We start from the raw sequence: 117885 nt of genomic DNA, 5'->3' as shown, positions 1-117885 counted from the left end.
AGCACAATCCATGTTTTCCCCTCTTTCTTTTCGCTTTGTTCATCCCTAAAACACCCCAGGGTTGATTTTCCTGATTATCAGGATAAAAAAAAAAAACCTGCTGGAATAAAGAAAAAACACGGAATTTCCTGCAGAATTCCTGAAAAAGAAACAAAAAGCGGATGTGAGGAATGTGGGGTGGTTTTAAAAGCGGGTTTTTAAATTCAGAATAATTTACTGCCTCTAAAATCGGCTTTAAAATGAAAATTGGGATTTCTCCCTGCCGGGAAAAAGCTGGAAGTGGCACAGCTGGGGTGCAGGGAAAGCTTCATCCTGCTTCATTCCCGCTGGGAATTCTTTATCCCATCAGCACCAGGCTGCGCTTGGAGGAGAAAAACTCCGGCTTTGATCCCAAAATTGCAGTTTTTCCTGGAGCTGGGAAGCAGGAGAAGGCACAAAGATGGAATTTTGCTGCATTCCAGGGAGAGGAGTTTACACCCAGAAAAAAGAACAGGAGGAATTCTGGTTTTTCCTCCCGTTCACCTGCGGTGATTCCCGGTTTTTGTGCTCCAGCTGGGAATGCCAGTGGTGTTCCCAGCCTGGAATCCAGCTGGATTGGAGCAGGGGGAGGAGTGCCAGGGACACCTCAGCACAGAATTCCCAGAGAATCCGTGGCTGCTCCATCCCTGGAAGTGTCCAAGGTTGGACGGGGACGGTGGAAATTGTCCCTTCCTTCCCTGAGGATGATCCTGAAATCCTCCCCATCCCGAGCATTCCATGGTTCCAGTCAGGGAGGGGACATTGCTGGGGACACATCCCTCACATTCCTGCTTCGCTTGTTTTCCCGGGAATGTTTTGTCCAGGAGGTGGTGCCAGAAGCGTTTGGGACTCGCAGGCAGCGCCACCCGCTGTCCCCAAGTGCCACCCCCGGGAGCCACAGCCGCGCCCGGTTCTGTGACATTCCTGGCGCCTGAGCCACCACGGGATCCCGCAGGAAACATCCCCAGCCGGGCTCCTCTGGAATGCTCTGGATGGAGGAGGAGGTGGCAGCTGCTGGCTTCTCCGTGGGGATGTTGGAGCTGGGAGGAAAATCCAGGAAAATCCAGGAAAGGAAAGTCCAGAAAATGAAGGGAAGGGGAAGGAAATTCCTCTTGTTGGGAGAAAAATCCTCATCCCCAAACTGCCATCCCTGTCCAAGGCTGGGGATCTTCCTGCGGGATCATTCCCTCTCATCCCACTGTCCTCTTCCTTTTGTTATCCCAGGAAAAGGCAGCGAATCCGCCTGTCTTGGATGGGGGATGGAATTTGGGCATCCCAGGAGTCACCACAACCCTGAACCGGCTCCAGCCTGAGCTCTAGATTTATTTCCCTCAATCCCAGATCCCTCCACTTCCCCGTTTTGCTCCTCCTTTGGGGGAAAAATGAGGAATTTGGGGCACAGTCACAGATGGATGGGGAGGGTGGGAGTTTGGGATTTGTGTTGGGAATCACGGCAGAGTCACCCGAGGCGATGGATCCCTGTGGATAACACTGGATGTCCATCCCTGGAAGTGTCCTGGGCCAGCCTGGACAGGGCTTGGATGAATCTGGGATATGGAAAATGTCCCTGCCCGTGGCACTGGATGAGCTTTAAGGTCTCTCCCAACCCAAACCAGTCCGGGATTCCATGGGAACCAAAACCCCTGCTGGTATTTCCAGGCTCCATGGAATGAACAGATTTCCAGGTGGAACTGTCCGGGGAATGGGGGAGCTTTTCCAGGTGAAACTGTCCAGGGAAGGGGGCTTTTCCAGGTGAAACTGCCCAGGGAATGGGGCTTTTCCAAGTAAAACAATGTCCAGGGAATGGGGCAGCTTTTCCAGGTGAAACTGCCCAGGGAATGGGGCTTTTCCAGGAAAAACAATGCTCAGGGAATGGGGTTTTCCAGGTGAAACTGCCCAGGGAATGGGGCTTTTCCAGAAAAAACAATGCTCAGGGAATGGGGTTTTCCAGGTGAAACTGCCCAGGGAATGGGGGAACTTTTCCAGGTGAAGCCATGTCCAGGGAATGGGGCTTTTCCAGGTAAAACAATGTCCAGGGAACGGAGAAGCTTTTCCAGGTAAAACAATGCCCGGGGACTGGGGGAGCTTTTCCAGGTGAAGCCATGCCCAGGACGGTGGCAGCTTTTCCAGGTGCCATCGGCTGCTCTCCCAAAGGGACCAACCAGACGTGTTTTTCTCATCCAGTGGTTCAAAGAACTCCTGGAAAAGCTTTCGGGGAACTGGTTTCCCCAAATCCCGGCGGGGAGCTGCTCTGATGTGGGGACTGAGCAGGAAAAGCCCTGAAATGCCTCAGTGGCGGTGCTGGGTCAAATATTCACCTTGATCTTGAAAATCTCTTCCAACCTTAATCCTAAAATCCCTGCTTTGACAACCAGGGAGTCTTTTTGGGAAGCAGGAAATTTTGGGGAAAATTTGGAAATTTTCCACCTCCGAGGCTTCTCCCGAGCCAGCATCTCCCTGCCGGTGCCACGAGCAGCTTTGGGAAGGCGCCGCTGAGGCAGGGAGGGCGAATTGGCTCCTTCAATCAGCGGCCCAGGAGCCTCCCAGACCCCACCTTTGGCCTTAAAAGACATTTTTAATTGAGGGCTGCGAGAGCAAATCCCCGCTGGGCAGCCCCAGGAGTGCCGCAGATAATCATCAGGGTGCCCTAAATACGGCTTGGCCGCCACATCAGACGGGGCCAGAAGAATCCCACATTGTTCCAAACGAACAGGAGAGGGAAGTAACAACTCCATAATTACTCACCTCCAGTTAATTGATGGTAATTACAGCGAGTAGGCACTGGAGGAAGCGCAGCGATGGGCTGGCCCTGGAGAGTCACGGGGAGGGTGCCCTGCCGGCTCCGAAGGGGTTAAACTCCATGGGTTTGGTCGGGGAATTTTTTTTTTTTTTCCTTTCCTTTTCCCTCCCTGGCGGGTTATTGGCAGCTCACAGAGCCGGGCTGGAAGGGCTGGAAGGGCTGAGCTTTGCTCCCGAGGACTCGCGGGGCATTTCCCGGGCCGGGTTCCGTGCCCGGGCTGCTCCGTGTCCCCAGTGCCACCCCCATGGGGGATGACATCGACTGGCTGGACCTGCCGGGCAGGTGGACCTACGGCGTCTGCGGGGACGGGCGGATCTTCTTCATCGAGTACGCTCCTGGGGGGCTGCAAAAAAGGGCGGGGGGCTCGCTTTGGGCTGCAAACCAGAGCTTCCTCCTGCCCTGCTTGTCCTCCTGATTCTCCCTTCTTGGGGCCGCTGCTGTCGCGGTTCTCCTCTGGCCCAAACTCCCCCGGTTTGGCTGGAGAAGTCCCCCCCGTGGTGCCGAGAGGTGGGAATGGGGTGCTGAACCCCCCGGGGGTGCTGACAGCCCCTCTGTCCTTGTCCTTGACAGCGACGACACCAAATCCACCAGCTGGGTGCACCCCGGCACGGGCTACTCCATCCAGAGCGGGCACTTCTCCTGCGCAGGTGAGGCTCGGGAAAGCCAGGAAATGGGAAATGGGGACTGAAATCCTCCGGGAATTCAAAGGAGACCCCCCAAATGTGGACTGAAATCCTCCGGGAATGCAAAGGAGACCCCCCAAAATCTGAGCCAGCAGGAGCTGTCTGCAGCCGGGGAGGGCTGGGGGGGTTGTACGAGGTGATGTTGTCTCTCCCCAGCGTGGGTTGGGGTTGGTTTTTTTTTTTTTTTTGGAGAGATTCCTGGTGGATTTTCCCTTCCCTCCTGTGGTCTCTGATGAGGAGGGGCCTCGAACCTCTCCAAAAATGCGGTTTGAGCGCAAAGCGTCGCCGTCAGCCCTGAATCCCCGCCCGCAGCATCCTGCCCTTCTCCAGGGGGTGCTCCCGGGGGGGACAGGGAGGTGACCCCGCTCCTGGCCTGTCCCCGCAGGGCTGCCCCGAGGCTGGGAGGTGGACACCACGATGCACGGGGGCCTCTACTTCATCAAGTAAGTGGGAAGGGGCCGGGGGGGAGAAGCTTTTGCATCCCGGGATGCTGCAGCTCCCTGGGATGGGGAAGGACCGGCCCCAGCTCTGGGCTCGGCACCTGCAGCTCCTGTGCCAAACGCCCGATGTAAAATCCTCCTGGGAGGCTCCGGGGAGCTCCGGGCTGGGGTGGACGAGCCAGCCACCCCCTGCTCCGCGTCATCCCGCAGGGAAACATCCCCCGGAGCCCGGCGGGGAATTCCTGCGGGGCCCCGGAGCTGGCTGCGCTGGCCGGGCTGAGGCAGCAGGAGCGCGGCCCGGGGAGGCTCCAGCCCCAGGCGCTGCTCCCGGTTCATCCCAGCGCCTTGTTCCCCGTTCCCTCTCGCCCCTTCCTTGCCTCCGGTGCTGGGATTGGGGCCGTGGCGAGGCGATTTTGGTGTCTAGACAGGCTGAGAGCTGCAGGCTGTGCCTCGCCTCGCGTGGGGCTCCGGGTCCTGCCGGGTGAGGCAGTTCCAGACGGGATCTTTGAGCCCGTCCCTATCTGGCACCCGGAGCTTTCCCTGTGCGCCCAGACAGCAATAAAAACCCGGCAAGGAGAGCAAAGATCCCCCGGCGGGCTGGAGCAGAACGCCGGGATCAGGCGCTCTAATCTGGGCAGCGGGGACGAGGCGTCCTTGAGGCAGCTCCAGACGGGGCCGGGAGTGGGGCTGGGGCTGCTCCGGGAGCCTCCGGGTGCGGCTGGAGTTGAGACCTCGGTTGGGACCTTTTCTGCGTGTCCCAGGACTGGGAATGCCAGGGAATGGACAGGGACTGTGTCCTTGGAGTCGGGGAGCACATTCCATGTGTCCCCCAGGACCCGGGAATGGCACAGCAGAGCAGGGAAAGGACCGGGGCTGCTCCGGGAGCCTGTGGTGGGGTCGGAGCTGTGACCTCGGGGACAGCGACCACCTTCCCTGAGCACCACTGGAATGTCACAGTGGAACAGGGAATGGGTTTGGAAGGTGGTGGCCACCAGGCCAGGGCTGGGGAAGGGTCCTGCCAGCCCCACCCGGGGCCTAGGGGACCGAGTGGTGGCTGTTGTCCTCCAGGGGTGGCACCGGGCCCGGCTGTGGAGAAGGGAAGCTCCGAGGGATGCCGGGCAGCACCCAGTGCCTTCTCCCGCTGCTCCCATGGGATTTTTTCATCCCAATCCTGCCCCCAGCTCTGCCTGCAGGAGGAAAGACCCCGCTGTGTCCATGGCTTTGGGATGGGGGCTGCTCCAGCAGCTGCTGCTGCACCGTTAAGGGAACAGGGAATAACTGGACACCAAATTGGGGTGCTCAGCCTGTCTGGTTAGGCTGAGGGGCTCCCCCAAGAGCTCCCCGGGTTCTGCTGGGCTTTCTGGGCCCTTTTTGGGCGGCTCCCGGGAAGCAGGGGGGCAGTGGGATGTGGAGCAGCCGCTGTGGATCCCCTCTGCCTGCAGAGCAAGGGGACAGTGGCTTTGGGGAGGGGACAAGCGCAATTTTGGGTCCTGCTGTGGGCTGGCAGGGAGGGAGGGTGGGGACAGAGGATCCAGTGAAAGCCACCCCGCTGCCCTGCCCCTTATGCCCCGTGGCTAATGGGGGGATTATAGGATCAAGGGCTGGTTTTCCCTTCCCAGGGCGCCCTTGGCTGTCCCCAGGCCCAGGAGGGAAGGTCCCTGCGGGGTCTGAGCCCGAGCTGGGTGCGGGCAGGTGCCAGCGGGGTCCTGGCAGCTGGGACAGGCACAGTGAGGGCAGTGATCGGGACACGGTGCCGTGGCTGCGGGGCTGCAGTTCCTCGGGCCGGGCTGGGGGCCTGAGCAGGGTCCTGCCAGCCCCACCTGAGCCACCCCGGGCACCAGCAGAGCTCTCCTGCAGTGCCGGGGTGCAGATCCCAGTTCCTGAGGATTCCACACCTGGCTGGCTCCAAAGGGGCCGCCCTGCCCCGCGGGATGCAGGATCCCGCGGGATGCACGGTCCCAGGGATGCGGAGGGATGTCCTGGCATCCAGCGGGGGATGCAGGGAACTCTCCGTCCGCCATCCCAGCGCTGGCATGCCCGGGGAGCATTGTCCGAGGCTGGGATGCAGGAAAGGGAGCAGGATCCCCTCTGTCCCCCGACACGGGGATGCGCAGGGAAGTTCGGGTCCTGCAGGGAAGCAGGTCCCTGCTGCTTGGATGCGGGTCCAGCCTGTCCCCGGGTTCTGGGATGCGGATCCAGGCTGTCCCCGAGCTCTGGGATGCGAGTCCAGGCTGTCCCCGGGCTCTGGGATGCGGATCCAGGCTGTCCCCGGGCTCTGGGATGCGGATCCAGGCTGTCCCCGAGCTCTGGGATGCGGATCCGGGTTCTGGGATGTGGGTCCAGGCTGTCCCCGAGCTCTGGGATGCGGATCCAGGCTGTCCCCGAGCACTGGGATGCGAGTCCGGGCTGTCCGGGAGCTCTGGGATGCGGATCCGGGCTCTGGGATGCGGGTCCAGGCTGTCCCCGGGCTCTGGGATGCGGATCCAGGCTGTCCCCGGGCTCTGGGATGCGGATCCAGGCTGTCCCCGAGCTCTGGGATGCGGATCCAGGCTGTCCCCGGGCTCTGGGATGCAGATCCAGGCTGTCCCCGGGCTTTGGGATGCGGATCCAGGCTGTCCCCGGGCTCTGGGATGCGGGAGCAGCGCGATCCGGGCTGCTCCCCGCGGGATGCAGGGGGTGTGTGCGGGGTGGGCAGCGCTCTCCAGCCCCCTCGCCGGCTCTCGGGTCCCCTCGCTGCGGCACGGAGGGGGTCGGGGCGGTCCCCCCGGGGGCTGCGGAGGTGGGGGGCGGTGGGGGCGGCGCGGCCCCCCCGCCCCGCTCGGTGCCAGCCCGGCGTCACGTGCCGCTCGGTGGCCCCCGAGCATGCCCAGCTCCGGCTGCGGCTCCCGCTCCGGCTCGGGCTCGGGCTCGGGCTGGGGATGGCCGGGAAGATGCTGCGCCCGTAGGCAGCGGGGGGGGACCGGCCGCTGCCCGCCCCGCACGGTGAGTGCCTCCGACGCGGCTCCCTTCTTCCTCCTCCTCCTCCTCCTCCGCTCTTCCTCCTCCTCCTCCTCCTCGCGGGCGCTGAGCGGGGGGCGCGGAGCGGCAGCGCATCCCCTCATGGTGCTGGGGGGGCTCTTTTAGGGAAGAGGAGGGGGCTGCGGTCCGGCCCCATGGGCAGAGCAGGGCGCGCTGTGGGGGTCGGCACCCCCCGGCTGCCCGAGGGGCTGCCCCTGCACCCCCTGCCCCCCGTGCCGAGCTCGGGGTGACGAGTGAGCCCCCCCGAGCTGTCCCCGCCGTGTGTTTACGGGCGGTGAGCTGCTTTGTGTCCCCAAAATGCTGCGGGCCGGGACCCCCTGGGTTTGGACCTCCCGGGCTTGGCCCCGGCTCTCCGGGGCAGAGCAGCGCCCGGGCTTTGGGGGAGCCCCGTTAATCGCTGGCTCAGCCCCCCCAGAGCCCATCCTGGTGAAAGGGGGGCTCGGAAGGGCCGGACCCCCAGCGCCGCGAGCCGCGCTGGCCCCCGCGCTGCGCTGGGGCCGGGCTGTGATGGATGGGGCTGGGAGATGTCGTCTGGCGCTTCCCAGGGAAGCCGAGACCTTCCCTTGGCTCCGCGGCTCCTTTCGCTGCCTGCTGCGAGCGGAGAGCCATCCTCCTCCTCCTCCTCCTCCTCCTGGGCCGGGAGGAAGGGCAGCGCCGCCGCTCCGGGCCCCCCCTGCACCGGGGGGATTCTGGCGGTGCCGGAGACGCTCGAGCCGCAGCCGCCGCTGCCCCGAGCCCTCAATCGCAGCTTTGTTGAGCCGCTCGCAGCTCGGAGGGAAACAGCCTCAGATTCATCACATGATGGGGATGTTAATACGCCACGAGTCTATTAAACCCCAGCGGAAGGGGCCGGACCGGCCGCCCCTCGGGGCTCGCCGGGGACCCCACGGCTGACCGCGGGCCGGGGGGGTCCGGTCACTCCGTCACCTCCGGGCGGGCTCTTGGCCGCCCCCGAGGGCTCCGCGCCACCCGGCTCTGCCGCCCCCCGGTGACACGGCCGCGGTCCCTCGGCTGCAGGGGGGCCGCCCCCCGCTCCAGATGGCCGCAGGAGCCGCTCCGTTAATCCCCGCCGCGGGGAGGGCAGCGGGAGGGCGCCGGTGGCCACGGCGGGGTGCGGGGAGGGCCGGGAACGGAGCGAGCCGGGGCTGGCGTTTGCTGCAGGATTCATCCCTCCAGGCTGGCTGCGGCGCTGCGTGCGGCTCTGCAGCCGGGGATCGGCAGCACCCCGCTGCTTGCTCCCACTCCTGCGCGTCTACAGGAGAGCCTGCAGCCCGCCGCGATCCTGCTGTGATCCCTCCGTGAATCCCTCCATGAATCCCACTGTGATCCCACTGTGATCTCCCCATGAATCCCCCCATGAATCCCACTGTGATCCCACTGTGATCCCTCCATGAATCCCACCATGATCCTGCTGTGATCCCTCCGTGAATCCCCCCATGAATCCCACTGTGATCCCCCTGTGATCCCTCCATGAATCCCACCATGAATCCCACTGTGATCCCACTGTGATCCCTCCATGAAAGCCCCCATGATCCTGCTGTGATCCCTCCGTGAATCCCTCCATGAATCCCACCATGATGCCACTGTGATCCCTCCATGAATCCCGCTGTGATCCCCCCATGAATCCCACCGTGATCCCTCCATGAATTCCACTGTGATCACTCCATGAATCTCTCCATGAATCTTTCCATGAACCCCGCCGTGATCCCACTGTGATCCCTCCGTGAATCCCTCCATGAATCCCCCCATGATCCTGCTGTGATCCCTCCATGAATCCCCCATGAATTCCACTGTGATCCCACTGTGATCCCTCCATGAATCCCGCCGTGATCCGTTAGTGAATCCCTCCATTAATCCCCCCATAAATCTATCCGTGAATCCCACCGTGAATCCCACTCTGCATCCCCCGTGCTGAGCTCGTCCCGGGACGCTCAGCCCTGCTCACACCGGGCTCGGTGTGTGCGTGCGGCTGCTCCAGATCCTTCCCCTGGGTCCCGCTGGCGTTTCCTCAGGGAAAAGGAGAGCTCCTGTCCTGCTCTGAAGCTCCTGTCCCTCTCGGACCCGCACCCGTCCCTCTTGTCCCCTTCCCTTGGCCGGGAAACGCTTCCCAAGGCAGCTCCATCCCTTCTCGGCCTGGCAGAGCCGCGGCTTGGGGACACCTGGCGCCCACCTCGAGCCACCCCCTTGGGGACGCAGAGCCGGGATTAGGGCTCCCACAGAGGGGGTGGCTGAGGAATTAAAATCCCTGCTCTGAAAATCCCACGGGAAGCACAAAACCCGGCCTTTATGGACAGCCGGTGTTTTCGGGGGGCCCCCAGATCACCGTGGGGACCCATCGTGCTGCTCCGGGCCACCGGTGCCCTGCTGGCTGCCAGGGACATCCCCCAGGGCTGTGGCGAGGGGCCCCAGGTGCGCAGAGGCAGGTGACAGGGTGACAGGGTGACATCCAGCGGGCTGGCGCTGCCAGCCGCGTTTTCCTGCCGAGTTCCCATAGAAACAGGCGGGAGCAGCCGCCGGGCTGGCGAGGATGAGGCAGAGGAAGGACGGGCAGGAGGGTGAAGGACACGGCTGGCACCTCCTGGGTGAGGCCGCGGTGCCAGGGACGCCACGAGGGCAGCGCTGACCGCTGGGGAAGGGACAAGGGTCAGCAGCGTGGCCCCGGCCGTGTGTCACCGTGACACGGGTGAGTGCGCCAGTGTGTCCACGCGTGTGTGAGCGTGTCGTGGGGCCACTGCCAGCCCCGGCCTCGGGCACAAAACCCACCCCAGCTGGGCCAGCGAGGGGTTTTTAATCCCCCCGAGGCCTCCTGAGCCAGGCAGGCAGGGCCAGGGGTGATTTTCTGCTCCATCCGTGTCCCCCCCGGGAATCAGCCGGGCTGGGATTCCTCCCAAAGCTCGGCTGGAAGCGGGAGCAGCTCCTGCTCTCTCTGCCTCTCCCAGGATTCGGTAGTAGCATCCCCCAGCCCTGTTTTCCCTGGAAAACACGCTAATCCGCAGCAGCAGGCAGGAACGGCGCCTTGAGGAGCGCTCTGCCTCCTCTCCAGCCTCCTTTCTCCCCGGAGCTCGCAGCTCTACGCCCACCCAGGGAAGTCCTGCCCCGCCGGCAGCCCCTTCCCACCCCCCCGCGGGCAGGCGATGATCCAAAACATCCCTGTTTTTCCTGGCAGCGCTGAGGAGCACGGGGCACGGGCAGATGGAAACCTGCAGGCGGAGGGAGGGAGGGAAGGAGGGAGGGGGCACGTGTGGAGCCCCCCCTTCCAGCCCTGCCTCCTCCTTCCACCATCCCAAACTGGAAAATCCCCCGGGATTGGGTTGTTCTGTGCGGGCAGCGCTGATTTTCAGCTCGGATTGGGTTTGATTTCGATTTCTCCTCAGCGGCAGCAGCACAGGGAACCCTTCCAGGGCCTGTCCAGAGCTCCAGAGCTCCGGGCTGGAGCAGGGAAAAGGCTCCGGAGCAGCGGCTGCGGGGCGAGGTGGCTCCAGCACGCCGGGATCGGGTTGGATGGTGGCAGGGAATGAGGCTGGATGGAGGCAGCGGCCGGTTGTGCCCTTAATCTGCGAATTCACTAAAGCTCTTTAATAAAGACTCAAAGTCACCAACTTCTCAATTAAGGGATGAGGCAGCTCTTGATCCGCGTTTCTGGGTCAGCCGGAGAAAGGCCATTTAAGACCTGGGTGCCGCCTTTGATGTTTCCAGGGAAGGAGCAGCCGGCTGTGCAGGAGGACGGGCGGCTCGGCCTCCTCCGGGGCAGGAGCCGCAGCCCCGAGCCCAATCCTGGCCGCTCCTGACTCATGGGCTCGTTTTGGGAGAAAGCGGAGCTGCTGGAGCGAGTCCAGAGGTCACGGAGGTGCTCCAAGGGCTGGAGCATCTCTGCTTGGAGCCAGGCCAGGAGAGAGAAAACTCCAGGGAAAGCTCAGAGAGGCCTGAAGAGGCTCCAGAAGAGCTGGAGATGAACGCGGAACAAGGGATGCAGGGACACGACACAGGGAATGGCTTCCCACTGCCAGAGGGATGGGATTTTGGGAAGGAATTCCTCCCTGTGAAGGTGGGGACGCCCTGGTATCGGCTGTCCCATCCCTGGAAGTGTCCAGGGCCGGGATCACGGGGTTTGGAGCAGCCTGGGATAGCGGGAGGTGCCCCTGCTCCCTGCCCAGCTCTCCCGGGGGGCTCTGGAGTTCAGCGGGACCCTCTGGACTCGGCCCACGGGTGATCCGAACACCCCGCCAGGACCCCCCGGCTCTCCAGAGCGCTTCAAACCCTCTGTTTACCTCAACATCAGCCGCCTGCACGGGTGTTAATTGCAGGAGCTGGCAAGGCACTAATTAGGGGATAATGAGACGCCCTTTGTATGTGCTTGGCAGGCCGGCGACAGACGCCGCGCTCCGAACACCCCGCGGGCCGGGGATGGGCCGTGTCCGTGATCCCCCCACGCTGCTCCCGTAATTCCCGCTCTGTATCCATCATTCCCGGGCCGTGTCAGTGATCCCGGGCCGTGTCCATCATTCCCGTGCCGTGTCCCTCATTCCCGGGCTGTTTCCACAATTCCCTTGTCCATGATCCCCGGACCATGCCCCTGATCCTCCCACGCAGTATCCATGATCCCCCCTTGCCGTATCCATAATTTCCGTGCCGTATCCATAATTTCCGTGCCGTATCCATAATTTCCGTGCCGTATCCATAATTTCCATGCTGTATCCATCATTCCCGCGCCGTCTCCGTGATCCTGGGCCGTGTCCAGAACCCCAGCGACTTGTCCATGATCCCCGGGCCGTGTCCATGATTTCCCCACGCTCTTTCCATAATTCCCGTGCCGTATCCAGAACCCCCACGCCGTGTCCATGATCCCCCCGTGCCGTATCCATAATTCCCGTGCTGTATCCATAATCCCCACGCCGTTTCCCCCCAGCCCATCTCCCCGGCCTCTCCAGCCTCTGGGATTTGTCACAATCCCGGCGCAGCTCCCGCCCCGCCGTGGCCGCGCAGCTGCTCCCAAATCCCTGCGGAGCCTCTCGGAGCATCCCTTTGTTCCCGGAGCGGGGACAGGACCTGCATCCCACGGATCATCCCGGCCTGTCCCCGCTCCTGGGGGGACCCGGGGCTTGTCCTGGCGGTGCCGGAGCGAACATCCCGCATCCTCCCGCCGGATTCCCGCATCCTCCCGCCGCTTCCCGCATCCTCCCGCCGCTTCCCGGATTCCCGCTGCTGCCGTCCCTCTCCTGCTGCTGCTGCTGCAGCTCCGGGAACGCGGAGCCGCCGTTTTCCCCTTCCCAGAGCTCTCCTTACGCAACGCTCCGGCAGCTCGGCCACACCGAGGCCTGGACGTCGCATCCAGGTGGAAAAAACCTCAGGGATGCGGCTGCTGGAATTCCCTGGGACAGGGCGGGAGATCCCTCTCCACGCGCAGCCGGGGCGGGAGCAGCGCTGTGAGGGATTTGGGGGTCCAGGAGGGTTTGGAGAGACCCCCAGGAGGATTTTGGGATTCCAGGAGGGTTTGGAGAGACTCCCAGGATGGTTTTGGAGTTCCAGGAGGGTTTGGAGAGACCCCCAGGATGATTTTGGAGGTCCAGAAGGGTCTGGAGAGATCCCCAGCAGGATTTTGGAGGTCTGGAAGGGTTTGGAGAGCCCCCCAGCAGGATTTTGGAGGTCCAGGAGGGTTTGGAGAGCCCCCCGGGAGGATTTTGGAGTTTCAGAAGGGTTTGGAGAGCCCCCCAGCAGAGTTTTGGAGTTTCAGAAGGGTTTGGAGAGCCCCCCAGCAGGATTTTGGAGTTTCAGAAGGGTTTGGAGAGCCCCCCAGCAGGGTTTTGCAGGTCCAGGAGCGCTCATGGTGGGCGCTGAGCTGGCGGATGAGGTGCCGGTGACCCATGGGGACAGGGCTGGGGACAGCCAGCACCGAGCAGCCTCCGAGGGCAGGGGTGGCTCGGTGGGGCTGTCCCGGAGCTCTGGAGATGCCGAGCCGTGGGTCGGGCTCCGGTGGAACAGCCGGGACCGGTCCGGCCGCCCCGGGCGCCTCCCAGCCCTGCCGGGCCGGTCCCGCGGGGACGAGCCCCGAGCTCGGCAGCGCTTCCCGGAGCTGCCCCACACCTGGGGACAGGTGAGGATGGGGAGGGGACAGGTGAGGATGGGACAGGTGAGGATGGGAACAGGTGAGGATGGGGAGGGGACAGGTGAGGATGAGGAGGGGACAGGTGAGGTGGGGAGGGGACAGGTGAGGATGAGGAGGGGACAGGTGAGGTGGGGAGGGGACAGGTGAGGATGAGGAGGGGACAGGTGAGGATGGGGAGGGGACAGGTGAGGATGAGGATGGGACAGGTGAGGATGGGGATGGGACAGGTGAGGATGGGGAGGGGCTGTGCCCATGGCAGAGCCCTGGCACAACATCCCAGCCTGGGGGGAGCGGCTGGAAAATTCCACCCCACTGGCTCTGACCCCCCAGCAGCCTCATACCCACAGCCCGGGCTGGGCACCGAGGGGGCTGCAGGACCCCAGGAGGGTCATGAGAGACCTCCAGGAGTGTTTTGGAGGTCTGGGAGGGTTTGGAGAGACCCCCCAGAGGGTTTAGAGGGATCCCCAGGAGGATTTTGGAGGTTCAGGGGGGTTTGGAGGGACCACTCCTGGCGGGCTGTCCCCTTTTCCAGTGTCCTCGGTGGCCTCCGGGTCCAGGCACACCCCGGATGAGCAGAACGTGATTTATGGGCTGAAGTTCTCCTGCCCTCTGCAGCCTCCTGGAGCAGGGGGCGGCCACCAGCGGGGCTGCAGTGGCAGTGCCACCCTGTCCCAGGTGCCACCAAACCCCGCTGGCAGCCGGCCCAGCAGGGACAGCACAAACCCCATTCCCATGGGATCATCCCTGCTGGACAAGGGTGGGATCTGCGGGACTGGGGGGCTGCCCACCGAGGCAGAGGCACCGCGGGTGATTTTGGGGTGTGGGGAGAGGGGCCCCGGGGCTGTCTGATGCCTCAGGGGCGAGGCTGAGAGCAGGATACGCACCCTTCACCGGGGAAACTGAGGCACGGAGCCCGCCCAGCGGGAATTAGAGGCGGGTGCCGTGTCCAGAGATCTCTCGAGGTTTTGTTGGGTGTTTTTTTTTGGGAAAGAGGGGGGGTGGGATGCGTGCTCCCGTGCACGCGCGCACCCGCCCGCAGCCAGCCGCCCCATTTCCCGATGGCGTTCGAGTGTTGCCATCACGTAATTAGCCGTAATTGCTCTTTAATGAGGCAGCAGTCCTGCGGCGGGCCCGCGCTCCAAAGCGCTTCCCCTGCCCCGGGCCGGGCCCCCGGGGTGACACCCGCGGGTGTCGCGGGGGCTGCGCTGGCTCCTGGCGCCTTTCCCGAGGAGGTTTTGGGATATCAGGAGACCCGGGCGGTTTGGTGGCACTGGGGACACCGGCGGTGGCGTGTGCCAGCCTGGCAGCGCGCCCCGGCTGCTCTGGGCGCTGGCACCGCCCGCGTCCTTCGGGGCGCTCTGGGGACATCCTCGGGCTCGGCCCCGCTTGTCCCCGGTGGCGGTGCCACCCCGCTGTGGTGTCACCACTCTGGCAGTGCCACCCCCTTGGCAGTGTCACACCCCTGGCAGTGTCACACCCCTGGCAGTGTCACCTCGGTGTGGCAGTGTCACCCCCTGGCAGTGTCACACCCCTCTGGCCGTGTCACTCCTCTGCCAGTGTCACCCCGCTGTGGCAATGTCACCCCAGTGTGGCAGTGTCACCCCTCTAGCGGTGTCACCCCACTCTGCCAGTGTCACCTCGGTGTGGAAATGTCACCCCTCTGTGGCAGTGTCACCTCTCTAGCAGTGTCACCCCATTCTGGCAGTTTCACCCCCTGGCAATGTCACACCCCTCTGGCAGTGTCACCCCAGTGTGGCAGTGTCACCCCGCTGTGGAAACCTCACCCCTCTGTGGCAGTGTCACCCCTCTAGCAGTGTCACACCCCTCTGCCAGTGTCACCCCTCTGTGGCAGTGTCACCCCGCTGTGGCAGTGTCACCTCTCTAGCAGTGTCATCCTGCTGTGGCAGTGTCACCCCCTGGCAGTGTCACCCCTCTAGCAGTGCCACCCCACTCTGGCAGTGTCATCCTGCTGTGGCAGTGTCACCCATCTGCCAGTGTCACCCATCTGCCAGTGTCACCCCTCTGGCAATGTCACCCTAGTGTGGCAGTGTGACCCCGGTGTGGCAGTGTCACACCCCTCTGCCAGTGTCACCCTGCTGCCAGTGTCACCCCTGTGGCACCGTCCCCTTTCCCCTGTCCCCCTGCCCCGCTCCCGCCCTGCCCCAGAGCAAAAGCCACCCCCTGCCAGCCCAGCGATGTCACCAGCGGGTCCCCGCTCCTGTCCCCTGGTGCCACCCCGCTCCAGCCCGAGCGGAGCCGCGGCCGGGGGTGCTGGCGGGCAAACGCCACCCGAGGGGGCTGCCTGGCCTTTCCTCCCCTTGAATTCTCCTGCAGCCCCCCCAGGCTGGCTCCTCCGGGGGTCCCCACGCGCGGGGGTCCCGGGGGGGACACCCCGGGAACGCCACCCAAGGTTCCAGCCCGCCCCAGAGGGAAGGGGACGGGCAGCGGGGCTTGGCGCAGCTTTTGGGGTGACCCCTGGGTCCGATCCCCCCTCCCCGGGCCCGGTTCCCCTCCTCTTTCCCGGGGAGCCCTCGGGGGATGCTCAGGAGGAGGAGGAGGAGGAGGAGGAGGAGGAGGAGGAGGAGGAGGAGGAGGAGGAGGAGGAAGGCTCAGGTGTGTGCCAGCCCCAGGTGAGGTCCGCGTGCCCCCCGCTCGCTGCCGCGGGTTTGTTTTCCCCGGCTCTCCTTTCAGCTCGGCTGAGCAGCGATGATTTGCAATTCCAGTTTTTGCGGCTCACCTAACGCGGCCGGGCTGGGCGTGCCCCCCCCGCTGCTCTCAGGGGAACCCTGACACATTATTTGCTCTGCTTTGTGATTTATTTGTTATTTGCTCGGGCTGTTTCGGTCCGGGTTTTGTTTTCTTTTTATTCTCTTTAATTTAATTTTTTCCCCCTTTCCCCCCGAATCAACGCTTTGCCCGATCAGGAAACAACGAGCGGAGGGGAACGGGATGGAAGTTTCAAAGCCGGAGGTTGATGGGGGAGATGTTTTGGGGGTGCTGAACCCCTCAGCCTTGGGGCGCAGGGCTGGAGGAAGGCTTGCTGATAGCGCCGAGGCTGCCGCGGCCTTATCTCGCTCCCGGCCTTATCAGCAGACATGCTTGTGCTCCAGATAAGCGGGACCTTGGGTTCAGGCTCGGGTTGCTGGAGCAGAGGAGGGGGGGATGCTCCGTGTCCCGCTGCTGGGGCGGGGTGAGAGGCAGGGAGGTGATGGAGGGGCTGAACCCCCAGTTTTGGTGTCCCCCAAAAGCTCAGTGTGGCAGGGAAGTATTGGAAGGACTGAACCCCCAGTTTTGGGGTCCCCCAAAAAGCTCGGTGGGGCAGGGAGGTGTTGGAAGGGCTGAACCCCCAGTTTTGGGATCCCCCAAAAAGCTCGGTGGGGCAGGGAGGTGTTGGAGAGGCTGAACCCCTCAGTTTTAGGGTCCCCCAAAAAGCTCGGTGCTGCAGGGAGGTGTTGGAGGGGCTGAACTCCCCAGTTTTGGGATCCCCCCAAAAGCTCTGTGCTGCAAGTAAGTGTTTGAAGGGCTGAACCCCCATTTTTGGGATCCCCCAAATCCTCAGTGCGGCAGGGAGGTGTTGGAGGGGCTGAACCCCCCCCGTTTTGGGGTCCCCCCAAAAGCTCAGTGCGGCAGGGAGGTGTTGGTTTAGCTGAACCCCCAGTTTTGGGATCCCCCAAAAGCTCGGTGAGGCAGGGAGGTGATGGAGGGGCTGAACCCCCCCCGTTTTGGGGTCCCCCAAATCCTCGGTGTGGGGTTGGGGTCACAGAGCGGGCGAGTGGAGGCTGCGCCTTTCCTTGCGTGGATGGGGCAGGAATTGAGGCTGGGAAAGGCGTGGGGGGGTTTGGCTCCGTCCCTTCTTCTCTTAAAACAAAAATGAAGAAAAAATTCGTATTTGGGGCCAATTTGATGATTGTGAATTCAAAACACCCAAGGAGAGGCTCCCAATTTCTCCTCCATCTCCCCCAAATCTCTCTCTGTGCTGGCAGGAGCTCCAGACCGTGCTGGAAGTTCTCTGCTCCGTCCCCAGCAATTCTGGGGCTGCTGGAAGGTGATTTTGGCTGCTGTGGGAGCTGCAGAGGTGGGATTTTCATGCCTGGGGCATGGCAGGTGCTGTCCCCAGGGGCCAAAATCCGCGGGGTGGCCCTGGAGAGGAAATCCCTGCCTGAGCCTCATCCCTGTCCATCCAGCCTCTCCAAATCTGCTTTTCCAAAATGCCTTTGGTGGATGCTGAGGCTCAGGGCGCTGCACCCACCTCTCCTGGGGAGCGTCCCCGCGCCCTGGCGTGTCCCTGGGGGCTCTGGGGACAGCTGGTGGCCCTGTCCAGCCATCCGGGGACGGACAGCAGAGGGTGGCTCAGGAGCTGCAGCTCTTCCTGCCGGGATCGGAGCTGGGGAAGCAGCAGGTGGCTGCAGCTCGTAAACAGCCCGGGATTGCTGCTGCGCCCCAGGGCCGCTTGTGCAACCGGGGCGGGGAGCTGGCTCCGAGCTCCGCGGGGCTCCCCGCACCCCGGCGGGAGAATTCCAGGCTGGATCCAGCTTTGGGAGCGCAGGGAATATGAGCTGCCCCTTCCCAAAATTCAGTTTTCCTGCACAGAGTTGTCGCAGATGGAGATGTCCCCACGGAGAGGCTTCACCCGCCGCTGGCAGAGCGCTCCTGGGATTCCCTTTTCCCATGGATCCCTTCCTCCTAGTCCTATTGACTCTCACGGTGTCCTCTCACAGCCGGTGACACTTTTTCCTGAGGTCTCCTCACCCTGTGAGGTGTGGACTTTGTTACCCCCACCAACCTGATTTGCCCCCTATGAACCCCCTCCCCTTGGGGTTCCTGTCTCGGGGTTCTTCCCCCTACAAACCCCCTCTCCTTGGGGTTCCTATCTCGGGTCCGAATTCCCTGGACAGCAAATCCACCCTTTGATTTGTTTCCAGGGAATCACGCCCCTCCCAGGTGGAGTTTGATCCCCCAGTCCCCTCCTGCGAACCCCCCTTTTGGGTTCCTATTCCAGAGGGGACTTCCCCCTACAAACCCCCTTTTTGGGGTTCCTGGCTCAGGAGGCTCTGGGTAAGATCAACCCCACCTCGCGAGCCTCATTTTGGGGAGCCCGTGTGAGTAAGGGTGGTGTAAGGTCAGGTGTCCCTACAAATCCCCTAAATGGGGTTTCTAAATCGGGAGTCTGGGGGTCCCTGGGGGTCCCTGGGGGTCCCTGGGGGTCCCCTCACTCCACCTCAGTCGCTTCCCTCCGTTCCCGGCCGGCCGCCTGGTGGGAGTCAGGAAATGCGGTACTGGGAGGAAGCCACTCGCTTCGGGAGATGGGTGAGCTGTCCCTCTCTCACTCATGTGCACACTCACACTCACACTCACTCGCTCACACTCACACTCATGCTCACACTCACACTCACACTCACACTCACACTCACACTCATACACTCACACTCACGCTCACATTCACTCACACTCATTCACGCTCCTGCTCACGCTCACAGTCATGCTCACACACACTCACACTCTCACTCTCACTCACTCTCACTCACACTCTCACTCACACTCACACTCACACTCCCACACTCACACACACTCACTCACACTCACTCACACTCACTCACACTCACACTCACACACTCACACACACTCACACTCACACACTCGCTCACACTCACACACTCTCACTCTCGCTCTCACTCTCACTCTCACTCTCACACTCACACTCACACTCTCACTCTCACACTCACACACACTCTCACTCTCACACTCACACTCACACTCACACACTCGCTCACACTCACACACTCTCACACTCACACTCACACACTCACTCACACACTCTCACACTCACACACACTCACACTCACACTCACTCTCACTCTCACACTCACGCTCACACTCACACACTCGCTCACACTCACACACTCTCACACTCACACACTCTCACTCTCACTCTCACACTCACTCTCACTCTCACTCACACTCTCACTCACTCTCACTCTCACTCTCACTCTCACACTCACACTCACACTCACACTCACACTCTCATACTCTCACTCATACTCACACTCACACACACTCACTCTCACTCTCACTCTCACACTCACACTCACACACTCACACACACTCACTCTCACTCTCACTCTCATACTCACACTCTCACTCTCACTCACACTCACTTCGCACCCCCTTCCCCTCAAACCCCACCCACGACACCTCCCTGCGTGCCCTGGGCCTCGCTCCCTCTCAGGGGTCCCCCCTGTCCGTGTTCCCATCCCTTCGCCGGTCCTTGGCCGTGCTCATCCTCCCCCTCCACGGTCCCAGAGTAAATAAAATCCTGTCCTACGCCGGGACCGCTTCAGGTGTGATTATCCCGGATAATCCCGGGATGATCCCCGTGTCCCTGAGCAGGACACGGCGCCTGGCCCCGCTCACCCCATGGGCTGGAGCAGCTCCCAGCCCAGCCTCGCCCATGGTATGTGACCGTCCCAGTTTGGGGCTGAAGAACTGGGAAAAACAGGGCAGGGTTTTGTCCTCGGGAGGGTTTTGTCCTGCTGGAGGAAGGGCGGGATGTCCTTCCACACAAGGAAGTCCAGTGGTGGCACAAGGAAGTCCAGAGGTTGCACAAAGGAGTCCAGTGGTGGCACAAAGAAATTCAGTGGTGGCACAAAGGAGTCCAGTGGTGGCACAAAGGAGTCCAGAGGTGGCACAAGAAAGTCCAGTGGTGTCACGGTGTGGCCGGTCCTGGCCATCAGCCACCGCATCCCCAGCGAGCCGAGGGTCCCCCCAGGGTGGGGCAGGCTCTGCCCTTGTCCCCCGTGGTGTCACCGCTGGGGAAGAGGACATTTTCCATGGCCGCAGGTGTCCCGTCAGCTGAGCCCCTCCCACCTGTTTGTTTTGAGGCGGAACCCCGCGTTATTCTCTTCTCCCACCCGGTTATTCCCCCATGCCCGGGAGGACGCGGGTCCCGTCCCCTTCCCAAAGCCCAAACCCCGCTCGCAGCGGCCGGAGCGCTCCGTGGAGCTCCAACACTCCTGAAGCACCACCCCAAACCAGCGAGAGGCTCCACCTGGGGCTGGCACCAGCCCGGGGGAGGGCAGGACTGGCGACAAGGGGCTCGGGCAGCTCGGCTGTCGCTGTCGCTGTCGCTGTCGCAGCGCCTGGCGTGGCCGGGAGCAGCGGGAGTGGCGTGAGAGGCAGCGCAGCCGGGGGTGTGCGTGGTGTTTATATAGGAACCTGCCAAGCTGCAGGTTCAGATTTCAGCCCTCGCTTATCAGCCGGGCTGTTCCCGCCGTGCTCGGACGTGGCGGCTCCCGGAGGCCACCGAGGCTTTTCCCGTCCCTTCCCCGCCAGCCCGGGGCTCCTCGCCGGGGCTCTGCCCCTCCGCCCTCCCCGCGGCAGCACCTGGAGCAGGTAACTGGGGAGGCTGCGGGTGCTCCGTCCTCACTGCCCGGCCGCGGTGGGGTTAAAAACGGCACGGAGGGAGACTCCGAGGGATGGAGGTGCTGGAGGGGTTTGAGCTGCTCCGGGGGAGCCAAAGGCCGGGTTTGGAGCAGCTCGCGGGGAGGGGACGCAGCCCCGGAGGTGACACGGGGAGAGGCTTTTCCAGCACGGGCAGGTGGCAACGCGGGCACGGCCGCGCTCTGCCAGGGGTTAATTCCGGAGCTCCAGGGAAGGTGTGGCAGCTGGAGGAGGCTGGAAGGGCTGGTGACTGCACAGGGCTCCACTTCCAGCCGGGATGTGGGAGAGGATCCTGCCCGGCTCGGGGGATCCTGCCCAGCTCAGGGGATCCTGCCCGGCTCAGGGGATCCTGCCCGGCTCAGGGGATCCTGCCTGGCTCGGGGGATCCTGCCCGGCTCAGGGGATCCTGCCCGGCTCAGGGGATCCTGCCCAGCTCAGGGGATCCTGCCCGGCTCAGGGGATCCTGCCCGGCTCGGGGGATCCTGCCCGGCTCAGGGGATCCTGCCTGGCTCGGGGGATCCTGCCCGGCTGGAGGGGCTCCCCCTCTCCCACAGGCCATCCCTGAAGCTTGCGGGAGCAGCCCTGAGGGAGCCGGCCGGGATTCTCCTGGAGATTCCAGCTAAAATCTCCTGCAAGGGCTGCTTCAAATCACCTGGGAGAGACCCCGCTGTGTCTCCTGCTTCGTTCTCTTTAAAGGGATGTTTTAGGAAAGGCTCTTTTAGAGTGACCCTTCCCTGTGGGTTCTGTCACACTTCCCAGTGTTTTCCTGGAGCCTGGAAAAGCCCCTTCCTCCTCAAATCCCAGTGTCAGGTGCACCAGACCCTGTTAGGCAGCAAGGTGTGGGTGTGCTCGTGTTTCCCTGGCCAGTGTGGGATGTGGGATGGCTGTGGTGGATCATTCCCGGCCTGCTGTGGGATTTGGGATTGCTGTGCTGGGTTATCCCTGCCCTGCTGTGGGATTTGGGGTGGCTGTGGTGGGATTTCCCTGCCCTGCTGTGGGATTTGGGGTGGCTGTGGTGGGATTTCCCTGCCCTGCTGTGGGATTTGGGGTGGCTGTGGTGGGATTTCCCTGCCCTGCTGTGGGATTTGGGGTGGCTGTGGTGGGATTTCCCTGCCCTGCTGTGGGATGTGGGATGGCTGAGGTTTCCATCCCGTGGCTCCAAGCCATCCATGGGATGCCCGGGAGCTGGGAATGAACTCTCCAGCACTGGCAGGGGGCGGGTTTGGAGCTGAGCTCGTCCCGGCTCCATCCTGCTCCGTCTGTCCTTGAGCTCGCTCCGTCCTGCTGGCACAGGAAATGATGAGAGGGGAAAAGGCATGGATGGCTTTTCCCTCCTTTCCTAAGGTTTGGGATCACATTCCCTCGATTCCCGGTGGCTCCTGGGCCAGACGGGGCTGGGCGTTCCCAATCACATGGAACAACATCCCTGACCCAAACCCACGGAAAACAGGAGCCACGGAGCCACAGGCACCCGCAGGAGAGATCCCTGCGGAGCCCGGCTGCTCTTCCCACGCGCTTTATCCCGGCTGTGCCCTCTGGAAATGCGGGATGAGCCTCGGGCTCTTCCCAGGGCCGAGCAAACCAGTTCCAGTGCCTTGGTCTGCTCCAGTTCCCTGGTCCCGGCTCCTGTGACACCCTTGCAGGGATCTGTGACATTTCTGGAGGGATCCTGTGACATTTCTGGAGGGATCCTATGGACATTCCAAGGTGGGGATCCTGTGATGTTTTTTGGAGGGATCCTGTGTCCAGTGAGCATCCCAAGAGGGGATCCTGTGGGCATTCCAAGAAGTGATTCTGTGACACCCTTGCAGGGATCCTGTGACATTTTTGGAGGGATCCGGTGGCCATTCCAAGAGGTGATCCTGTGCCACCCTTGGAGGGATCTGTGACATTTTTGGAGGGGCTCTGTGAGCATTCCAAAGGGGAATCCCCTGTCCATCCCAAGGGGCTGATCCCGAGCTGCTCCGCCGCCGCCAAAGGCTCCGCCGAGGGCTCTCTCCAGGCTGGGACTGGCCCGGCTCCAGCCCGGCTCAGCCATCCCGTCCTTCCAGCTTCCCTCCCCGGATCCCGAGGCTGCTCCTCCCCGCGGGGCGGAGGGAGAGCCGGGCCCGCGTTTATTTATCCGCGTTTAGAAGGAAGGGGGGAGCTGGCACCGGGCTCCTGCGCAAATTTCTGGGAAGCGGCGGCCTGGAACAGTCCCGATTTCCAGCTGGAAGCGTCCCACGGTGACTAAACTCCATTGAGGGCGAGAACTCGCCCTGCAGAGCCCAACCCGCCCGTGGCGCTGCGGAGGTGGCGCTGGGAGGGGGACAAGTGACACGGCCAGGGCTGTTTGGTGACACAGAGGTGTGTCCTGTCCCCGCGCCGCCCGGGAGACTCCCAGGGTTTGGTTGGGTGTGTGCGGGGGTGGGTTCGGCTCCTTCTGTTTTCCCCCCCAGCAGATTCCCGGCTTTTCCCCGGCAGCTGCTCCCAGGGGCTGCTCCGGGCTTGGGGCGCTAATGAGGACGCGGTTGGGAAGCCGGGAATGAGCTGTGATTCACCGGGAAAGCCGTTCCCGGCCGTCCCAGGCACAGCAGGGTGTGGTGGGCTGGAGGAGGTGACAACAAATCAGGGTTGTCGCATCCCAAGACAGCGAGGGAAAGGTTGTGATTCCCCTCGGGGTGTCCCAGGGGATGGCACCGCTTTAGAGCCAGAGGAAACCCTGGCAAAGATTCTGAGCCTGATCCTGGGATTTGGGGAGCCCCGAGCGTGTATTTTTTAGATCTTTTTGCTGAAGACAAACCTGATTTCGGGGACCTTTGGTTCTTTTGTGTGGGCGGATTGGTGAGGTGGGCACGTGCCCATTTTTTTTGAGGGGCTGGGGCATCCATGAGTGCCAGTTTTGGCTCCACGGTGGCTATTCCCAGGCACTCGGGAATGCTTTTGGCCTCTCCGCACGTTTCCTGGCACCCACGCCGCCAGGCCAGGCCGCTCCGAGGGCCGTGGGATGTGCCACAGACAGATTTGGGGCCGGGGAGCCACCGCGGCCACCCAGGAGCCGGCGCTGATCCCGTCCTTGGGAGCTGCTGGGCGCAGAGCCCTTGCACAACCCGAGCGCGGTTGTGTCACCGCCGGTGACAGGCTGTTCCCAGCCCCGGCAGGGTGCGGGATCAGATCTAAAAAAGGAGAGTTTCCCCATTCACACCCAGCCCGACGCGAGGGACGTGTGGCACCGCACCAGCGAGGCAACTGGGGCGCTTGGGGAGGTGACAAGCTGCCCACGGTGACAAGTTTGCTGTGTCACCAGAGCGGAGCCGCTCCTGCCCTGCCATCCCGGCCTTGGGAAACGCGCCTGGGATCCATAAATCTCCTGGCAGCGCCTGGATCGTGCCGCTGGCACCTTCCCAGCCTCCCGCTCCGGCAGGTGTGGGGCTCCGCGGGGCCGGCTATGCCAGGAATGTGCCGAATGTGTCGGGGCTTGACTGCGGGAGGTCGGGGCGCGGGGTTGGGATGAATCACTGCGGGCCTGGCAGCGCTGCAGCTCCCGGGCTGGGGCAGAGCCAGCGCTGCCCAACCCCCGGATCCAGAGCCTCCGAGCACCGCCGGGAAATTGGGATGGCGTGGAGGCAGCGGGGATGTGGAAGCTGCCGCTGTCCGTGCTCGTTTCACAGCCCTGACACGCCGCGTTTGTGGCTTTTTGGAGAGTGGGAGATCCGGCAGTGGGAAATTGGGGAATTTATCCAAAAAACACCCAAAGGCTCCACGGGGAGTGGCACAACCTGATGGAGCCCAGGCTGGGGCTCACCCTGCACCCCATCCCGGTGGGCTGGAGCGGGAATAGCAGCTCCTGGATCTGCGGAGCCTCAGGAATCACTGCTGGGAGCAGGGGGATGCTTCATTTCACCCCCCTGCACCCCCTGAGTGCTCCCAACTCCGGATGTTGGCAAGGAGTTTGTGGCTTTACATCCCGGGTAGGCGTGGGGAACGGGAATTCCCAAATCTGTGCTCACTCCAGGGCATCTCACGGACACGGGGAGCCAAACCGAGCCCCACATCTGCAGGGCCTTATCGGCTGCTGTGCCTGGCTCGCTGCCCTGGGAGGTTTTGGGGCCGTTTGGTGGGATTTGAGCGTGATTGAAACCATCCCTCGGCCGGCCTGGCTGCAGCCCGGGGGTGGTGCTGTGCAGATGTTTGTCCAAGGCTTTTTGTGATCATTCCAGCCCGGACGCCCCCGGCGCTGCAGCTGGGGCTGGACAAGGGAGAAATTCCCGGGGTGGCCGAGTCGGGAAGCGGGAGCTGGGCGGTGCTGTGAGTACTTCCAGAGCCAGGGGACAGGGGACAGGGGACAGGGGACAGGGGACAGGGGACAGGGGTGAGAGACAGGCATGGCGCCTCTCTGTTTGTGGGGACAAGCTCAGGGAACCTGGGATGCTCCTGGGAGCTGGTGGCGCCTGGGCTTGGCGACAGGAGCGCAGGGTCCCCAGGTGCCACCGCGCCGCGGGTGACAGCGCAGGCAGCCGGCGATGGCGCAGCCCGGGGTTAATCATTCAACCCCTCGGCAGGTTGGGTAACGCCGCCAGCAGCGCGGCGGGGGGCGGGGGAGGCGACAGGGACATCTGTCCACCCGCCTGGCAGGGCTCAGGCGCAGGGACAGCGCTCCCGCTCCTCCTCCTCCTCCTCTTCCTCCTGCAGCCCCTCTCCATGGGGACGCGGGTGCTGGTCCCGATGGATCCCGTGGGGACCCCCGGCATTGGGGTGAGGGGTGGACAGGGACACTGTGACAGCAGCGTGTGGCGGCTGAGCGGGAGCCGAGCTGGCCCCCGGCACGGCTGAGGGAGCCAAGAGCCGCAGCTGGGTTGTAAACACGGAGGGATAAAGTTACAGCCATCGATGTTCCTTGGAAAAGCTGCGGGGAAAAAAAGAGGGAGAGGGAGCTCCGAGAGCGCCGAGCTGCGATCCTGGGCTGGGGGGAGCTCCGAGGGCTCCGAGCTGCCATCCTGGGCTGGGGGGAGCTCCGAGGGCTCCGAGCTGCGATCCTGGGCTGGGGGGAGCTCCGAGGGCTCCGAGCTGCGATCCTGGGCTGGGGGGAGCAACCCCGGCCCCTCTGCGCCGCTCCTGGAGGGGCTCAGCCCCTCGGCACCAGCCGGATTTCAGCAGCTCCCGCCGGGATGGGACAATTCGGGCAGCTCGGGGACACAGGGAGGGGGACACGCAGCCAGGACACTGCAGGACCGGCTGCGGCTCCGAGGGGGTGCGGAGCCCCTTGGGAACCCTTCTGCCAGCCCGGCCGGGTGTCCTGCGGGGACTTTGCCGTGTCACGGTGCCATTAAAGGCGCTTCCAGCGGGGCCAAGGGATGGCTCCTCGCTCCGCCCGGAGCCGAGGGGGTTAAGCTGGCGGCAGCTGCGGCGGCTGTTAATGATTGATACCAAGGACGGTCTCCATGGGCTTGGAAGGGAAATCATCCGCCCCGGCCGGCTGCGGGAGAGCCACCGGCTCGGCGAGCGGCGCGGCAGACGGAGGGGACGCGCGGTGACACCGGTGAGTGCGTGTGAGTGTGTTTGTGTGTGTGTGCAGCGCTGTCACACGGCCTGGACGTGTCACACGGAACCTGGACGTGTCACACAGAACCTGGACGTGTCACACGGAACCTGGACATGTCGCATGGAACCTGGACGTGTCACACGGAGCCTGGATGTGACACACGGAGCCTGGACGTGTCACACAGCCTGGACGTGTCACACGACCTGGAAGTGTCACACACAGCCTGGACATGTCACACAGCCTTGACGTGTCACACAGCCAGGCTGTGGCACACAGAGCCAGCCCATGGCACTCGTGGGCCATTGTCTGTCACCAGTGCCACCGCGGGCAGCCGGTGCCCCGAGGGTGGGGACGAGCAGGGCTGGCAGGACCCCATGGGGACCTGGGTGTGATTATCGAGCGCCACAGCTCGGGGCAGGTGCTGGGGATTTGTCCCAGCAGGATTTTCCCAGCGCCGCTGCCGTAATCCCCTGACCTGAGCTGGCCGGGGAGGGGTTGGGGCCGTGCTCCTTTGATGCCAGGGATTGCTGGGGACAGGCATTCCCGGCCTTGGAAGTGGCTTCCTAAAGAGCTCAGGGAGAGTTCAAACCCTCCAGGGGCGAGTCCAGGTGGCGACTTGGGGGTTGCATTGGGAATGGTGGCTCAGGGTGGGAATGGTGACTCCATGTGAGGATGGTGGCCCTGGGTTGGGAACGGTGGCTCTGGGTTGGGAATGGTGGCCCTGGGCTGGAATGGTGGCCCTGGGCTGGGAATGGTGGCCCTGGGCTGGAATGGTGGCTCCGTGTGGGGATGGTGGCCCTTGGCTGGGAATGGTGGCCCCGGGCTGGAATGGTGGCCCCGGGCTGGGAATGGTGGCCCTGGCAGCTCGGTGATCCTATACACAAGGCACTGGGTCTCTGCCCCCACGAGGAGACAATGGGGTGACACCAGAGCTGCCAGGGCATGGACTGTCACCCGCTCTGTCCCGATGCAGAGCTGTCACCCGTCCCAAATGTCCCCCCATGGGGTCAGGATGCTGCCGCCGCGCCCGCTCCGTGTCCCGGCAGCGGCAGCAGCAGCGCGTTTTGGCCGGCAGCCCCCGTGGGCCGTGCCTGGGACCGAGCCGGGGTTTCCAGGGAGATAAAACACAAACTCCCGGTGCTTTTTATGTGCTTTTTGTGCTTCTCCCCGACCCCAGCTGGCGCGGCAGCGGGGGACTCGCCCTCCCCGCCACCGCCGGCCGCGCTGGCTGCCAGCAGCCGCTTTGTTCTCTGGAAATCCCCGGCCTTCCGCAGCTCCCGGCCGTCCATCCCACCGGGAGCTTCTCCCGCTGTCCCTCCCCGCGTCCCCCAAAGCAGGGATGTCCCCGTGTGACGCTGCTGGTGTGGCTCGTGGGCCGTGGGTGCGTGGGAGCTGCTGGCCGCCCTTCCCGAGGACTTTGTCCGGCGTGGCAGGGCCGGCTCCGCAGCCCGGCTGCTTCCCAAAGGATCCAGCTCAGCCTTCGCCTCCTCCTTCCCTCCCTGCGCGGCTCCCACGGGAACCACAGGGATGATGGGGAGCTGGTGGCCAGCGTGTCCTGAAGGGCTGGGTGGCCCTGGGGTGGTGTTGAGGTCTGGATGGCCCTGGGATGGTGTTTGTGGTCCAGGTGGCCCTGGGGTGGTTTATGGGGTCTGGACAGCCCTGGGGTGGTGTTTGGGGTCCAGGTGGCCCTGGGGTGGTTTATGGGGTCTGGATGGTCCTGGGATGGTCTTTGGGGTCCAGGTGGCCCTGGGATGGTGTTTGGGGTCCAGGTGGCCCTGGGATGGTGTTTGGGGTCCAGGTGGCCCTGGGATGGTGTTTGGGGTCTGGGGGTCCTGGGATGGTGTTTGGGGTCTGGGGGTCCTGGGATGGTGTTTGGGGTCTGGGGGTCCTGGGATGGTGTTTGGGGTCTGGGGGTTCCCAGCCCCCGTGGCCAGGTGACCCCACTCAAAGGCTCGAGGTGTTTTGGGAATGGCTCTGAGAGCAGCCAGGGGAGGAGGTGACATTGGGGACATGGCTGCAGGCGCAGGCCTGGATGGGCCATGGCTGCTGCTGCTGCTGCTGCTGCTGCAGCGACTTGTGAGCGTGGCCAGTGGTGACAGGCGGGATGTGACAGCAGCAGGGAGGGACGGCTCGGCCACCACAGCCCCGATTTCGGCCCTGCCTGGGCCCCGCGGTGGCAGCTGATGGGGGCAGCTTGTCACAGGGCTCAGGTGGCAGTGGGGATGTGACTCTTGGACTGGCACTGTCCCTTCTGGGGTGGCTTCACAGAGGCACCAGCGCAGGTGAGGGTGGGAGACATCAGCTCTGCCCTGGTCCCTGTCCCCATCCTGGGGACAGCGGCACTGGGGTGGCACCGCGGTGGGGACACGGGCACAGGAGTGGGATTTGTTATCTGGGAGTGGGATTTGTTATCTGGGAGTGGGATTCGTTCTCCAGCCTCCAAGGAGGGCTGGCACGCACCCGCGGCCGTTGGGGGACCTTGATCCCGGATCCTTGGCTAGTGGGGATGGAGGAGCGGCTGAGTCACTGCCCTGGGGACGTGGGGACATGGGGGGACAGGCAGCACCGGGGCGCTGGCCACCGCTCCGGAGCCCAGCATGAGACCAGGGCTGCCCACGGGTGGTGGCAGTTTGTCCGTGGATGCGTCTCACCTCGAGTGCCCCGTGCCTTAAACAGGTGGATTTGGTGGGTTTGGGTTTGGTTTGGGTTTGGACTCGGTTTGGTTTGGACTCGATTTAGTTTGGATTCAGTTTGGTTTGGACTCGGTTTGGTTTGGATTCAGTTTGGTTTGGATTCAGTTTGGTTTGGGTTCAGTTTAGTTTGGATTCAGTTTGGTTTGGATTCGGTTTGATTTGGATTCAGTTTAGTTTGGTTTCAGTTTAGTTTGGTTTCAGTTTAGCTTGGATTCAGTTTAGTTTGGATTCAATTTAGTTTGGATTCAGTTTAGTTTGGATTCAGTTCGGTTTGGGTTCAGTTTAGTTTGGATTCGGTTTAGTTTGGATTCAGTTTGGTTTGGATTCACTTTGGTTTGGGTTCAGTTTAGTTTGGATTTGATTTAGCTTGGATTCGGTTTGATTAGTATTCCATTTAGTTTGGAATCAGTTTAGTTTGGATTCAGTTTAGTTTGGATTTGATTTAGTTTGGATTCGGTTTGATTTGGATTCAGTTTGGTTTGGATTCGGTTTGATTTGGATTCAGTTTGGTTTGGATTCAGTTTAGTTTGGATTTAGTTTAGTTTGGATTCCGTTTCCTTGGTGCCACGGTGTTGGCACATTCTGGGACGGGCTGGGACCACTGGTGCCATCCATGGGGCAGCGGGGACATCCCTGAGGTGCTCACTGGCGCCGATTTCACCCCAAACTGGGACAATTCAGATTTTTGGGAGGATGATGCGATGCTGGGCAGTGTCCCACGGTGTTCCCAAGTTTTTCCGGAGCAGGGCCGTGGCGGGATGGAGCTCAGCGGCCTCCCCGTGCTCCGCTTCCTTCTTTGGAGCTTTCTTGGAAATATCAGCCCGATTCTTTCCTCCCTCCTTCCCAAGGATTTTCCAACCCGCCTTGCAGGGTTTGGATTCTCTTCCCAAAGTCCAGGCGGAGCACGGCTCACCCCAAACCCCGCTGCTCCCCGCTCCCAGCCTGTGAAGGGCTCCCCGGGATTTTTGGGGGTTGCTGATGCTCTGTCCCCTCCCGTTTGTGCCCATCCCGGTGCTCGGGATTTCCTCCCGGTGTCACCTGGGAAGGAAGAGCCGCGGGGAGGAGGGGGACACGCCCAGGGATGGTGTGGGGACACCCAGGGACGATTTGGGGACACCCAGGGATGGTCTGGGGACACAAGCAGGGGGAAGGGACGCAGCCGCTGAATCCAGGGCAGCGGCAGAGCTCAGCTCAGCGCGGCTGCTTCCCTCTCTGTGAAACCCGCCCTTCCCTCTGCCCTGCCGGGCTGGGGACAGCCCGGGAGCCCTTCCGAGCCCCCCTAAATCCCCCCGAGCCCCCCGTGTCGCCTTTCCCCTGCCACCAGCAGCTTCCCGGCTCCGCACCTGGGCTGGGGGAGGCGGCTGTGCCGCGCTGCCCTTCGCCTCTCCTCTGCGGGGACGCGAGCGGGAGCTGTTTGTCCCCGCTGTCGCCTTCCCCGCTGGCTGCCGCACACCGGGGCTGCCCAACCCCGCCGCTGCCGGAGCCCCCCGGATCCCACCGGATCCCCCCGGATCCCCCCGGAGCTCCGGCACCGCCGATGCCACCGGCGCGGGGCGCGGGGGACGGGCACGACCGGCAGAGCCCTCGCCCACCTCCCGCGTCCCCCTGGCCTCGCGGGGCTGTCCCGGAGGTGTCCCCTGGCAGCGGTGGTGGCACCTGGAAGCGCTGGTGGCACCTGGCAGAGCTGGTGGCACCTGGCAGTGCAGTGCCAGCCGCGGTGGCCATGCCGGGAGCCGGGAGCGGGCGCTGAGCCGGGAGGGTCCCCGGGACCATGCTGAAGTTTCGGGCGGACCGGAGGGTGAGGTAGGAGCGCCCAGGGGTCTGGGGGGGCCCGGGGGGGCCCTGCGGGGAGCCGGCGGTGCGGGACCTTCGGCACCGGGCAGTGGCTGCTGCATTGCAGTGCTTGCGAGGCGATGGGGACTCGCCGGGCTCTGGAGCGGGGTCAGCCCCGGCAGCGGCTCCGGGCGCCGCTTTCCGGAGCTTCCCGGCTCTTCCCGGGGGCTGCGGGCAGGTTTGGGGTGGGGGGAGGCAGCGCGGTGGGTGCCAGGAGGAGCCGAGGGGGCTGCGAAGTGGGGGTGTCCTGCCCCCAACCTGCGGGGACAGGGACCTGCGGCGGGCAGGGATGGGGGGGACATCCAGCGTGGGGTTCAGGGTGGCGGGCAGGGATGGGGGGACCCCCGGCGTAGGGTCCAGAGCAGCTGGTGGGTGCTGGCAGCGCCCACTTCCCACAGCTGGCGCTCTCGGGGTGCTGCTCTCTCAGCACTGCGCCCTCCCCGTGCGTCAGCGTGGCTGCGGGGATGGGACCTGCCCCAATTCCCGGGATTTGAACCCCTCCGAGGGCACAAAACGCTCCGGGAGCAGCTCCAGCCCTGGGGCAGAGCCCCCTCGGCTGTGCTGGAGCGTGGGCCGGGCACTGGGGGTGACTCCGGTCAGAGCAGCCGGGCACTGGGGGGGTTTGGAGAGCGAGCCCCCCCAGCTGTGGGGTCCACACAGATCCCCCAGGTTTTTCAGGAGCCCCCGAGCGCTGCTGGAGGGGATCAGATCCCTGGCAGGGGACAGGGCAGGACAGCTCAGCAGCAGCAGCAGCACTTTTTGGGCTGGCAGTGGTTAATGCCTCCAGAGCCTGGCAGGAGCCCAGGCTGGGATGAAGCTCGGGATGGGTTGGGATGGTCTTGGCAGCGGCGTTTTCTTGCTCCAACTTCCCCCGTTTTGCTGACGGGCAGCAGGAGCTGGTGGCGTGCCGGGGCTGCTGGCACGGGGGTGGCTCCGTGCCCCGGTGCCCAGCGGGTTTGGGAAGAAGGGGATGGAAAATTTCCTGGGATGGAGCCCTGAACCTCATCCTTTCCCCCCTGAGCACCCCGGGAAGCGGCGTGGGAGGGTGTTCTGGGGTGGCCGGCAGTGCCATCTCTGTGGGATGGCAGGGACTGGCACAAGGTGCCAGCTAAGCCTGGGACAGCCTGTGACACACTCCTGGCACTGCCGGGGATCCCTTCAGCTGCACCCAGCGCCAGGGAGGCAACAACGGCTTGTGGTGGGAATCCTGGGGTGGTTTATGGGGTCTGAGGGGTCCTGGGGTGGTGTTTGGGGTCTGGGGGTCCTGGGGTGGTTTATGGGGTCTGCATGGCCCTGGGATGATGTTTGGGGTCTGGGGGTCCTGGGGTGGTTTATGGGGTCTGGGGGGTCCTGGGATGGTGTTTGGGGTCTGGGGGTCCTGGGGTGGTTTATGGGGTCTGAGGGGTCCTGGGGTGGTGTTTGGGGTCTGGGGGTCCTGGGGTGGTTTATGGGGTCTGGGGGGTCCTGGGATGGTTTATGGGGTCTGGGGGTCCTGGGATGGTGTTTGGGGTCTGGGGGTTCCCAGCCCCCGTGGCCAGGTGACCCCACTCAAAGGCTCGAGGTGCTTTGGGAATGGCTCGGAGAGCAGCCAGGGGAGGAGGTGACATTGGGGACATGGCTGCAGGCGCAGGCCTGGATGGGCCATGGCTGCTGCTGCTGCTGCTGCTGCTGCAGCGACTTGTGAGCGTGGCCAGTGGTGACAGGCGGGATGTGACAGCAGCAGGGAGGGGCGGCGCGGCCACCACAGCCCTGGGCACTTTTTGGGAAATGCCGATGAAATTTCTGAGTGTCCAGGGAAGGGGCTGGAGCTGAGGAAGGAGCTGCAGTGGCTGAGGGAGCTGGGGGGGCTCAGCCTGGAGAAAAAGAGGCTCAGGGGGAACCCCCTGGATCTCCATGAGAGGAGGGGGCAACCAGGGAGGGGCCGGGCTCCACTCGCCATCCCTGGGAGTGTCCAGTTCAGTGGATGTGGCACTTGGGGACACGGTCTGGCGGTGCTGGGTTAATGGCTGAGCTCGGTCATCTTGGAGGGCTTCCCAACCAAAACATTTCCATCATTCTGTGGAGGATCCTAAGCGTGGGATTAGCGGGGTGCTCGGGGCAGGGGACGCCAGTCCCGGTGCCAAACCCCAGTGTTGGTGTGGGACCAACAGAGCAGCAAATGTGGCACCGCGGGGACCCCCTGGGGGACACGGGGACTCTGTGGGGGGACACGGGGACTCTGTGGGGGGACACGGGGACTCCTAACACCCACACCATCGCTGTCCCCACAGCCACAATGAAAGGCGGAACACCTTCCTGCACCCAGTGACGGGACAGGTCCCCGAGGACACCTCCAGGCTTGACTTGCCAAGGTGGGTTGGCTCCCAGTCCCCAGCCAGGGAGGGCTGGGAAGGGTGGGGGCACGACTCCGGTGGGCTGCAGGAGCACAGACCCGCTGATTCCGCTCTCTCGTGTCACAGACAGCGCTCGGACATGTCCAGCAAGGCGGGCAGCAAACGTCCGGCCACCGTCCCCAGCGAGCCCCCCAACCACGCCATGGTGGCGGAGGTGCCCCCGGAGCGTCCCGGAGGCCGGGTGAGTGCCCGGGGCCGAGCCCAGGGCTGGCACCGGCTCAGGGATTCGGACACCCCAGCCCGGGCACTGAGCATCTCCTCTCGCTCCGTGCAGGCTCCGCGCTCCTCCCGCAAGGGCATCGCCTTCGGGAAGCGCTCCAACTCCATGAAGAGGAACCCCAACGCCGCCGTCACCAAGAGCGGGTGGCTCTACAAGCAGGTACCCCCCCGTGCCACCCCCGTCATCCCCGCAGAGCCCCGGCAAGCCCCGCTCTCACTGCCCCTCTCTCGCAGGCCAGCTCGGGGGTGAAGCAGTGGAACAAGCGCTGGTTCGTGCTGGTGGATCGCTGCCTCTTCTACTACAAAGGTACGGCCGCCCCCGCAGCTCCTGCCCGCCCCCGGCGTGCCCCAGTGCCACCGGCACAAAGTCCCAGGCTCTTTCCGCGTGTCTCCACCCTGTTTTTTTCCCGGTGTTTGCCGCTCCGAGGGGTTAATCCCGAGTTTTCCCCGCCTCCCTGGCAGCTCCAGGGCTCGCATCAATAATTGAGGAGGTTGTTTGTGAGCCAGGCAGAGCTGCGGGAGCAGCAACAGGCAGGGAGCCGATCCCACAGGTGGGACGGAGCCGGAGCATGAGGGGGCTGTGCCGGGGGTCCCCGCCTGGGTGTAACCTCAGGATTTGTCCCCCCTAGACGAGAAGGAGGAGAACATCCTGGGCAGCATCCCCCTGCTCAGCTTCCGCGTGGCCGCCGTGCAGCCTTCGGACAACATCAGCAGGAAGCACACGTTCAAGGTCGGTGCCTCTGCCAGGGCTTGCAGGGGACAGCGTGGAGCTGGGTGGCACTGGGGTGGCGCTGGGGTGGCGCTGGGGTGGCGCTGGTGATGCTGGCAGGGTCCCTGCTGCTCTTGTGGCTTTCTTGGTGGCGGCGCATGGAGCTCGCTGGGGTGACCGCGGTGGGTCGGACCCGCGTCTGCCGGGGAAATGGGGACACAGCAGTGTCCCCAAAGGTCACCACCCGCCTCTGCCGGGCCCTGCTGGGTGCTGCCATCCCTCTCCCTGCCCTGCTTTCCCCTCTCCATGGCTGCTGCCCCCTCCGGCCTCTGCCGGCGGCTGCTCCCGGAGCCGGGCACGGAGCTGTCCCCAGTTCCAGCCCTGTTTTAGCTGCTTGACAGCCTCGGGCTGGGCCAGGGGAGGCTCAGCTTGGACAGAAGCAGGAATTTCCTCATGGAAAGGGCGGCCAGGCCTTGGAAGTGCCCAGGGAGGTTTGGAGTCCCCGTCCCTGGAGGTGGCAGCTGGAGGTGGCACTCAGGGCTCAGGGTGGGCATCGGGCACAGCTCGGACTCGCTGATCCCAGAGGGATTTTCCAGCCTCAATAATTCCGTGATTCTGTGAAATCCCTGCTGACACTGCTGGGGGAAAACCTCGCAAAGCTGCTGCCCATACCCTGATCTCGGCAGCTCCTGGGTTTGGGAGGACGGTTTTGTCCGGGGAAGGGCAGAGAGGTTCCCACCGCAGTCCCACTGACCCCGTGCCTGTGTTTCCTCCTCCTCCTCCTCCTCCTCCTCCTCCCTCGGCGGGCGAGGATGCCGGGACAGGAGGGGTTTCTCGGTGCCACCCACCACGCCAGCACCCAGCCACCACCACCTAGGTAGTACCTTCTTGTGTTTCTGGTGCATGCAGAGGCTGAGGGACCCCCGGGCTCGCTCTGCTCCCCTGCTCCCGCTAATCCCGGGGATGCATCCCTTCAATTTCACCTCTTCCTCTGCCTGCAGAGCTTCCAGAAGTGCATGGGGGGGCTCAGGAGGTGACCCCAGCTGGGCACGGTGGCTGCATGCTCTGGGGAGGATGGAAGCTCAAGGGAGGGGTTTAATCAGATCCCATTTTTCTGTTTTAGTTCTTTTTTTTATTATTTTATTTTTTATTTTTTTCAAGAAATTGAACCCCTGGAATTCTTTCAGGAGGAAAACTCTGATTCCTCCCTTTTCTTCCTCCTCGCTTTCACCCACCCCTTTCCAGAGAGGGGGGAAGGTGGAAGCTCCAAAAAGGCCCTCAGATAAAAGGCTCCTTCCAGCACGTTCTGGGCAGAGAACGGGCACCAACGTCTTGGATCAAAACCAAACCTTTTCCCCCCAAAATATTTCCTGGGCCGAGAAACCACCTTCCCCCTCAGCCTGCATGGACGATGCTCCTCCGGTGCTGCCGCTCTTGCTGGGACCCTCTGCCACCCCAATATTGGGGTGCTGCTCCTCTCGGGGGGAGCGCTGGTCCCAGAGAATCCCTGGGGGTGACTCCAAGGGGGATAAAACCCCGCTGCGAGGGGCCTGCAGAGCACACGGGGGGAAAGGAACGCTCCTGGAGCGGCAGGATGGGGTGCCAGGCTGGAAGCAGAGCTCTCACCCCCGTGTCTGTGTCTCTCTCCCCGTTCTGTGCCCCCACAGGTGACGGTGTGCTGGGTGGAGGAGCTGCCGGCGCGTAACGGGCAGTCCCTGTCTCCCCAGGCCGAGCACGCCGGCATCCGGACCTACTTCTTCAGCGCCGAGAACACGGAGGAGCAGGAATCCTGGATCCAGGCCATGGGCGAGGCCGCCCGCGTCCAGATCCCCCCGACACAGAGGTCAGCGCCAGGGGACGCGGTGCTGTCCTTGCTCCACACCCGGGGACGTCTGGGGGCATGAGAGACACCCTGAAGGGATCTGGGGGACCCCCACAGAGCTCAGGGAGGGACAGGTGGCACCGCCAGGCGTCGGTGACCCCTCCGTGGTGTCTCGGCACCCCCAGGCACGAGAAGCCGGACTCAGAGAACATCCCCCCCAGCAAGCACCACCACCACCACCACCACTGCAACGCCGCCCTCCGCGAGCACGCCAAGGCTGAGCCCGACGCCAAGACCCGCGGGGAGGGCGACGGCCGCGGCTCGGAGAAGATGGAGCGGAAGCCGGCGGAGAGGGCGGACGGCAGGAAGGAGCCTCTGGCCAAAGCCAACGGCCTCGCCGGACAGGAGCCGCCCTCGGAGCCGGGCAGTCCCTACCCCGAAGGGCCGCGAGGGCCGGCGAGCGCCGAGCGGCCGGCACAGCCCAACGGGTGGCCGTACCCCTCGCCCAGCCGGCCCGGCAGCACCGCCTTCCCCCCAGGAGGTGACGGCGAGAGCGGGGCCCAGCGCAGGGGTGTCACCCCCAGGTCCCACCCCGAGAAGGTGGCCCAGCGCAAGAGCTCCATGACGCAGCTGCAGCAGTGGGTGAACTCCCGCCGCGCCACCGGGCCCCCCGAGGAGCTGCGCAGGTGAGGGGTGCGCCAGGACGCTCCTTTGATCCGGGTTTGGTCCTTCTGGGAATGTTCTGCCCCTTTCCTTCTCATTTTTTTCTCTCCTTTCTTCTTTCTCTCCCCGTGCCAGCTCGGAGCTGGGTGTGGGACATCCCCAAAAGCCAAGGAGGGTGGGTTGCAATGGGGGGTCCCTGGGAAGAGGGGGCCAGGATGGAGAAGCCACCACAGAGTCCTTTGGAGGGGGGATACGAGGACAGGAAGCCACCAGAGAATCTCTGGGACGAGGGATGCCAGGGCGGGAAGCCACCTCAGTGTCCCTGCAGGAGGGATGTGAGGAGAGGAAGCCACCACAAGATCCCAGAGAGGAGGAATTCCATGAAGGGCAGCTCCTGGGATGAGAGAGAACAGGAGGGGAGGTCACCACAGTGTCCCTGGGAGGAGGAATGATGGGACAGGAAGCCACCTTGGTGTCCCTCAAGGAGGGATACAAGGAGAGGAGGCCACCATGAGATCCCAGAGAGGAATTCCATGCTGGGAAGCTCCCATGGAGTCCCTGGGAGGCTGGATACGGGGACAGGAAGCCACCTCAGTGTCCCTGCAGAAGGGACACAAGGAGAAGAAGCCACTGTGAGATCCCAGAGAGGAGGAATTCCATCAGGGAACATTCCCAGAGTATCCCCAGCAGATGCAACGAGGGAAACTGCCACAGAGCCCCTGGCAGGAGGAATTCCACGAGCACAGAATCCCTGGCAGGTGGACAAAAGCCACCCATCCCTGGTGCATTCCTGGGACAGCATCCCCGCCATCCGAGCCTCCTCCTCCTCTCACGCTGTCCTTGCCCACCCGGCTCTCACCTCCCTCTCCCCTTCTCCAGCCCCACCAGGTTTTACCCCGTGTCCCGCCGGGTGCCCGATTATTACTCGCCCTACTCGCCGCAGTACCCGGAGGAGTACCAGTACTACCCGCCGGGCGTGCGCCCCGACAGCATCTGCTCCATGCCCGCCTTCGACCGCCTCAGCCCGCCCTGGGCGCTGGAGGACAAACGCCACTCCTTCCGCAACGGGGGTCCCTTCCACCCCGCCTTCGGCCGCCAGGACGTCCCGCTGTGGCTACCGGCGCCCTCCAGGCCGCCCGGCTACCTGGACGAGGTGGACGCGGCCTCGGGCTCGCTGCGGAGGATGTCGCTGCAGCCGCGCTCGCGCTCGGTGCCGCGCTCGCCCAGCCAGGGCTCCTACGGCCGCGCCAGGGTTTACTCGCCCGTGCGCTCGCCCAGCGCCCGCTTCGAGCGGCTGCCGCCCCGCGGGGATGAGATTTACGCTGACCCCACCACCTTCGTGATGCGCAGATCCATCAGCTCGCCCAAGGTGGGCAGCGCACCTGTCCGGGTGGGGAGGTGGGGCAGGGGTGTGGCCGCGCCCCGGCGGTGTCACCTCTGCGTGCACGGATGGCCGCAGAGTGCCACCAGGGCTGTGGCTTGTGGCAGAGGGTGGGTTTGGGATCCCCACTGCCATTGGGATGGGATGGGATGGGATGGGATGGGATGGGATGGGATGGGATGGGATGGGATGGGATGGGATGGGATGGGATGGGATGGGATGGGATGTGGCGCTCAGGGACATCCCAAGATGTGCTCCCAAGCAGGGAGCACTGATGCCCCTCTCCCTCTCCCACCCTCTCCTGTGCTTTCTCCTCCTGATTTCGGGGTGGGGGTCCCCTCTCTCCACAGTACGATTACCTGGGTGACAGGCGGCCCGTCCCAGCCGGGGTGTACCCCTACCACTTCCCGGCGTCCCCCACCATCCACGACAAAATGGTACGTACCCGCTGTCCCCCGGGGTGACCCTGTGACGGGGGGCACAGACCCCACCCCGGGGACGTGGGGCAGACTGGGGGGTCCTCACTCAGGTGCCAAGGAGGAACCAGAGCACTCCAGGGGCATCTTGGCGGGTCAGAGCTGGGCCTTTCATTGGTGTCTCCGCTCCCTCCCGGCCATTCCCGAAGGAAATCCATGTGGGAAGGCCCCTCTGTAACAATGGGACACCCTCGGACCCCCAGGGTGGTCCCTGGCTGAGGCCGGCACTCCCCAAACCTCTCCCGCTCTGCTTCCTCACATCTGGCCACAGCTGCTTTCTTCTCCTGCCTCGTGTCCCCTCCCGGAGCTGGGGGGTGACACCGGGAGGTCCCCGCAGATCCCAAAACCCTGGGACAGGACCGCCAGAGGAGGGAGAAGCCTGAATTTCACCACACCCCACCCATGCCGCCCATCCATCCCCGCAGCCGGAGGCAGGGTCTCCCCAGGAGAAACAAAAGATAAATAAGGAACCAGCTGCTCAGGGTGTGCGGGGGCACATTCCCGGCAGCATTCCCGGCAGCATTCCCGGCCCGGGGGCCATTCCATAGGCTCCCCCCTAACCGCTTTGCTTCTTCTTTTATGTGTTTCGCTGCTCGTTTCTTGCCTGCTGGCTCCTGGTAGGATGAACTTTTAGACCTTCAGTTGCAAAGAAACCTAGAATATTTGGACCAGCAGGTAGGCGGAGCTGGCTGCCAGCCTCACCTCACCGGCTGCTTCTCGTCCCACCCCCGCCGTGTCCCTGTCGCCTCCTGCCATCCATCCCCACCCCTCCCGGCATCCCAGCAGCATCCCAGCAGCACCAGCTGTCTTATTTTTATTTTGGTTTGGCTTCTTCCATCCTCCGCATCCGCTGGGCCGCTCACGGCTCGGCAGAAAAGCTCCCCCCGCCGCGACCTCCGGCCTCTGTGTGGTGTGGTGGGGATTTCTGGGGGGAGTTTTGGGGGTTTTGGGGCAGATTCCGACATTTTTGGGAGTTTTCCTGGCGCTCAGGGGGTGCGGCGGGTCTGGGAGACCCCAGGTTGGGGCTGGACACCTGCAGGGTGTCCCCTGTGCCCAGGGGTGGCAGGTGGCCCCTGGGGACCGTGGTGACGTGGGGGGACATTGGGGGTGAAAGGTTTGGTGCAGGTGGGCACCAAGTGCCCAAAACCCAGCAGCGCTCAGGGGCTTTTGGAGGAAAATCTTGGTTTTGCCATGGGTTTTTGGAGGAAAAACCTGAATTTGAATGGGGTTTTTGGAGGAAAACCCTGTTTTTGAATGAGGTTTTTGGAGGAAAACCCTGATTTTGCCAGTGAGTTTTAGAAAAAAAAAAAACAACCCTGATTTTGCTGGAGGTTTTTGGAGGAAAACCGTGTTTTTGAATGAGGTTTTTGGAGGAAAACCTTGACTTTGCCAGGGGTTTTGGAGGAAAACCTTGGAGGAAAACCTTAATTTTGAATGGGGTTTTTGGAGGAAAACCCTGATTTTTCCAGCGAGTTTTAGGAAAAAAGCCCTGCTTTTGCCGGAGGTTTTTGGAGGAAAACCCTGATTTTGCCAGTGGTTTTTTGGAGGAAAACCAAAACCCAGGGGTTTACCAGAGGGTTTTGGAGCAAAACCTTGGAGAAAAACCATGATTTTGTGTGGGGTTTTTGGAGGAAAACCCTGATTTTGCCAGCGATTTTTGGGGAGAAAAATCCCAGGAGGGTTTTGGAGGGGGACACAGCCGTGTCCAGGCAGGGGCTGAAGCCGCAGCCGGGCACAGGAGCTGCAGCCCCGGCCAGGTTGGCACGGAGGGAGCTGCACGATCCCATTTGGCTGCAGATCTGCGGGATCTGTGTCCGCCTTGGAGCGGGGCCAGGTCCGGGCAGGAGCTCTTGCTGCAATAAAAGCTCCCCGCGCTGTCTCGCAGCCGCCGGCAGCGCCGCAGCCTCTCCTCGCCTCTTTAAAACGCTCCCTAAAAAGGTTTGGCATCTCCTCCTCCTCCTCTTCCAGCGGCCTCTGGAGAGGTTAATTCAGAGTGACGCTGTCAAGGGCCTCTCTTCAAACATCCTCCTGCTCTGTTTTCTCTCTCTTTCCTCGCCCGCGGCTCCCCCAGCTGCGAGTTTGGGCGCTGCTTTGGTGACAAAAGTGTCGCCCTTTGGATTTCAGCGGTCCCAGGGCTTCCCTGGAATGTCCTGCTGGGGCTGGGGGCTCTGGGAGGAGCTCTGGCGCTGGTGGCTTGAGTGGCTTTGTCACCTGGCACAGCTGGCTGGGGACAGTCCTGTCCCCTTGCGGTGGCACAGACCTGCCCAAACCGTGCCTGGCAGCGGGGACGTGCCATTCCCGGTGCCACCTGGAGAAGGGGACGCTGCTGTCCCCAAGCCCAGCTTTCAGTCACCTCCCCAGCACCCAGCGTTGATTTGCAGGGCCGTGCCAGCCCCGGCTGGGCAGAGAGCCGTGGGGCAGTGCCAGGGCCTGTCCGTGTGTCCGTCCGTGTGCCGGGCCACGCTGCTGCCGTCCCCGTCCGAGCTCGTGTCTGTCTGTGCCGTCTGCTCCGAGCTGGCTCTGTTTTATCCGTGTTTTCCCCCCAAAATAAACCACACCAAGCAGCCACAGCAGAGCGGGGCCGCAGCTGGAGCGCCTGGGCCATCTCAGGAGGTGGCATTTTGCATCCTGAGGGCTCCTGGACTGGTCACCGCTGTCACAGGCGCGTGTCCCCGCTGACCTGTGCCCTTTCCTTCCCTGTGTGCCGCAGATGAGCGAGAGCGAGACACTCATCACTATGGTGAACAGGATGGTGGAGACCTCCTCCCCTAGGGCCCAGCTCTACATGCAAGTAAGGCTCCGGCCACCGGGCCCCGCATGGCTCATGCCACCCGGGGTCACCTCCTGCCACCCGGGGTCACCTCCTGCCATCGCCACTCGCTCAGCAGCCGCGGCATCCGGCACATCCCGCTCTCGGGGGACGCGCTGCTCCATCCCAGGCTTTGCTAACCCATCCATGAGCCATTCCAAGCCGGCAAATCCTCGTGCTGGTAGCGCGAGGTGGGGACTGAGCCACCCTCGGGGGACCCTCGGGGACTGAGCCACCCCCCGGGGACCCTCGGACGGAGCCGCCCCCGGGGATCTCGGGTGCGCGGGGCTTGTCTCGTCCTTGTTTTGGAAGAAGGAGGTGTGGGGTGACAGGAATGCAGCTCTTAAACCAACGGGATCATTCCTGAAACAGGGACAGGGAATGGCCTTTCCCTCACCCCCGGAGGTTCCTTCTGTCCCCAGCACTGGGACATCCCTGCGATGTCACATCTCTCGAGCCCCCCAGTGTCACCCACCCTGCGTTGAGCAGCCCTGGGCGCTTTCTGGATGGGATTTTCCAACAAAACCCGGCGCCTGTTTCCATCTGCTGCTGCCAGGGAAGCGCCGGAGGGTGAACCCGGAGCTCCCGGGATGCTGCTCCGGCTGGCCAGGCTCCCTGCCCGGAGCCCGCCTCATCCCGATCCACCCGGCTCTGCTTCCAGCCCCGCGGGCATTTCCCAGATCCGGATCCATTTGCATCATCCCGGAGTTTTAAATGGCTCCAAAGCACCCTCTCTGCTTTCTAGCAATAATGATCCCCTCCTTCCTATCTCGTGCCTTTCATCTCCAGCTCTGGGAGGCAGCTAATTGCTGAAGGTCCCATTAGTAATTGAGATTTCCAGGAAAGGAAAATGACTCACGGAGGAGCCGGGCGGGGGTAAACAGGCCCTGCTGCCGCAGCAGCTGCTGATTTATAGGTGCTCCCACTCCGCCGAGGTGGAATTACAGCTCAATCGCGCTGCCTTTGTTTTCCCTGCCGCTGGAAATGTGGCGGTTAATGATTCACGAGCTCCTTCAGCTCCGCGGAGAGGCTGCCGCTGGATCATTCCCATCGGGAATGGGCAGGGAGAGGTTGTGGCTTCATCCCAGTGAATCCCGACTGATGGGGAGCTCGGCTCCTGTCTCCTGTTCCCGGCTGAGCTGGAGCAGAGGCTGGGCAGAGCTCAGAATAAAGCAGGGGTTTATTGAAGGGCCTTAAAGGACACACCTTGGGCAGAACCTTGGTCTACACCCAAAACGGACCTAAAAATGGTCACCAAATGGTCACGATCACATTTTTATCAGTTTTGGTCCATCTGCATATCGGGGCTCATTGTCCAATTACAGCTCCAGGTTATGGAGTCCCATCCTTGTTTTCTCTCTTCATCCTTGTTTCTGCTTTTGGGCCGGAAACTTGTAACGATTGTCCTTGGCGTCAAGCTGGAAAAGGAATTGTTGTGTCTGCTCTGTGAAGAGAGCTCTCTGACACTGAATATGAAGCTCAAAACTCCACACCTGGGCAGGGCAGGATATGAAAAATGTGAAAATTAAAACTTAAGGCATCAAGAGAGGGGCTGGGAGCTGCCTTCCCTTCCCCGGGCGCCCCCGGAGGGCCGGGCTCACCCCTCGCTCTGCTTGCAGGTGACGCCGTTCCCGGAGCCCTACAGGGACACCCTGCACCCCTACAAGATCAGCGAGCAGGACACCGATGTAAGAGCCAATCCTGTCCCCTCTGTCCCCTCTCCGTGTCCCCTGTCCCCGCAGGCAGAGCTGTGCCGGTCGCTTTGTGCTCCTCGGGGATGAATCTTCCCCTGAGTTGAGGTCTTGCCCCATTTCCCGGTTTCTCACCCTGAAATCCCTGCGATGACAGCAGGAGGTTGGAACGCCCATCCCCATCCCTCCCAGGCCACAAATCCCATCAATCCTGGCTGCATCCTGGTGGGATTCTCATCCTGCTCTTCCTCTCCCCCTTCCTCTTCCCGGCCGGCACAGAAGCTGCTGGGGAAGCTCTGCGAGCAGAACAAGGTGCTGCGGGAGCAGGAGAGGCTGGTGCAGCAGCTCCGGGCTGAGAAGGTACGTGGTGGCACCTCAGGTGGCCACGGGGGCACCACGTGGTGGCACCTGCGTGGTGAGGAAGTGATGTCACCACGGGAGGGCTTAGGGTTGAACCTGGACAGCCAGGTGAGAGTGTCCCCTGTCACCCTGAACCTGAATCCAGATCAGTGTCCTCTGTCACCCTGAACCAGGACAGCCAGGTGTGTGTCCCCTGTCACCTGAACCTGGACAGCCAGGTGTGTGTGTACCCTGTCATTCTGAACCTGAATCCAGGTGTGTGTCCCCTGTCACCTGAACCTGGACAGACAGGTGTGTGTGTCCCCTGTCATTCTGAACCTGAATCCAGATCAGTGTCCTCTGTCACCCTGAACCAGGACAGCCAGGTGTGTGTCCCCTGTCACCTGAACCTGGACAGTCAGGTGTGTGTGTCCCCTGTCATTCTGAACCTGAATCCAGATCAGTGTCCTCTGTCACCCTGAACCGGGACAGCCAAGTGTGTGTGTGTGTCCCCTGTCACCTGAACCTGGACAGACAGGTGTGTGTGTACCCTGTCATTCTGAACCTGAATCCAGGTGTGTGTCCCCTGTCACCTGAACCTGAATCCAGGTCAGTGTCCCCTGTCACCTGAACCTGGACATTCAGGTGTGCGTGTCCCCTGCCATCCCTGGGTTGAAGGGTCATTAAAAACATCTTGTTCCACTCACCATCCCAGGTTCTCCAACCTGGCTTTGGACACTTCCAGGGATGTGGCAGCCGCAGCTTGGGGACATTTCTGAGCTGGGGAGAGGCCATGGCACTCCGGGTGTGTTATTGAGCAGCCAGGACCTCGTGGCTCCATCTGTTCCTGCAGGAGAGCCTGGAGAGCGCCCTGATGGGGACACACCAGGAGCTGGAGATGTTCGGGAGCCAGCCCGCCTACCCGGAGAAGCTGCTGCACAAGAAGGAATCGCTCCAGAACCAGCTGATCAACATCCGTGTGGAGCTGTCCCAGGCCAGCACGGTAACGGGGGGAATTGGGGTCCCTTTTGTCCCTTCCCGGCTCCCCCTCCCTGGGGACAAAACAAATCACAGGTGCCACCTCAGCTCCTGCTTCTGTCTCTGCACCTCAGAGCTTTTCCCCACTGCTGACACCCCCTCCCCAGCTCGGGGGGTTGTGCTGGGTGCCAAAGACCCCCTGGTCCCCCCCAATGTCCCCTCAGGCCCTGGCAAACAGCACGGCCGAGTATGAGAGCCTGGAGAGCGAGGTGTCCACCCTGCACGATGACCTCTGGGAGCAGCTGAACCTGGACATCCAGGTGAGAATGTCCCCCTGTCACCCTGAACCTGGACATCCAGGTGAGAATGTCCCCCTCTCACCCTGAACCCGGACATCCAGGTGAGAGTGTCCCCCTGTCACCCTGAACCTGGAAATCCAGGTGAGAGTGTCCCCTGACACCTGAACCTGGACATCCAGGTGTGTGTCCCCTGTCACCCTGAACCTGAATCCAGGTGTGTGTCCCCTGTCACCCTGAACCTGAATCCAGGTGTGTGTCCCCTGTCACCTGAACCTGGACATGCAGGTGTGTGTCCCCTGTCACCCTGAACCTGAATCCAGGTCCCCTGCCATCCCCGGGCTCCCCATGGAGATGACACCCCACTCTGCCCCCCACCAGCGGGTTCTCCATGCCCATCCCTCATGCCCAGCTTCAGCCACCCTGGGCACTTGGGTGCCATCGAGGGGGGCAGCCCAGAGTCCCCCCAGCTCCTCCCAGCCCAGCTGGGTTCCTGGGGAGCAGGTCCAGAGCTTCCAGCAGGATGAAAATCCTGGATGTGACGGTTCAGCCTCAGCCAGTTCCAAAGGCTCACTTTGGGGCTGGGGTCCAGCCTGGTTTGGGGTTGGCTCTGGTGTCCCTGGGACCCCTCCGAGCGCTGCCTTTCCCCCCACCCAGAACGAGGTGCTCAACCGGCAGATCCAGAAGGAGATCTGGCGGATCCAGGACGTGATGGAGGGGCTGAGGAAGAACAACCCCTCCCGTGGCACCGACACTGCCAAGCACAGAGGTGAGGGGGGGCTGTCCCTGCCTGGGGCATCCCTGGTGGGCTCCTGCTCAGGGAGGTGAAGACCCTCATTATCTTATAATTATCTTATAATTAATTATCTTATCATTATCTCATTCCTGCTCTTCTCCACAGTGGCCCTGGGCCCCTCGGGCACCTACAGCTCCAACAGCCCCGCCAGCCCCCTGAGCTCTGCCAGCCTCACCAGCCCCCTGAGCCCCTTCTCCCTCATCTCCGGCTCCCAGGGATCGCCCACCAAGCCCGGCCCTGGCGAGGTCAGTGACCCTGGCTGTCCCCTCTTGGCCACCAGCGGGGGATTGGGGGCTGCTGGCCACCGGGCACGGAGCTGCCTCCCCTCGTGGCTCTGCCCGGGGGCACGGTTTTGGTGACATGGATGGGTCCTGGTGTCACCCCGTGACTTTGGGCTCCGTGCTCCTTGCAGGGCTGTGGGTCCGGAGGGACGGGAGTTGCTCAGCTCCAGTTTTTTTCCAGGAGCAGCTCCTGGTGCCACCACAGCCACTCTGAGTGCCCTCACCCAGGGCTGCTCTCACCTCCACGCACAGGACATCTATTTAGGGCAGAATTTGGGAACTCCCCAGCTCCAGAGGTGCCCCCAAGAACTGCCAAGAACCCCTTGGGCAACCCCCAAGCCCTGCCTGGCCCTGGGGACGAGCAGCAGGATGTGGGACAGCCAGGGGGACACCCCGGAGTCACCCCCTCCTCCATCCCTTTCTCCAGGACGCTCCCGCCGTGTTTCACCTCATTCTCTCTTTTCTAACTCTCTGTTCCTTCTCTGCTCTCACGCCTCCCGCTCCTGCCCGCCCCAGGAACCAGGCCCGCCTCGACCTCCCCTCCCCAAGTCCTACGTCCCCCTGGAGTCTCCTCCGGCCGTTCCTCCGCTCCCCAGCGAGAGCCGCCTCTGGCCCTACCCTGCCTCCCCTTCCTGGCACCAAGGAGAGGCCAAGCGGGGACAGGTACCGAACCCTGCGGGGTCTTCCTCCTCCTCCTCCTCCTCCTCGTGACACGGAAGGCGCTGGGATGAGGCAGGAGCCGGAGCTTCCCGCTCCAAATCCATGGGGACGGCGTGGAGGTGGCGCTTGGCACGGCGACAGCTCTGCGAGCTGCAGCCCTGCCACCCCTCCGGTGTCCCCAGCAGGTCACCACGGCCTGTGCAGGCTCAGGACAGGGATTGTCCCCTCCTCCTCCTCCTCCCCCCCCTGGGGAGGTTGTCCCTGGTTGTCCCCTCTGCTTTGCTCTGCCGTCTGTCGCTGTCCTTCCGTGTCGCCGCTCCCCGTGGGGTGCTGGCAGGAATTCCTGGTGCCACCTCGGCTGTGTGGGGGGGACACGGGTGACACGAGCGTCCTCACAGCCGAGGGTCGGGATGGGTGACTGTGGAAAAGCAGCGGCTGTGCCGAGCTGGGAAAGGACACGGTGCCAGCACAGGTGGCACTTCCAGCCGCTGTGGGTGACAATTCCAGCCGCTGTGGGTGGCACTTCCAGCCACAAGTGGCACTTCCAGCCGCCATGGGTGGCACAGCGGTGGCTGTGCGTGGATCCAGGGGTGTCATGTGCAGGCAGGGGGACACACGGGGCTGCTGTCACAGCCCTCTGTCACCCCAGCAGTTCCTGGGCTGTTCCCATGGGATGCAAGAGGGGGAGGACCCCAAAAATGTCCCTTTGCTGGCTCTCATGCCCGTGTGTGACCCCATGGGCACGGGAGCCCAGCACAGAGCCAGGATGTCCCTGTCCCTCAGCTCCTGGTGGCCGTGGAGGGATTGTCACCCTGTAAGAACCTTGGTCCCCTGCTGTGGGGACAGCGGTGGGGACAGCCCAGCCCTGGCAGGATGGGACATAGCAGGGACAAGAGCAGAGCCCCCTCAGCCCCTGTCCCCACAATTTTGGGGTGCTCTGGTCCCACCTGGCTGCTGTCCGTGTGTCCATGGTGTGTTTGTCACCCCAAGAGCAGCGGTTGTCCCCTGTCCGTGTGTCCATGGTGTGTTTGTCACCCCAAGAGCAGCGGGTGTCCCCTGTCCGTGTGTCCATGCTGTCACCCCAAGAGCAGCGGGTGTCCCCTGTCCGTGTGTCCATGCTGTCACCCCAAGAGCAGCGGGTGTCCCCTGTCCGTGTGTCCCTGATCTGTCACCCCAAGAGCAGCGGGTGTCCCCTGTCCGTGTGTCCATGCTGTCACCCCAAGAGCAGCGGGTGTCCCCTGTCCATGTGTCCATGCTGTCACCCCAAGAGCAGCGGGTGTCCCCTGTCCGTGTGTCCATGCTGTCACCCCAAGAGCAGCGGGTGTCCCCAGGCAGAGCGCGGTCCCCCAGCAGGACTGGGGCTCACTGGGGACCTTTTCCCCCCTCCACAGCCCAAACCAGGCTTCGAGCAGAGCAAGAAGGAGCCCCCCCGGCCCAGCCCCCCCGGCCCCGCGCCCGAGGCGCTGCCGCAGAGCCGGCCCGAGCAGGACGGGGACAAACAAGCGGCTCTCAACAAGGGTACGGCACTGGGGACACCCGGCAGGACCCCGGGGGTGGCACCGGGACCCTGCCCCGCCTCATCCCGGCATTGTGGTCTCCCCCGCAGTGGGAATCGTCCCCCCCAGGACCAAGTCTCCGGCAGAGGACGAGGCGGTGCCCAGGAGGAACGGCCTGGCCAACGGGCTGGGCTCCCGGGTAGGGCTCGGCTGGAGGGGCCGGGGGCTCGGCTGGGGGGTCTGGGTGAGCCAAGCGGGGCTCTGCTGCAGCCTGGGGTCAGGAGCCTGTGGCTGTGTGGCTCCGTGTGTCACCATCCACCTCCTGGAGACCCCCAGGCTGAATTCAGCACCTTCCCTGCTCCCGGGAGTGACATCCCGGGAGTGACATCCCGGGAGTGACAGCTCAGTGGCTCCCGGCAGAGGGGGGTGGCACTGGGAGGATGTGGCCGGCCACCAGTGGGTCACCGTGGGGCTGGGACTCGTCCCCAGGAGAGACCCAAGAGCGCCGTGTTCGCCACCGAGACCAAGGTGAAGATGAGCGTGGAGGAGCAGATCGACCGCATGAAGCGGCACCAGAGCGGCTCCATGAAGGAGAAGCGGCGCAGCCTGCAGCTCCCCAGTCCCCAGCAGCTCCCCGGCCCCCAGCCCGACCCCCCCGGCACCAAAACCCCCGCTTCCTACAAGGTGGTGAGTCCCTGAGCGCGGCCGGGGGAGCGGCGGGGACACCGCGGGGTGGCACAGGGGACAACGCGCCCGCCCGCTCCTTGGGGACGCTGAGCGAGGCGCCGTCCCTCGCAGGTGAGGAGACACCGCAGCATCCACGAGGTGGACATCTCGGACCTGGAGGCCGCGCTGCGCTCCGATGAGCCGGGCAAGGTGTACGAGACGCCGCAGGAGGAGATCGCCCGGCTGCGCAAGATGGAGCTGGAGCCGCAGCACTACGATGTGGACATCAACAAGGAGGTGAGGACGGGATGTCCCCGAGTGTCCCTCAGCGTGGTCACAGCGTCCCCCGGCCTCGGACAGCGTCCTGGAGCTGTGTCCAGGCGGAGTTTGGGGGTGGCACAGGGCACTTGCTCAGCTCGCCCCACTGTCCCCAGCTGTCCACGCCGGACAAAGTCCTGATCCCTGAGCGCTACGTGGAGCTGGAGCCGGAATCGCCCCTCAGCCCCGAGGAGATGAAGGAGAAGCAGAAGAAGGTGGAAAGGATCAAGACCCTCATTGCCAAATCCAGGTGAGGCTGCAGCGTCCACGCCGGCCGTGCCAGGGGTCATCCTGAGGGGAACTGACCACCCACCCCCATCCCTTCCCAGCCCATTCCGAGACCACCCATCCACCTCCACCCCTTCCCCGCCCATCCCAGGGCACCCCCCCCCCTCCACCCTTCCCATCCCGGGGGTCCTGGCGGCCGTGCTGACCCCAGGTGCCGTTCCCAGCCTGCAGAACGTCATTCCCCTGGGCGAGGGGGAGGTGGACACCCCCCAGGACCCTGAGATGCAGCTGCAGGAGCAGGAGAAGAGGATCGAGATCTCGTGTGCCCTGGCTGCCGAGGCCTCGCGCCGCGGCCGGATGCTGTCGGGTGAGGAATGGGGGGCTTGGAGGGGCGGGTCCTGCAGATCCCTGGGAGAATGAGGCGCCAAGGGGGCAGGAGGGGGAAGGCAGGTGCGGATTTGGCAGCATGGCAAGGGGTCAGCGAGCAGGAGAGGGGTCAGCCTTGGGTGAGGCCAGCAGCTCCTGCCCTCCCCGAGATCCCGGGATGGAGCAGCAATTCCAGCCGGGCACGGCTTCCAGCGCCTGGTCGGGAGCGTTTGCGAGGGTGGGAGGGCCTGGCGGGGTGACAGGAGGGTGGCATGCGATGGCTTCAAGTGGCACGGCGCGGCTGAGCAAGCACGGTGTCACCCCGAGCAGGGAGGTTGTGGCGGCACCCCACGGACAGGGAATTGTGGTGTCACCCCGTGCCGGAGGGGTTGTGGTGGCATGGGCTGGCACCTTGTGGCCACGCATGGCGATGCTGGGGCGGGGGGATGCTGGTGGCGCGCCGTGCCCAGGTGAGCATGGTGACATCGTGTGCCACACCGTGCCTTGTCCATGAGGAGCCCGGCCGGGAGCTCACGTGTGCGTGCTGTGCCCAGCTGTGGCTCTGTCCTTCTGCCAGCTGTGACTGTGCCCTGCCAGCTGTGGCTCTGTGCTGCCAGCTGTGACTGTGCCCTGCCAGCTATACCTGCCTGTCCTGCCCAGATGTGGCTCTGTCCTTCTGCCAGCTGTGTTTTTGTCCTTCCTGCCCAGCTGTGCCTGCCTGTCCTGCCCAGCTGTGGCTCTGTCCTTCTGCCAGCTGTGGTTCTGTCCTGCCAGCTGTGACTGTGTCCTTCTGCCAGCTGTGACTGTGCCCTGCCAGCTGTGCCTCCGTCCAGCTGTGACTCTGCCCTACCCACGCTTGCTTCCCCCCTTTCCTCCCTCCTGCCCCTGCCCTCTCCCCGCTGCCCTCTCCCCGCTGCCCGCGTCCTTCACGCCCCTCTCCCGTTTCTCCTTTCCAGCTCAGTGCGCTACCCCCAGCCCTCCCACCTCCCCAGCCTCCCCGACTCCACCGACCAACCCCCTCTCGTCCGAGCCGCCCCGGGCCGCCGACAGCAGCCACCTCATGCGGGTGTGAGCCTGTGACGTAAGCACCTCTTCTCTCTGACGTCATCCCCTCGCTGCCACGTCAGCCCCGGCTCCTCCATGGACCGAGTGTCCCCAAACCCCCAAAGCCGAGGGGCCGTGAAGGGTGGAAAAAGGGGGGGGGGGGGGCCCAGCATGAAAATTGCGAGGCGTGGGGGTGTCAGAGCCTCCCTGGGCCGAAATCCCCGCCGCGATTTCCACGGGGGGGTGGGCGCAGGGTGGAGCCCCCCCAGCTCAGCCCCTCTGTCCCCCCCACCCCAGCTCAAGCCCTGGCTGCTGCCGGCGCCATCAAGTTCCACGGGGCCACCTTTTAGTCCCCTCCGGCGGTGACACCGAACCTTTCGCCACCGTCCTCGGTTCTCCCGGACCCCCTTCCCTCCCTGCGGCGGCGACACCACCGGGAGGTGCGGCACTGACGGGAGCCCCCTCCCCAAGGAGACGGGTGGGGGCTGGGGGTTGTCCCCAAGGAGCCCCCAGGGCTGTCAGCGGCCACAGGGACACACCTGGACAGCTGTGACAGCGGCCACCGGCCCAGCGGCGAGCGCGGGACTCCTGGCACGGCCCCCCGAGGTCTGTGAAGGGGCTCTTGGCGTGGGGACCCGCCTGTCCCCGCCACGGGTGGTGCTCCCACCTTCCAGCGGACCTGGGTGCTCCTCCTCAGCCCCTCGGGCGCCCTTTCCCTTCCCGGAGCTCTGATCCCGATTTTGGAACCCGTCTGTGCCACCACCGGTGGCTCAGCCGGAGGAGGAAGGGGACAGGACGGGTGGAGGTGGTGCTGGGGGGACACGGAGGTGCCCAGGGCGCCCCAAGGGCTCTCCGAGCGCGGGGTGGGAGCTCTGGGCAGGGATGGGGACGTTGGATGGGAGCAGAGCAGGGAATTGGGGCGCCAGGTGGGATAACGGAGCTGTGGGGACCACAAGGACCCCCCTCTGGAGGGTGGGGACGGTGCTGAGGAGGGGTTTGGGGACAGCAAGGTCACCTGGGCTGCCCCCGTCCCGCTGTCACCCTCCAAAAATCCCTTCCCGCGGCTCTCCAGCCCCTTCCAGCGGTTCGGATCTCCTGTAGCAAATTCCCCTTTTCTTTATCATCCTGGCGGGTGGGATAAAAGCAGAATCCCTGGAAGGATGTGAGGGTGGCAGGGAGGACGGAGCCAGGAGCTGGATCCCAAATCCCAAATCCCATCCATCCCTCCTGGCCCGATCCCAAACCTCCCCCCAGGACCTCCCTGCATCCCAATCCCAATTTAGCAATACTTGTAGGATCCCTGGAGCCCTAAATCCCGCTTCCCCAGCCTCCCTCAGCCCCTTTAGCTCATAAAGCCGGCCCTTTATTTTGCTATTTACATGCCTTAATATATGTTTGATGGAAATTCTACATTTATAATATATATCTATATTTGGTTTTCCTCTTCTTTTCCCGGGAAAAAAAGCTCGTGCCGAGCTCTCTCTTCTCCGCAGGATTTGTTGGCGCCAGCCCTGCCGACAAATAAAAAAAAAGATTCTTTGCCAATTTATCAGAGGGGGGAGGAAATAATAATAATAAAAATAAAATAATAAAAAAAAAAAAAAAACAAAAAAGAAGGAAAAAAAAAAAGGAAAAAAACCTATTTAAAAATATATATCTATTTTTTCTGCTTTTATTAAAAGCAAATTTATTTAAAATAAAATATACAGAGACTGTAAGTTTGAAGAGAGGATGAGTTTATTTCCCTGTGTCCCACCTCGGGTGACTGGGGCAGACCCCTCCCCCCTTACTCTGGGGACACCTTGGGGACATCCCGGGGTGGCTGTGGGGCAGCAATTCCCATCTCCAGGATCCAGAGAGGATGAGGAGCATCCCAAAGCTCCCATCCCGCCCTTCCCAAAGCCACGGGCTGCTGTCCCCAGGGCGTGACCCGGCTGCGATTTTATTTTATTTTAAAAAATAATAATAATAATAAAATAATAATAAAGGAAACCTTAATTAATTAATTTTATTTTTGGTTATTATTTTTCATAAACACTTCATAAAGCAGTGACTTGTTAACCCGGGAAGGATTTGCATCGGGAGGAAATAAATCTATTTATGCATTCGGGGAGGGTGGGACGGGAGGGATTTGGTTTTCTGGGATATTTTCCTAGCGGTAGAGAAATAAAAATATCTATGAAAAAATAATGTTTTCCTGTCTTTTTTCTTTTCCCGGGGTGAGTTTGGATATGGATTTTAATGTTGGGTTGGAGAAGCAGGGGGTGCTGGGGCTCCAGAGGCAGCGCCTCCTCCCTCTCCCTGTTTTTTTTGGGATTTGCTTTCCCACCAGGGTTGGTTGTGGTGCTTGTGAAGGGATAAAATTCCCATCCCGGGGCTGTTTGTGGGGTAAATTTTGGGAATGGCTGGGTTTGGGTGGCTCTGGGGTGACAGAGGTGACACAGGGACCCTGTGCTGGCTTTGGACGAGCCGGTATTCCCACACCTACCAGCAAATCCCGGGAACCTCGGCATTCCCAAAACTCTGCCGTGGAGCAGCCTGGGATCCATGGGATCCATGGGAATGCACCTGGACTCCTGGGGACACTGCAGGGACCTCTGCTGTCCCCTCGGTGCCACTCGGCCACCCCAAGGAAGCCACAATCTCCCTGTTTCCCCTACTTTAGGGATCCATCCCATCCCTTCCCATCCCAGGCAACTCATGAGCCACTGTGTCCTCCCTGGAGCCACCGTGTCCCCTGAAGCCACCATGTCCCCTGAAGCCACCATGTCCCCCTGGAGCCACCGTGTCCCCCCTGAAGCCACTGTGTCCCTTTTGGAGCCACTGTGTCCCCTCCAGAGCCACCATGTCCCTACAGAACCATCGTGCCCCTCTGGAGCCACCATGTCCCTATGGAACCACCGTGTCCCCCCTGGAGCCACCATGTCCCTTTTTGAGCTATTGTGTCCCCCTGAAGCCACCATGACCCCTGGAGCCACCATGTCCCCTGAAGCCACCATGTCCCTTTTGGAGCCACCATGTCCCCTGAAGCCACCATGTGTCCCCTGCAGCCCCTGTGTGTCCCCTGAACCCCCCATGTGTTCCCTGAAACCCCTGTGTGTCCTCTGAAGCCCCCGTGTGTCCCTTTTGAAGCCACTGTGTCCCCTGAAGCCACCATGTGTCCCCTGAAGTCACCATGACCCCTGAAGCCCCTGTGTGTCCCCTGAAGTCACCGTGTGTCCCCTGAAGCCCCTGTGTGTCCCCTGAAGCCACCATGTCCCCCTGGAGCTACTGAGTCCTTTTTGAAGCCACCGTGTGTCCCCTTAAGCCCCAGTGTGTCCCCTGAAGCCACCATGACCCCTGAAGCCACTGTGTGTCCCCCGAATCCAGCATGTCCCCCTGGAGCTACCGTGTCCCTTTTGGGGCCACCATGTCCCCTGAAGCCACCGTGTCCCCTGCAGCCCCTGTGTGCCCCCTGAAGCCATCGTGTCCCCTGCAGCCCCTGTGTGTCCCCTGAAGCCCCCATGTGTCCCCTGAAGCCACATGTGTCCCCTGAAGCCACCATGTGTCCCCTGAAGCCACCGTGTCCCCTGAAGCCACCGTGTCCCCCGGCGGTGGCTCTGTGGGCGTTTCCGGGGCCGTTAATGATTCCCAGGATGACGTGGGGACTAAAGGGCTTTTCCAAGGGTCACTCTGGAAGTGGCCCTTGCCCGGCCCCGTCACCGCCAAGATGGTGTCCCTGAGTGACTTCCAGCGTAAGCGGGCATGGGGTGGCCGTGTCCCAGTGGGAATTCCTGTCCCAGCTGGAATTCCCGTCCTGCGGGATCCGGGAACTCCGTAGGGACGTTGGGCAGCTCCCAGTCCCATCGGGGAGCCGCTGGATGGGGTGGTTGGGGCAGGGAGGGGTGGGATGGAGAAGGGGATGGGCTGGGGGTGGGGAGGTTTTCCAGGATCATCCAGGGATCGTCTCCAGCCTTTCCTGGAGGGAAAGGGAAAAGGGAAAGGCTGGATGGGGTTTTCCTGGTGATCTTTCCTTTGTGGTTCCTGATTTGTCCGGTGGCCTCGGGGGTTTCTGGGGTCTCCTCCAGGCCTGGCCTGGGTGCCAAGGCTGTTCCTGAGGTCTGGGGAAAAATCCAAAGGGTATTTTTTGGGGAGGAACGGGATAAGGAGGTGCTGGGAGCTGGGATGTGGAGCCAAGCCTTTGCCCCTGCTCTACCGTTTTCCACAGGGATCGGAGTGGGCCTGGTCGGCTTCGGCCTCTTCTTCCTCCTCTTTGGGATCCTCCTGTACTTCGACTCGGTGCTCATGGCTTTTGGGAACGTGAGTAGGGCCGGGCTGGGCGTCCCCACAGCTGGGACAAGGAGCTGCGCTGACCCTGTCCCCTCCCTCCTCCCAGCTCCTCTTCCTCTCCGGCTTGGTCTTCATCATCGGCTTCCGGAGGACCTTCACCTTCTTCTTCCAGCGGTCCAAGCTGAAGGGCACCAGCTTCTTCTTCGGGGGGCTCATCGTGGTCCTCATGCGGTGGCCGATCCTGGGGATGCTGCTGGAGGCCTACGGATTCATCTCCCTCTTCAGGTGCAGGATGGGATCCTCGGGATGGGATCCTCAGGATGGGAAACTTGGGATGGGAAACTTGGGATGGGATCCTTGGGATGAGATCCTCAGGATGAGATCCCTGGGATGAGATCCTCAGGATGGGATCTTTGGGATGGGATCCTCGGGATGGGAAACTTGGGATGGGAAACTTGGGATGGGATCCTTGGGATGGGATCCTTGGATGGGATCCTCAGGATGAGATCCCTGGGATGAGATCCTCTGGATGGGATCCCTGGGGTGGGATCCTCAGGATGGGATCCCTGGGGTGGGATCCTCAGGATGGGATCCCTCAGGTGGGATCTTGGGTGGGATCCTCAAGCTGCAGCCTGGGTTTGGAGGATGCTCCCCGGAGCTCAGCAGGGCCTTTTGTGTCCACACAGGAGCTTCTTCCCGGTGGCTTTCGGGTTCTTGGGCTCGCTGGCAAACATCCCCCTGCTGAGCCAGGTGAGAATGGGCTGGGGACCCCTCGGGACCCTCAATCCCTGGCTGGGATCCATCCCCATGGATTTGCAGAGGAAATGTCACCGTGGTGTCCCCAGAGCTGCTCGGGTCGGTTTTCCCGCTAACCCTGCTCTGTCCCTGTCGCAGCTCCTGCAGAAAATGGGGGACAGCGGCTCCATGGTGTGACCTGGCCAGCCCTGGGCCGAGCGGCTGCGATGGGATGGGCTGAGAGAGCCCCAGGTCGGGCTGTCCCCAAGAGCTGGTGACTCTCTTGTCCCCAAGACCCTCAGTGCTGGCCAGAGCCACCCCCCAGCAGGGACGGTGTCCCCTCCCTGTCCCATGGAGCTCCTGAGCCAGGCTCCAAGGTCTGAGGGCTGTACCAGGCTGGATTCTGGAATTCTTGCACTTATTTAATATTTTTTTCTGTGAAAGATTTAATTTAATAAAAAAAAAAAAAAATTCCGAGAGCGAGCCCAGACTCAGCTCCTTTCCCGTGGTTTAGGGCTTGTCCCAGCACTGCACCTCCCAGTGTCACCAGGAGGCATGGTGGCCATGGCTGGAGGTGGCACAGGGTGGCACAGGGACAGTTCCATGGCTGGAGATGGCATGGGGACACTCCCATGTCTGGAGATGGCACAGGGACATTCCCATGGCTGGAGATGGCATGGGGACATTCCCAGGGCAGGAGATGGCACGGGGACATTCCCATGGCTGGAGGTGACACAGGGACACCCCCCATGTCTGGAGATGGCACAGGGACATTCCCATGGCTGGAGAAGGCTCAGGGACATTCCCATGTCTGGAGATGGCATGGGGACATTCCCATGGCTGGAGGTGGCACAGGGACATTCCCGGGGCAGGAGATGGCACAGGGACATTCCCATGTCTGGAGGTGGCACAGGCACATTCCCGGGGCAGGAGCTCCCCCAGCATCACCTCAGGTGAATTTAAGGGAGTTTTTCCTCCCCGGCTGCCAGAATTCCTCTCCCCGGGAGAGCCGGTTGGACACCTCGGCATCTCCCCGGGCTGCGCTGGATCCCAGCCAGGTTTCCAGCAGCGCTCGGGAGGCTGGAGTTTAATTAAACCCAAAAGCAATCACATCAAAGCTGCTCCCTGCGCAGAGAGCCCTCCTTAACGAGCAGGAATTAATTAACGACTTGGAGCTGAACCTGTTCCCTCCGGAGCCCGACGGGAGATGGCGGCTCTGTGCCTCTTGTCACCTGGACATCCCCATTGTCACCTGGTTGTGCTCATTGTCACCTGGCTGTGCCTGTTGTCACCTGGCTGTGCCTGTTGTCACCTGGAAGTGCCTGTTGTCACCTGCCTGTGCCCCTTGTCACCTGCCTGTGCTTGTTGTCACCTGCCTGTGCCCCTTGTCACCTGGCTGTGCTTGTTGTCACCTGGTCATGCTCATTGTCACCCGGCCATGCCTGTTGTCACCCAGTCGTGCCCGTTGTCACCTGGCCGTGCCTGTTGTCAACTGTGCCCCTTGTCACCTGGTCATGCCTGTTGTCACTTGGTCATGCCCGTTGTCACCTGGTCATGCCCGTTGTCACCTGGCTGTGCTTGTTGTCACCTGGCCATGCCCATTGTCACCTGGCTGTGCTTGTTGTCACCTGGTCATGCCTGTTGTCAGCTGCCCGTACCTGTTATCACCTAGCCATGCCTGTTGTCACCTGGAAGTGCCTGTTGTCACCCGGCCATGTCTGTTGTCACCTGGACGTCCCCATTGTCACCTGGCCATGCCTATTTTCACCTGGTCATGTCTGTTGTCACCTGGTTGTGCCTGTTGTCATCCGGTCGTGCCCGTTGTCACCTGGCCGTGCCTGTTGTCACCCAGTCGTGCCTGTTGTCACCTGGCTGTGCCCATTGTCACCTGGTTGTGCCTGTTGTCATCTGCCTGTACCTGTTGTCACCTGGCCATGTCTGTTGTCACCCGGTCGTGCCCGTTGTCACCTGGCCATGCCTGTTGTCACCTGGTTGTACCCGTTGTCACCTGGCCATGCCTATTGTCACCTGGTCATGCCCATTGTCACCTGGTTGTGCCTGTTGTCACCTGGCCATGCCTGTTGTCACCTGGTCATGCCTGTTGTCACCAGCCCAGCTGTGCCCCAGGTGAAACCAGGGCTGGGAGCAGCTCTGGGCTCGTTTGGGCACCCAAATCCCAACTCCGGGAAGGGGATCCCAGTTTTTGTGTGCTTTGATGGCAGCAGGAAGGGGAAATGAGATTCCTGGCAGGAATTTGGAGCCTTGGAGTCTCCTCAGTGCCTCCGTTCCTCTGTTGCTTTCCTCCAGCTGAAAATTCCCAACTTTTCCTGGTGAGGATTCATTTTGAGGCCTCCACCAGGAGGAAGAGGAAGATTCCCAGAGGCAGCGTGTGCAGGATGAGGAGATTCCCGAGGTTTAGGGCTCCCACCCCTGTGGAATCCACTATGGAGGAGCAGGAAATGTGCCCAGGTGCTGGGAGGTGCCGTCACCTCTCCCTGCTGGGAAAACCAAACCAAGGATGAGGAGATTCCCTGGATGGCATTGAAGGATCACGGAACCATGGAAGGGTTTGGGGTTTTTAGGGATCTTAAAGCCCGTCCCATCCCACTTGGGCCACTCTCCCTTATCCCAGGTTGCTCCAAACCCCACCCAGACACTTCCATGGAGCAGCCACAGTTTTTCCAGGCTCGGAATATCCGCAGGGAATGGCTGGGAGCTCCCTCAGCCCGAGCTCCTCTCCAGAAGATTTTTGCTGGGAATGTTCTCCCCCTGGCTCCGTAAATCCTCTCTCTGGCAGGGTTTTGGGTTCAGGCACAAGCTCCGGGTTTGCCCTGACGTCAATCCCCGAATTCCCCTGGTGCCGGTGCCATCCGGAGCCTCCCCTAAGCCCTTCCCAAAAGTTGTTTTTACCCCGGAGCTTTTCGGTCACCCGGAATGAGGATCCTCTCGAGCCTCCTGTGTTTTCACAGCCAGTAAAAATCGGGATTAGGAAAGCTGGAAAATGCCAGGGAAGAGCAGAAATTCACCTCCTTTTCTCTGTGCTGCTCCAAAAAAATCCCTCAAGAAATCCGAGCTGCTCAGCCAAACTTCCCAGTGATTTTGTTTGGAGCTGGAAGAGCTAAAAAATTCAGATTTTATTTTAAGGAAAGCACCCACTCAGCCTGACAGGAGAGAGGAATGAATTTATCCATCGGGAAGGCGATTGTTCCTCTCTGGGAAATGTTTTCCTTCCATTCTCCCTGAAAAACAGGCAGGAAAATGACTGGGGAACAATTCCCTGATATTTCCAGAGGAGCTGCTCTTGATGGGCTCCATAATTGGATAAATCCCCGGGATTTTGTGGAAAACTGCAGCAGGTTCCTCACATGGACCCACTTCTGCCTTTCCCTGATGCCCTGGAATATTCTGTGGTTGAAAATTCAAGTTAAAGGATGTTTTGGGGCTGCATGGGAAGAATTCAGGATCTTCCCTATGGATCTGAAAGGTCGGGAATGAACCCAGCGTTGTCCCAGAGCTGCCTGATGTCCCTGTCCCCTTCTCTCCTGTGTCCCTGTCCTTCTAACCCCCCACAAAACCACTTTTCCAGGTTTTTTAGACCTTTTCCATCGCAGCTTTGGCTCCAGGTTGGCAGAGGGGTCTGGGAAATTCCTTTTGGGGGTTTCCCGGCACTGGGAAGGTGTCCCCAGATTCCTGGAGCTGGGACAGCCGCCCCAGTGGCCACCCCAAAGCAGCAGCCCTTGGCTCTCTGATGGATTTGGGGAAGTCGCTTTTCCCCATTTCCCATCCAAGGGGGTTTTGGGGCCATCCCAGTGGCAGGGAAGGGTTGTCCCCCATCCCACAGCATTTCCCAGCTTATCCCCCTCTGGATTCCCCGCAGGAGAGGGGTCCAGCCGTGCCTGAGGGGACAAAGCCGTGCCCAGAGCATCCCAAATCCTCAGGGATCCTGCAGATGCAGCTGCCCTGGATCAGAAGGGGCTGGAAACGTGGGATCCCCACTGCCCCACATCCCGGGACCCCTTTTTCCTTTGAAGTGCTGCCGCCCCCGCGGCTTTTCCAGCGGGGAGCGGAGCTTGGCAAAGCCGGCAGAGCCCGCGGGATGCCCGGGCAGGGATTTATGGCCGCGGGATCCCTGCCAGGCCCTGCGGCTCCTGACCCCGCTCCCTCCCCGCAACCTGCGCCGGGCCACGAGGCTCCCCGGAGTGACGCAGGGACACGGGTCCTGCGTGGGAAAAGACGTCAGGGGTGGGGGCAGAGACCCGTGGGGCTGAGCCCTGGGGTCTGCCGGGGTCAGCAATGCCCTGGCAGCAAAATCCCACCGGGAATGAGGCGCTGAAACCCCGGGTCTGGGGGGAAAGTTGTTTGGAGTTTTATGGGGTGTCCCCTGGACTGGGGTGACAAATCCCATGAGCGGGAGGGTGATTGTGGGGCTGGGGGTGAATGTGTCCTCGGGGTTCATCCAAGAACATTTTTATTGCCTTTGCAGTCACTTCCCAGCGAGATTCCCGAGGTCAGGAGACCCTGGGAGCCACGGGGCGGATCCAGCACCCCCCACCCCGGGCTGGGGGCTTCCGGGGGGGGACACGGCGACCTGGGGAGGGGCGGGGGAGCAGCTGGAGGCTCCTGAGGGATTCGAGCAGCGTCTCCCTTCCCAAACGCCAGGATCTGATCCCAAATGGAGCAGCTGTGATGAGTTCGGCCGTTCTCTGCTCCAAGCACCAGCCTTGGTTTAACGGAGCTGGGGCTGGGGGGGCTCTCCAGAGGGCAGAGGGGGCTGGGGGGTCTTCGCTCGGTGTCTCCATGGCAAACAGGGCCGAGTGTCCCTTGCCGTTCCCATTCCCTTGGGGAGAATCCCGTCATTCCCCTGCAGGTGGAGTTTGGGGACATCTCCTCGGCCAGGATGGCACCCGGACCTGTGCCAGCACCCAGCAGGGACTCGTGTCCCTCACAGCTCCGAGGAACGGGGGATCCCATCTCCCAGATATCCGCAGCTCCCCTTGTCCCACTCCCACTGGGCACGCGGGGGGTTCTGGCTGTGCCACCCTCCCTGGGGACTGTCCCAACCTTCCCGGTGCTCTCCGTGGCATTCCCAACCTTCCCAGGGTTATCCATGGCATTCCCAACCTTCCCAGAGTTCTCCATGACATTCCCAACCCTCCCTGGGTTCTCTATGGCATTCCCAACCTCCCCAGGGTTATCCATGGCATTCCCAACCCTCCCTGGGTTCTCTATGGCATTCCCGACCTCCCCAGAGTTATCCATGGCATTCCCAACCTTCCCGGTGCTATCCATGGCATTTCCAAGCTCCTCAGTGTTCTCCATGGCATTCCCAACCCTCTCAGGGCTATCCATGGCATTCCCAACCCTCCCAGTGCTCTCCGTGGCATTCCCATCCTGCCCAAGTTCTCCATGGCATTCCCAACCTTCCCGCTGTTATCCATGGCATTCCCAACCCCGTCCAGCCTTATCCATGGCATTCCCAGCCCTGCCCCTGCCAGGGGAGGAGAATCCAGCCCGGATGGAGGATCCCGGGCTATAAAAGCTTCCTCCCCGCCGGGACGGGACGGGACGGAGCTGCCGGCACGGGCGGTGACAGCGGGGGACGCGATGGCGGCGGGAGCCAGCCGGAGGCTGCAGCGGTCCCTGCTGCTCCTGGCCCTCACCTGGGGTGCCACTTTTGTCCCCTGGCCAGCCCAGGCTTTGCAGAGGTAGCCCAAGCTCGTGTGGCACTCACGGTGCTGTCCCCCCCTTTTATTCCCGGGACCGGGTGAGGAGGGTGAGGGGCTTTGCTGCTTCATCCCCTTCCTCCTCGTCTCCTGCTCTTCCTCACTCCTCTCCCTCGAGCACCGGATGGTCCCGGTGCTGCTCCACGAGCCCGCGGGGGATTTTCCCAACCTAAACAACTTGGGAATCCCAAATAACCGGGTTTGGGGCCGGGCTCGGGGTCTGCGGGTGCCGCCCCCACCCACCTGGGGCTCCCCACGCTGGGTGGGCTCGGGCTGGGAGCGGGACCCGCGGGGGAGCGGCGGGGAGCTGCTGCCATCTAGAGCCACCCGGCTGGAGCTCCCGAGGCTGGGAACTCCTCTGGAGGCTGCCGGGGGGCTCGGGGGGAGGATCCCCAGCTCTGTGCAATCCCCCCAGGATCGCCCTGCGGAGGATGCCCTCCATCCGCCAGACGCTGCAGGAGATGGGGGTGAAGGTGCGGGAGGTGTTCCCGGAGCTGCGCCGGGGCACACGCGGAGGAGGGGACGGTCCCCGCAACGGGACAGCGCCCACCCTCCTCACCAACTACCTGGATGTGAGTGGGGGGTTTGTCACCCCCGATGTCACCCGGCAGCCCCAGCTGGGCTCGGTGCCGGCGCTTTCCCGCCCGAGCTGTGCCCCAGGGATGCTCCCCGTCCCCCCCAGACCCAATATTTCGGCGAGATCAGCATCGGGACCCCCGCGCAGACCTTCAAGGTGGTCTTTGACACGGGCTCGGCCAACCTGTGGGTGCCGTCCTACAAGTGCTCCCCCCTCTACAGCGCCTGTGGTGAGTAGGGGGGCACGGCCGGGGCTGGGGGTGACCCCCCAAAACCTCAGCGAGTCCCTTGGGCTGCTCAGGGAGGGCTGGGGGGGTCTCTGTTGGTGCCCAGACCCCTGGCATTGAGGTGGGGTGGGTCCATTACACCCCGCGGGGGATTTTGGGGGGGACAGAGATGCTCTGTGCCCCTCTGGGATGTCCCTTTTCCCTGTCCCCAGTGTCCCACAGCCGCTACGACTCCTCCAAGTCGCGCACCTACATCGCCAACGGCACCGGCTTCGCCATCCGCTACGGCACCGGCAGCGTCAAAGGCGTCCTCAGCCAGGACATCGTCACGGTGAGCCCTGGCACCCACAGAATCCCCAAAATCCACACCTGGAACCCACAGAATCCCCAAAATCCACACCTGGAACCCACAGAATCCCCAAAATCCACACCTGGAATCCACAGAATCCCCAAAATCCACATCTGGAATCCACAGAATCCCCAAAATCCACATCTGGAATCCACAGGATCCCCAAAATCCATGCTTTGGGACTCACAGAATCCCCAAAATCCACACTCCCTGTACTTTCAGAATCTCCAAAATCCACACCTGGATCCCACAGAATCCCCAAAATCCACATCTGGAATCCACAGGATCCCCAAAATCCACACTTAGAATCCACAGAATCCCCGAATTCCACACCTGAAATCCACCAAATCCCCAAACCCCACACTCCTGCCTCATCCAGGAAACATCTGAGGGGTTTTTTTTGGGGATGGGGTAGGATTCATCCCTTCCCAGCGCCCCCCAATCCCCCCCGCGATCCCCGCAGGTGTCGGACATCCCGATCATCCAGGTGTTCGCCGAGGCCACGGCGCTGCCCGCCTTCCCCTTCATCTTCGCCAGGTTCGACGGCGTGCTGGGCATGGGCTACCCCGGGCAGGCCATCGACGGCATCACCCCCGTGTTCGACCGCATCCTGGCGCAGCAGATCCTGCAGGAGGACGCGTTCTCCGTCTACTACAGCCGGTGGGTGCTGCGGGGGCAGGGGACACCCGAGGGGAGCAGGGGACACGCGGGGGAGCAGGGGACACGCGGGGGAGCAGGGGACACCCAGGGGGACTGGGGACACCCGGGGGGGGCGGGGAGGGGACACCCGAGGGGAGCAGGGGACACGCGGGGAGAGCAGGGGACACCCAGGGGGACTGGGGACACCCGGGGGAGCCGGGAACACCCATGGGGAGCAGGGGACACCCGTGGGGAGCAGGGGATACCCGTGAGGAGCCGGGGTTTGGGGGGTCACAACAGCGGCGGGGATCGGTTTGGGGGTTGGGGTTGGGGGGAGATGGGGATGGGGCGGGGGGACATGGGGGGGAGGCAGGGGAGGAATGGGGGATCCTGGGGGAGGTGGGATGGGAAGGAGTGGGGGATCCTGGAGGAGCTGGAGTAGGAAGGAAAGGAGGGTCCTGGAGGAGCTGGGGAAGGAAGGAAGGAATGGGGGATCCTGGAGGATCTGGAGACGAGAGAGTTTGGGATCCTGGAGGAGCTGGAGAGGGAGGAAGTTTGGGATCCTGGAGGAGCTGGAGGAGAATGAGGCAGCACAAGAGACAGAGAGGGGTGGACGCAGATCCAGAGCTGCCGGGCAGGGAGTGGTGGCTGCTCCGGTTTGTCACTGTCACTGCACAGCCACCAGCTCGGTGAGAGGGGCTGCAGCCATCCCAGCCTGGAGGGGCTTCGGTGTTTCTGCAGGCAACATTTTTTAAAAATCAAAACAAACAAAAAAAAACCTATCTAAAACCCCCTGCACCAGCAGCCAAATCTTCCATTTCTTCCCCCAAACTGCTGAGCTCCTCCCAGCGTCCCCAAACGCAGGGGAGCAGTGGGAGCAGGAATTCTGCTCCACACCCCAGCACTCCCCACCGGCCCCAAAAACATCGACCCGGAACCGTGCAGTGACAGAGAGACCCCAAACACACCCCAAAATCCCACTCGGTGCTGTTGGATCCCGGGGCAGCGCGGTGCCACTGGAGTCCCCTGCGCCTCTGGGTGTCACCTGTGTCCCCTGGGGCCACCTGCAGCCCCACGGAGCCCCCCGGTGTCCCCTGGGGCCACCTGCAGCCTCACGGAGCCTCCCTCTCTTTGCAGCGCTTCCAAGTAAGAAGATCCAAAGCAGGAGCGCCCTCGAGGCCACCCGCTGCCAGCCCCCCGTGTCCCCCGGGTCCCCTGAGCCCCCTGCCAGCCCCGGGATGTCCTTCCCGGGTCCTGCGGCATTCCTGACCCCCTCAGGAGCCACCGCACCCACCTGGAGCAGCTGTCACCTCCTGTCCCCGCAGGGCCAGCAGAGCCTCGTGGCTGGGGCTGCTCCCTCCGGGGCTGGGAATTTTGGGGAAAGGGGAATAATTCTGTATGGATGGGAATTTTGGGGAAAGGGGAATCGCTTCCTGCCGGGTTGGGAATTTTGAGGAAAGGGGAATTGCTTTCTTCTGGGCTGGGATTTTTGGGGAAAGTGGAATCGCTCTGTCTGGCTGGGAATTTTGGGGAAAGGGGAATCGCTTCCTGCCGGGTTGGGAATTTTGGAGAAAGTGGAATCGCTCTGTCTGGCTGGGAATTTTGGAGCAAGGGGAATTGCTCGGTCTGGCTGGGAATTTTGGGGAAAGGGGGATTGCTCGGTCTGGCGGGGAATTTTGGGGAAAGGGGAATCGCTCCCGCTGTGTTTGGCACGCCAGGAATTCTCCCCTGAAACCCGGCGGGGAAATCATCCTGGGAGGCAGCGACCCCGCCTATTACACCGGCGACTTCCACTACCTGAACGTCAGCAGGAGCGGCTTCTGGCAGATCAGCATGAAGGGGTGAGGCCGGGGAGAGCCCGGGGATGGCAATCACAAACCACCGCCTTATTTGGGTGGGAAAAGCCTTTGGGGCCATCAAATCCAACATTAGCCCAGCGCTGGCTGCATCCCGCGGCTCTGTGGGGGTGGGATTTCAGGGATTTCAGGGATTTCAGGGATTTCAGGGATTTCAGGGATGTTTTCCCTCGGCGTTGCGGCCGGATGCTTTGCCCCCATCAGGGGAGGAGCGGGGTGGGCTCCTCCAGCTTCTCCCGGCTCAGCGAGGAGCAGCTGGGAATGCAGAGGGGGTGGCACCGTGGGCTGATTTTCCACTTGGGAGCTGCAGTTGGAAGAGTCTCACCCCCGTCAGTCCCGCGGGAGGAGCGGGAGGCGCTGGAACAATCCCGCTTTGTTTAACCCCCAAAAAAATAAACCCTGCGCATGATGGAGCTTAAATCCCACATTGGAAAAGCCGGGAGTGGCACATGCCTGGCTGGGGATGGATGTGACACCCCTGGGGACACCGGGGGACACTCAGGATGGATGTGACACTCCCGGTGACACCAGGGGACACTCGGGATGGATGTGACATTCCCGGTGACACCAGGGGACACTCGGGATGGTTGTGACACTCCTGGTGACACCAGAGGACACTCAGTGTGACATTCCTGGTGACACCAGGGGACACGCGGGATGGATGTGACACTACTGGTGACACCAGGGGACACTCGGGATGGTTGTGACACTCCTGGTGACACCAGGGGACACTTGGGATGGTTGTGACACTCCTGGTGACACCAGGGGACACTCAGGATGGTTGTGACATTCCCGGTGACACCAGGGGACACTTGGGATGGATTTGACATTCCCAGGAGCACCCTTGGTGACACCGAAGGACACTTGGGATAGATGTGACACTCCTGATGTCACCAGAGGACACTCAGTGTGACATTCCTGGTGACACCAGGGGACACGCGGGATGGATGTGACACTACTGGTGACACCAGGGGACACTCGGGATGGTTGTGACACTCCTGGTGACACCAGGGGACACTTGGGATGGTTGTGACACTCCTGGTGACACCAGGGGACACTCGGGATGGTTGTGACACTCCTGGTGACACCAGGGGACACGCAGGATGGTTGTGACACTCCTGGTGACACCAGGGGACACTCAGGACCCTCCCTCCCGCTCCAGGGTGTCCGTCGGAGCCGAGATCCTGTTCTGCAGGGAGGGCTGCTCGGTGGCCGTGGACACGGGAGCCTCCTACATCACCGGCCCCGCCGGCCCCGTGTCCGTGCTCATGAAAGCCATCGGGGCCACCGAGGTGGCCGAGGGAGAGGTGAGTGACCGCCAGCCCCGCCCCGTGTCCCCACGGGCGGCCTGGCCCCGTCCCAGCGCTGTCCCCTGCCCCTGCAGTACGTGGTGGACTGCGAGCAGGTGCCTCAGCTGCCCAACATCTCCTTCCACCTGGGAGGGAAGGTTTATGGCCTCAGTGGCCCTGCCTACGTCCTGCGGGTGAGTGTCCTGGATCCCCCAAATCAGCCAGAATCTGCCCCAAAATGACGCTCCTTGTTTTCCCCTCAAACCCCTTTGTCGGGTGGAGGTGTCCAGGCGAGGCAGGCCGAGCTGTCCCTCCTTCCCGGGGTGGTCTGGGGGGGATTTGGGGTGAGCAGGGACAGGCAGGGATGGTTTTTGCCGGAATTTGGATATCGGGAAAGGCTTCGCACCCCGAGGGTGGGTGGACACCGGGACAGCGTGAGCCAAGAGTTCACAGAGGGTTTGGAGAACACCCCCAGGCACAGGGTGGGGTTTTTGGGGTGGTCTGCGCAGGGAAAGGAGCCGGTCCCGGTGATCCTCGTTCAGGATATTCCGTGATTCCCGAGGAAGGAACGCGGCGGGTGCGGAGCTGGGGGACGGTGACACCGCGATCCTCCTCCATCACCCCGCGGCTCTCCTCCTGGCAGCAATCCCAGTACGGGGAGGACGTGTGCGTGGTGGCTTTCTCCGGGCTGGACATTCCCCCTCCGGCCGGTCCCCTCTGGATCCTGGGCGCCACCTTCATCGGTCACTACTACACCAAATTCGACCGGCGCCACAACCGCATCGGCTTCGCCAGCGCCCGCTGAGGGCCCGGGGGATCCGGGGGGATCCGGGGGGGTCCGGGGATGGAGAACCAGCCCCGAGGAGCTGCCGGAGCCCCGGGAAGCAGCGAGGGAACAGCAGCTCCCTCCCAGCTCTGCCACCTCCTCTCTGTCACTGCAGCGGCTCCCAAACCTCGCCCGCTCCCACTCCCAAACCCCCGCGCTGCTTCCCGGGAGCTTCTCCTGCAGCCGAGAGCTGAGCCTGGAGCTGGGCTGGGAATCCCAGCGGGATCCTGCGGCCGGAGCGGCTCCTCCGGGCGTTTTTGGGGTGATGTGCAAGGCCAGGAGCAGCACGCGGTGGTTGAGGGATGGTTCGTGCCCGTTCCTAAATCGCGGGGGGAAATAATCCGTGTTTAATGATAGTTTTAGCCCCGCCCCTCTTCATGAATTTGATATTAAACAATTTAAAGCAACAGGAGGCTGAGTGCGGGGAGTTGCAGAGAGGGGGATCAGACGCTTTTATTGAGGGAACTGGGCCACAAATGTCCCTGGGCCAGGAGCCACCGCTTGGTTTGGGTCCTTCCAGCCCATCAGGGTGCAGCGCCCTCCCAGCTCCTGCCACCGCAGCTCCTGCGGGCAAATCAAGGGCTCTGCAAAGCTCTTCCTGCAGACGGGACAGTGCCAGGAGCCCTGGGTGTCCCCCTGGGGACAGGGCCGGGGCTGTGCCTCACCTCTGCCGCGGCACTCCGGGGAGGGGACAGTGCCTGCGGGTCACACAGGACGGTGGCTCCTGTCCCAGGACTCGTTTTCATGGAAAAGCAGAGGTTTTTCTCTGCCCTGGACATGGAGATGCCCCTGTGCCGGGGGCCATTCCCAGTTCCAGCCCTGCACCGCGGATCCGAGCGCTCCCCAACGCCGAGGGAACACGGTCCCGCCTCCAGTTTGACCAGTCCGGGTGGCTGGGAGCGCCACGATCCTCGGGGAAAGCTGCTCCTGGGGCAGAGCCTGGAGCGAACCAGGATCTCACCATGGAAGAGCAGCCAGCAGGGACCGATGACGGATTCCCAGCGCTGATGAACCCCAAAGAGCTGCCAAATTCCCTCTCAGCTGCGGGGAAATTTGGGGAGGGGATGCTGCTGCCAGCACCGAGCCAGCGGCTGCTGTGTGACCCTTCCAGCACCTCCCCAAAGTTTCCAGCCTGGATCCTCATCCCAGCCCTGTTCCCAGCAGCCCGGATTCTCATCCCTGTCCTGTTCCCCGCCCGGATCCTCATCCCAACCTTCCCTCCAGCCCGGATCCTCATCCCTGCCCGGATCCTCATCCCAGCCCCATTCCCAGCCCGGATCCTCATCCCAGCCCTCCCTCCAGCCCGGATTCTCATCCCAGCCCTGTTCCCAGCCCGAATCCTCATCCCGGCCCTGCCCCACGGCAGCCCCAGAGCGGGGAGGATGCGGCTGGGGCGGATGTTTGTCCCCTCCTGGGATCTTCTCCGCAGCCGTGGAGCGTTTGAAGCTCCTCGTGCTGGGCTGCCCAACCCCGGGGGCTCCCCGGATGGGAAATTCAGGCTCCTGTGGGTGCGCCGTGGCTTTTTCTGCCACCTCCGACGCCGGGGTGGTGGCAGTGGCTCTTCAGGGCCCAGAGGTGGAGGGAAGGGACGAATATCTCCCCTCATCCAACATTTCCTGAGCCGCTCATCAGCACAGGAAACCCCGGGAGCCGGGAAGCAGCGGCAGGGAGGGATGGGACCATCAGGAAAGAGGGAATCTGCTGAACTCAGGGCTGAAGCTGCATCCACAGCCTGGATGGGCTGAGATGCTCGGCGAGATTTTCCCTTTCCTAACGGAGGGAAATCCAGCTTGGAAATTTCTAACCCTCCTCTGCCCGGTTCTCCACAGCCAAGGCTCAGATCTGGGGAGGACTCGATGAACGTCAAGGTGACTTCAGCCCTCACCGCTCCTTCTGCCACATCCCTCGGCTGGAAAACGCTCAGCCTGGCCTAAACCGGGATGTTTTTTTCCTGGGGCCGGTTCTATTCCAATTCTGAGTTAAAAACCTCCCGGTGCCGCTGCCAGGCCCCTTAAGCCGGCCTATTAACACCTCTAATCGCCTGCTCCAGGGGCAATTTCCCGCTGGATGCGGCGGCCCTGCCTGCGGGGCTCCGCTAGCCCGGATTAGATCGTTCCGGCCGAGCAATTAGGCCACGCTCAGCCCTGCAAAGCGCGGCAGCAATTATGCCCGTCCTATTAACACTGACAGGGCTGGAGCTATTTTTAGAAACACGGGAAACTGCCCGGCGGGGTTTTTGTCCCCCCCGCCTCCCCTTCCTTAAATGATTTTTCCCCAGGTCTCCATGGTCCATTGGGCTGGTTTCAGGAACTTTAGAGGGGGCATTCTCCTCTGCCGGCCGTGTGACGCTGTAATTTCCTCTGCTAATGAAGCCGCCTCCGGGGGCTCTGCCAGCGGGAAAATCCCGCTCTGTCTTCACCCCCGAAACCTCTTCCCAACCCAGCTGTGAATCCCTGTGGAAGCCGGTGCCCGGAGGGTGCGATGGGAGAAGTTATCCCGGGGGGATCCATCCCGCCTGGAGCCCTGGGAGCTGGAGCTCATCCCGTGCGTGGCATCCTCATCTTTCTTAACCCCAAAGGGAGGGAGTGGGGGCTGCGAGGAGCCCCCCGGGATGGCGAAGGGGCTCAGGGGATGGATGGATGGATGGATGGATGGATGGATGGATGGATGGATGGATGGATGGATGGACACTGGGGTACAGGACATCAGCTGCAGGTGCGGCGGGGGCGCTCCCTCTCCCGGTGCGGATCCTCTGGGATGGCTTTGTGCTTCCAGGAATGGATGGGGAAGGTATCCGGGCAGGAGGCACCAGCAGCAGGTGCGGAGGGGGGATCTCGGTGCGGGGCGGCTGCTCGGGAGTGGCTGAGGGGCTCCGGGAATGGGTGGGGGAGGCATCGACAGCCGGTGCGGCAGAGCCGGGTCCCGGTGCCGGTCGGGCGGGGCTCCCTTGCCCGGGATGCCGGTGCGGGTCGGGGGTGGATGGAATGCCCCATCCCGGTGCGGACCCACTGCCCAGGATACGATCCCGGTCTGGCGCCGGCAGCCTGGGGTCCCGGTGCGGGCGGGGAGCGGGTCCGCCGATACCGGTGCGGGTCTCGGTGCGGGTCCCGCCCGGAGAGCGATGCCAGTCCCGGTGGGATGCGGATCCCCTGCACGCGGTGCCGGTGCCGGCAGGATGCAATCCCCGGTCTGGAAGGTCGGTCCCGGTAGGATGTAGGTCCCCTTCCCCGGGATGCCGGCGCCGGTGGGACGCGGGTCCCTTCCCCCGGTGCCGGTGCCGGTGGGACGCGGGTCCCTGCCCCCGGTGCCGGTGCCGGTGGGATGCGGGTCCCTGCCCCCGGTGCCGGTGGGATGCGGGTCCCTGCCCCCGGTGCCGGTGCCGGTGGGATGCGGGTCCCTGCCCCCGGTGCCGGTGGGATGCGGGTCCCATCCCCCGGTGCCGGTGGGATGCGGGTCCCTGCCCCCGGTGCCGGTGAGATGCGGGTCCCTGCCCCCGGTGCCGGTGCCGGTGCGATGCGGGTCCCTGCCCTCGGTACCGGTGCCGATGCGATGCCGGTCCCTGCCCCCGGTGCCGGTGCGATGCGGGTCCCTGCCCCCGGTGCCGGTGCCGGTGGGATGCGGGTCCCTGCCCCCGGTGCCGGTGCGGGCGCTGCCGGCGCTGCCGGGGAGGCGGGCGGGAGGCGGGCCGGTGACTCATGGCTTCCCAACGGCGGCGGCTCCTCCCCGCGGCCGCCGGCCCCGCGCAGCCCCCGGCACATGGGCCGCGGCTCCGGCAGCGCGGAGCTGGCCATGGCCGCACCGCCCGCCCGCTGCCCCGACTGCCCGCGGCCGGAGCGGGGGGGCGGCGGCGGGACCCCCGCCGTGCCACACCTCGGCATTGCGGTGGACGAGGGGGACGTGCTGCCCGGGGCGCTGCGGATCGTGCGGCAGCTGAGACCCGCCTGGGAGCCGGCCACGGTGAAGACCAAGGTACGGGGGGGGACCCCGCGCCGGCAGCGGGAGAACCGGCAGCCGCTCCCCCGCGGGGATCGGCCGGTGGGGCTGCGGAGCCCGGCTGGGGTGGGGTTATGGGGTTACAGGGTCTGGCTGTGGGGGCTGCGGTGCTCACCCCGGCGGGGTGTGGGGTCAGCTCAAGGGGGGCTGCGGGGCTTAGCCTGGGGGGCTATGGGGTCTGCCCCAGAGGAGTTGTGGGGCTCAGCTTGGGGGGTCCATCCTAGGGGGCTGTGGGGTTCACCATGGGGGGCTCTAGGACCTGCCCCAGAGGATGTGGCACTCTGCACCCCCCACTCCTGGCTCTCCCCTCTGCTCTCAGAGCGTAACCGAGGGTCCATCAGCTGCGACCCCCCCATTGCACACCCCCCAACGAGGTTTAGGGACCCCTGGGGTGGTCACCGGGCGGTGGCTGTGGGTACCAAAGTGTCCCCAGGGTGTCTGCCGAGGTGCCCGCAGGGGTGGCCGCTCTCCTTTGGGATATTTGTCGCCTCCCACCTTCCCCAGGCTGAGCCCCGGTGGGAGCCGGGCACCGGTTCCGGGCTCCGGGCACGGGGCAGAACTCGGCTGTGCGGAGCTGCCAGGGCTTTGGGAATCCCTCTCCCCCTCCGGCCGGGTCTGGGGTGACACAGGCTGGTGGCACCGGTGCCCTCGGCCGTGCCCTGGCGCCGGGCACCGGAGCGCGGAGGGGCTGGCACCGAGTGCCCTTAAACGCCTGCACGTGAGCGAGCGTCCCCTCCGAGGGCACACGCTTCCCGTCATTAAAACTGTATTAATAGCCGAGCGTAATGAAATACAAGAAGCTGCAGGAAAAGCCATCTGAAAAGGGCAGATGGCAACGGGCAGGAAGCTGGGAGTTGGAGTTTGCAGGGGCAGGAAATGTCTCGCTCTGCTCGCGGAGCTCGGTGGTTGTGCAGGGACCCCGCTCTGTGGTATCCAGGCCTCCGCAGGGGTCAGTGTTCAACAGCAGCTCGGGTGTGCGTGCGTGTGTTTTTAATTAAAATGAAAAAAAAAAAAAATGAAAAAAACACCCACTTAGGAGTTGAGGGAAAACCCTCCCGTTGCGTTTCCCTCGGCTGCTTTCCCTCCGCCCGCGTTTCCCCTGGCAGGAGCAGCTCGGGATGGCGAGGAGCGGGCCGGGGGCCTGAGCTGGTTCCCATTAACGATCCCATTCCCTCGCCCGGTGCCCCGGAGCGCTGCCCCGGTGCCAGCGCCCCGCGGGGGCTGTACCAGGCTGTGCCGGTGGCACGGGAAAATCTCCCGGAGCTCAGGAGCACGGCAAGAAGGGTCTGGCTGCTCCTGCGATCCAGGTTGTGCCCGATTCCCAGGGCTCCTGCTCCTCATCCCGAGGAATGTCCGTGCGGCAGAGCCACCCACCCTCCCGGGGAAGCTCAAACTCCTCCATCCACCCCTCCGCCGGAGATAAGAGCGGCAGCGGAGCCGATGTTGGGTTGGATGATTTTAGCCCGGATTTGGCACCAAGGTGCCCGGCTGGAGCCCAGCAGCGGGCCGGGGGTGCCGAGGCAGCGAGCACGGGGGCGTTTTGGGAATGCTGAGGGATTCTCCCGGCAGGTGCAGCACCAGGAGTTGGATTTTGCTGCTTCACCCCAGCGCTTCGGCGCAGGTCTCGCTTTGCCTTTGATCCCTGCAGAGTTCGGGAGGTGTCACTCCTTCCCTCTGTCCCTGCCGTCCCCCGGCTGCAGGAGGGAAGGATTTGGGGTGGCTGCAGCCTGGATCCACAGGGAACAGCACCGGGAATCCCCCAGGCAGCCGCAGCCGATCCTTGGGAGCCGGCGGAGCTGCCACCCCCGAACCCAGCGAGTCCCTGCAGGCCACCGAGCAGCCACGTGCGCGTCTCCGAAGTTGGCGGCCTGGAATTCAGGGGGGGATCAGGCTCAGTAATCCCGTTAAACCTGCTGGAAAGGGCTGCCCGGGCCGTGGGGCAGCGAAACAAAGCAGAACACCAGGATTTCGCTCCGTGTGGAGCCGCTCACCTGCGGCCGAGCCGTGTGTGGCCGACGGTGGCACCTGCATGGACGGGGTGTGACAACTCTGCTGCCTCAGTTTCCTCTGGGGCCTGGCAGGACAAGAGGAGGAGGGAGCCGAGCCCCGTGGTGAAACCCAGACTATCAGCTCGGGGAAAAGCAGCTTGAGAAAGTTCAGCCGCAGCTGAGGGGCAGCAGCCTCGGAGGATGGGGCAGTTGCTCGCCCCAAATCCAGCTGTGGAACGGGGGTGTCAACCCCGTCTGACTCGGGGGGGTCTCATTCCCGTGCCTGGAGTCTCCCTCGGGAGGCTGCTCCAGAAGCCCTATATATAGGAGCCCTATAGGGGAGCGTGGGTTGCTGAGTGGGATGTCTAAAATTATCCGTCCCATCCCTGAGCTCCACGGCTGCCGGAGCAGGAGCCCCTCTCCCCCCTCCTGCTCCGGCTCCCCGATCCCACAGGGATGAAGGAATCCTTCCCACGGGGAGCCGCAGCACCCCGGAGCGCCCCGCTTGGAGCTGGCACGGGGGACAACGGGGGTGATTTTCTGTGGGGTGACAGCCCCAAACCCTCTCAATGCCCTGGAGGTGCCCAAAATCCCGGTGGGATGAAGGAACCCTTCCCAGGGGGAGCCGCAGCACTGCAGGGACAACGGGACAGGGTTTTCCCGTGGGGTGACACATCCCTAAACCCCCTGGATGCCCCGGGATGGGGCGCGGGGCCCGGCGCGGGCGGCAGCAGCCCCGGCATGTGCGCGGGCAGGCGGCCAAGGCGGAGCGCCGGGAGAACAAAACTCCCTTTCCATCTGCGAGGAGCCATCAGAGCGGTGACACGAGATGTCCCCAGCAGCGACGTCCCCGCCTATCAGCGCCCCGGCCCGCGGGGAGGGTCGGAGGAGGGGATGGGGCGGTGGTGTTTGCTCCGGGTTTGTTTTCAAGCCTCGTTGGGCGGTTTATTTATTTATTTTAGTTATTTATTTTTTTTTTTAATTTTCGTGCCAATTCACCCGGATTTTTTTATTTTTTTTTTCCCCCGGGAGCGATTCCCGGGGCCACTCCGTGCCAAGTGAGCTGTTCCTGAGATATTCCTGAGTTGTTCCTGAGCTATCCCTGAGCTATCCCTGAGTTGTTCCTGAGCTGCTCCTGAGATATCCCTGAGATGTTCCTGAGATATTCTTGAGATATTCCTGAATTGTTCCTGAGCTGTCCCTGAGATATTCCTGAGATGTTCCTGAGCTATCCCTGAAATATTCCTGAGATATCCCTGAGACATTCCTGAACTATCCCTGAGCTGTTCCTGAGCTATCCCTGAGATATTCCTGAGCTCCCAGGTGTAAAACCGCAGGATTCCCACCCAAACCACCACCTCGAGCCCTTTCAAACCCCCCCAGGAGCTCTCCCGCCAGCGTTGCCTCGCTCCTTCTCCTCATTATTACCATCGCCATGAGGTTTTCCCACCTCTGGGAAAAGGACAGGGCGTTCCCCCGGTGTCACCTCTGCCGTGTTTGTCCCCACGCAGCTCTTCACTGACGGCATCACCAACAAGCTGGTGGCCTGCTACACGGACGAGGGCATGGCAGACGCGCTGCTGGTGCGAGTGTACGGCAGGAAAACGGAGCTGCTGGTGGACAGGGAGACGGAGCTGAGGAATTTCCAGGTGCTGCGCGCCCACGGCTGCGCCCCCGACCTCTACTGCGCCTTCCAGAACGGGCTCTGCTACCAATTCCTGCCGGGAATCGCGCTGGGGCCCGACCATGTGCGGGATCCTCACATCTTCAGGTGCGCGGCGCCTCCCGTGGGGGGAGATGGGGGTTTTCCAGGGAAAAGCAGCTCGAGAAAATTCCCGGTTTTCTGGGGATTTGCTCCGTGTTTCCAGCTCTGCCCTCACTGCCCGGGGTGGGGGTCGCTGGTGGGCTCAGCCCTGGGGGGTGGTGGGGGATAAATGGGTCAAATGGGAGCATTTCTAAAGCGTTAGGTTCTGGTGGAGAGAGGTTTCCTGGGAACCTGGAATAAAGGTTTTCTGGGAAGCTGGAATGTCACGGGAAGCTGAGTTTTGGCCTGAATTTGCCCTGGAAATGTGGACTCTGAAATGCCTCAGAGGCTGATCCCTGACGCAGAATGAGGGGTCAGCTGTGCCAACCCCGCAGGACTTTCAGGGAATCCCTCTGAAGACACCCCAAAGCTCTTTTTAGGGGGGAGAGAGGAGGGATGTCGAGGATCTGGGATCACCTCTCACCCCTTTCCTGCGCTCCGTGCCAGGCTGGTGGCCCGGGAGATGGCCCGAGTCCACGCCATCCACGCCAACGGGAGCCTCCCCAGGCCCATCCTGTGGCAGAAGCTGCACAAATACCTCAGCCTGGTGAAGACGGAGCTCAGCCCAAAGGTATCCAACGCCAGGTAAAGGCAGAGGGATCCCCCAGAGCCGGGCTCTGCCTCGGGAGCAGAGGGCAGAGCCCTGGTTCCCAGGTAAAGGTTCCCAGGTAAAGATTCCCAGATTCCCTCTGAGGGTTTGGAGCTGGATCCGCTGCTGGATCCCTCCCGCAGCCCCGGGAGCAGCTCCAGCCCCTTCCTGCCTCCTGTTTTGGGGAGGATTTCAGCTCTTTTGGAGCTCTGGGATGTGTCTGTGCAGGATCCACTCAGAGCCACAGCCTCCCACTGCTGTAACAATCCTCCTCCTCCTCCTCCTCCCGGGAATTTAAACCAGAATAATCCCGAGCTCAAGCCCTGCTGAGCTGACGATGAATCCTAGAAACCCAGCCTAGATCGGAACACCCAGTCCCCACTCCCAACCATTTTTTGGGGCGGCTGGGTGAGTGTTGGGGTGTCTGGGAAGGATTCGGGCAGCCCCAAGAGGCGGAGGAGGTGAACGAACCGCAGGCAGGGCAATCATTAACCCGCGCCAGGAGCCGGCCGGGCTTTTCTCAGCCGCGGGCAGACTTTACCCACCCTGCGCCTTCAGCGCAGCCAATTAGACAATCATTAACGAGTTCTCTTCTTGGAAGCCGCACTCCTGAGCTTACCGGGAGGCCCCGCCTGAGTCCAAAACACCCCCGTGGCCTCGGGGCTTCGCCGGGTGCTCGGGGAGAGAGCGCTGGGTGGATTTGGGGCGTGTGCCGGGTGGGTTTTGGGGACAAGGGACGCGCTGAGGGCGAGCTGTGGTGTCTGCCTGGGTGCCAAACCTGGCCCCCTCCCCAAAAACCAGCCTCGTTAGCCCCGCTTTGTGTCATTAATGGGGTCGTTTGTAGGGCATGAGAGGGAAACGCTGTCCCCGAGCCCCCAGGGAAGTGCTGGAAGCTGGGGAAATTCTGCCCCCGAGCCCCCAGGGAAGCTCAGTTCTGCCCCTGAGCCCCAGGGAAGCTCAATTCTGCCCCTGAGCCCCCAGGAAAGCTCAGTTCTGCCCCTGAGCCCCCAGGGAAGCTCAATTTTGTCCCTGAGCCCCCAGGGAAGTGCTGGAAGCTGGGGAAATTCTGCCCCATAACCCCCAGGGAAGCTCAATTTTTCCCCTGAGCCCCCGGGGAAGCTCAGTTCTGCCCCCGAGCCCCAGAGAAGTGCTGGAAGCTGGGGAAATTCTGCCCCCGAGCCCCCAGGGAAGCGCTGTGAGCCAGGGAAACGCCACCCCCGAGCCCCAGGGAGGCTCCCCCAGAGCAGCAGCGGTGCCACCCTGTCCCTCCTGTCCCTTCGGGCAGCCTCCCGCAGGACGTGCCCAGCCCGGAGGCGCTGGAGCAGGAGCTGGCCTGGATGGAGGAGACGCTGCCGCAGCTGGGCTCGCCCGTGGTGCTGTGCCACAACGACCTCCTGTGCAAGAACATCATCTACGACCGGACACGAGGTCTGTGAGCCCGGGGGTGTCCCTGGGGCCACCCCCCGGGGGGTGTCACCTCTGTCCCCCCACCCCTCTCCTCACGGCCGCCGCTCTTGCCCGCGCAGAGCACGTTCGCTTCATCGACTACGAGTACACGGGCTACAACTACCAGGCCTTCGACATCGGGAACCATTTCAATGAGTTCGCAGGTTGGGATGAGCTGGGAGATGCCAAAAGTGGCCCCCATCCCTGGCCTGGGGTGGCCCCATCCCTGGGGGTGGAGGAGGGAGCTGGATCCCCGCTCCCGTGGAGGGAAATGGGGTGTCCCTGCTGCTGGGGGTGGAGGAGGGAGTTTTATTCCCGGTCCCAGGTGGGAAATGGGGTCTCTTTACCCCTGGGGTGGAGGAGGGAGTTTTATTCCCGGTCCCAGTGTGGGAAATGGGGCTGACCCTGGGGATGGAAGATGGAATTGTATCCCCAGTCCCATGGTGGAAAATGAGGTGGTCTTGGGGTGTCCCCATCCCTGGGGGTGAAGGAGGGAGTTTCATCCCCAGTCCTGGGGTGGGAAATGGGGTTTTCACATCCCTGGGATGGAGGAGCGAGTTAAATCCTCAGTCTTGGGGTGGGAAATGGGGTCTTTTCATCCCTGGGAGTGGAGGAGGGAGTTCCATTCCCAGTCCCGGGGTGAGAAATGGGAAATTCCCTGTCCTGGGTTCTCCTGATCCCTGAGGATGGAAGAAGGAGTTGAATCCCCAATCCCATGATGGGAATTGGGGTCTCCCCATCCCACACCCCAAATCCCAGCAGGAAATGGGGCTCCCCGTTGTTGGAGCAGGGTCTCTGCCGCTCTTTGGGCACCTGGGCTGCCATTCCTGGCTCCGAGGCTGGCTGGGCTTTGTGCCTGGCTGGGGTTGTGCTCTCCTCGTTCTGCCGTGGAGATTCCAACCCCTCCCTGTCCCCTCCCTGTCCCCTCCCTGTCCCCTCCGTGTCCCCCCTGTGTCCCCCTGACCCCCCAGGTGTGAAGGAGGTGGATTATGGCCTCTACCCCAGCAAGGAGACGCAGCTGCAGTGGCTGCGCTCCTACCTGCAGGCCTACAAGGAGCTCACCCAGGGGCACCCAGGTGACACCCAGGGACACCCAGGTGACACCCAGGGACACCCAGGTGACACCCAGGTGTCCGAGGAGGAGCTGGAAACTCTCTACGTGCAAGTGAACAAGTTCTCCTTGGTGAGTGGTGGAGGCGGAAGGAGCCAGCCTGGCTCCGGGGCTGAAAACACGACCCAGGGGATGAGCTTGTCTCTGCTCTCGGGCTTCCAGCTGTGAGCTGGAGAGGATGGGGCTGCTGGTGCCAGCCTGGGGGCTTGGGGACATCGGGGACAGGCTGTCCCAGGGGCCTGGCAGCGCCTCAGGGGGGCCGAGCCCCCGGGCAAGGTCACAGGGCAGCGCTGGGGACAGCGCGTGTCCGACAGCCGCGGCCTTGGGCAGCCCTTCAGCCGCGGCCTGGCGTGAGGAAATCCTCTTTGCCAGCTGCCAGGGCCGGCCCCAGCTGGATTTCTGGAAATTTCTGGTGAAATACCCTCTGTTTTTCCTGGCTGGAGGTGCCGGGAGGGCAGTGCAGGGGGTGGGACCCCACGTTCAGCATCCTCCCTGCTGCCATCCTCACTCCAGCCAGGAGCAGCCTCTGGAGGGCACAAAAATCCCGGTGTGGGCCAGTCCCAGCCTCAGGAGGGCACAGAAATCCCAGTGTGGGCCAGTCCCAACATCTGGAGGGCACAAAAATCCCAATGTGGGCCAGCCCCAGCCTCTGGAGGGCACAGAAATCCCCGGAGGGGCACAAGTGTTTCTGGCCATTCGCTGATCCTTGTTCTGCCCCTTGCAGGCGTCCCATTTCCTCTGGGCCTGCTGGGGCCTGATCCAGGATAAATACTCGACCATAGACTTTAATTTCTTAAGGTGAGTCCACCTTGGCTGCTCCCAGGGGGAAATGAGTGGAGCAGGAGGATCCCAATGGTCCCTGGGGAGGATCCTGGAGAAGATTCCAATGGTCCCTGGGGAGGATCCCAATGATCCCTGGGGAGGATCCCAATGGTCCCTGGGGAGGATCCTGGAGAAGATTCCAATGGTCCCTGGGGAGGATCCCAATGGTCCCTGGAGGATCCTGGGAGTCCCTGAGGAGGATCCCAGGGAAGATCCCAATGGTCCCTGGGGAAGATCCTGGGGAAGATCCCAGTGATCCCTGAGGAGGATCCCAGCAGTCCCTGGGGAGGATCCTGGTGGTCCCTGGGGACATGAGTGGCTCAGAGCTGTCCCTTCTGTCTCGGCAGATATGCAAAGCTAAGGTTTAAACAGTACTTCAAGATGAAGCCGGTGGTCACAGCCCTGCAGGTCCCCAAATAGGTGCCACCACCCCGAGCTCTGTCCTGGCCGTGTCCTCGCACCCCCCTCGCCCCTTGCCCAGCCCAGCCGGGGTCCAGGGCCGGTCCTGCCGGTGGCACGGGGGACAAGAGGAGCTCTGCCCCGGCCACCACCGCTTCCAGGAGAGCCTGGACACCCCCGAGACTGGACCATGAGATGCTGGAGAGGACCACGGCCCCGGCGAGGCCCCAGCCCACGCGAGGAAGCTTCACCATCGCCTTAAGGCTGAGCCCGGCTCGGCCCCGGTGCCCGGCAGGTCGGTGCCCTGCTGGCACTGCTGGGCCTGGCACTGCCCGCTGTCCCCAAGGAGGGACACGGGGCCACCCGGGAGCCCCCAGAGCTGCCTGCTCACCTTGGTCACCCCTCTTTGCTGTGCCCTCCGTGCCCTCCTGCCCTGCCCGGTGCCACCAGGGTGCCACCCCCAAACCAGCCCCGTCCCGGCTCCCTGCTGGCCCCAGCCACGGGAGCGTTTGCCACGAGGGGTGGGAGATGCCACGAGGGTCTGGGACCAGTGGGGTGGGCACTGGCTGCCTGCCCCCCGTGCTGTGTCCAGCCCCAGCTGTCCCTGCCTGTCCCCACCGCTGTCCTGTCCCTGCCTGTCCCCACCATCCCCCTTAGCTCAGCGGTTTCCCCCCTGTGCTGCCCGAGCAGCCTCTCAGCTCTGCCTTGCCCTCTCCCCCAGGGTCGGGAGGTTCAGGTGGGGTGCAGGGGGGTCCGTCCTGCCTGTCCCCACCCCTGTTCTCCTCCCGTGGCCGTGTCCCCATCCCCGGGAGGGGGTGGCACGGAGCTGCCCCGCTCCAGGACCAGGCACGGCTTCAGCCCCTGCCCTGCTGAGCCCCGGCCAGTGGAGCCTTGGCTGTGGGGACGAGGTGACTGTCCCCTCTCTGGGCACAGGGACAAGGTGACTGTCCCCTCCCTGGGCACAGGGACGAGGTGACTGTCCTCTCTTTGGGCACAGGGACAAGGTGACTGTCCCCTCTCTGGGCACAGGGACAAGGTGACTGTCCCCTCTCTGGGCACAGGGACGAGGTGACTGTCCCCTCTCTGGGCACAGGGACAAGGTGACTGTCCCCTCTCTGGGCACAGGGACCTCCCCCAGCCACAACCAGGGCTGCTGGCACGTCCGTGTTTGTTTTGGTGCGAAATAAAAGCTGCTGGTAGCTGGAATTTGGGGGTGGTGGAGCTGGGGGACCTCGTGCTGAGGTCTGGGGGTGCTCCTGTCCCTTCTGTGCCTGGAGATGTCCCCATCCAAGCCTCGCTCCTGATCTGGTGAAGTCCAGGCCCTGCTCTCTGCTCTGAAAAGTCACTTTTATTGTGCCAAGGGACAGGGGGAGGAACGATTGTAAACAGGGATGTGAAATATACAGGTTAAGTTACTCGTTGTCTTATTAACAAAATAAAGCTCTATCTATATTTACAATCTTTAAAAAACAAAACAAAACAACAACGACCAAAAAAAAAATAAAAGAAAAATAAGTGGAAGAGAGAGAGAGGAAGAGCTGCAGCTGTGGGGAGGGGGCACCTCTGCTTCCAGTCCCTCTGCAGCCCTCCCCAGGGACCCCGCTCCTGCCGCAGGGAGCCCAGCCCGGCACAGGGAGGTGGAATGGAATAAATAAAGCACTGACAGCGGCAGGAGGGGAGGGGAGGTGGCCCCTGGAGTAAAGGATGTCCCCACGGCAGTGTCCCCATGGCAGTGTCCCCATGGCAGTGTCCCCAGCAGTGTCCCCATGGCAGTGTCCCCATGGCAGTGTCCCCAGCAGTGTCCCCAGCAGTGTCCCCAGCAGTGTCCCCACAGCAATGTCCCCAGCAGTGTCCCCATGTCAATGTCTCCATGACAGTGTCCCCAGCAGTGTCCCCAGCAGTGTCCCCATGTCAATGTCTCCATGACAGTGTCCCCAGCAGTGTCCCCAGCAGTGTCCCCATGTCAATGTCTCCATGACAGTGTCCCCAGCAGTGTCCCCAGCAGTGTCCCCGGAAGTGTCCCCATGGCAGTGTCCCCAGCAGTGTCCCCAGCAGTGTCCCCAGCAGTGTCCTCATGACAGTGTCCCCATGGCAGGGTCCCCAGCAGTGTCCCCAGCAGTGTCCCCACAGCAGTGTCCCCATGGCAGTGTCCCCAGCAGTGTCCCCAGCAGTGTCCCCAGCAGTGTCCCCATGGCAGTGTCCCCAGCAGTGTCCCCAGCAGTGTCCCCATGGCAGTGTCCCCATGGCAGTGTCCCCAGCAGTGTCCCCACAGCAGTGTCCCCACAGCAGTGTCCCCAGCAGTGTCCCCAGCAGTGTCCCCACAGCAGTGTCTCCATGACAGTGTCCCTATGGCAGTGTCCCCAGCAGTGTCCCCACAGCAGTGTCCCCAGCAGTGTCCCCATGGCAGTGTCCCCATGGCAGTGTCCCTATGGCAGTGTCCCCAGCAGTGTCCCCATGGCAGTGTCCCCATGGCAGTGTCCCCAGCAGTGTCCCCAGCAGTGTCCCCATGGCAGTGTCCCCAGCAGTGTCCCCAGCACAGCGGTGCTGATGCTGCTGAGCTTCGCATCCCCCCTCGGGTTGGGGACATGGGGACAGAGGCTGCTGCCCACTTTGTGCAGCCTGGAGCCCGGGTGGCTGCGGCTCCCGTGGTGTCCCCAACATTGTCCCTGTCACCACGGTGTCCCCAACGTTGTCCCTGTCCCCACGGTGTCCCTGGCTTGGGGCCTGTTCCTGGCTGCTGCCACAGGGAGGTGCCGGAGCCCCGTGCACGGAGGGACACGAGAGGAGCACAGCTGGACAATGTGCACAGCTGGACACTGGTCACACACAGCTGGACACTGCACACACAGCTGGACACTGTGCACACACAGCTGGACACTGGGCACACAGCTGGACACTGGGCACACACAGCTGGACACTGGGCACAGCTGGACACTGCACACACACAGCTGGACACTGCACACACACAGCTGGACACTGCACACACAGCTGGACAATGTGCACAGCTGGACACTGCTCACACACAGCTGGACACTGGTCACAGCTGGACACTGTGCACACACAGCTGGACACTGGTCACACACAGCTGGACAATGTGCACACAGCTGGACAATGTGCACACAGCTGGACACTGCACACACACAGCTGGACACTGGTCACACACAGCTGGACACTGGGCACACACAGCTGGACACTGGGCACAGCTGGACACTGCACACACACAGCTGGACACTGCACACACACAGCTGGACACTGCACACACAGCTGGACAATGTGCACACAGCTGGACACTGCACACACAGCTGGACAATGTGCACACAGCTGGACACTGCAAACACAGCTGGACACTGCACACACACAGCTGGACACTGCACACACACAGCTGGACACTGGGCACACACAGCTGGACACTGGGCACACACAGCTGGACACTGGGCACACAGCTGGACACTGTGCACACACAGCTGGACACTGGTCACACAGCTGGACACTGGTCACACAGCTGGACACTGGTCACACACAGCTGGACACTGCACACACACAGCTGGACATTGGTCACAGCTGGACACTGCACACACACAGCTGGACACTGCACACACACAGCTGGACACCGCGCACACACAGCTGGACACTGGGCACACACAGCTGGACACTGGTCACACAGCTGGACACTGTGCACACACACAGCTGGACACTGCACACACACAGCTGGACACTGCACACACACAGCTGGACACTGGTCACACACAGCTGGACACTGCACACACACAGCTGGACACTGTGCACACACAGCTGGACACTGGGCACACACAGCTGGACACTGTGCACACAGCTGGACACTGCACACAAACAGCTGGACACTGGTCACACACAGCTGGACACTGGGCACACACAGCTGGACACTGCACACACACAGCTGGACACTGCACACACACACAGCTGGACACTGCACACACACAGCTGGACACTGCACACAAACAGCTGGACACTGTGCACACACAGCTGGACACTGCACACACAGCTGGACACTGTGCACACACAGCTGGACACTGGGCACACACAGCTGGACACTGGTCACACAGCTGGACACTGTGCACACACAGCTGGACACTGGTCACACACAGCTGGACACTGGTCACACAGCTGGACACTGCACACACACAGCTGGACACTGGGCACACAGCTGGACACTGCACACACACAGCTGGACACTGGGCACACACAGCTGGACACTGGTCACACAGCTGGACACTGGGCACACACCTGGACACCGTGTGTGCACACCTGGACATTCCACATGCACAGCTGGACACCACGCACACCCTGCACATTGCATAAACACACCTGGACACTGCACACACACACACACACCTGGACACCCCAAACTCTCATCTGGACACCCCCAACTCTCACCTGGACACCCCAAACTCTCACCTGGACACCCCTCATGCTCATCCACACCTCACTCCAACCCCCCCCAGAAGGGGCTCTGACCCTTTATAGATAAAATGTCATTTTTTTCTAAGAATTCCACTTTTTCCCCCAAAATTATTCCTCCCTCTCTCTCACCCTGCAGGGCTCAGGTGGAGCCCGAGTTTCAGGGACAGGTGCCTGGGGACAGCCGGGCACGTCCCCCCCGAGCGGGGGTTGGCAGGGCAGGAACAGCCCCCGCTTTGTTCCCAAAGTGGGCCAGAGCTGTCGGGAGCACAAAGGGCCCTGAGGAGCCCTTGGCCGGAGCCGGGGCCAGGCTGGAGCTAAAATTGGCTCCGTGGGAATTCACTGGCAGGCTCCAAAGATGGAGCGGGAGGCGCGGCAGGGAGGTCACACCAGGACAGAGGAGGGACGAGCGTGTCCCCATCCCGTGTCCCCACCCTGTGTCCCCACCCCGTGCCCAGCAGCGCAGGTGAGGCTCTCTGGGACCCACAGGTGCTGCAGGGCTGGGAGATGCTCTGGGGAGACGCCCCAGATCCCCTCAGGGGTGACAGCGCAGCAGCCGCGTCACCAAATCTCCAGGCTCGGTGGCCTCAGCTCCACGCGCCACCAAAGTGAGACCAAGCCAGCCCTTGCCACCCAAAATTCCAGGTGCCCACCCTCGTGGGACCCCCCTGTGGAGGCGGGCAGCTCTCCCGTGGCTCAGTCCCATCCCGCCAGGACACGCCGTGCCCTCCTGGTGGTGGCACCTGCCACCCCCTCCGCCCTCCCTGTGCCCCCTCAGTCCGTCAGCACCACCAGCTCGCCGTCACTCTTGTCCTCGCCCTCCGAGTCCTCGTCCTCGCTGTAGCGGTACATGTCCCCCTCGGCCACCGAGTGCCCGTCGTCCCCGGCGTCACCGTCCTTGAGGCTGCGGGTGTTGACGATGACGGGCATGGTGGGGTCCACGCCGCGGGGCAGGTAATGCTCCAGGAGGGGCGGGGGCAGCTGGACGCCCACCGGCCGCGGGTACAGCACGTCCGAGGAGCTGGGGGGCACCTGGCTGCCCTGCGGCCTGTGGGACACGGGGGGCGGGCACTGAGAGGACAGCGAGGGGACACCTGTGGGGGATGTTCTGTGGAGGGCAGGGGGGAACCAACCCCATGGGCACCAGGTGAGAACCTGTCCCATTGACACCAGGTGAGCCCCCACCCCAAGGGCACCAGGTGAGCCCCCAACCATTCCACCAGTGGAGCACCCACCAGTGTCATCAGGTGAGCTCCCACCAATGTTACCAGGTGAGCCCTCACCCCATGGAACCAATCCCATGGGCACCAGGTGGGCACCCACCTCATCGACCTCAGGTGGGCACAATCCCCGCTGGTGCCAGGTGAGCACTTACTGCAATGACGCCAGGTGGGCACCAACCCCATGATGACCAGGTGAGGCCCTACCCATGTCACCAGGTGAGGCCCTACCCATGTCACCAGGTGAGCCCCACCAACGTCACCAGGTGTGCCCCCACCCCATGGAACCAACCCCATGGGCACCAATCCCATGGGCACCAGGTGGGCACCAACCCCATGATGACCAGGTGAGGCCCTACCCATGCCACCAGGTGAGCCCCACCCGTGTCACCAGGTGAGCCCCACCCATGTCACCAGGTGAGCCCCACCCCATGGAATCAATCCCATGGGCACCAGGTGGGCACCAACCCCATGATGACCAGGTAAGGCCCCACTCATGTCACTGGGTGAACACCCATGTCACCAGGTGGGCCCTCACCCCATGGAACCAACCCCATGGGCACCAGGTGAGCCTCACCCAAGGTGACCAGGTGAGCCCCACCCGTGTCACCAGGTGAGCCCCACCCCAGTGCCACCCCCCAGGGCGGGGCACAGCGCTGTCCCCTATCAATTACCCTATCAGGTATCCCTGCCTGGCGTCCTGGCGCCGGTTCCTCATCAGCGCCTTGTACTCGCCCACGCGCAGCCGCTTGCCCTCCACGATGCAGGTGCGCTTGGGCCGCGGCTTGTATTTGTAATCCGGGTACTTCTCCAGGTGCTGCCGGCTCAGCCGCGCCTGCTCCTCGTAGTAGGGCTGCTTCTCCTGGTTGGACATGGATTTCCACCGGGATCCTGCGTGGGGAAGGAGCAGAGCGTGCTCACACCCTGCCTGGGCGAGAATAGGGCGGCTGGGAGGAACCCCGAGGTTAATTGGTGTTGATTGATGGATGAGTGCTGTTAGTCAATGTCATTCCTTGTGGGATCAGCACCTGGATTTACAGCTGTGCTGGTGGGAGACACACACCGCAGCCGGTTCTACCGGAATTTCGGGAACAGCTTCCCTGACCTTCCCCAGGCACCTCCACGGATTCATTCTCTGACCTTCCCTCCTGGGACTCATCCCCTCATTCCCTGAACATCCCTCCATGGATTCATCCACTCATGTTCCCTGTCCCAGGTCAGGGATGTCCCAGGATCTCATTCCCATCCCTCCAGGCGATGCAGAGGAGATTCCCTATCCCAGAATCTCGTTCCCATCCCTCCAGGCGATGCAGAGGAGATTCCCTATCCCAGAATCTCGTTCCCATCCCTCCAGGGGATGCAGAGGGGATCCTGTCCCAGGATCTCATTCCCATCCCCTCCAGGGGATGCAGAGGGGATTCTCTGTCCCAGGATCTTGATCCCATCCCTCCAGGCGATGCAGAGGAGATTCCATGTCCCAAGACCTCATTCTCATCCCTCCAGGGAATGCAGAGGAGATTCCATGTCCCAGGATTTCATTCCCATCCCTCCAGGGAATGCAGAGGAGATTCCCTGTCCCAGGATCTCGTTCCCATCCCTCCAGGGGATGAAGAGGGAATCCTGTCCCAGGACCTCACCCAGGATCTTGCTGATGCTGGAGTTGTGCATGTCTGGGAAGGCCTGCAGGATCTTCCTCCGCTCGTCCTTGGCCCACACCATGAAGGCGTTCATGGGCCGCTTGATGTGGTTGTTGTTCCTGGACTCCGGGAAGTGCCGGGAGCCTGCGAGGGACACCCGGGATGAGGGCAGGAGCCGGAGAACAGAGCAAACCCGGGGTCACCACCACGCTCCCGGCCATCCTCACCGTCCATCTCGCAGCTCAGCAGAGCCTCGTCCAGCCGGTGGCCGGGGGTCTCCTCCATCCGCTCCTTCACCGGGGAGGAATCGATCCCAACGTGCTCCTGCAGGACAGCGGGGTCAGGAGGCAGCCCCAGCCCGGGGACAGCTGTGGCTGGTGGCACTGGGGCGGCAGAGGGGACGGTGACCACGCAGAGTGACCCTCACCTTGCGGTAGGGGCTGCTGAGTGACCCCTCCATGGCGGCGCCGTGGCCGTGCAGCAGCTGCCGCGCGTCGTGGATGGCTTTGGTGATGGCATCGCCCTCTCCCAGGAATCCTGGCAGGACATGGCACCCGTCAGTGCCAGCGGTCACTCACAGACCCCTGGAGCACTGACCACTATGGGCACCCGTCAATGCCAGTGGTCACCTCACTGACCCCCAGAGCACTGACCACTATGGGCACCCATCAGTGCCAGCAGTCACCTCACTGACCCCTCCCAGCACTGACCCCTATGGTCACCCCACTGACCACTCCCTTCACTGACCCCTATGGGCACCCATCAGTGCCAGTGGTCACCTCAGTGACCACTCCCAGCACTGACCCCTATGGTCACTCCACTGACCACTCCCAGCACTGACCCCTATGGTCACTCCACTGACCACTCACAGCACTGACCCCTATGGGCACCCATCAGTGCCAGGGGTCACCCCACTGACCACTCCCTTCACTGACCCCTGTGGGCACCTCACTGACCACTCCCAGCACTGACCCCTATGGTCACTCCACTGACCACTCACAGCACTGACCCCTGTGGGCACCCATCAGTGCCAGGGGTCACCCCACTGACCACTCCCTTCACTGACCACTATGAGCACCCATCAGTGCCAGAGGTCACCTGACCATTGTGGGCACCCATCAGTGCCAGTGGTCACCCCACTGACCACTCCCAGCACTGACCCCACCCTGACCACCACAGCTGTGCCCTGAGGGGTGGCACGGCACCCGGGAGCAGCAGAGATGTCACATGTCCCCCCAAAACCCCAAAAGGGCGGCTGGGCACGCACCCAGAGGGAGGCTGGACGGGCTGCTCTGCAGCTCCCTGCTGGCCCCGTGGCCCGGCGGCAGCGACTGGCAGCCGCTCATCTTCAAACTGGGCGAACTGGAGGCACTGGGGAGCTCGGAGCCTTTGGGTTTGGCCGTCAGGTTCAGCGGCTGCGAGGTCTCCTGGGGAGGAGGGAGGGATGGGGGGTGAGGAGCTGCCCCCAAACACTCAGCCCAGGGTTTGGAGGGGGTTTGGGTCTGTGACAGGGGTTGAAAAGGGTTTGGGGGCTGTACCAGGTTTTGGAGGGGTTTTTTTGGGCTATACCAGGGTTTGGAAGGGGTTTGAGGGTTGTACAAGGGTTTAAGGTGGGTTTTGGGGCTGTACTAGGGTTTGGAGGGAGTTTGGGAGCTGTACCATGGTTTGGAGGGGGTTTTGGTTCTATACCAGGGTTTGGAGGGGGTTTGGAAGTTGTACCAGGGTTTGGGAGGGGGTTTGGGGGCTGTACCAGGGTTTGGAGGGGGTTTGGGGGCTGTATCAGGGTTTGGGGGTTGTACCAGGGTTTGGAGGGGGTTTGGGGGCTGTATCAGGGTTTGGGGGCTGTGCCAGGGTTTGGAGGGGGTTTTGGGGGCTGTACCAGGGCTTGGGGGCTGTACCAGGGTTTGGAGGGAGTTTTGGGGGCTGTACCAGGGCTTGGGGGCTGTACCAGGGTTTGGAGGGGGTTTGGGGGCTGTATCAGGGTTTGGGGGCTGTGCCAGGGTTTGGAGGGGGTTTTGGGGGCTGTACCAGGGTTTGGAGGGGGTTTGGGGGCTGTATCAGGGTTTGGGGGCTGTGCCAGGGTTTGGAGGGGGTTTGGGGGCTGTACCAGGGTTTGGAGGGGGTTTGGGGGCTGTACCTGCATCTGGAGGTGGCCCGGGCCCGCGGGTCTCTTCAGCGTGGGAGGAGGGGGGCTGTGCAGGAGCTGCACCGGATAATCCACTGCAGGAACAGAGGGACAGCGGTCGGGGACAACAGGGACACGGCTGTGGGGGACAAGGCCACCCTGCAGGGCTGGGACAGTGCCAGGGGGACCCAGCTCACCTGGTTTGCAGGGGATGGGCTGGATGGGCAGCGCCAGCTGGGACTCGGGGGTGACCGGGAGGGGCTGGTGGCCGGGGGTGAAGGCGGGGATCATCACGTAGGGCATGTTGACCTGCTGGAGGGGACAGGGACACCGGATCAGCGCCACGCGGCAGTGTCACCCCCAGCAGGGGACAGCAGGACGCAGGGAGGCTGCGGTCACCCAGCGTGGGGAGGGGGACACGGGGAAGGGGCCAGGGGAGGTGTCCCCTGCCTTTACCTGGATCTGCTGCTGTAGGAGGTTGATTTTGTGCTGCTGCTGGATGAGCTGCTGCTGCTGCTTGGCGATCTGGGGAGGGGACAGGGACGGTTGGTGACATCAAGGACAGCTCTGGGCTGGCCTCCAACCTGGCAGAACCCGGCCAGAAGCACCAAAAAGGGGCTGCAGGGTGTCCCCAGGGCTGTGGGAAGGGCTCGAGCAGGGGCTGAGCTGCCCCTGAGCCGCCTCGAGGGACACAAGGGCTGGGAGGGAGCTGCCACCCCCAGCCCAGGTGTGACAGCGGTGTCACCCCTGCCCTCAGGAGAGGAAAAATTGATGTTCAAGGTGAGCAGAGGCAGCAGGGACCTGGGCTGGTTTGTTCTTATTAAAGAGCTCCATCCCAATCTCCATCCACCCTTGGGCCTCCCAACTCCGAAGAAGGGAAACCTTTTCCAGGAAGGTTTGGGGCAGGAAAAGGGGACCCCAAAGCCACCCCCAAAGGGATCCCCCGGAGGGAGGGACGGTCCCCACCTGCTCCTGCTGCTGCCGGGCCAGCTCCATCTGCTGCTGCTGCTTCTCGAAGAGCATGGTGGCCATGTTCTTCTGCTCCGAGTGCGCCGTCAGCAGCTGGTCCCGCAGCGTGGACAGCTGGTTGATCATCACCAGCAGCTGCAGCTCCTTCTCTGCCAGGCTCTCCTGGGTTCCTGGGGGAGGGAAAATCCCGCCTGGATGAGGGTCAGAGGGTTGGGAAGGGGGGAGAGGGTCAGCAGCACGAGGTGGGGTGGTGGTGATTTTATTTAAGGAGCGCGGTTCCCATTTCCTTCGACCTGGGGAGATCCAAGTCTTTGGGGTGGGGAATGTCAAGCAGAGAAGTCCTGCACCACTGGGTGACCAGGGAATGTCGGATTTTGGAAGCATGGAAAGATCCCCACATGCTGAACCCACCCCGCCATCCCACGCACTCGGAGGCAGCAGAGATGCTCACCCCCCAAAAAAAATCAATTAAAAAAGGGACAAATCTCTGTGAAATGAGGAGATGTCCCCTCCTGCCTTGGTGGGAAAGGCCGTGTTTCCAGCTGGGATGCAGGAGGGAGGTTGGTGGAGGTGGGTCCCACCTTTCACTTCCTTGGATTCAGCCGAGTTCCGGCCCAGCAGCCGCTCCTTCCAGTCACTGGACAGCAGCTTCTCGATGGTTGGCATCACTGGGGGACAGGGACAGGGACAGGGACAGGGACAGGGAGAAGAGGACAACCACATGAGCACATCCCAAGGCTCTGCACCACGGCTCAGTCCATCCCCACAGCTTTGGGAAAATCCTGGAGGGCAGGGAAAGGGTCCCAAGAGGCCCCTTGGGAACATTCCCCACCTTCCTTCAGGTTCCTGTTGAAGTCCAGCTTCTCCTGGCAGCTGCCGGCCGGCTCGAAGGCGGAGCGCCGGGGCTCGGGAATGTCCCTGGAGGGAGAGCAGGATTCCTGCGGGACACAGAATGTCACCGGGCACTGCTGGCACCGCCAGGGACACCCCCAGGGTGGGACATCCCGATCTGGTGGGATGCAGGCAGGTTCTCCTGAATCCCATCTAGAGAGCATCATGCTGGAAATGCTGGGATTTTCTCCCGTTTATCCAGCCTGGCTGGATCCTCTGAGCTCCCTCCCCCTCTGAAGGCAGCGCAGGGAGAGGGAAAACACAAGGACAATGGAAAAGGGAGCCTGAAGGGATGAGGAACACCTGGACTGGGCTGAGGGAGGCTCCACACCACCCTCAAACCCCAGGGATGACCCCAGAGCAGCCAAAAAAACGTGGGAGGGCCTCAGATTTCACTTTTGATTCCTTGGGATGAGGAAAAACCACCCAGGGGGGAGCAGCCACCGCTTCTCCCACGAGATGGGAGGGTCTGGAGCAGGGATGGGGACAGCACCACCTTTGTCACACCCACCTGTGGCAGGGCCTGGGGGTCGGTGCCATCCCTGGCCAGTGGCCCCGGGGGCTCGTGGGGCCGGGGCTCGGCACCAGGGGCAGCCCCCGGCGGGGTCTCGGGGCCGCCCTCCTTCTTCTCCTCCGTCTTGATGGCGCAGTTCACCATGGCGCCCACTCCATCCAGCTCCGGGGGTGGGGACACGGGGCTCCTCATGGACATCCTGTGGACAGCAGGGACGTCACCACGGCCACCGGGCACCCCTGGGCATGGGCACCCCTCTCCCAGCCTGGCTCCACACCGGGGCACCCCACAACACCCCTGGGGTTTGCCATGGGCAGAGCTGAGCTCTTGCTCCTGGTTTTCCAGGTGTTTCAGGGCTCGGTCCTCAGGGAAATCTTGGAATGGAGGAGTAAATTCCTAAAGGATTGGGCCTGAGGACAACTTGGGGGACCTTCATGCCACGTCCAGCAAGCCCAGGCTCAGGGTGACAGGGACCTGTGCCAGCATCCCGGGGTCCCCAGGTCCCCCTCACTGTCCAGGAGCCGTGCCTAGAAAGCCTTCGGAGTGGTGGCAGGATTCCCGCTCCGATGGGAAGTGGAAATCCCAGCTCTGCCCAGCCATGGCTGGGACGGCACCAGAACGGCTCCTCTGGGAATGCCTGGCATGGGATGGACCTGGGACGGCACCAGAACATTCTTCTGGGAATCCTGGGCATGGGAGAGACCTGGGATGGCACCAGAATGGCTCCTCCAGGATCCCTGGTGCGGGTTGGACCTGGGATGGCCACCAGAACAGCTCCCAGGCATGGGATGGACTTGGGACTGGGACCAGCCACCAGAACATTCTTCTGGGAATGCCCAGCACAGCACCAGCCAAGGTCCTGCCAGGGCAAAGCCTGGCCCCAGGAATGGCTCTCCCTGATCCCACCAAAACCCCCACGGGTGCCAAACCCCTTCCCAGCCGGATGGGCCCCACAGGAATGACGATGAGTTTTATGGGGAGTGGGCTGTAACACCCCAAGGGGACCCCAAGCCCTGGCATTCCGTGGGGTTTGTCCCCAAAAAACGTGTCCCACCCCTCGCTCCGGGTGCCAGGCGCGGTGTCCAAGAGCCAGCGCCAGGATTGGCGGCGTCCATGGGGATTTGCCGTCCCCAGGCCACCAACCCTCACACCACACAGCAAGAACGGGAACAAGCATTGTCCTGGCCTTTCAGGTGGGAATAATGGGAAAAGGAGGCTGTGAAGGAAGGGCTTTACCCCGGACGCTGCCGGGAATCGGGATCTGGCTTGTGGGATTGTCCTGCCATGGGGACAGCACCTGCCTGGGGGCTGCCACCCCAAACCCAGCGCCCTCTCACCTCCCAAACCCCCGTCAGGAGCCCCTAAACCCAGTTTGGGGGTGCAAAGCGGGGTGGGGAGGGCTGAGCTGGGCCGCCCGGCTTGGGGGCAGCAATTACATAACAAACAAAGCCCGGCTCAAGCTGCGAATTAATCAAACGGCTGAAAATAAAACCTTCCTCTCAGGAACTTCAAACAAAAGAAATGAAAACAACAAGGCCGGCTGGGTAATGAAAAGCCAGGGCTGTGAATAGGGGACAAAAGGAAGTGGAACAATGGGGTGTTGGACAAAAGCAATAAAGTAAAGGGAAGTGTGACAGCTCCACAATAGGGCACTGTGCTCGCCAGCCTTTCTGATCTTAGCGGGCCTTTTTATAATCTCGGTTCCCTCGCCCTCCACCGAACAAACCCGCCGGGTTTCCTCCCGGCCCCGCATCACCCGGGGGCTGCCGCATCCTGCGGCGCCCCTTCCTGCCCCGGCTCACCTTGGCCGGGGCCACCCGGCCCCCAAAATCCATCGCCGGGAAGGAGCGGACACGGTGGGAAACTGTGCCCACTCCAGCAAGGATTGTGGGGATGTGTTACAGGTGGGGAAACTGAGGCAGGCATGAGCAGAGTTGTGCGTGAAATTCCCTTTCTTCCCGGCTTTTTTGGTGTTTTTTCCACGCAAAAATCCAAGTTTTTGTAGGTTTGGGATGCTGCAACTGCAGCACTGCGGCACTGAGCCATGTTTTTGGGTTGAGACAGGTACAGAATCACATCCCACCCCTCCCGCAGGTCCCGTTCCCGCTCTGCTTCACCTCCCGGTGCCACTGGAAGTTTGCTCTTAAAATGGGGCCAAGCGCTTTAACAGGGCCGTGTTTGAAAGAGGCCTCATTGAGGGTTCATCACCCACCCTGCCGAGGAAACGGAAAAAAAGGGAAAAAGGGGAAAAGGCGCCTTATCTCGTTCCAGGTGTGGGGTCCAGGGATGCCTGGGGCAAGGATCTTCTCGGTTTTTAATGCTCCTGGGTGGGGAGGAAGGGAGGGAACGGGTTGGGATGGAAAATGCCAGCCCAGAGCATGGAAACAGATCCTGAATCCTCATGGGATGCTTCCTTCCCTCACAGCATTTTGGGGGCTCATCCCACAAGCATCAAAGCCCTGAAACCCCGATATTTCACCTTTCCTCCCAACCCCAGCCTGGCAGCTCCATGATTTTTGGGATGGTGGCAGCTTTTACTCCCCGGTTTGCACCAGCGAACGGCACGTCCTGCAATTCTCCCGCTGGCCGTGCCACCCTTCCTGCCCGCCAGCCAGGCCTGATCCTATCGGCCCCGGCTGCGTGGAGCAGAACAGCTCCAGGGGCCGGGAAAAGGGGATGAGGTGCCAGAAAACCCCCACCCTGCCCAGATCCAAAAAATGCCAAAATCCCGATGCTGCAGGAGCCTGGGATCCAGGAGATCTGAGATCCTGGTACAGCAGGAGCTTGGGATCCAGGAGATGTGGAGATCCTGAGGAGCCTGGGAATCCTAGAGAAGTCAGGATCCCAGCACTGCAGAAGTTTGGGAATCCAAGGTATTCCAAGATCCCGGCACTGCAGGAGCTTGGGGAGCCAAGAAATGTTGAGATCCCAGAACTGCAGGAGCTTGGGATCCAGGAGATGTTGAGATCCTGGCACTTCAGGAGTTTGGAGATCCAAGAGACACCAAGATCTTGGGGATCCAAGAAATGTTGAGATTCCTTCAGTGCAGGAGCCTTTGGGATCCAAGAGGTGCTGAGATCCCAGCAGAGCAGGAGTTTGGGATCCCAGAGACACCAAGATCCTGACACTGCAGGAATTTGGGAATTCAAGGGGCAACGAGATTCCAGAGCTGCAGGAGTCTGGGGATCTACGAGATGTGGGGATCAAGAGATGCCGGGATCCTGGCTCTGCAGGACCTTGGGGATCCAAGAGCCGCCAAGATCCCTCACCCTGTGTCACATCCCTCCCACCTCAGGGCTCAATTTGGGGACACTCCCACCCCAGGGACAGCAAAGACACCCTTGGAGAGTTGGCTGCCCTGATTTTTTGGGATGACCCTGCCCTCTCCTGGCCATCAAGCTGTCCCAGCTCTTGGAGGTTTTGCTCTCCTCCCTCCCAAAACTCTCCGTCCATGGCTCTTCCCAGCTCTTCCCTTCAGGAGGAGCCCAACGTGGTGCCCAATCATCCCAAGAAAACCTCATCCCGCCACCACAGCCTGGCAAAACAGGGAAAAATCCAAGGAGGAAACACCAGAGGAGCAATAACGGCCCCAGTGCCGGCACGAGCAGCAGCCCCGACACCCCTGGGAGAGGGCAGAGGAAAAAATAAAGACACACTCGGAGATTTTCCTCTTCCAGGCAGGACCTGAGGAATCCCGGCCGGCCACCGGGACAGACAATAGCCCATCTCCTGCCAGACGAGCGGGGCCGCTTTCCTGCCAGACTTGGAATGTCCTTTCGGGGCCGCTTCCAAGCGTTTCCGCCCCGGGTGTCTTCCAAGAGAAAAGAATGGATGTTTGCTCGGCCGTGCCCGGGCAGGGATGGCCAGGGGTGGCCGATGTCCCTGGCTGGGGGAAGTTCACGGGGCTGCCGTCCCTTCCCTGGGGATCCAGAGCATCCCAGGATGGATGGACATTCCCTGGGAATGGCAGGTGGCCCTGGGGGAGGTGGAATGTGCCGTCCATCCATGGGGGCGGGAAAAGCATGGATGAGGAAATGCAAGACCCCGGGGTTCGCTGGTGCCGAAAAATTCTTTTTTAACCCCAAAAGGCAACTGGGTGAGGGGTTTTAGACTCAGAAACGCCACCGGCTCCGAGCGTCACTGCTCGCAGCACGTGTCCCCTGCCAGGGCTGTGTCCCCACCCCGCTGCCCCACAAAGCCACAGCAGAAACGCTCCAAATTTGGGCTCAGCCCGATCCTCAGCCACCTCCGCGTTCTCATCACCTCACCTGAGTTCAGCAGCAGAAAAAACCCAAAGCTCCCCTGCCCAGGGGCACCGGAAAAGCTGCAAAATCCACCCTGAGATGGAAGATTTTTGGTGGGCACGGGGGATTTGGGGAGGGGGATGCTCCCAGGGGCAGCAGGATGGGAATTGCCTGGAGTGTCCTTCCTGGAGGTACCCAATGGAAAATCCCCATCCCAAAGAGACCCCCAGACCCCAAACGTCCCTTTCCATCCTGGCAAGATCTTTGGGGTGAGCAGGAGTTGGGATTTCCCGCTGCCCACCCAAACCAGCCGGGCATTTGTCCATCCTCCACCCGCCCTCAGTTCCCCAAAGGCGATTTCTCCTTCCCCAAAGGACAAACAGACTCTGGAAACATCCGGAAACGTCCCCACGGGGTCACGGCACAGCGGTGACGGCACCAGCATCACGGAAACTCCCGGGCACGGCCGGTGCAGGAAGGAGTCGAGGTCACTCCTGTGTCCCCTTTCCAGCAGGTCCCCTCTCCAGGGGTGTGTGACCCCATCCAGGTGTTCCCACGGAGGAACGTCCCCTCCTCACCCCTGGAATTCTCTCGGCATGTTATGGGAGGTTTTTTGGGGGGGAGCATCGATTTTCCATCTTTTAAGATGGAAAGCTGCAATCCCGGTCTCCAGGGTGCCCGTGGAAGTTTGAATCCTAAAGAAGTTACAATTTTTACCAATTCTATCCCAAAAAAACCCAGCCTGCCCCTTCCAAAGGCCATATCCAGGGTTATTAATGAGATGTACATCTCCCTGATGAGTTCCAGCAGAGTTCTGGGGGCAAACCCAATCAATCCCACTCTCCAGAACTTGAGGAAATAGGAAAAATAACAGGGATTCATCCCCAAGTTCTCTCAAATGCAGGGCAGGGAGGAAAAGAGGAATTCCTAGGCTGGGCCAAGGGGAAGAGGAGGATCTGGGAGGTTTCATGGGATGCTCCATGTTCTCCACCAGGGATGTTTTCCATCCCCTGTAAATCCCAGGAGACCCTGGTGTCCCAGGAAATGGGATGAGGACCAAACTGCAGCCTCTGCCCTCAGCGGCTCTGCTCCCGCTTTTCCCACGGGATTATCCCTCTTGGCCAAATCCAACTTATCCTCCTGGGGCTTCACCTCCCTGTGTCCAGCAGGATCCCGGTGAGATGTTCCAGCTGGGTGGGAATGGGAAAACAAAGGGTTTTTGTTTTCCCAGCAAAGCCTGATAAGGATGAGTCAACCCCAACACATTCCCTGTGGGCTCTGGGATCAGGATCCATGCCCCACACATTCCCTGTGGGCTCTGGGATCAGGATCCATGCCCCACACATTCCCTGTGGGCTCTGGGATCAGGATCCATGTCCCACACATTCCCTGTGGGCTCTGGGATCAGGATCCATGCCCCACACATTCCCTGTGGGCTCTGGGATCAGGATCCATGCCCCACACATTCCCTGTGGGCTCTGGGATCAGGATCCATGTCCCACACATTCCCTGTGGGCTCTGGGATCAGGATCCATGTCCCACACATTCCCTGTGGGCTCTGGGATCAGGATCCATGCCCCACACATTCCCTGTGGGCTCTGGGATCTGTTGGATCCATGCCCCACACATTCCCTGTGGGCTCTGGGATCTGTTGGATCCATGCCCCACACATTCCCTGTGGGCTCTGGGATCAGGATCCATGTCCCACACATTCCCTGTGGGCTCTGGGATCAGGATCCATGTCCCACACATTCCCTGTGGGCTCTGGGATCAGGATCCATGTCCCACACATTCCCTGTGGGCTCTGGGATCAGGATCCATGCCCCACACATTCCCTGTGGGCTCTGGGATCAGGATCCATGCCCCACACATTCCCTGTGGGCTCTGGGATCAGGATCCATGCCCCACACATTCCCTGTGGGCTCTGGGATCAGGATCCATGTCCCACACATTCCCTGTGGGCTCTGGGATCAGGATCCATGTCCCACACATTCCCTGTGGCCACTGGGATCCATTGGATCCATCCCAGAGCTCTGGGACACATCCCAGTGTCCCTTTGGATGGAGAATTCCCATCTCCCTCTGCTTTCCCACTACTCCAAGGGGGTTTATCCTTTAGGATCCCAAAAACAGCTGGGACCTTCCTTCCCAACCCCAAATCCAGGGATCCTGCCTCCCGCCAGCCTGTGTGACAAAACCCAGCCAGGAGGCCCATAATTATCCAAATAAATCCCAATCCCTGGAAGCAGCCGGATCCTTCCCTGGGCGTCCCCTGGCCCAGGGCCACCCCGCTCGCAGCCACGACCCAAACACATTTTTCCTTCTGCCGCGGGGAGGGTTCCAAATAGGAGGGGAGGGAAAAAAAAAAAATCCGCCTGAACCTCAGGTGGAACTTCCTGGCCGCGGGATTTATGAGCCGGGAATGATCTCATCAGGGAAGAGGAGGAAACTCCGCGGCGCTGGAATGATTTCCAACCCCGCTAAGTCCTCCCCATCCCGGGAACAATCCCAGGACGAGCCACGCGATGGCCCCGGGGCCGGCGCTGGTCATTCCTATTCCTGGGCCTCCAGGAGGTTTGGGATGGTTCTTCCACTTGAGGAGATGAATCCACAAGGAAAAGGCTCCTTGCAGCACCTCTGGCTCTGCAGGGTTTGTGTCCAGGGAATTTTAGGGGGCTGGAAGGATCTTTAGGGAAAGGGGATGCTCAGGAGAGGGAAATCAAGGGTGGGGAGAAGTCTGAAAGCACAAAGTCCCCTTCCCAGAAAATCACAGGATCTCTAGGAAACTCGAGGAAAAAGCAAAACCCATTTTTTTTCACCCTTTTTCCTCTGCCCTTCCCACCCCCTCTGCATTAAAACCCTACAAAACCCCCAAACATTCCCTTTCTAACAGAGGGAATCCCGGCACTCTGAGAAATGGGGATTTACCCTTTTCACCCTTATTTTTTTTTTTATCTGCATCAAAAAAATGTTTCAAAAGATGCTTTGGATGCAAAACCCGCCTTTGTCCCAATACCCAGCAGGGTTGCACAGCCCCATGATCCACAGAGGGGTGATCCAGATCCTTGGGATCCAGCAGAAATCCCTGGAGCCACTCCCAAACCCCTTCCATGACATCCCTTCACTCCCCGAACGAACCCATTCGCGCCGAGCCGCCACCGCCGGGAATTAAATTAAAAAAGCGACCAAACCCAGAGAAATAAAGGAAAATCGGGGATGGGGTCGGGGATAACTCACCCAGAGCCCAGCACGGTGAGCCTGGCACGGCTCCCCCTCCTTGCCCTGCCCCGGCCCCAAAGCACCCGCGGGGTTTATCGGGGTCTCCGATCGCGGTGGCGTTTTTGTGTCACTTCTGTCACTCAGAGTTTCCAGGCACAGCCGGGGGAGGCTCGGCAGGGGCGTTGAGCGCAAACGAGGTTTTAAACCAAGCTTTAAACCTGACTTTAAACCTGACTTTAAACCTGACTTTAAAGCAGAATTTAAACCAGATTTTCCCGTCGCCTGAGGGATAGAGGGTCAAGACATCCGACCCTTTTCCTGCTCCCTTTGGAAAAAAAAACCCCAAAGCGGGGCTCGCCCACCTGCCCTGCACCTCCCAGCAGGAGGGAAGCTCTTCCCAAACCCGTTTTCCATGGGAAATCCATGGGTGGCGTTGGGAATGTGCAGAAATCGGTGCTGGTTTGGGTCCACTCCAGTCCATAACCCTCCATCCTTGAGCTTTCATGGAATTTCAAACTTTCCAACAATTCCCTGTTTTTCCAGAAGTTTGGGGTGTCCATCCCATGTGAAAAACCATATCCATAACCCTCAATCCTTGATCTCTAATGGAATTTTATGTTTTCCCTAATTTTTCCAGGTTTTGGGGGTCCATCCCATGCCAACAACCCTCCATCCCTGAGCTCCTCATGGAATTTTACACCTCCCAATAATCCCTAATTTTTCCAGGTTTTGGGGGTGCATCCCATTTCAATAACCCCCCCATCCTTGATCTTTTATGGCATTTTCCACCTCCCACTAATCCCTTATTTTTCCAGGTTTTCCCATTTGCGGGCACCAATCCCGTCTGGTGATTCCCAGGATTGCTGGGCCCACCCGGGAGCACCCAAGGGTGCTCGGAGCCAGCCCTGGGGCCCATCACCCACAGCACCCAAGCCCCAAATCGCACCCCAAAATCTTATGGGGCCACGTTTCCGCCCCACAGCCACAGCCAGCAGCGCCCCGGAAACCTTTGGGGTCCCTCGGCGTCCTGAGCTGCAGCAAATTGATCCTCACCTCCAGATTGTCACATGGAGGGACAAAAGGGGACACGGAGGGACATGGAGACACTTCCCAAATTTGGGATTCAGGGAAATTTGGAGCTCCAGATGTTGGGGTTGCTTCACATTCCAGCAATGGGATTTTTTTTCCTGGTGTTTTGGGAGCTGCCCCAGGAACCGTCAGGGCTTTCATGAACCTCGCTCAGGAGGAAAAGGCGCCACTGGCCGCTCCTCACCTGCCCCAAAATCATCCCAAAAACCCTTCCAAAGGCAGCCCTGAGCCCATTCCCACTGAGGAACCAGGCATGGATGGGGTTGGATGCAAAACACTCTTGGCCCCATTTCCTCCCTCGGCCGCGGTCGTTTTGGTGACGTTTGCCCTGGTTTGGGGTGCGGATTTGGGTTCCTCAGCTCATCGCCCACCTTGGGTGACACCGAGCATCCGGCGGCGGCGCTTCCGGAGGCCTCAGGTGTGCGAGGAACAGCACAAGACCCGTTTTTGTGGCTATTTTGTCATTTTTTGGTCGCTCTTTCAGCTCAGAGACACCCCCACCTCCTGGCGTTTGGGGTTTGAGACACCCCGCTTCCCATCCCTCTGCAGGATCCCAAGGGAATTGGGAGCAGCCACCTCCAAACCGCCACAACCCCAATTTGGGCCTCACCCCTTCTCTCCCTGCTGGATCTGCAGGAATCAAAACCCAGCAGATTCAGCTCCTCACCTCTGGGGGAGCAGAGGGATTTGGAAACGAGGTTTTTGGGATGGTTTTCACTGCACAGCAAAATCCCAGCACAGACCAGAAGCCGCCAGCCCATCCCTTTTGGCACACCAGGGGCTCGTGGTGCTGGTGGCACCTCTGTCACCTCCCCTGCTCTATCCCGATTTTCTCTGGGCTCCCTGAGCAGCGGGAATTGGCAGCTCCGGCCTCCAGCTGCCCATCCCAGCCCGGTCCTGGGAAGCTGGGATGAGCTGCTCGGCCCTGGTTCTGGGGAAACAAAAGGATTTGGGGTGGATTTTGGGGTTGTGCTCACAGCCCGTGGGGCCCTGGGCTCCTGTGCCTGTTCCCTGGGCTGTGCCAGCTTTGCCCAGCCCCCAGGATGAGGTTTTTTTGGGAAAACACACAAATCCCACACCCAAAAATGTGTTTTCCCCAGCCATATTCCCAGGACGGACCCACAAACCAGAGGAAACGCAGCGGGAAGGACCCGGCATGGGATCCCAGAGACCTGAGAACGCAAAACCCTAAAAAGAGCTTTTAAAAAACCGGCAAATTCTGCTCCGCCCTGCCCAGCCTGCAGCTGGGCTTTCCAGGGGACCTTCCCTGCTCCTAAAATCCACACGGAAAACCAGCGGGAAGGGGTTCCCTGCGGGGAACTCGCTGGAACAGCAGCCAGGAGGGGTCCGTGCCACCCCCGCCCGTCCCGCCCGTCCTGCCCATGGATCCGGGCACGCTCCAGAGGCAGCCCGTGCCCCAGGGAACCGCCGGCCGGGGAGGAGAACAATGGGGCCGAGCCCTCCATTGTTCCAGACAAAAGATAAGGCCGGGCTCTGGCATTCCCCAGCGCCCGCCCTGCTCGGGAGCTGCCATTCCTTGCTCTGCCATTCCCAGCTCTGCCATTCCCGGCTCTGCCATTCCCGGTTCTGCCATTCCCTGCTCTGCCATTCCTGGTTCTGTCATTCCTGGTTCTGCCATTCCCAGCTCTGCCATTCCCAGCTCTGCCATTCCTTGCTCTGCCATTCCCGGCTCTGCCATTCCCAGCTCTGCCATTCCCGGCTCTGCCATTCCTGGTTCTGCCATTCCCGGTTCTGCCATTCCCTGTCTTTGGCATTCCTGGTTCTGCCATTCCCGGTTCTGCCATTCCCAGCTCTGCCATTCCTGGTTCTGCCATTCCTGGTTCTGCCATTCCCAGCTCTGCCATTCCCAGCTCTGCCATTCCTTGCTCTGCAATTCCTGGTTCTGCCATTCCCAGCTCTGCCATTCCCAGCTCTGCCATTCCCTGGTTCTGCCATTCCTGGTTCTGCCATTCCTGGTTCTGCCATTCCCTGTTTTTGCCATTCCCAGCTCTGCCATTCCCAGCTCTGCCATTCCCAGTTCTGCCATTCCTGGTTCTGCCATTCCTGGTTCTGTCATTCCCTGTCTTTGCCATTCCCGGCTCTGCCATTCCCAGCTCTGCCATTCCCTGGTTCTGCCATTCCCTGTCTTTGCCATTCCTATTTCTGTCATTCCCAGCTCTGCCATTCCCGGTTCTGCCATTCCCACCTCTGCCATTCCTCATTCTGCCATTTCCCAGCTTCTCCCTTCCAAAAATTCCTCCCTTCCAAATCCTGAATTCCTCCCTTCCAACTTCTCCTGCTCCTCCCGGAAGTCCCCAGCTCCTGCCATCCCCTTTTTCCACAGCAAAGAGGATCAAATGCCGCCTTTCAGCTCCCTTCATTCATTATATTTAATTTATCTCCTCTCCTCTTTCCTCCCAACAATGAGCAGCGCGAGCCGCCTGCACCGGCATTAAAATAACAATAACAGATTTCGGCTGGGCGCTCTCGGGGGTCCTCAGGTGGCTTCTTATCTTGTCCCTGTCTGATAAGGGACAGGGAAAAGGTGGCAGGAGGCTGCAGCCACCACCTGCATCTTTTATAATCATCACATGGCCCGAGCAGGCCTGGCTGGGAACGGAGCATTAAATTGTGGAGAGGTAAAATTTCAAATATTTCAGACCCGGGAATGGAGCATTAAACTGTGGAGAGGCAAAATTTCGAATATTTCATCCCCATCTCTCCCGGTTTGGATCCTTTGGCTGAAGGGGCAGGAGCTTCCCCTCGGTGCAATCCTCACAGGAGGAGCTTTTCCCGTTAAAAATGATGGATTTGACCTAAAAGCACCGGCAGAAACATTTGGGGTGCAAGGGGTGTTTGGGGTGAAGGTGAGCAGAGCTGTTTTTGGGCTTGGAGCAGCTCCACGTGAGGACACAGAGTGGGAAGGAAGGAGAGAGGGCAGAAGGGCTTCCAAGAAGCCAAAAATTGTCCAAAATTTGCCACCTGGGGAGCTCTGCCAACTTCACCCCGAATATTTTAACTCAAATCCGTCCTTTATAAAAGGAAAATTGCTCGGTGAGGATTGCACCGAAGGGAAGCTCCTGTCCCTTCAGCCGAAGAACCCAAACCGGGAGAGATGGGGCTGTGATATTTGGAATTCTCCGCAATTCCCCGAGCTGCAGGAGCTCCGCGGGGCACGGCCGGGCCGCACAGACCCCACCCCCGCAGAGTCTCCCTGAAAGGCTCAGGATGGGGTAAAAACCCAGAGCTATTTTCCAGCAGAGCTGTCAGAAGCTGCGCTAATTTATTTCCCTTCTGCGTGTTCCCGACTGGGTTAAAACGGGGTGGGGATCCGCTGATGCATCGCACAAAACTTCGCCGCGGCCCGGAGCTCCCTCCCCGCAGCGCCACGAAACCCAAACCTCCATAAAATCCTGCGGAAAACAACGCGGCGGAGCCCCGGAGAGCCCGGCCGGGGCTGCTCGGGGGTGGGCGAGGGGCTGCGGGACCCCCGGGCTGGGAGCGCCCGGCCCGGGGCTGAGCGGCTCCCGGGGCTCCGCCGAGCGCGGCCGCTCCAGCAGCGCCGAAACCGCGGCTGCTCCGGCCCCGCTGGGTCTGCTCGGCTCCTGCTGAGCCCCACAGCTTGTTCTGAGCCCCACAGCTTGTTCTGAGCCCCACAGCTTGTTCTGAGCCCCATAGCTTGGTCTGAGCCCCACAGCTTGGTCTGAGCCCCACAGCTTGGTCTGAGCCCCACAGCTCCTCCATAATCATCCCTGAGCCCCACAGCTTGTTCTGAGCCTCACAGCTCCTCCTGAGCCTTCCAGAACTTCTCCTGAGCCCCACAGCTTGTTCTGAGCCCCACAGCTCCTTCATAATCATCCCTGAGCCCCACAGCTTGTTCTGAGCCCCACAGCTCCTTCATAATCATCCCTGAGCCCCACAGCTTGTTCTGAGCCCCACAGCTCCTCCTGAGCCCCACAGCTTGGTCTGAGCCCCACAGCTTGTTCTGAGCCCCACAGTTTTTTCTGAGTCTCACAGAATTTGTTCTGAGCCCCACAGCTCCTCTTGAGCCCCCCAGCTCCTCCTGAGCCCCTTGGCTCCTTCATAATCATCCCTGAGTCCCACAGCTCCTCCTGAGCCCCACAGCTCCTCCATAATCATCCCCGAGCATCCCAGCTCCTCTTGAGCTTCACAAAACTTGTTCTGAGCCTCACAGCTCCTCTTGAGCCCCACAGCTTGTTCTGAGCCCCACATCTCCTCCATAATCATCCCTGAGCCCCCCAGCTCCTCCTGAGCCCCACAGTTTGTTCTGAGCCCCACAGCTCCTCTTGAGCCTCACAGAACTTGTTCTGAGCCCCCAGCTCCTCCTGAGCCCCACAGCTTGTTCTGAGTCTCACAGAATTTATTCTGAGCCCCACAGCTCCTTCATAATCAACCCTGAGCCCCACAGTTTGTTCTGAGCCCCACAGTTTGTTCTGAGTCCCACAGAATTTGTTCTGACCCCCCAGCTCCTCCTGAGCCCCACAGCTTGGTCTGAGCCCCACATCTCCTTTGTAATCATCCCTGAGCCCCCCAGCTCCTCCTGACCCCCACAGCTCCTCCTGGGCCCCCCAAACTCCTCCATCCTCAGCCCTGAGCCCCCCCAGCCACCCCCTGCCCCCCTCGGAGCCCCCCAGCCGCTCTCAGCCCCCCCAGAATCTCGGGTCCCCCCTCTTTTCCCGGGGATCAGGCGGCGCTGGCCGGGGCAGTGCCGGGTTCGGGAGCTCCGCGATCCCAAAGGATTTTTCCAGCTTTAACAAGGCCGGGATTCTGTGCGCTGGGAATTCCTCACCCCCGGCCCCCAGCGATGCTCCCTCGGAGCAGAGAACAAAAGAGGGCAGCGGCTCCTCCGCGGGCTCGGGGCAGCGGCTGCCCTGCCGCGAGGGGATTATTTTGCTCCAAAGAAATGGAATTTTGAAGGAAAACGAGCAGCGGGTGTTTCCCCAGCACGGCCGGGAACTGGCGGGGTGGGACAGCGGGAGCGGCGCTGTGGCTGCTGGAGGTGGTCCCTGGGTGGTCAAAGCTTTTTTTGGGAGGTTTTTTTTTTGGGATTTCTGCAATCCCACGTGCGGGCACAAAGCCCGGCTGGCACGAACCAGCCGGGAATGTTTACAATGGGATAAAGCTGGAGCGGGGCTCTGGATAAAGCCGGGTGCTCCGAGGCGCCACGGGTGACATCCCCAATCCCCCAAATCCACGGGCTCAGCTCCGAGCGACCCCAAAAGTGGCACCAACAGCCCTGAAAGTTCGTTTGGGTTTGCTGTCCTGGGGTTGGGATCCGGGAGCCGAGCACACCGAGGGTTGGGACAGCAGCGGCTTCCAGAGCCCCGAGTATCCCGGAGATTCCCTGCACACATCCCACCGGCATCCCAAATATTCCAATCACCTGCATCCCAGATATTCCCATCACCTGCATCCCAGATATTCCCTCCACCTGCATCCCAGAGATTCCCTGCACACATCCCACCGGCATCCTGGAGATTCCCATCACCTGCATCCCAAATATTCCCATCACCTGCATCCCAGATATTCCCATCACCTGCATCCCAGATATTCCCATCACCTGCATCCCAGATATTCCCATCACCTGCATCCCAGATATTCCCGTCACCTGCATCCCAGAGATTCCCTGCACACATCCCACCGGCATCCTGGAGATTCCCATCACCTGCATCCCAGAGATTCCTGTCACCTGCATCCCAGATATTTCCATCACCTTCATCCCAGAGATTCCCTGCACACATCCCACCTGCATCCCAGATATTCCCATCACCTGCATCCTGGAGATTCCTGTCACCTGCATCCCAGAGATTCCTGTCACCTGCATCCCAGATATTCCTGTCACCTTCATCCTGGAGATTCCCTCCACTTGTATCCCAAAGATTCCCTCCACACATCCCACTGGCATGCCAGAGATTCCCTCCATACAGCCCAGTGCATCCCAAAGATTCCCATCACCTGCATCCCAAACATCTCACCTGTATCCCAGATTCCACAGCCTACCTGTATCCCAAATATTCTCTCCACCTGTATCCCAAATATTCCTGTCACCTCTCTCCCAAATATTCCTGTCACCTCTCTCCCAAAGATTCCCTCCACCTCCACCAGCTATAAAATGTTCCCCTTCCTGGGGACACCAGAAAACCCCAAAATTCAAACCAATCCCACTGACAGAGCAGATTTACCACACTCCTCTTTTTGGGAACCCCAGAAAACTCCAAAATCCAAACCAATCCCACTGAAAAAGCGCTTTTAAAGCATTCCCCTTCCCAGGGATGCCAGCAAGTCCCAAAATTAGAAATAATCCCAGTGGCAGAGCGCTGTGTCCCCCTTCCCAGGAACACAAACCCTTCCCCACAGCCCATAAATGAAATATAAATATAAATGAAATTTAAACCCCTCCAGCACATAACAACTTTACGAGCTGCTCCATCTTCCCCCCCCTGGAATAATGGACATTTCGGCAGGGAGACAAAAAGTCCAGAAATTCCCCTCAGGACATCTCCCAGGCTTGGGATAAACTTCGCTTCAAGACAGATTTAGGGCGGGTTTGGGTGAAAGCAAAAAAAAAAAAAAAGCAATGAGAGAGGAAAAAAGAGGATTTTAAAAAAATAAATGAAATAAATAAATTTGGGATTTCTGCTCTGCTGGGAAGGGAGAGGTGAGGGTTCTGCTGTGGGGACACAAATCAGCACGGAGGGAGAGGATGGCGGTGAAAATGTGTCAAGAAAAACTGTCCTGAGCCCGCCCGCGGTTGTCAAAGGCCAGCTGCTATTTTTAACAGCACAAAAGCCTCCGAAAATCGCTGGGTTTCAAAAAGAAAAGAGGGAAAAAAAGAGAGACAGAGAGGAAAAAAAAAAAAAAAAAGTACTGTATCAGTGTCACCGAAATGGATCCTGCACCAAATTAAATTGAAGCGAGAGGAAATCGCATGAATTACAAACAGGAGTTATCGGCTCACGGGAGAGGGAGGGAGGGACGTTATCGGCTCTGTGCTACGGGGGGAAAAAATCACATTAACCGAGCTAATTCTGCTTTTTTCACTCCTCAAATCCATCACTCCTGCTTTTCCTGGGGAGTTTTTCCCGAGCCTGAGGTGCTCCAAGAGATGAAACCGAGACTCCAACAACACGGGCCGCGATTTTTTCCTGGGCAGCATCATTCCTGCCTGGCACCAACCCCCTGGAAATCATTAATCAGAGGTGGAAAGCGGCAAACATTTCTGTTTATCCGCCTTTTACGCTGTAAAACCTCTCCTTTAGGACCACGCGGCTCCCGAGTTTCTCTTTGCCGCTAAACTTTGCCGGGTTTAACTCGCTGAGCTTTTTCGGCTCTCGAGGGGTGAAAAAAAAAACCCAAATTCTCCCCAAATCTGCACCCCCAGCCCCCTTCAGGACCGTCCCCGCTGCCTGGGGGGCTCCGCTCTGGGGTCTCCGGGGATGTCGCTACTCGGGGACAAGATTTGATCCCCAAAAAGGCGACAGAGTTTAGCGCTGTCCCCGCTCCCACCCCCCCCGTCTGGCCATGCTCTGTCGCGACAGTGTCGCGGTGTTTGTGCCTCTCCGACAGCCGCGTGTGGCACCGGACGAGCTTTGCTGCCCGGCGCTGGCCCTGCAGGGGTGGCCGGAGCCATCCTGTCCCCAGCCAGGTGTCCCCCTGTCCCCAGGCCAGGTGTCCCCTGTCCCCAGCCAGGTATCCCCTGTCCCCAGCCAGGTATCCCCTGTCCCCAGCCAGGTGTCCCCTGTCCCCAGGCCAGGTGTCCCCCTGTCCCCAGCCAGGTATCCCCTGTCCCCAGCCAGGTATCCCCTGTCCCCAGGCCAGGTGTCCCCCTGTCCCCGAGCCAGGTGTCCCCTGTCCCCAGGCCAGGTGTCCCCCTGTCCCCGCCGAGACACCTGGAAGGACCGGGGGGTGCACCAAAGTGTCACTTGTGGGGCGGCGGGGACGAGGGACAGGGACGAGGGACAGGGACGAGGGACAGGGATGAAGGAGGTGGCGACAAGAGGGACCCGCACCCATCGGGGTGTCCCCCCCTCAGCCCCCAGGCTCTGTCCGTGCCACCACAGCGAGTCCGTCTGTCCCTGCACACCGTGGGGGGACTGTCCCCCTGTCCCCCTGTCCCTCTGTCCCCAAAGCACCCAGCGGGGACCGCGCTCCGTGCCCGGCACAGTGGGACGGGCAGAGCCCGGAGCCGCGGCTCCCGGTGGGGCTGTGGGACGTGGGGAGGGGGTGTCGGGATTAACTCTTCTCCTGCCGGGATTAACTCTTCTCCTGCCGGGATTAACTCTTCTCCTGCCGGGCTCCCCTGGGCTGCGAGGGGGGTGCTCAGAGCGGAGTTTGCAGCCCCGAACTTGGCGGCGGGGCCGGCACCGAGCGAGGCCGGACCCTGCGCCCCTTTCCCCCTTTTCCATTCTCCTCTTCAAGCCGAGGGGCTCTGGGGGGGTTGTCCCGGTCGGTTCCCAGAGCCGCGACCGCCGAGGGTGTTCCCCGACCCTCGAGAAGGTTCCCCGACCCCCGAGGAGGTTCCTCGACCCCCGAAGAGATTCCCCGACCCCCGGAGGTGTTCCCCGACCCCCGAGGAGGTTCCCGGACGGCCGAGGAGGTTCCTCGACCCCCGAGGGTGTTCCCCGACCCCCGAGGGTGTTCCTCGACCCCCGAGGGTGTTCCCCGACCCCCGGGGGTGTTCCCCCGGCCCCTCACGCTGCTCGGCCCCGCGGGGCTGTGCCGGTGCCCCCCGGTCGCACTCACGGCTCCGCTGCGCTGCTGCGCTGATCCCGGTGCCGGTGCTGCCGGTTCCGGCCCGGTGTCGGTGCTGCCGGTGCTGATCCCGGTGCCGGTGCTGCCGGTCCCGGCCCGGTGTCGGTGCTGCCGCCGGTGCCGGTGCGGGCTCCGCCTCAGGTCCGCTCCATGTCCCCAGCGCCTCCGGTGGGAGCTGCCCCGGCGCCGGGCGGAGAGAGGGAACGAGGAGGAGGAGGAGGAGGAGGAGGAGGAGGAGGAGGAGGAGGAGGGACACCGGTCCAGCCAGCCAGCGAGCGGCTCCGGGGCGGCCCCTGTGCCCCGTCCCCTCCCCTCCAGACCCCGCCGGGGACCCGCGGGTGACAGCGCCGGCGGCTCCCACGCTCTGCCCTGGAGCTCCGAGAGAGGCCGAGACCCCCCAAAAGCTGGGGCGCGACTCGGAGGGGTCTCGGGGGACACTCTGAGACCCCCCCGGGGCCAGCAGGGATCGGACCCCCCTCGCTCCCAGCTGAGGGTGGAGCCGCGCCTGGATTTTGGAGAGCCCAGCCCGCATTGCCTGGGGGGGATGGCCCCAAAATCTCAGCGACAGACCCCAAAATCCGCCTTCCAACTTCCCAGATCACCCCAAGTTTTGCTCCTTCGCTGTGCTGGTTCATCCCCCACCTCCCCCTTCCCTCAGAATTCCCAACCATCCAACTCCTGCCCATTCCCCCATCCCAGAAATTCCTGAGCGAGGAGCCCCTGGATGGGGCCGTGAGGCGCTCCCTGCTCATACCTGGGAGGGCAAAGGTGGGAGCACAAGCGGAAAGCTCACCTGGGCAGGCCAGGTGGGGAACAAAGGGGGATCCATCCTCCCCGGCAGCCCTGGCACAGCTTTTCCCTGGATCCCAGCCCGGCCCCATTGTGCATCGCAGCCCGAGTGGAACGGTCCCATTGTGGCGGCACTTCGGGAATTCTTCCCACTCCCGTGCTTGCCAGCTTGGCTTGTGGCCAGCGTGGAAACTTCCTGATGCCCCAAATCAATCATCCCCCGGCCCCAGAAACACCTCGAAGGTGAGGCCCTCTGAGCTCCCTTTGGGAGCCTCCCGCAGCTCCCGAGCTCTCAGGTTTGGGATTTTCAAGGGATTTTGTGGATTACGACCACCCCTGAAACATCTCCAGGCTCCTCCAGGTGCAACCTTTGCCTGTTGGGAATCCCAAAAGGGTTTCCTCCTTTTTTCCAACCCCAGCAGGGATTGGCTGAATTTCATAATTTAATAATAAATAATAATAATAAATAATAATAATAATAAATAATAAATTTTAGGGAAACACACGGAACTCTTCTTTCAAATGTCAAAATACTCCAGGATTTAAACGCTGCTAAATCCCCTTTTTTTGTTTTGTTTTGTTTTTTTTTTTGTTGCCCCCACCCCCTTTTTGTGTCCCACGGCAAGGCTGGCACGAGGGGAACCACTGGACAGACGGACAGACAGACACTGAACCCAGCTGGACAGACGGACGCCAATCCCCCACACTCCTTGCAAAGGAAAACGGGGAACTCAGCTGGATCCACGAGGTTTTTCCCCACCTGGGGCCACTCCAGGTCTCCCCACACCCCAAACCCCTCGTCCCCCGTGCCTCATCCCTCCGGCAGCTCCCGGGAATTCCGTCACCCACCTTCCCCAGGGAATAAAATCCCCTTTCCACGGGAGCCAGGCAGTGCAGCTGGAGAGGGAGAGGGAGAGGGGGTGGCTTGGGCCGGCCAGTGTTGACAAGGAGCCTTTTTTTTCCTGCCGTGAAACCTTTAAAATGTTGTGTCAACACGGAAGGGCTGTTTATGTTTCACCAGCCGGGAAAGTTCCCATTGACTCCGGGCTCTTTCCTCCCCCACACCGTTATTTTCTTCCCTGGGAATTTCTTTTTCTTTTTTTTTTTTTTTTCCAAATGGGTTTTTTTTGGTTTTTTTTTTTTTCACCCAAGGGCAGGAGAGGAGGGATGGAGCCGCTGGGATTTGGGGTTTGCCCACCCCACGCGCTGAGCTGGGAGTTCTGGAGAGGTTTTGGGCATCCACACCCCACTCCCAGCCCTCTCCCTGTCCCCATCCCATGGGAAAGAGCAGAGCAGTGACCTGGGATAACTTCCCATCTTCACAAATAGGGGAAGTGGGCTGCACTCACCGACCCCAAACCCTAAAGGGGGTCAGAGGAACATTCCCATTAAACTCGGTGGAACATTCCCATATTCCCGTTCCCAGCTGGAGAATCCGAGGCCCAGTGACAACGGGGCAGGACCCACAGGCGGCTCCTCCACAATTTGTCCCAGTGTCACCCCTTGCCCGGGCAGCCCCGAGTGTCCCCAAAGCCCCCCTGTGCCACCCCTGGCTCCGAGAGGACCCCAGAGGCTGCAGGAGGGGGGGGTTCATGGGGGACCCAGCGATCCCCCCGTTCCCCCGGGCTGTGCTGGCCCCAAAGCCACTCCAGGGGTGGGAGGGGACGGGGACACGATTCCCAAAAGCGGCCGGGGACCCTCGCCACGGAGCCAAAAAAGAGGGAGCTGGAGCTTTGTTGGGGTCGCCATGGCAACAGCCTGGCCCGAGCGGACTTTCACTTTCCTTTCCTTCCTCGCCGGCCCCAGTGGCCACGGCGCTGGTGGCCGTCCCTGCCTGGCGGGTGCCACCCACACTGCGACCCCTCGGGGACCTGCTGGACACTCCCAGGACCTGGTGGACATCCCCAGGACCTGGTGGACATCCCCAGGACCTGGTGGACACTCCCAGGACCTTCTGGACATCCCCAGGACCTGCTGGGCACCCCCAGGACCTGCTGGACATCTCCAGGACCTGCTGGGCATCCCCAGGACCTGGTGGACACTCCCAGGACCTTCTGGACACTCCCAGGACCTGCTGGACACTCCCAGGACCTGCTGGACATCTCCAGGACCTGCTGGGCATCCCCAGGACCTGCTGGACATCACAAGGACCTGCTGGACATCACAAGGACCTGCTGCACATCCCAAGGATTTGCTGGACACTCCCAGGACCTGCTGAGCATCCTCAGGAACTGCTGAGCACCCCCAGCACCTGCTGGGCATGAGGTGCCAGGACAGAGACGATGTCACACACACTGTCCCTGTCCTTTCAGACGGGGTCACACGGGACCCGCTCAGCTCCTGCTCCCACCTGGCTGCACCTGGGCGAGGCAGCAGGATTCACTCCCAGCCTCCCATCCCTCATCCAGCTTTCCTTCTGCCTGGCTCAGCAGCAGGAAGCCGGGACAATGGCTGGAGGGGCCGGCAGGGCCGGAGGGGCAGCGATCCCGGCGCTGCCGGAGCAGGGGGCACGCAGGGGAAAGGCACGGCCAGCGCTCGCCTTCCTTTTCCCAAGCCCCCCACCCTGCCCGGAGCCCTTGGAGCCAGCGGAGCTGAGCCCGGGGCTGGCTGGAGGCCCCCGGGCCGCAGGATCCCCGGGACTGAGTCATGGAAAGGCTGCAGACAATGGCCTGGCCCCTTCGGAACCGGCCGGAGGGGGCAAAGCCGCGAGAACAAACCCGGCCTCGCTTCCTGCACGGAAACGGAGCCATTGTTCGGGAATGGGCACGGGCTGAGCTCCTCACCGGCCTGGGAACGGCGCAGAGGGACCCTCAGAGGGGTCCCCGCAGCCATTCCTGTGTCCCCACGGTCAATCCCGTGTGCCCTCACCTGCGTCCTCACAGGAACTCCATGCCAGTGTTCTTCCAGCCATTCCTGTGTCCCTCAGCCATTCCCATGTCCCTCTATCCATTCCTGTGTCCCTCAGCCATTCCTGTGTCCCTCAGCCATTCCCGTGTCCCTCTCTCCATTCCTGTGTCCCTCTATCCATTCCTGTGTCCCTCTATCCATTCCTGTGTCCCTCAGCCATTCCCGTGTCCCTCTCTCCATTCCTGTGTCCCTCAGCCATTCCTGTGTCCCTCTCTCCATTCCTGTGTCCCTCAGCCATTCCCGTGTCCCTCTCTCCATTCCTGTGTCCCTCAGCCATTCCCAGGTCCCTCAGCCATTCCTGTGTCCCTCTATCCATTCCCGTGTCCCTCTATCCATTCCTGTGTCCCTCTCTCCATTCCCATGTCCCTCAGCCATTCCAGTGTCCTTCAGCCATTCCTGTGTCCCTCAGCCATTCCCGTGTCCCTCTCTCCATTCCCATGTCCCTCAGCCATTCCCAGGTCCCTCTCTCCATTCCTGTGTCCCTCTCTCCATTCCCATGTCCCTCAGCCATTCCCATGTCCCTCAGCCATTCCAGTGTCCCTCTATCCATTCCTGTGTCCCTCAGCCATTCCCGTGTCCCTCTCTCCATTCCCAGGTCCCTCAGCCATTCCCATGATCCTGCCTTGTGTCCCCCCCATGAAAATCCCGGGCAGATGCAGTGAAGGCGCTGCCGCTGCCCGTGAGGTCACTGTCACCCACCCCCAGGTGCCATCAGCTGGCGTGGTGGCACTGGCCAGCTTCCAGCACCCCGAATTCATCTCCCAGCCCCCCAGTTCCAGCCGGGCTCCTGGCTCCCCCATCCCTGGGGGTCCCCCCGCGGGTGACCCCTCCTGTGCCAGCCCTGCTGGGGACATCCAGCTCCAGCCAGGGACCGCAGGGCAAAGTGGCACCTCTGGGACTCCATTCTCGAGCTGGCTCTCAGCCAGGCCGTTCGGATTGTCCCTGTCCCTGTCCCTGTCCCTGTCCCTGTCCCTGTCCCTGTCCATCTGTGTCCGTGTCCGTGTCCGTGTCCGTGTCCGTGTCCCTGTCCCTGTCCCTGTCCCTGTCCCTGTCCCTGTCCCGGGGGCCAGCCCAGCCACACCCGCGATCCAAAGCCACTGCGGGGGGGACCCGGCCAGCCTGGCCCTGTCCCCACAGCCGTGCCCACCCCGCAGGGCAGGGGCGGCTGATGCCGAGCTGGAGCGGGACAGACGGACAGAGGGACAGAGGGACAGCGGGAGGGACAGAGGCGACGGCCGGACCACACAGCGGGCCCGGAGGGGGGCGCGGCCGGGGGGCAGCGGGGGCCGAGCCCAGCCCCGACCTCCCCCGGGGACCCGAGCCCGGCGCTGTCGCTTCAAAGGCGACACTGGCGCTGTCCCGGGGCTGTCACCCTCCGCCAGGCCGGCTCCGGCACAGCGGACCCGGTGCCACCCACGGCCCAGCGGGCCCCTCAGCCCCTCCGAGGGGTTTCTCTCGTCCCCCCGCCTTTGTTTTCTATTTAGTGCTTTTGTTCCCCCCTCTTTGGTGCTTTGTTCCAGCTCGTCCTTTGTTCCGACGCCTTTGGTTTCTCTTCCCTTTGATGCTTTGTCGCTCCCTTCATCTTGGTGCTTTTCTTTCCCCGTTTTTGGTTTTTTTTTTTTGTTTTTTTGGGTTTTTTTTAAGCCGGCTCTTGGGTTTTCTGGGGGTTTTTTATTGATTTTTTTTCCCCCCTCTCCTGCCCGCTCCGCTCTTGGCATTTTTCTCCTTTCTCCTGTCCACTCCCTGGGTCACACGGACGCGGCCCGGATTGTCTCCAAATCCCCATTTGTCTTGTTTTGGTGCCTGCATTTTGGTGCCTTTATGTCCTTTTTTTTCTTAAGAGACTCTCAGCGATTTCTTCTCCCGGCTGCCGAGGGAAGCGGGGAGAGGGGAGGGGGTGGGTTCGGGGCTTAATTAATTAGCGAGTGTAATCTTTAGCTGCGGGATGTGCGGAGCATCATTACGGCTGTCATTAGGGTGTTAAGGGTTAGCGAGGGTTTAAATACCAGCTAATTGCAGCCAAGAGCTCCCGACGCCGCAAAAAAAAAATTCCAGCGGGAAGAGCCGGGCTTTTTGGGGAAAACTGGGAAAATTCCCGAGGGGAAGGATAAGAAACAGCAGCCCCCAGAGGGTAAAAGGTTGCCTCCCAAAAAAAACCCCTAAAATCGTCACTTCAGGGGTGTTCAATGTCGCTTTCGGGGACTCCGTGGCACGGCAGAACCCAGGGCAGCGCCAGCCCCGGGGCAAAGCCGATGCCAGGGGAGGATGGAGACGCTTCATCTGCCTTGGGGGTGGCGATTTTTCCCTGTTCCCATCACCCAGCAGGGCCAAGGAACCCTTCGGATAACGGGAATTTGGTGGGAATTTGGATGGGGGAGCTGGGGGGGGACACGGAGCGCGGCGGTGGCGCAGAGAGGGGGACGAAGGTTTTGATCTGAACAACCGTCCCCGAGGCTCGCAGCGGCTCGGGGCGCACCGCAAGATCAGATACCGGGATTCGGGAGCCGTTTTCCCCCAGAACGGCTCCGAACGCTTCCCTTTGATTTCGGGGCCCCAAATCCCTCCCCCTGAAAACCCTCGTGGCCTCAAGCTCTGCTGGCAGCGGGCAGGGAAGGGCACGGTGACACCGCTGAGGTATCGCATCACCCCCAGAGCGAGCCCAGGACCCTTTCTCAGGCGCCCCAAAACCTCCCATCCCGCAGGTTTCGAGCAGCTGGCGCCGCTCCCCAGCTGCTGAGGGGAGGAAGCGGCAGAAATAGCAACAGGATGTGCCCCCAGATAAGGTGATCGATATCAGAAAGCGGCGCTTTTTCAAGTCAGGGCTGAGCCCAGCTGCTCGAACAGGAGATCGGCCCCCGATAGGGGCGGCCCCGGCTTCTCGACACCCCAATTTCTCCTGTCCCCGCTCGTTTTGGGTGACCCGGTGACGTCCTCGGGGTTTTGGAGGGGCTGGTGTGGGAGGAGGGGGTGGATTTCGGGGGGCAGGAGGATTCCGGGAGCTGCGGGAAGGGGTGGATGGTTTGTGGGATGCCCAAAAGAAGAGATCGGGGTGGATCCAGAGGTGTCTAACACACCCAAAAGTGCTGGGGGGTAACCGCGACCTGCAGCACGACATTCCTGCCAGCCAGTGGGAGACAGCTGGGAAGGTTCCAGAGTTGGATTTTTTGGGAAGCAGCCGGATGAGACCCCCACGATCCCACAAATCAGCTCAGGCACAGCCGGAGCTCTCCATGGGAGAGCATCCTCCTCCCATGGCTCATCCCGAGGCTGAGGAATTCCAGGGAATGGGCGCACGCAGGAGGGCACAGAGCAGCCCCAAACAGTTCCTGCCGGCCCCAATCCCACAAGGAAAAACGGGAGCGGCACTCCCACCCTTCCCGTGGCCTCAGGAGCGCCAAAACTGAGCTCGGTGCTGCCAGGACATCCCCAGGGACATCCCAGGAACATCCCAGGGACATCCTCACCCCTCCTCAGAGCCCTGAGCTGTGTCATTGTCCCCTCCAAACTGTGCCACCGCCTCGTGTCACCGGGCCCGGGTGACTTTCCGGTGGCCGAGGGCTCCCAGCCCAGCCAGCACCTCCAGAGGTTAAAAACCAAAGCGCTCCCAACAAAAGGAGCCGGCAAAACCCATCGTGCAGGTCTGCCCGGTCCCGCGGTCGGGCTGCGAGCGAGGCTGTTCAAATGCAAACTCGGGCCCGATAAAGCCTGGATTGTCCATCCTAAAATCCCGGCGGCTCCCGCTGCGCCGCGGCCCGGCCTGGTGACACCGGCTGATGCCACCAGCTCCCCTGGCATTGTCACCAAATCACCCTCAGCTCTGCCCCGTCCTCCAAAGGGCTGAACCTGTTTTTATGGCAGAGCTGGCACCGGGAAAGCTTAAAAAAAAAAATAAAATAAAACCAACCAAAGGAAAAAAAACCCCTGATCTCTGTATCTGCAGCCATGCAAGGAATATTGTTCAGCCCAGCACAAAAGCATCCCTGAAAATAGAAGCGCCAGGGCCAGGCCTGCCAGTGGCTGTGTGAGATAACGTCTACTTGCAAACAGTGTGTCTTTGTGCCGCTGTCACTGTCCCCATTGTTCAGGAGCCTATTGCCTCGGGGATATTGTTCCCTCCTTTTGTCTCAGCCCGGCTCCTTTTTGTTTGACTTTACTTTACCATTTCATTCCTCTCCTTTGTGGCGCCGTTCTTGCTTTTGTCTCTCTCTCTCTCTCTCTCTCTCTCTGCCTTTTCTCTCGCTGATTTGTATTTAGCGATTGTTCCCGGCTCGCAGCGAGCACAAAGTGCTCCCGGCTCTTTTCTCACTCCATTCATTCCCTATTCAGGTGCGTCTGTTTGCCCATAGGTACCGGCAGGAGCTGGATTTGGGGGGGATGCGGGATTTTGGGGGGTCCTGGGAGCCCGCAAGGGGCGCTGGAGGCTGCTGGTGGCCTCTGGGGACAGCCAGCTCCCCTCGCCCCCCATCCCAGCGACAAAAAAAACACCGGGAAAAGGACAAATGAGACCGCAGCTGGCCCCAGAGGAGCGGCCGAGGGTGCTGCAGGGACAGGGGGGTGGCACCGGAGCGGTGCCCGGGCGCGGTGCCACCAGGGCGGCACCGGGAGCCCAGAGCGGATCCGAGTCCAGCCGAGCAACCCCGACCCTGGAATTGGCGTTCCCGTGTCCCCACAGCCCTGGATCTCCACCAGCCCTGCGTTTTGGGAGCCTGTGAGGCACAGGGAGAGAATTCCACGGCCTCTCCCCCTCCTGCTCCGCGGCTGTGCCCTCTCAGAGGGACCCTGGGGGTGGCAGGGTGGGCACCACCCGCCCCGGTGCCCCCCAGCCGGGACAGCGGGGTGGGATTCACCCCCCGGCTCCTCCGGAGGACCACAGGGAGAGCGGCTGGATCCTCGGGGGTGGCCGGAGGTGGCCTGGGGACATCTGAGGAGCGGCTCAGAGGCTGCCGAGGTGCCCCAGGCCCCGCAGGATGGGGGGCACCCCCTGTCCCCCACCCCGCGCTGCCTCCTCCGCGGCGCTGCAGGGCGGGCTGGCTCCCAGCGCCGCGAGGAGGAGGAGGAGGAGGAGGAGGAGGATTTGGATTCGGATTCCCCGGGAATCCTTCAGGGCGAGCTGACAAGCGGCCACCCCCGGAGACAACAAAGCCCCGCTGTTCTCCGGGCACGGCCCGCGTGACCCGACGGGACTTTTCCATCCCCTCCCCGCCGCCGAAACCCCGAGGAAGGGAGAGAAACCTCCTCCTTCTGCTGCTGCTGTGCCGGGCACACCCCACCCGAGCGGGACAGACCCCCGAGACTCACCCCGGCTGCGAGGGACCGAGCGGGACGAGGGGACAGCGAGCGGCGACCGCGGTGGCTGCTCGGGGCCAGCGGGAGCCCCCGGCCCAAGCCCGTCCCGGGGCCGCGGGGGGGGCGTGGAATGAATTCCCTGGGAATGGAGGGAGCAGACTGAGGGCCATTGTCTCATTGTTCGGGCTTCAAAGGACAATGGGGCATTGTTGTCCCTGGGGATCCCATTGTTTGCTCTCCCTGCAGATCCCGGCCGCGCACGGAGCTTTCCCGAGGGCCGGCTCCGTGTGTGGGACGCTCGAGAACAACGAGGCAGGAATGTTTTTCCTTCCCCACCCCCTTTTTTTTTGCCTGGAAAAGCTCAGCCAGGCCCGGGCAGAGGGGCTGGGAGCACCCAGAGACCCCCAGACCCCGCAGGGATGGGCTGAGAGCGGGGGAGATTCATCCTCCATCCCTCCATCCCTGCAGATTCCAGGGTGAGGGCGCAAAACCCAGCCGGGATTTTGGTGGGAGACGAAACCGCTCCTGCCTGCAGGAGCATCCAGCTGGCAATATCCCGATTTTCGAGCCCCAGATCAGGGGTTTGACCCCCGCAGAGCCCAGGAAAAGCTCCCGGGCACCGCCAGAAGCGCTCGGGAAGGGCCAGCCCGGGCCGGAGCGCTCCCGGTGCATCCCGGGGCTGATTCCAGCGGCTGCTCCCTCGGGAAAATTCAACCGAGGCGCCGGGCAAAGGCTGCGGGAGGGGGAAGGAGCGGAATTCCAGGAGCGGAATTCCAGGAGCGGAATTCCAGGAGCAGAGGAGTGGAATTCCAGCCCCTCCGCAGCTCCTGGATGGAGCAGGACCAGGATCCGCTGTGCGCAGGGACGCCCCTGCTGCTCCCAACAGCCGGGAAAGGCAGGAATTCCAGCCGGGATGAGTCCCGGGGGACAAACCCAGCCTGGGGGACAAACCCAGCCTGGGGAGGCCCA

The 117885-nt window shown here is 62.0% G+C and overlaps 6 protein-coding genes and 1 long non-coding RNA gene across 17 annotated transcripts; 5 read left to right on the top strand and 2 right to left on the bottom strand.

The window, feature by feature from the left end:
- Positions 1–2982: 2982 nt before the first annotated feature.
- On the top strand, positions 2983–50614 carry PLEKHA6 (pleckstrin homology domain containing A6). 8 transcript variants are annotated; one of them, XM_058855478.1, is made up of 28 exons: positions 2983–3145; positions 3389–3465; positions 3887–3944; positions 32817–32897; positions 33006–33318; positions 33393–33465; positions 33788–33888; positions 35535–35710; positions 35875–36375; positions 37232–37721; positions 38084–38170; positions 38831–38884; positions 40920–41000; positions 42638–42706; positions 42989–43069; positions 43902–44051; positions 44251–44346; positions 44980–45091; positions 45224–45363; positions 45916–46062; positions 47451–47577; positions 47666–47754; positions 48045–48242; positions 48354–48518; positions 48656–48789; positions 48992–49134; positions 50090–50214; positions 50475–50613. In XM_058855478.1, exons 1-27 carry the CDS (start codon positions 3063–3065, stop codon positions 50203–50205), a joined length of 3942 nt encoding a protein of 1313 aa, XP_058711461.1. In that variant the 5' UTR covers positions 2983–3062; the 3' UTR covers positions 50206–50214; positions 50475–50613. The 8 variants fall into 8 exon arrangements, with proteins under 8 accessions (XP_058711461.1, XP_058711462.1, XP_058711463.1 ...); XM_058855479.1 differs by lacking the exons at positions 38831–38884; positions 40920–41000 and having other exon boundaries at positions 2986–3145; positions 33006–33120; positions 33214–33318; positions 42902–43069; XM_058855480.1 differs by lacking the exons at positions 38831–38884; positions 40920–41000 and having other exon boundaries at positions 2987–3145; positions 33006–33120; positions 33214–33318.
- Positions 50615–53865: 3251 nt separating this feature from the next.
- On the top strand, positions 53866–55664 carry GOLT1A (golgi transport 1A). Of its 2 annotated transcripts, XM_058855513.1 has the most exons (5): positions 53866–53911; positions 54385–54476; positions 54553–54731; positions 55133–55196; positions 55341–55664. In XM_058855513.1, exons 1-5 carry the CDS (start codon positions 53887–53889, stop codon positions 55377–55379), a joined length of 399 nt encoding a protein of 132 aa, XP_058711496.1. In that variant the 5' UTR covers positions 53866–53886; the 3' UTR covers positions 55380–55664. The 2 variants fall into 2 exon arrangements, with proteins under 2 accessions (XP_058711496.1, XP_058711495.1); XM_058855512.1 differs by lacking the exon at positions 53866–53911 and having other exon boundaries at positions 54093–54476.
- Positions 55665–60717: 5053 nt separating this feature from the next.
- REN (renin) lies at positions 60718–67068 on the top strand. Its single transcript, XM_058855987.1, has 10 exons — positions 60718–60886; positions 61320–61476; positions 61587–61710; positions 61920–62038; positions 62520–62716; positions 63833–63841; positions 64414–64536; positions 65714–65858; positions 65936–66034; positions 66484–67068. Exons 1-10 carry the CDS (start codon positions 60786–60788, stop codon positions 66643–66645), a joined length of 1236 nt encoding a protein of 411 aa, XP_058711970.1. The 5' UTR covers positions 60718–60785; the 3' UTR covers positions 66646–67068.
- A 2303-nt stretch (positions 67069–69371) lies between these two features.
- On the bottom strand, positions 69372–70424 carry LOC131587569 (formin-2-like). The gene has a single exon (XM_058855569.1). It carries the CDS (start codon positions 70422–70424, stop codon positions 69372–69374), a length of 1053 nt encoding a protein of 350 aa, XP_058711552.1.
- ETNK2 (ethanolamine kinase 2) lies at positions 70386–79719 on the top strand. Its single transcript, XM_058856174.1, has 8 exons — positions 70386–70635; positions 74159–74418; positions 74899–75036; positions 76326–76468; positions 76567–76650; positions 77458–77669; positions 78322–78395; positions 78767–79719. The coding sequence occupies exons 1-8, from the start codon at positions 70423–70425 to the stop codon at positions 78837–78839; spliced, it is 1197 nt and encodes a 398-aa protein (XP_058712157.1). The 5' UTR covers positions 70386–70422; the 3' UTR covers positions 78840–79719.
- Positions 79720–79829: 110 nt separating this feature from the next.
- Positions 79830–80270, top strand: LOC131587881 (uncharacterized). Its single transcript, XR_009279460.1, has 2 exons — positions 79830–79886; positions 79919–80270. It is a non-coding gene; the product is annotated as an uncharacterized LOC131587881 (long non-coding RNA).
- A 3420-nt stretch (positions 80271–83690) lies between these two features.
- Positions 83691–116994, bottom strand: SOX13 (SRY-box transcription factor 13). Of its 3 annotated transcripts, none has more exons than XM_058856171.1 (14): positions 116929–116994; positions 90609–90810; positions 90039–90144; positions 89788–89874; positions 89204–89376; positions 88694–88762; positions 88435–88549; positions 88250–88332; positions 87380–87539; positions 86540–86649; positions 86340–86436; positions 86113–86256; positions 85150–85366; positions 83691–84303 (listed from the first exon to the last, which is right to left on the bottom strand). In XM_058856171.1, exons 2-14 carry the CDS (start codon positions 90807–90809, stop codon positions 84030–84032), a joined length of 1836 nt encoding a protein of 611 aa, XP_058712154.1. In that variant the 5' UTR covers position 90810; positions 116929–116994; the 3' UTR covers positions 83691–84029. The 3 variants fall into 3 exon arrangements, with proteins under 3 accessions (XP_058712154.1, XP_058712153.1, XP_058712156.1); XM_058856170.1 differs by lacking the exon at positions 116929–116994 and adding an exon at positions 107926–108121; XM_058856173.1 differs by lacking the exon at positions 116929–116994 and adding an exon at positions 107926–108121 and having other exon boundaries at positions 88435–88546.
- Positions 116995–117885: the final 891 nt, after the last annotated feature.

The sequence above is a fragment of the Poecile atricapillus genome, chromosome 23 (assembly GCF_030490865.1).
Source record: "Poecile atricapillus isolate bPoeAtr1 chromosome 23, bPoeAtr1.hap1, whole genome shotgun sequence".
Classification (NCBI taxonomy): Eukaryota; Metazoa; Chordata; class Aves; order Passeriformes; family Paridae; genus Poecile; species Poecile atricapillus.
Note: the sequence above shows the minus strand (reverse complement) of the source record. Positions and strands in the feature narration are given on the sequence as shown.

Excerpts from the sequence above, each read along its gene's own strand:
- GOLT1A (XM_058855512.1), top strand. The coding sequence starts at position 54,342 with ATGTGGAGCCAAGCCTTTGCCCCTGCTCTACCGTTTTCCACAGGGATC. Across the intron at positions 54,477-54,552 it reads TGCTCATGGCTTTTGGGAAC|CTCCTCTTCCTCTCCGGCTT; the intron begins GTGAGTAGGGCC and ends CCCTCCTCCCAG. Across the intron at positions 54,732-55,132 it reads GGATTCATCTCCCTCTTCAG|GAGCTTCTTCCCGGTGGCTT; the intron begins GTGCAGGATGGG and ends GTGTCCACACAG.
- PLEKHA6 (XM_058855478.1), top strand. The coding sequence starts at position 3,063 with ATGGGGGATGACATCGACTGGCTGGACCTGCCGGGCAGGTGGACCTAC. Across the intron at positions 3,146-3,388 it reads GGGCGGATCTTCTTCATCGA|CGACGACACCAAATCCACCA; the intron begins GTACGCTCCTGG and ends TGTCCTTGACAG. Across the intron at positions 47,755-48,044 it reads CCAACGGGCTGGGCTCCCGG|GAGAGACCCAAGAGCGCCGT; the intron begins GTAGGGCTCGGC and ends ACTCGTCCCCAG.
- REN (XM_058855987.1), top strand. The coding sequence starts at position 60,786 with ATGGCGGCGGGAGCCAGCCGGAGGCTGCAGCGGTCCCTGCTGCTCCTG. Across the intron at positions 61,477-61,586 it reads TCCTCACCAACTACCTGGAT|ACCCAATATTTCGGCGAGAT; the intron begins GTGAGTGGGGGG and ends CGTCCCCCCCAG. Across the intron at positions 66,035-66,483 it reads GCCCTGCCTACGTCCTGCGG|CAATCCCAGTACGGGGAGGA; the intron begins GTGAGTGTCCTG and ends TCCTCCTGGCAG.
- LOC131587569 (XM_058855569.1), bottom strand. The coding sequence starts at position 70,424 with ATGTGCCGGGGGCTGCGCGGGGCCGGCGGCCGCGGGGAGGAGCCGCCG.
- ETNK2 (XM_058856174.1), top strand. The coding sequence starts at position 70,423 with ATGGGCCGCGGCTCCGGCAGCGCGGAGCTGGCCATGGCCGCACCGCCC. Across the intron at positions 74,419-74,898 it reads CGGGATCCTCACATCTTCAG|GCTGGTGGCCCGGGAGATGG; the intron begins GTGCGCGGCGCC and ends GCTCCGTGCCAG. Across the intron at positions 76,469-76,566 it reads CATCTACGACCGGACACGAG|AGCACGTTCGCTTCATCGAC; the intron begins GTCTGTGAGCCC and ends TTGCCCGCGCAG.
- SOX13 (XM_058856171.1), bottom strand. The coding sequence starts at position 90,809 with ATGTCCATGAGGAGCCCCGTGTCCCCACCCCCGGAGCTGGATGGAGTG. Across the intron at positions 89,377-89,787 it reads TGAATCCAAGGAAGTGAAAG|GAACCCAGGAGAGCCTGGCA; the intron begins GTGGGACCCACC and ends TCCCTCCCCCAG. Across the intron at positions 88,333-88,434 it reads GCCCATCCCCTGCAAACCAG|TGGATTATCCGGTGCAGCTC; the intron begins GTGAGCTGGGTC and ends CTGTTCCTGCAG.